Below are 113,124 nucleotides of genomic sequence, written 5' to 3'. Positions count from 1 at the left end.
GAGGTAGCCGTTAGTACCATTTTTATATTCTTTGGCATGCTTCGCCCGGTGTTCGAACCGGCGACATTCTGCATCAGAGGCGGACGCTTTAACCACTAGGCCACCGAAGCGGTCTCGTACGAACTTAAAGAAAGATGAACCTTGCTTGTAAAATTGTTTCGTGATTGAGTGGTCGTTAATTTGACTAGAGGAAAATATTTGTTGTATAAGTGCATTTTGAAACCCTTCAGATGGCAACGCATGTTATCTTGAGGTTGATGGCAATGGGAGAACCATCGACCTCAAGTTAGCTCACGCATGTTTTGTGTGTGTTTGGGGGAGGGGGTAGTTTTCTTTCAAACCGTTGAATATTTTTCGTTTATTTCGTGAAATTGTTATTTCTCAACTTGCATAATGACATGATGTGTTCATTTTTGTGCAAATTATAGCAAAAACATTTTATCAAGCTATGTATGAGACGGAATTGATTTATTGCAGAAAATCACAGGACTTAGTACCCAGGCGTGTTACAATATTGCTACGTGCCTTCGAACCCCGACCAAGTCATACCAAAAACTTATACAAATGGTACAAACAGCTGCCTCGCTAGGCGCTCAGCCTGATGTCAGGATAATGTGATTGCGTGGGATGCTGCATGTCCCAGTGCTAGACAGCACTATGAACTGCCACACTGCAGACATCGCAGCGATATGACTGAAAAATTGTTAAAGCTAGGTTAAAGTTCCAAATCACACACACACACACACACACACACACACACATGGGAAAATGGTTATTCAAATTCAACATCTATGGGTTTGAATTATTTGTTATGCTTTTTAAAGAATGATATAACTTGAATACAAACTGGGATGTTTGGTCGTGATTAGAATTGCCACTTCTGCTTTAAACTTGTAACTACCTGGGCTAAACTGCTTGCTTGCTTTTTGTGCAAATCTTAAGCTTTCGTTTTACATTTTGTTTTTAATATTTCAGGAGTATTCAGACATCGACTTTTGAGAAATCACTCTGTTATTCTTAATTCAAATATATCATCTCTTTTTCAGATAAAGATGTTCCGAAGGCTGTTATATCTTATCACTTGTCTTTTTTTTCTGGGTATGTACAATATCAAACTACATTATAACTCACTGAGACGACATAATTATTTGATTATTTATTCTTCCTGGAATAATTATTATAAAAAAATATTTGATATAACATGGATAGTATAATTCATTTTACTTTAAAGCCCCAATGCAGTCGTTACGTGCAAAAGTCGTATATGATAAATCACCTGAATAATACAGAATGTGGAAAGATATTGATCCTAAACATCGTTGAGTGCTTTTAAAAAATAGATAATATGGAAGTTTCATCACATTATGAGCAATGTAATTTCTCCCTCGAACTCAGAACGCGTCCATTTTTCACACGCGTACGAATTAATCCGATGTTGATTGGCGACATCGGTGGATCAACTGATTTCAGTCGAAATCTGGAACACAAGATTTGTTGACTTTACCGTTGTAAACATAAAAAGTTAACACCGTGCTATATCTGATACGGTTGGTTATCCTTATGCGATATTCTTCTAGATTACTTGTTCCAAATATAAATAAATTGTATACGAAATGAAGGGAACGGTCAGCATAACTGATGTACATAACTGATGTACATTTTGCTTTTACAAGTTCATGTCATATGTTTACTAATTAATACGGAAATCCACAACAGCTGGACACAGGGGTTCGTTACAATGAAATTTAATATTTCCAACCCTGTTAGTTTGTCCTATTTTCGTCTCCGAATGTACAACTTGCGCCAGCTGTAATCTATAATTGATTTAATTTCCATGTGTTCTTCCTCCACCATTAATACTGGCCGCCATGCATAGCCTATCGTGTGCTGAAAAATGGCGTTAAACCCCACAACAACAATTTCCATGTTTCATATTGTAACAGGTTGAACCTCCCAGCTCTTTATATATTGACGTATACTCTTTCTTTGCAACGAGCCCCTGAGATCTGTTTCCTTCATCCCATGTTCGCCTTTCAAAATATTCTCGCCCCACCAGCTGATCACAAAAATTCACCCGAGTCTTACTTTTTTATAATGCACGTTTTTCGGCACGTCCTTTCTTCTCAGTCTTAGCCCTCTTCCTTCCCTCTCGAATAAATGTTTCCGCAATGTGCGAATGTTGTTATTAAGTTAGAAACTAGAGGAATTTATCTAATGAATGACGTCAGAACCTTTGGCGCTTTCCAGAAAAAGAACGGAATTACGAGAGACTGCGGCGACTAAATAAGGAGGTGGCACCTCATAATTTTGAACTGAATATTTGCGTATCGTTTATACCTAACATCTTGATCTATTTCAAAGAACGGTTAATGTCAGATAGTTTTATATAACAAATCATATCCCTCTTTCCAAACTTTAGATAGGTTTGAGGAATGATGAAAATTATGAAAAACGGCGGCATTTGGGTTAAAAGGTTTACGTTGGAACTGGACCGCTCCGGTGGCATAGTGGTGAGAGCGTCGAGTCATACAAAATACCTTGTTTAAAAAAACGGTACTAACATCTGCCTCGCTTGGCGCTCAGCATTAAGAGGTTGGTGTTAGGACTGGTCGGCATGGTGTCAGGACAATGTGACTGGGTCTACATGATGCCCCAGTGTAAGACATCACTATAAACTGTCACACTGCAGACATCGTAGCGATATGACTGAAAAATTGTTAAAGCTACGTTAAAAATCCATATCACACACACACATTCACACACATACAAGCATTACCTACATTAGGAGGACCTTGTAAATCCACATACATTAGGAGGTCCACCTCAAGGAAAGCATTTATACGCTTCCTTCATAGAGGATTTTGTTTGATTTTAAACAAAAACATATCTCAGGATCTAGATGTTTTGAAAAACTACATTTTTATTTTATTGATATGATGTGTTTTCCACGTACATTGGGGGGATGACACACATGTGGTAAATGGCATACACTACGGGGACAGAGATTTTACACACCTGTAGTTCACTACACTTAAGAGGACTTCGCAGAATTACCTCCTCTTTGTCCAAGGGAAAATTTCAGAATTCCGTTTGCTTCGTAAATGTTATTTACTTAATTGATCTATGTTTTCAACTTTTTTTTGTGTAGTATAAAATAAAAACAGAAACAAAACAATATATAAGTATATACATTATTCCTATATTTGTTTTACTTTAGTATAAGCCATTCCGATGACTACAAACGACCCAGTGAGAGTTAAATATCACTTGTCGTTTTACAATTTTATGAGACAATTTAAATAGGGATTTTATGGATTCAAATAAGACAATAAAAACATGCGATTACACAACAATAAATTATTTTGGCAGTAGCATATTTTACAAATTTGTCAGTTTAAGAGTATGCATTACTTGAGAAAGGGGAAATCAAAAATATTAAAAATAAGACAGCTAGAATCGTAAACAATACAAAAGATTTAGTAACTATTGAAGTTTTATGTCGATAAAAATAAGGCTGGATAATCATGGATCAAGAGTGCAAAAATACCAACTTACATTTCTGTGCAAATTGGCAACTGGCCCAAGGCTTCCTTAATTATAATATCTCCGATTGCACCAGTTATTAGCGACATAGCTTATGACGTAAATAGTTTCCAATCAATGCAAGCTTTACTACAACATTTTCTTCCTTTAGTCATCCGACAGAGAAACACATTATCTCTCAAGATTCGTTAAAGCGATTCCATTAATAAAAAGGTAATTTAACAATTGTGAAAATCATGTTCCTAGAACACTGTTATTGGGTAGAATGAAATATCATTTTTTTCTCCTCGACCTAATAAAAATTTCGTCTCAAGTAATGTTGTTGTTGTTATTGTTGTGGGATTTAACGCCATTTTTCAGCACACGATATGCTTTGCATGGCGGCCAGTATTAATGGTGGAGGAAGAACCCGAGAAAACCCCGGGAAGAACCACCGACCAACGAGAATCTACTGGCAAGCTTTCTTACATACCCACATAGGCCGAATCCTAGACTCGAACCCACGCAGACAGAAGTGAGATGGCAGTGATCCGTAACGGATAGCTCTTTAGACCTCTCGGCCACTCGGGGCACCGTCTCAAGTAATGAACAAGCATTTTAAAAATATTTAATTGGATCACCTCTATATTGATGTCATTTTCTCTTGCGAATATTACCTAGAACAAGGCCATGTAATGTTACAATCCTTATTCCATATGGTAAATTAACTTTAAATATCTTTAATATTGTGATACAATGCTCCCATATGAAATAAGTATTCATGTATTTAGGGCAGTACAAATTTGTTTGACAATCATGCCTGCTGAGATTCGAACAACCAAACATTTGCTCAGAACACAGCCCACAACACAGATATAAGTCTTTGATTAACCCAGTTTTCGGCTGTCTGTCTGTCTTTGTTGTGGTATATTTTGTCAGTTTAAAATATTTTATCGAAAGATAGAAAGTATGTTATTGCATATGTATAAAACAGTGCTAAAATTCATATCTCAGTATGATTTTGTTTTTTCTTTCTTCCCTGTGTTTACATGTTTGAAAATGATTTATACCATAGAAACTTATTAATTATTAACATAGGACCTATAACTGTATCAGTTCTAGAAAGACAGCTCCATTGGCCAGTTGTTAGAGCATCCGCTTTGGATGCGGGAGGTCGCGGGTTCGAACCCCGATGGAGTCATACCAAAGACTTATACCATGCGCTCAGCACTAAGAGGTTAATGTAAGGACTGGTTGGGCTGTTATCAGGATGATGTGAATGGGTGGGACATGATGATACATGTCTGTGGTATGATCCCCCAGTGCTAGACATCACTATAAAATGCCACAATGCAGACAGCATATATATATATATATATATATATATATATATATATATATATATATATATATATATATATATATATATATAGCTAAAATATTGTTAAAGCTACGTTAAAACCCCACATTGCACACACTCATTTCAAGAAGAATGCGTGACCTTTAAGAAGCTATATTCTATTGCTGTGTATTTTACTGATTTTATTGATTTTCTGTTGGAGTTAGCTTGACCTGGCACACAGTGAGATATCGTTCTGTTGTGCCGTCTATCATCGTCTCGTTTCACCACCAAGGGTCCGTATCTTTTCTAGGGAGATTATGTTCATGTATTATGCAAGTAAAGATCGTAATGTGTTAATTATCAAACTATTCTATGTGCGTTTTTATTGTACCTTCTGTGCCCACCACGAGATGGTATCATTAAAAAAGTGCACTGCGCTCGTGCTGTACTGGCGCCCCCGAACCGAATGCTCGTGATTAGAACACTGTAAAAATTTACTCGTAACCATACCTGAGAAGGTATTGACTACAATTTATGAGTGCGATTGTGATGTACGCATTCCTCTACACAAACACGTGACATATATATATACAGCCAGGGTACAGCAAGTAGGTATACCATTATATAACGACAGTGTGGCAGTTAGCAAATTTGAGAAAGATACTTATTTATTCAGACCCCATACCAAATATATAGAACTATTTTACAATTTACACAAAACTAAATTAAATTCACTATTTTGTTTCCTTCATGGTCGGAATATGTTTAAATGTGTTGAAATGTTTAAGTTTCATATTTGGAAACAATTTGTATTATGGCTAAGATGAAAATCAAATGTACTCATAGACTCTAATTTTGGTGGTGTATTTGTTACCTCTCAAAATATAAACCAACCTTTGCTATCTCACGATTATAATTCGTATGTATGTATGTGTTATCTCATTTGGAGTATTAATTTGTAAATGTATACTTTGCATGTATAATAATCACACGTTATATAAAAATAATGTATAAACACCGCAATCGTGATGTGCTTACAGGAATACATTCTTCTGGGTTCTTCTGAATTCGGTTATACAGTATCATTTGCAAAACGATATGGACTAATTGATCAAAGTGACTGTTTTCTTTACTTTGGTTTGTCGCAATACTTTTTTAACACAATACTAATAAAAACTGGTTACACATGAGGCCCCAAAGAAGTAGCTGTAATTAAAAAAAATATATCGTAAATTTATACTATATTGATCGGGGAAAGGCGTTTGTTTTCATGGCGTTGTAAGGAATTACGAAAATATTATATTTTTGCTGCAAGGTTTCAGATTTATTGGGGATTTAAATAACACATTTTTATAGTTTTTTTAGTTGAATTTAAAATTAAAGGCAACATCATAGGTCATATGTATTTTTAGAGTGTTATTCAGTGGATACAGTATCAAAGCACTTTCAAGAAATGCAAAGTAAACTTTTCATTTCTCACTATTTCGGTCTTGATTATGAAAAAGTATACAACATTATTAGACCAGTATGGTGTCCAGTGACCGTTAGAGAAGCTAACTAGACACAAAATAGATTGACTATGAAAGAAGAAACAGATAAGGTTTCCGTATATTTTGCTGAAGGTCATTGAATCACTATGGAAACGCGGCAAACATTCTACTGGTTAAAAACTCTGTTCATACACGTTAATCAGAGATATGTATTTGAAAACTGACCTTTCCATAAATAATACCAAAGATTGTATAATCGCTATAGAAACACGATACACTTTCGAATGGCTGAAACTACGTATCCAGATCTTAAATGATAGTGTGCGTGCGTGTGTGTGTGTGTGTGTGTGTGTGTGTGTGTGTGATGGGTGCGGAGGTGTTGCATTGTCTCCAACGCACCATGAGATACATTGACTTATCACAACAATCATGGAGAGCAACAATACAACATGTTTCATGAAAGGTCCATAAGATTTGTGAGAGGATTTAAGAATCTCGAACACGTGACAGTAACGGAGCACGTCAAAAAAATGAAACAAAACAGAGTCTTGTATCAGTCCGATCAATTCAGCTTATCACGAAGACGGTGAAGCCAGGTATCTTGACATAACAAACCAGACAGATTTTCAAAAAATTTGCTTCGTTTTTTAATGATGACACATAGAAATACCCTCCTTTCTGTTATACTGATGTGTGATATTTATTTTCTTTGGTCTGCCTTTCCGACTGTCCTAAGATTATTAACACATTAACCCCTGGAGGGTTTTGTCGTTTTTGCCTGAAATTTGAGTAGAAAACAGATTCTGAAAGCTATTTATGAATAGATCAGAAAACACCAAATCCCAGGTGATCGTTCAATAAAATATTGCCTAGTTGTTTTAGAAACATCGTTTTTCATTGGCTATTTGGCTCGCTCATGAGCAAATGGGCAAAAGTAGATTTTTTTAAAATTAATTTTTTTAATTTTATTTTTTATACTAAACGAAGCCATTATTTTTGTATCGAGACCACTCTTTATTCCAAATGCCCATCGTATGCTACTTTTTGCGAAGGTTCATCTATCTGTTTTCAGTTAATACCGGTTTGCCTTAGATCTAAGACCAAAAAGTCTAAAGTCCGGACACAAAATGGGATTCCGACCACGGGCGAATTTTGGGTACAACGAAATCGGGTCAAAATACATGAGATTTTCCCCATTGTATTTTGTGATGCAACTTGAATTTCCAGATTATTTGGTATCATTGTAGAGCTACACCTGTCTACTTTTCTATAATACCACCCACTTTAGTCTATCATGCATGATCATGACGCTACAGAGCTCGGCAGTAGGCTACTACCTCCTGCCACGTTAACTCGTCGCTAGGGGTTAATGTGTTAACACGATTATGCAACAAAATAACCATTCCAACTAAAGAAATAAATATACATGTAATAGGTTTAATATTTAAGGACCAATAGATGACCTGTCTGACATGTTAAACTTCTAAACTATTACTGCATCTGTTCACCTTATATTTGTATGGACTTGCATTTTGTGTTAAAAAATGGTCGGGAAAGCATAGATGAAATTTCACGTGTTAATGTATTTAGATCATCTCATTGGATTTTTGTCTGCTTTAACAGTTTTCTCAATGTGGTGTGTTGGTACCTTTTCAGTGGCGACGATGCAGCTTAGCGAACAGTTAAACTTACAGGTGCGAAAGTTGGCTATCATTTGCTTATTAACATTCATTGGATGCTAGGCTTTTATTCAAGGATTTATAGTAAAACTGATTTATTCCCAGTTGTGTATTAACTTGGTATTTCTAATAAAATGCCTTTAACTCATTAGTACAGATCCCCAGAGTAACTAAATAAGTATTAGTACAACGAAATTAAACAGTACAAGCTGTGCTAAAAGGGCTTAGTGCAACCAGCACGACATAATAGGTTAGGATCAAGTATATCAAAATTGTACGTTTAACCACTGATTGTACTGCCTTAGGCATGCCTTCTCAGGTATTCGGGTATGTGGCTTAGCCTTATATGATAAAACACTACAACACTACACCAAACAAACTAGTCATACTTGTTGTTGTTGTTGTGGGGTTTAACGGCATTTTTCAGCACATGATAGGCTATACATGGCGGCCAGTATTAATGATGGAGGAAGAACCCGGGAAAATCCTGGAAAGAACCACCGACCCACGAGAATCTACTGGCAAGCTTTCTCACATACCCACATTGGCTGAATCCAAGACTCGAACTGCCACAGACAGAGGTGAGATGGCAGTGATCCGTAACGAAGAGCGCTCTAGACCACTCGGCCACTCGGGACCCCCAACTAGATCATACAAAATGAAGAAATAAGTCTTTCTCATTATCGTACAAGTATCTGCTACTTGTAATGTTTTGTCATGTAAGTCTAAGCCAAATGAATGGACACGTTGAACTTTACAGTTTACAGAAGTAGTTGTATAGGATTCCTTGGAATTAGGGGAAAGCTATGACTGGTAGCGGGATTCGCGCCAGGGTTTGACATCGCACGGTCAATAAACCCCTTTGATTTATTACAATATTTCTTGTGTGAGCATAATGCAAATATGTATACTTGCTTGCACTGTTTTCAGCCAGTATGATGTACAATGTTGAGATCTCAGTCGGTCAGGATATTCTTTAACAACGGTATCATTTATCCTAACACTTCTTTCAATACGGTTCCATTTCAATACGGTACCATTCACCCCTTGCAATAAATTACATCAGTCGGATTTCCAAAATGAACTAATCGATATTCAATGGCTCTGAGTACTATTTTGGTCAATGATCTGATCTCATTATCTGGTTATTGTAAAATAAATATATTGGTTATAATTAACGACACCTTTAGTTGTATGATTATTAAAACATTCTATTATAAATCCAGCATGGTATTAGTTAATATTTCGACGATATTGTTACATGTGTTCAGTACATTTGAACAGGTATGTTTATCAACATTAACATTAGGTATTTAAACTGAATAAAAGAATTCTACTGGAAAATATTTAATCAGCTTAAATAACTCAGGACTTCCGAATCCAAGACTAGGACTAGACAACATTTTATAGTACCTATATTTGCTCTTTTCATGCAAAGTTTCACTCAATGGCTCGTTTTAGTAGATGAAACTACTGAAAACTAATTTACTGTTTAGCCTTATATCGATATGCCCGACGCACTAGATTGTTCCGCTTTCAAAACTATTCCATTGTTTCAATTTATTTTAAAAAAATCCCATTAATACAGGTAAAAAGGAATCATTGCTGGCTTCCTTATGTCGGCTAACTTTATTTATAAAAAAACAACAAATCGGCACACGTAAAAAAATTGAAAGAAACCAAACTTGGCTTTCTTATGTCGGCAGACATCATAAGCAAAAATCGGTACACTTAAAAGTCACAAAAGACAGTTTCCTTGGTCGTTTGTTTTGTAATAAAATAACCTTTGTACTTGATATCCTGTCGGTAAGTTTAAGCAAGGAGTTTATTGCTCGCGGCCAGTTCTTTTTATTCATCACCCGGGCTTGTATTTGTTTGCCATATGTAATCATAATTGATGTTTGCAGGGCAAATACTTGCTTTAATAACACTTTCGTAACCCATGCTAGCGAAAAGATTATCATTTGCACTCACATTGAATTTATTTTAAAATAATAATTTCTTATTTACGAGATATTGTCGAACAGTCAACCTGGATACAATACAATCTTGGTCAGTTTGGACCTTGTAAATTATCATGCGTGAATGGCAGGTGCCTTCAAGCAATCGGATGATATTTTCGCCTCTTTTGCGATTTTGTTATCTGACGTGAGCGATACACATTACAGAAACGTTGCATCCGCAAGCCAGCATCCGCTACATATACGGAGTTCGTGGACATATTTTGTTCAGTAATTTTTGCATGATGAAACAAAAAGGAATACATGATAGCAATGCAAGGTTAGTTACTTTCATTTTATTTTCAAACACATGTTTGTTTTATCAATTTTATTGTATCCTGCCCGGGGGAGGGGAAGGGATGCACAAATTCAACACAAAATTAGATCCTTTCTTATTTGTATGGAATAATGAAGCAAACATGATCGACGATATTGACTAGTAATGACAATCTTTCAATTTACACGCGTACACTCTAAGACAACTTGAAAAATTAAAACAAACAATAAATTTAACTGGTAAGAACTTCATATTGCAGCAACTATAAACTGATAAAAGGCTCAACATTTCTCTCTCTCATGTGTAATAGAGTGTGTATTATATGCAGCAGTGTTACAACCTGAAGCCTAAAATTAAATATCTCATTACGCTAGCCTTATAAACATGTATAAGTAATCTATATAATATTATCTTATAAATAGCAATACTTTCATCGGAAGACTTAAATTGACAGTGTCTTTGTGCAGTTACATATGTTTTATTAGCAATTTAAAAAAATGTATAAAAATATTTTAACTAGAACGAGCAAGATGCGTCAGTTTATGTTTTCTCTCATATATATGTACGGTACGAAGTATGATTAATTATTTTCTTTTAAAGAATATCAAGATAATTTGGGTTGTTTAAAGTTAGTTGTTTTCCTTAAAACCTATTCCTAAAACCTATCTTACATAGTATATACTTGTTGTTTGAAGAAAGAGAACTTGTTCCAACTATTGTTATGTAGGGCCGTATTGTCTTTTGAGTTGGGTCGAATTGTCTTTGGGCCAGATTGACTCTGATGATAAGGTCAAACGTTTGTCAGTAACATGTATAGATTTAATATTAATTATAAGTACATAGTTGCCTATAGTTTCAAATATTTATAAGAGTTTTTCCCTGATATAAATATTAAGCAGATGCCAAATCATGTTTTTAGCTGTATGACAAATTAAGTTTAAAGAATATGAATCATTTATAAGCGTTTGCAAATGTGATATCTATGATTTAATAAGCGTTTAATGAATACTAAGATTCGCATTGAAATCTGTGTATTACTTGCGTCAAGTATAGACGTCTTGTAAACTTTTGTATTTGTTGGGTGAAAGATCTAATAATGGTTTAGTGAATAATAAACTTTATTTTCAGTGAAATCTTAAGTACTGAGTTTAATAAAATCTTATTTTGGGAGTAAATTGTAAAAACCCATGTCAATGCATATAGTTTCCCTCTTCACAGCACAACTATGTGCTTATGTAAATAGTTATAGGATTCGGCCAATGTGGGCATGTGAGAAAGCTTGTCGGTAGCTTCTCGTGGGTCGGTGGTTCATTCCAGGTTTTTCCCGCGTTCTTCCTCCACCATTAATACTGGCCGCCATGTATAACCAATCGTGTGCCGAAAAATGGCGTTAAAACCCAACAACAACAAATAGGTTTTGCTTATGCGCTGCGATAAAATCGTTCTAACGAGAAGAATACTAATTCTGCATTCTTTTAAACTTGTAAAGTTTTATTTAGGTTCTCCCCCTGATAAAGAAACAATATTCCTTTTGGAATGTCATCATAAACAATAACTGGAGTTGGTCCGATTGCATTCATATATTTATTCATCTGCCACAAACTTCAACTAATTTAATGCAACCCCATTAAAAATGTGTATAAAATTTTGAAAGTTAAAATATACTCATTTAAAGTCTCGTAAACGGCAAATACATAATATTACTTAAAACGCACTTTTTCATTAAGTGCCAGATTTTATTTTATCAGTATATGGAAAAGTAGCATCTAAATAAGCTTAAAACATAAGGCTAATATGTTATCTTCGATTCCGTATTGACCTGTATTTAACCGTTAGTTTTGTATAACACGACTGATTAGCTACAGCAGATGACTGTGTTGCTATGGTGATGTGAGTTGAAAGTCTGTAATATAATACTTTCATTGGAGCTTTGCCATCTGGTTCTAGAAGTTCCTTCGTTTTGTCCCAGTTCAAGAAAATTTCACTTCAATTAAACCATTCCTTACAACCTATATTTAATAATTGTAATATTTATCTCCTAACAAGGTAGATAATAATTCTGTAGATTTTCACTGAAATGTCTGCATTAAATTGATTCTGGTGATAGTTATCACATTTAGAATACAATGTACGCGAACTATTTAGGTTTTCTGCCTATATCGTTCGGTTAAAAATATATTCAATGCTCAAAACTTCTGTCACTATTAATTTTTTTTATAAAGTGTCCTTATTTCACTGATACCTAATTGTTTAGATTTTAGAAAAATGAGTTAGGTATGGTGTTGAAAATTAGTAATAATTGTAAGAGTATTAGTAGTGGTAAAAATGATAGGGGCAGTAGTGATATTAGTAGTTGTTATTGAGGCTGTCTTTTGATAATACAACAATAACAACAACAGCAAATAATAATGATAATAATAATAATCTCCGGTGGAAGTGAATATTCGTGGTTTTGTTAGAACGTCCATTATGACTGCAGTAAAACCTTGAATTACTGAATCGCTACATATATCCGATATTTTATCATACACATTAAACTTGAATTTAACACACAGAGTACCCTTGATCTATGTTGTCATTGAATAGTATTACACGCTCACGTTGCTGCAGTCTCTGGAAGCGACTACAGTCCAGCTATTGAAGTATTACACATATCCGACCTTTTATCATACACATTACCCTTGACCTGTACTGAAATTGAAGGGTCTTGGGTAGTTACATTGATACAGCTTATAGAAGCGACTTTTCGTTGTATTGTTAGAACGTCTACAATAGCTGCAGTCCAGTTATTGAAGTAGTACAGTGTAAAACAGAATGAAACCTATGATCTAGGTTAACGAAACCACGATCCAACTGTGAGGAGACACTCGTATAAACGCTTTGTGAATGACGAGACTAGCACCTGTATTATTATTTTTATTATTATTATTTCTGTCATCAGTAGCTTGTATTTTGTCTGCAAAATGTATATAATATACGTAATCTATATTATTAGTTGCTTGTTTAATATGATCAGTCACACAGAAAGCCTTATCATTTTAAAATGTGATTACTAAAACAGTTAGTTACTGCTTTTCTGAGTAGGAAATAAGTTTAATCAATTCGGAATTCATAAGCCATTCACCTTTGATAATGTAGTAGCTTCAATCATGTTTCTGAAAGATTTTGGATATTATAGGCTTGCCAAATTGTACCGTTTGCAAGACTCTCTGTTTGCAAAGATCAGAATATATATTTTTCTCAAAAGATTTCAGTGTACATTAAAGATCTATTATGGCTGGAAAATTAAGGCTTTACATAGTAACAAACTCGAGATGCTGCCTGGGGGTTTCTCACTTGTTACCGGCTTTAGAACTGTCTGCATGCTAGGGGCGCATATACACGAGTTTGATGTTTTGACTTAAGTGAACTTATTCTGAAGAACGAGTACACTGTTGCAAAATATTTGATAAAATCAAATTGATGATTCTTTTATAGCCACAACGGTGATTTGGCTTACATAATTTTCCAAAATTTTGCAATATTTAATTTTTCTTCTTCTGTACGGTTTGATTCAATTTTCTTCAGCGCATTTCTAAACTTTATCTAAGCATATGTATATATATATATATATATATATATATATATATATATATATATATATATATATATATATATATATATATATATATATATATATATATATATATATACATAGTTGAGGCTCAATAGTACGCATACTCTTTGATCTACAGCTTAAAAAATACTTTTAATAAAACCTAACGAGCAGTGTCTGAGTTAAGGTATGTTACTATAATGTAAATTTTGATCTTGATAATATCTTGCCCAGAGGCGCACCTCGTATTCATAGCAGATCCGTCTTTCATAATTGTAATGTGAATACAATAATAAAACATATGTTAGAAACCCCGTGTACCATACATTTGTTTTATTACAATTCCCTTGATGTATTATAGGTACTGATACTTAGAAGCGTTGATTACTAATATTGTCTTCATGTATGGAGTCGACTTTGTAATATGTCCAATTTAACCATATAAGTATGATAATAATTCGTTCTAGTTGACGAATTGTTGCTTGGTATATTCAGTTGAATTTTAAGATTGGCAAAATAATCATAAAGCATAAGTGGCAGCCAAAACCAACTTCGTTTTAAATAGAGCAAACGTTATATATATATATATATATATATATATATATATATATATATATATATATATATATATAGAAGAGAGAGAGAGAGAGAGAGAGAGAGAGAGAGAGAGAGAGAGACATGGAAAGGACTCGCACTTACATATAATTATCATTTCTAATACGGCTTTTCGGCAATATAATAAAATATTTATCTTTGCCTACAAGTGAGGTTAAACAATTTTTTAAAAATGTGTTTTCACAGGAAACACGGACATGATTCAAGTGAATGCCTTGGTCTGTTTTAACGCTAAACGACTTTAAATGCCGATATTACTCTTTTAGTACATGATAAATAATTGTTAACATTTCTAGCTGATTTCATTTCTAGATGATTTCAAAATTGTCCACATTTTCAGGACAGACCGATGAATGTCCAAAATAGAGATTAAACATAATTTTTCGATTGAGTTTCAAGACCTTATTGAGTGGGTTCTACAAAGTGGATACGACACACTGAACTGCACTTGCACTGAGAGGACTCACACATTCTTACAGTGGAAGTTGATCTGAAAATACACTTCATCATATTGTGCAATGGTCAGTCAATATTTTATATGTTGTAAGACATACAGTAGGAGGAACTGATTGAAAGATGCTGAAGTCGTTGCTGGAAGGACTTGTTAAAGATATCCCTAATATCAAAAACTATATATTGATTAGTATTCTAAGATTAACACTAATTGCTTTATAAATGAGCGAATACACACCTGATTTGTGCAATCCTCTCAACGTTGGTGTGTAAACATGTCACCCGAAAAGACCTCGCAATGTTAATGTGTATACATGTCACAGAAAACCTCGCAATAGTGATGTGTCAACAAATTAAGTATTGAAATATCATAATGTTTAAGTTTACACAGTGCTGGAGGATACCTAGTTCTGCAAGTTATATTGTACACATATAGCCAGTAGTGCGCTGATGTGCTGTTAAAACTTTCATACATCTACAAATTAATACATACCAGCCTGCAGGTATGTATCATGTGTGGATATCAAAATACCTATAACAAGTTAACATATGTTAACACATTTTGACGAAGAATTTGACTGGTTCAAATTAAGATCTATATATGCAGTAGACTGACTTCAGCAAGTCATTACAACTAACTACATAATGGAGCCAATGGTTTTGAATTATTTTGTTACGTTTGCAAGCGGCACGATAGAATCCTGTTTGGTCAACATTTTGATTTAGTTGAAAGAGGAAAAGCTTATATAAATTCTAAGATCAATATATTTTCACATGTTACTCCACAAACATTAAGAGAATAGTATTATGAGGATATCCTCCTAATGTCAGAGGTCCTCCTAATGTTGGTGTCTAAACATGGGGTTGTCTTCCTAATGTAGGTAATGTGTATAATCTGTTATCTGCTTCCTTTAAATGCGAATGAAGCTTAAATACATGATCAGAGAATTGAAGGCTTAATTAAATTTTAACAAAACAGTACAATGGGTTTTCATGAACTCAACAGAAGCTGCCTATGATTTATGTTTAAATCGAGTTATTTCTCTGTACCGCGTAGATTTTGAAGCTAATTTTCTTTTCTATTTCTAAAATCAGTTTTACTACCACTGAATATACAACGCTAACATATGAAACTATACGTGAGTTTATAAGCACAGCTGTGCAGGTTAGAATCGTGCCACTACATCAGCAAAGGATGGCTGCCATAATGTGTCCTCAGGTAACTCCAGTTACCTCAGTACAAATAGTTTGTTTGTGTTGCTGTGATGTAAACCATCAAACCAAACCAAATCATGTACGTTTGGAGCAAGTCTAACAAGGAGGAGTTTATTAAGAGATCCCAACCCATGGTACTAATTATAGCAATAATAATAATAATAATAATAATAATGAGAACAATAATAACAAAGTAGTTCAGTTCTGAATATCTGTCAAGTTAATCCAACAGTGTATTTTACATCTTTATTATTGAACTAACATGCCACAGATAATATTTGTAAACCATATAAGAAAAATAAAATGCCACGTATAACGTTCTGAAAGGATTTAATAACATGGAGAATGAATATGATAAAGGGAAAAAACAATACTGACGCCTGCATATGCTATGATGTTAAGACACATTTATTTTGCAAACTACATAATAAATAACTAATATTTTAATATGATTGTGGATTAATTAGTTACATAATTATTAGGTAAATAAATTTATTTTGTCTCTGTTCCTATGACATTGGAAATCCCCCATAAAAACCTGGTCTATCTGATGTTTCCCATGTTCTTTATTATAATTTAGTAATCGACCTTATCTTGTTGACAACTTAAAAATCTTCTAGAAATGAACTTTTGACATGCCTCCGGGTACTATTTTGTCTAATTTTTAAAAACATAAACTTGTTTGCTTGAGAAATTACGCATTTTTCCATTTAACATCTGTTGCAAACTATGTATTATTGCTGTGTTCAGTATTTCATTTGGGCAGAATTATTAATTCAATTTATTATTCACCAGAATTACAAAGTGTTCATTAATAATATTCTAGGACTGGAATATTAAATTGTAAATTTGGGGAATTCAGACAAGAAGACTTTTGGATTATATTACTGTGATACATAAAAACACTGTTAGCACATCGTCACACTACAGAACACTGACCTATTAGCATATTTTAGATTACATGCGCATGAACATATTCAATATTAGAAATTATTTCAAATACAACTAGAATTCAGTTGGAACATCATACATTGGAACTTGCCATAACGCTATTAGGACTATTTGGGAATTCATCCGCATTATTCTGGCAGTTCTTGCAATAAGACTGTAGTGACTTTGGCGTAACCAGTCTTCGGAATTCCGATATTTAAAATAATCTAGGACATACGCATTCGCATGTCCATACATACGACAGGTATGAGTTAAAACATCACATTTGTGAATATGTGCACTTATTATCAGATGTTCCCACACGAACGAATAAAAGTGATGCCTTGCGCTATGACAAATTCTCTCAGAATTCGAGCGTTTAATGAACATTGTACATCTCATGTAGATGGCTTTGATGCAAACATCGAAGACATCATTATACACAGTGACGTCTTGAAAGACCACCTGCAAACTCTCCGGAAATTCTTTCTTATATTGCATGAGACAAATTTAACAATCAATTGGACTAAAAGTGAGTTTTCGCCGAGCTTGTGTTAAATTTGTAGGAAATAATGCAGAATATGGTCAATATTTACCTGTTAAAGTTAAGGTCTGACCTTGAAGTAATATAACTTCTGAATTAGGCACATCAAAGGCGATGGGAATCTGATTGCATATACACTTTCACCTAGCTTTGTACTATAGTGCTTTGTTTTATATATTTTGTGTCATTCTTGAGGCATCATTCTTTTCCGTTATTTGGGGAGGTGTTATATATATATATATATATATATATATATATATATATATATATATATATATATATATATATATATATATACACGTTCTTTTTACTTTTGGAGAATGCCTGTATCTACTTTTTGGTTTGATTATGTCACGTAGATTACATAGGATCTGTAAATAGGTGTTGTCAAGTTTCTAATAATCAGCATATTTACAATTTTGGAGCTATTCATGATTGGCTAGTTAAACTCAAGTGGTTGCATACACGAATAAGCATTGACATATGATAAATAGAATAGTAAGGTCAATCCAGTGGGGTATATTGCAAAATATAATCGTCATAGGTTCTTGGAAATATAAATAAGAACTGAACTAAAATATTAATTAATTTCTTATTCAGATTCATTAAATAAATCAAATTACAATACATCAACGTAGACACGTACATCATGAAAATTTATTTTCACATTAAAATGCTTTATCTCAGACAAAACTGGGGGTATTGAAATAATTTACGACAGTACGATATTTCCGACTTAAGTGAGAGAGGTTTAAACTGAAGAATGTATGAATGGGTAAGTTCAATGTCACAGTAGAACAATTGTGTTTGAAATATTATATATTCAAGAATACCTCTTTTATATCATTTTTAATATGTACCGCCACAAACATGTTTATCCTCATGAAATACATTTTGTACTTCTTAAATATGATTGTCTTGAAAATAATATTGATTACATAATCGAAACTGATCGTGAAATTGCTTTGGCGCATTTAAAGGAAGCAGATAACAGATTATACACATTACCTACATTAGGAGGACAACACCATGTTTACACACCAGCATTAGGAGGACCTCTGACAGTAGGAGGATATCCTCCTAATGCTTCCTCCTACTGTATGTGGAGTAACACATGAAAATATTTAGATGTTAGAATGTATATAAGCTTTTCATCATTCAGGTAAATCAAAATTTTGACCAAACAGGATTACATTTTGTCACTTACTAATGAAACTGTTTCAGCCAAGGCATTCCGTGTGCAGCGTTAGCACAAGTAATGATATAGACCAGGCTCAAACATCCTGTAAGATCAATGTTTATTTCAGTGACTGGTTAGAATCATTTCTACAGTCTTGAAAGAGTTTCATTACAATTTCAAGATTGTAGAAATGATGCTAAACCTGCCATCGAGTATGGCTGCCATTGCATGAGATAGTGAAACTTTAAATGTCATAAAAGATCATTCTGCCATAATTTGCACTGCGAAATTCCACGGCATTTACTTTTTTGATGTAGTTTTTCAGTCAAAAAAGACCGCTCAGTCACACCTGGGACTATTGTTAAATAACTGACTTGATCCTGATTGTAAGGGAATTTAACATAATGGATGCGAAATGACTTTTACTGATTTGTATATGCCGCATATGTGAAATTTCAATTTTAAAGTCTTTTTAAAAAACAAAAACAAATGCATGTGATACATTTATTTTCATTTGCTTTGGATACAGTCAATAGGTACAGCATCTGATCTTTTTGAAACCAAATCTGCAATTAAATGTGAATAAAATTTAACTTACATAATCAGAGAATTGAAGGCTTAATTTAGTTTTAACAAAGAGTCTAATTGGTTTTCATGAACTCAACTGAAGCTCTCTCCGATGAATGTTTAAATCGAGATTTAACAAGGACGAATTTATTAAGGGATCCAAACCCATGGCAATAATAATAATAATAATAATAATAATAATAACAAAGTAGTTCAGTTCTGAATATCAGTCAAGTTAATCCAACAGTGTATTTTACATCTTCATTATTGAACTAACTTACCACAGATAACATTTGTAAATAATATTTTAAAAAATGCCAAGTATAACGTTCTGAAAGGAATTACTGTCATGGAGATGGAATAAGCTAACTGGAAGAAAACATTACGTCATGTACTATGACGTAAAACAACACTTATTTAGTAAACAACATGATGCATGACTAATATTTTCCTATGAATGTAAAACCAAAATTTTAAGAATGTTTATTTAAACATTGCTGTAATTGTCTGAAAATGGAAAATGTCATTTATTCATGACTTACAGGTAATAAGGTTGCAGATTTCATGGTTTGCAACAAAACAATATGCTCTCCTCGTGCTATATTAGAAGGGGCATAATAACACGATATATCCAGGAACTCAAGAATATTTGTTTTCTTGGTGTGGTGAAAATGATATTTGTTCAAGAAATGCGGATAATATAAAACACAAGATTTACAAAACATTTTATATAATATCGAGGTTTCTGATGTGATGAAGAATAATTTAATACATACAGAGGCTTCCAAATTAAATACCTTAAAATAATGCACTCAATATTAAAATTGGGTAAAATGTGATCTGCACAATTTTTAAAAAAATAGAAATCTTTAGTGAAAAAATGCAGTGCGAAATAAGTTGTCAGCTAATACATGAGATGTTTCCGCAATATGATTTAGGTTCTTTTTAGTTAATAAATCGACGTATGCCAGGTAAATATTTGCTTGGCCTTCATTGGCTTCACAGAAAATGGTAATGTGTTTAATTTACACGTAGTCTAAACTTTATTTATACTGTATAAAATAAATAAGTTTGTTTCCATACTGGTTTTGAATACTGTACAACCCTTTTAAACAACTACCTCCGGCAAGTTAAACAAGTAGCCTCTGTAAACAATTCTTCGTCTTAAAGTGGTTAATTTCTTCTACTTGTTTGATGCAAAACTCTTATACATGTAACTGTTGAAGAAAGGTACTTGCATAATGGTAGTGACATTTAAGTTACATTCTTGTAATGTTAGGCCTCATTTACAGCATGTGTACAATTTCTCACCACGAGTGTAGCTGCATATGATTGTATGAACTCGATGTACCTTAAGGTAACTCGTTCATTTATCCTTTTGATACAAAATAAATGCCCATAACCTTGCCAAAGAAATGAAAATGTTTTTGTGGCGACAATGTTTTAGCGCTAGCCTTAAGTTTATGTTACTTAAAGTGACGTGTAGGAGTGGTGCTAATTTGATATTTAAATGAACTGTGTGCGCGTGTCACTATCATCACAATCATATGTACTTGCTTCTATTAATACCTACTGTCATCAAAACTATCATAAAGCCTAAAGACACAAAGAATGTGATTGTTGCTTACATTTAAAAATCAAATTCATGCCAAGATTAGATGATGTTTGGCCAAGTATTAGTTCAAAATATGAACGTGTATATAAAGGATGATCTATAATATCATTATTATTTACATGAAAGAATATATTTTATCTATGATTCTAATTAGAACAGGTTGGAATTTAGCAATGAAATGGATTCTTCTACGTTATCAGGTTTACTCTGGATATCTGCGAAGAAAAGCCTGAGTATTATTCTACAAAATAATGTAATTGCAATAAAACCGAGTAACAAGGCAGTTATGGTGCATTTAATTATCCGTAAACGGTCAGTCAGTTTGCATCGGTTTGCGTAGCGGTTTGGTCAGCGTATTGAAGAATTGTTTTTCTTGAAATTATGTTATTTTGCCAATAATTCTACTGCCCCTCTCAGTCTCGAAAAAAGTATCCAAGCTGTCTGTTAAAAAAATAACAGACATTTATTATGGTTATTTTGTACTTGGTAAGCAAATTGTATTCGTCATCAAAAAGCTGACATTATTGGGCTGGTCGGCCTATTATCACGAACTCTAATCATATTTAAGATTACATCGGTCAATCTTGCGCAGGTCCATAAGCTTCCGAAACATTGATAAAGACTTTCGAAACATTTTAAACACCATCTGCATAATTAAATATATGAACCTGCGAACTCAAGCTTGTAACTTGTAACTTCACACGTTATTAAAGGTAGATAACACCCACAACTATTACATACCAGCATGTATGTATGTATGTATGTATGTATGCATGTATGAATGCATGCATGCATACACGCGCCCGTACGTACGTACGTATGTATGTATGTATGTATGTATGTATGTATGTATGCGTGTGTGTAGGATTTAACAGCACTTCAGCACACTACTGGCTATATGTGTCAGATATAACGTGCTGAACTGATACACAACAACGTTGAGAGATCGTATTATTGGTATTAACATCAACACGAGATATTTCAATAGTTAATTTGTTTACACACAAACATTGCGAGGACTTATCATGCGACATCTTTACACACCAACGTTGAGAGGACTGCAATCGTCAGGTGTGTATTCCCTTATTTTTAAAGCGATTAGTATGAATCTTAGAAAATTAACAAAGACATATTTTTTGCTATTAGGGATATCGTTAGCAAATCATTAAAGTGACAATTGGTACACATTTCAAACAGGTCCTCCCAAGGTATGTCAGATAACATAGGGAAATATTGTTTTACACACTTTCTTTACCTAATATCATATCCATCCAATATTTCGACCCACCCAATATGACCAAAATTTATTACGATCTAACTTAACAAATCATACAAATTCCAATACTTAAATTTTTTCACATGTTACTCCACATACATTAGGAGGAAGCATTAGGAGGATATCCTCCTAATGTCAGTGGTCCTCCTAATGTTGGAAAACATGGGGTTTTCCTCCTAATGTAGGCGATGCGTGAACACACACACACACACACACACACTGGAACTTGCGCTCTTGACTATTTTAATTTGTTCTTGTTTCCGCACAGACAAGACGAATTATACTCGGTTGATTGTAAACGATATGATCATTCAACCTGAATTCACTCAGTTACATTGCTGCGATTAGAGTTCGGGTCCGTTCTTTCTCACCCATGCGACTGAGAAATCTAGCTGTTTTGCTAGCCTTACTTTTCTTACCTCAGTCCGATTCTGTCAATCAGGTCGTGTCAGTCATGATGTCCACGCGCCAGCAACTACTTTAAAAAAAAGAAGAAGCCCTTATTGTTGTCTCCCTAACAGAGTTGTTCTAAAATCAAACAACAACAACAGATATATAACACAAGAAATCCGTATAGCAACTTAAAGTCGCTCCAACTTAGAGAACACGCCATATTAAATGCTTTGAAAGAGCTAGGTTCATACACGCACATTATTGTGCCAGAAACCATAGTTCCACACAGCATGGTGAATTTTATCCTATCTGTAGGCCTAACTCAGAAAAATTTCAGGTTTGCGCCATTAAATGTAGCTAAAATTACCTAATTAGTGTTAAATACCTCGTGAAAAACGAATGAGATACTGTTAGCTACATTTAATGACGCTGACCTGAATATTTACTGAGCTGTAGATAGGATAAAATTCGTGATACTGTGTGGAACAATCTATTACAGAAAAAACTGCTCCAGGCATACATACTATACACATCATTGATTAAAAAAAATATAAAAATTCCAAACTCTCTCAAGAGCTATCGCAGAGACCGCAACAAATAGAAATGTGTTTTATCGGACCTGCGTTCTTCAAACTTTGTCAAACACCCACATAGTGCCAGTTAAATCAAACATTGTAAATAGATGAAATTCTCTCACCATTCATCAGTCCACAAGTATGGAGACGGATTACCGCCATAATTCTATGCATGCATTTTCTATTTTCCCTATATTGCAAATTTCCACGTACATTTTGCATCAAGATTTAATGAAGAATACAATATACATCGATAAAATTATGAAAGTAGCACTTGTAAGCAACCATTTACAATAATGCTTCAAGAAAGAATAGAAAATGCATCCATATAATTATGGCGTTAATCCCTTTCCATACACACGCTATTCCACAAGAAGATTTCCTTGCGGCATGTCAGTGCACCAGTAATAGCAACACATAATTTAAACTGCTGGATGCCTATATATGTAATGTATCCTATCGTTTCCTACCATGTAGCTTTTTCCAAATAAGAACTGATCCAAGTTGAAAGTTATCTGCATAAAAGATATGAATTAGTTATTGTTATTTTCATATGACAACAATATTGGTAATAATATCAGATGGTTTTATGTTTCTATTTTCTCATGAGTAGGACTTGTTTACTTAGGGTCGACAGGTCGCCCCATTTCCCCCATTAGCATATTCGTATAAATGTGCATTAGTATATTTTGAACACAAATTGTACGCTGCTCGTTTTGTAATACTTCGAACACCTAACAATTACACTGGTCTACAGCCAAAATGCTTCCGAAATAAATGTAGTCAAACGTTACTAATCCTGGGTCACTGAGAACGACAATGATGCTTAAAATTGTTGACTGACTCTAGGTTTGAATGATATGATACTGGGTCAGTATATACGACCCTTAACGTGCAAATGGCGGAGAATAAGTGAGTTATAAAGGGAATGGATCTCAGTTTAAACCAGAAATGGCTAAATTACACATTTGACTAGATCTATGAATAAATATATAACTGGATTTGGGAAGTACTTGCATTTTAGGCAAGACAATTAATGATGCAATCTGAAGCTGCTATTGCGTCATACATGATATGAATTGCATCATGTTATTCTATGAAGTCATGGATGATGCAATCATAGCTAAGCTTATATAACTCTGCTGAACAATTGGCCCTATATCAGTTCTAGCAATCATACAATGTCGTGCTCTCTTATTTGTCAGTGTTTGATTTTACAAAGGAACAAATTTCTGTTTAGCCAAAAGCGAGTAGAGATGCCTCGTATTTGTGTGAACAACGAAGATAACTTCTGCTATGTTTGTAGTGAAGTGAATTTTGCATCACAAAAGAGCAGTATGCCCACTATGGGTAAGAAAGCCAATCGCCATTATTTTGGCTGTGGTTGAACATAAAAGGAAATCTATGTCTTTTGCTATGCCAATGATTTGGAGAGAGCCAACAGATCGTATCATCGATTGTTACTGTTACGTCTGTATGGTGCCTCCACTTGGGAAAGATGTGTCAAAGAAGAAACAGTGGAATGTGCATTACCCAAACATTCCATCAGCTGTACGCCCAGTACACCACGTGGAAGGACTGCCGGTTTCTGATGCACAAGAATCATTCTAACTTGAGTCGGACGAGGAAGAGGATGAAACTCCTAGTCCTGAACCATCAATGTCACGTGACCCATATTTTCTCCCATCCTCCTCCTCTGAATTACACCTCATAGCACAAGGTGAACTGAATGACCGTCTTAGGGATTTGGAACTATCCAAGAGTAAGACAGAGCACCTGGACTCCAGACTACAGTAGTGGAATCTCCTGGCAAGTGATGTTAGGGTTTCCAAGTTCCTTGACCGTCAAAAGGATTTTGTCCCATTCTTCTTCATGGAAGGTGATCTTGTAGCCTTCAGCAAAATCGATGGTGTGATGGCAACCCTCAACTTCGTTTATGATCCAGATGAGTGGAGACTGTTCATTGATTCATCGAAGACGAGTCTTAAATCTGTTTTGCTTCATACTTTCAATGTTTTGTCTTCAATTCCAGTTGGTCATGCAGTCCATATGAAGGAAACCTATGAAAACATGAAATAACTTTTGAGGTGCATAAACTATGACAAATATGAATGGCAGCTTTGTGGCGATTTGAAGGTTCATGCTCTCTTGCTTGTCTGCAGACTGGATACACAAAGTACTGCTGTTTCTCTGCGAACGCGAATGGAATAGTCGTGGGACAGATTCCCACTACATCAAGAGAGATTGGCCACTCCGACATTCATTGGAGCCTGAGAAGAAAAGTGGTCAGCATCCACCACTTGTTGAAACAATGAAGATTTTGTTACCATCCTTGCACATCAAGCTGGGTCTGATGAAGAACTCTGTCAAGGTCATGGACAAAACACAAGCAGCTTTCAAGTACCTCCATGGAAACTTTCCAAGGTTAAGTGAAGGTAAGATAAAGGAAGGAGTTTTTCTTGTTCCTCAGATTCGTGAACTTCTTCGAGATGATGCATTTGACCGTTGACCGTGCACGGCGTGGCAAGGAAAAGACGTAACGGAAAGACTTCTAGTTTGTGCCAACAAATTGTCTCGGAGACAATAAGGCAGACAACTACAGGGAGTTTGTGGAAAACCTCCTCAAGGCCGTAAAAGCCTGGGTTGCAACATGTCACTAAAGATACATTTTTTGCACTCTCATCTAAACAAATTTCCACCGAATTGCGGAGCAGTGAGCGACAAGTGCTTCGAGCGATTTCACCAGGACAATGCAACAATGGAGAAACGCTATCAAGGGAAATGGAGCCCATCAATGCTTGCAGACCCCTGCTGGACAGTGACAAGAGATGCCCAAATCAATGAATAAAAGAGACAAGCCAAGAAGCGCCGAGTAGACCCTGAATAAGGACTAAACTATGTACTTATATATACATAAGATTTTGTTTTGCCTGTTGTTTCATAATAAATTTTATTTATATAAATCTTTTGCTGTTTTTTTAAAGTGTTACATAAACAGGACAGGTGAAATATTATCATATAAGTCAACCATAAACACAGGAAAAGACCGAGATGTGCAATTTATGATTATAACTCTACTATCTACACAATATACATTAACGTAAAATCTAAAAACTTACATATAGTGAAAACAATAGCCAATCTGTTGTTTAAATTATCTTTTTTTTAATTCAGCACATCAAAATCTATAATATATATCACATTTTATCTCTGATGCAGACGACGTCTAAAAAATTGTAGACTAGTGTATTAACTCTTTTCCTTGATTTTTCCCTTTACTAAGAACGGCATATTTTGTTAGATTCTTCTTAGATAGTTATTCAGATTTTCATGAAAGAGTACAAAACCTGATGACCTTTATATAGAGTGAGAACAATAAATAATAGTATTTGACGTATACTAATGTGTTTTGAATCTATTAACTAAATTGCATAAGTGCAAGGTTATTTTAATTGAAATTGGAAATAATCTATGCCGATGTTTGTACCAAGACAAGGAAATTCCAGTCGCGGGGTTACAGTCTCCCCACGAGGCTATGCCTATTGGGAAGATAAATAATACAACCCCTTAACTGGTAATGCAACCCCTTAACTGGTATTTGCTTGTCTCGGTGCAAACACCAATCAAGATTTTCTTAATCGTGGACCTATTGCATACATATGTAACAATTTTGCTGACTTTGTTCCTGAGTAATAAGTTTTTGGAGTAGTAATAAAGTGAAATCGACCCGGTTTTCCGTTACATTATCAGAATGAAAATGATAACAGAAACATTTTTGTTTGTAAAAAATACTGGCAGTTGGGATAAAAGCATCAATGAAAGTTCTCAGCATCCGAGGAATTTATTCTTAATAAAAGGCTTGCCATTAAGCGGATCTATCAGCTTTATTTCTATTCATATTTATTGATATGATATGAGCATCCCTGTCGGCGTACTCTTCTTGTCAAGTTTGAATACAGTATATTTTATCTGTAACAACTATAAAATACTTGTCCATTTTTTTCGAGTTGTATTTGGAAGTGATAACATGCTATAAACTTTTCTATAGAAGTGTCTTTATCTCTGCAACATACATTTTACGCAAGTACAACACCATATCCAGTAATGCATATAAGGAAATTTCGAATTTTATTTGTGTGAATTGCCCATTTTTTAAAATGGATAAAATTCTTACCTTTTATCAGCAATCAATATGCGCTGCGCAGCCAGCTGGTACGCATTGGCATTCACTGCGATGTACTTGCACCGTGTACGGCGTACGACTACCTTCCATCAACTATTTCTATGAAGGGAATCGTGATCGTAGTATGTTGATTACTGGGGTTATAAATTTATTATGGTATATATCTATTTCACGGTTCATGATTATTGTTTAAAAAGACATATTAGTCTGTACTGAAAATAGTGGAATTTGGAAGGGTATTGTTATTTATCTTTTAGGCTGAACATTTTTCGTTAAATTTAAAAAAAAACAACATTGATCTGAGGTATTTGTGTTTCCATCTCCATCCAGGCATTTGACAGATTAAGAATTATTTTCTTTATCATGGGAATTCAGTATTGTCAAAAATGTTTTAAAAGGAATGGTTATCTAATCAATATATATATATATATATATATATATATATATATATATATATATATATATATATATATATATATATCAGTCGTCATACTAGATAATTTTAAAGGGATTTGCTTGGGATTTGGGTAGGCAAATGGAAAAGAGTAACTGTGAAATTATTATGGTTTGGTTTACTTATATCCCTTCAAAATCTGTTTCTAGCAATTTCTGTGGACAGAGGCGGCGTTAGAAGTACGCGGGGCCTAGGGCCGACCATGACCGCGCGGAGCCAGAGTATCGGTATCTCGATTGGTGTGCTACTGCAAACACTGATTATGTCTAGACTAGATCAACTTTCGCGATTTGGCGGAGAATATAGCTAGACAAACTCAAAAGGACGACTTTAGGCCTGGAGTGCGGGGCCCCCTCAAGAGCGGGGCCTTGGGCGGTCGCCCCACTTGCCACTCCTAAACGCCGTTCATGTTTGTGGAACCCTGTTAATACCATATTCTGCATTTTGGCAGTGCATATTATTTAAGTTTGTTCCAGCAAGTACTTTTGTTTTCGCTTGAATCCTTATCGAGACAGATCTTTAATATGCTTTCGGAGGAAGTTTAAAAATAAATCAATGTCAGAAAGTTATCAATTGTACGACTTGACGGGTGTCCAGCCTAGTGTCCAGTTTAGTGTCGGGGGTTGTGAGCGTTTAACCTGGAACTAAGATTTAGCAGAGTTCTTAGGGTACGTTGTTTCTGAACGCAGCTCTGGGCCTCATCATCTAGCAATTCATATTATAAAACAGTAGTGCGATATTTTGGGCATTACTCCACGGCAGAGGCGTAGCTATGATATTTTGCGCCCGGGGACGAACTATAAAATTGGCGCCCCAGCCCCCTCCCCGTTTAATCACATTTTTGAATATTACCCTTGTTTACTTATTATAATGTTACGTTGTAAGCCTCATTTTGGCGCCCCTGTACCTTGGCGCCCGGGGACATATGTACCCCTCTGCCCCCCCCCCCCCCAGCTACGCCTCTGCTCCACGGTGGGGTGAAGCATCGTTCTTCTGTGAATGCCCAGCATTCGCCGTTCGCTGCAACGTACAGCGATATATGGTGGCTATAATGGGTAATGAGCAGGCTTTGAGCAGCTTCTGGATGAGAGGCATCACCAAACCACCTGATTGTTTCGATATTACTATTTAATTAAATTAATTAAAGATTTCAATTTTTAACATGCTGTGAATTAGTTAGCAAATTTTACTTTAATTTCATATCTTCGGTGATCGTGCTAGTAAAGGTAACCTCTGAAAATATTAGGAGACATCAGTGAAAAATAACGCCAACCAATCACGTTATCTAGCTGATTGAATCTCAAATATCGACTGTTCTAAGATCATGTTAACATATGACATTATATTACACGTTTATATGACAATATATTACACGTTTATATGACAATGTATTACATGTTTTTATGCCAGAATACCCAATTACATAAGTCTTGAAAAAAGTCTTTAAACCAATTTTCAGGGTAACGAGGAATGTAAAGTGTATACATGATACGTAAAGTAGAGAGAACGCAATATGTGTACTCCGGGTAATTCTGTGAACAAATTTATTAAGCCACTGTAGGATCAATTGCTTTGTACTTTATAAGGTTTATATATTCTAAGTCAAAGCCAAATCCTACTACAGATGCTGGAATGAAGATCACATGCGACCACCATGTGACATGATTGTACTTCATGACAAAAAACATTTTAAGTCTGCTGTTATTAGCCAATAAAAATGTAAGATGCAGACTGTTCAGGCTTCCTTATCTTGTCGTTTTGCATCCAGGTAAATACTTTTTTGATCAAATAAAAATGAGAGATTGCCACGGAATGTTCATCGGTACCTATTTGTGATATGTACAGTTTGTTTCCTAATATAAGAAAACTCCTTTTCAAAAGTCAGTTATGGTCTATTTTTCGGCATTAGTAATCGACAAGTCAAGAGTTGTTTTGAGATATACCAATAACTATTTATCCTAGTACAGTAGCTTTCACTGGAATGACCTCAATAAAACTAAACTTACACAATAATGGATAAAAGAAAATTTTAAAAGCAAGCACTTTCATGTTCATTACTGCGACTATCAGCAGGCGAACTCTGCCTAATTGATTGCAGCAAAATAGTTACACCCCCTCCCTAAGAAACTTGGTTTTACCAAATTGATGCGAGAAGCAGACACGTTCGCACTTATGCTAATAGTATTTTACCTCTCCATTGGAGTGAGAGAGAGCGGGGTGGTGTGGTTGGTTGACACATGTTGAAATTGATTGGAATATAAGGCTTCGAACAGTGCTTTCTTTTTAATATTTTATTTTTCGTTTTTGATGCGAAGACTATCCTAACAATATTTAAGTATAAATAGTCGTAAACTCTAAACGTAAAAGGATTCACCAAACCATATTTTATTATATGCTCTTTCTTTCTCCGTTAACTTTACATTGTCAGAATCGTGCACTATTTTACGATATTGAACTCTCCTGTAATTCATATTGCATTCACGTGCATAACCGAACTACTTTCTATTGTAAACAAACAATGGATGCAGACGCCAGCACTTTTGATTTGTAAACAAATAATATAGACTCGCGTAGTAGGCGCTCTTCGTTTTGGTTGATTAATTTGTTTCTGAATGAACTAAAGCAGTTGTTTCGTGGACTGCCACATACCAGCTGCAATGTTTCGGATTTAGGCTAGCTATACAGTAGACGCCAGACAGGGTCCTTCCACATAACATGCAAGTGACAAGGCATAAACTGACTTCTTTAGCAGGTAATAAGAATGGCAAAAAATATACTTACAGTTTTACATCCTGAATTTCCTCAAAATGTGCTTTCTTAGATCTGTAAATCCGAGTTACATGAGCTGTGTCATAGGTTCTCAATCTTGATTACAAATTTTGAAATTGTACTGTAATATCGAATATATTCCAAGTTTAATTACATCCTCCTTACTGCACTCAAAATGAAATAAGCATTCTATTGCATAGCGTCTTTTGATAATTGCAGTTGAAATACTTTATTATTTTCCCCACATTATGATTTCAAACATCCAATGATAGAAACAAAACACATTTGCAGCTTGTTCCTCGCTGCTTGAATCCAGTATATTTCATGTGGAATTGTCACAGACAAATCCAGTCCATTATCACGAAATTTCGTAGAATCGACAAAAATACCTAAATCTATTCATTCCAGATCAAATGGACAAGTTGTTGCAATGCGCATTTATTCACAATATGACTCCAAATTTCAATTTTAAGTAGACACACCATTTTGTTTCGAAAGTTATGTCGAGCGCGCGACTAAGTTCAAATTTATCTAAGCGGAGTTATGTGCGCATTCATAATATTGTTGTGTAATGATGAATCTGCGGTTGTGTATTAGTTTGGAATACGGCATACATTCTTTACATTGTTTCTTGTAGTGTATTTTTGTTTATATAATTAAGGCTTCTGTAGAATAAGATAATGAGCATATAATAAAAAGGTTGCTGCATTTATATGTGAAAATATGAACTCGTTTTGTCGGATGGATATATTCCCAAGGTCGTGCAGTATTTCTATCCGAAAAAGTCGTTCATAATTTCTTATACAAATGCAGTAACCTATAAATACTGGAAGTTTCTCCTTGTTCCTTCAATATATCTATATTCTCATTTGAAATAAACAGCAGAATGTAACTCACACTATTTTGTTTTCAAAAGCATTTGCCTTCCATCATTCTATAACTTCCGATTATATCCACTCTTTGTTTATTTTCTCTTAATACAGATATCTGACCAGTTGCAACATTTCACTACGTTTTTGCTAAAACGTTTAGAAAAATTATTAAACATTAAATAATACGTAATTTTCTTGACAATCACAAATTATTATAAAGTGGTCTACGACTTAGTCAGGAGATATTAATAGACAAATTAAATTAATTAAAAAAAACTCCCAAACGAGAGTCACTTAGACCAATCATTGGTCATTGGTGTGTTAATATCAAAGTATATAAATACAATTCGAAAGTTTGCCTAGCTTTTATTTGTGTACCTAAATAATTTTACGATCAAATTTATATCCATTTCGTTCTCACTGATGCCCAAAAGTGTCTTCAAAATTAAATTTATCTGCAATATTCTATTTTCTGCATAAGAAAATTAACACTTTTTAAAATAAAACAAGTTAAATGAAATATTAAACCTTACTTAGATTTAAATGAGGAGAAGTATCGATAAATTACAGAGTTTTTCTATAATAATCCGGAAGACGATTAAACTCTGTATACTCTTGCTCGCTAACCTGTCAAGTCTACGTAGGGTGAATTCAAGAAGCTAGATAACTATATGCGAATCATGTTCGCATGAACACAGTTATTGAGATTGGGAATATTGAATCGCCCTGTGGAGTCAACGGAAGCTTGTTACAGTGACATGGGTTTGACATGGTAGATGAGCGGCTACCGTTTTAGTGAACCATCTCTGGATGTCCTTAAATTAGAGAATGCTTCATCAGTAGTATCAGCTCAAGATGAGGTCATTTATTGAGTCATGGGGGATAATGTAGTGGGAATTGTGAAATTTCAAGATAGGAGAATCAGTATCGATTTTAAGAAGTATGAGAGTCGAATAAGTTTAGTCAAGCTATCAAGCCGAGACAATATATTGGTTTGTTTATTCATCAACGGAAAAGGAGATTCAAGTGCGATTCTCGGTTCGGTTCGCGAGAAGACTGCAGCGCGCATGAAATAGTCAAATCTTGGTTTGTATTGAGAAAGGGTTCTTTGTAAGAAGTTGAACTTAGTCTTGTTAAATATAAACACTAAATTCATAAAAAGAAAACGAATGTCAATTCACCCACAATGTATAGTGAATATAAAGTTGTTTCGCTTTGATAAAATTAAGGAAACTAGCGAATTCTAAACTTACAAGTTTATGACGATAATTAAGAACCGTTGCTAATGCTCTCAAAGTTCAAATTTATCTGGGCGGATTTATGTGCGCAGTAATAATGTTGATTTGTGTAATGATGAATATGCGCTTGTGTATTTAGCTTGGTATGCTGCATACATTCATTTACGTTGTTTCTCGTAGTGTATATTGCTTATATAATTAAGCCTTAGGTAGAAAAAATGAGCATATAATAAAAAGGTTCTGCAATTGTATGGAAAAATATGAACTCGTTTTGCCGGAAGGATATATTGCACTCCCAAGGTCGTGCAGTATTCCAGCCCAAAAACTCGTTCATATTTTGCCATGCAAATGCAGTAACCTATATATATATATATATATATATATATATATATATATATATATATATATATATATATATATATATATATATATATATATAGTGTAGTCTTGTTAATCCGGACACATTCGTTCCCAGTGAATATGTTTGCAGTAACGAGTTTTCCGGATAATTGAACCATGCACATTTTTATTTTACGATGTCATCACACCGTATACATGTATATGAGGTCTGCTCAAAATGCGAAATTAATGTTGCTACGCTGTTCTTGGCGTGGTTGATGGTAACGTCGTTTTCCTCGGTGTATGTAGTGGCATCATCGTCTTCTTCATTAGCATTGTCTGGAACCTCATCTTTAGATACCAGTGTCAAAATGTCGTCATCGTTGAAATGTTGCCCTGTCTCTTCCATGGTGTCCATCCGTACGTATTCCTCGGCAGACATCTCAGCCTGGGCGGGAAGGATTCTTATTAGATCTCTGAGCTCACTTAATGGCATGTCATCTCCATCATCAATATCTTTGACAGTAGTGGTTGGTGTCCATATGATCTGTACATGTCTAAAGCTGTTTGAGATTGTTGTTTGTGTCACTGAACCCCACGCTGTCATTACCATGTGTATTGCCTGCCTAATGTCCACAGTTTGAACCTTGGATTGCAGCAGCAGAGGAGGTGAACAGGTCTTTTGCTATAACGTCATTTTGAAGAGATAAAAAGCTTCCTACGAAAACGAAAAAAAATAAGGTCAATAATGCCAAACCGAATCCTCTAACTTACCGAGAGTTTCTCCCCAAGAGCCTCTCTCCAAGAGTTTCTCTTGTGGTTAGTTTCTTTTGTTACTCTACTTTTGTCGTTTGTGTTTTTCTAAATTCGTATGCGCGTTTTGTTTACCCGTCTGGACACTTATTTGATGTCGCACCTCCTCTGCTGCTATAATTATTAACCAAATATTTTATCAAGACTCACACGATATCTTGTTCTGGGATCGTGTAAATTTATTGTTATGAATCCGTGTGGGGTTGTTTGTGCTTTGGAAAATAATTTTTTAATCTAATTATGTCCATATTTCTGCTGCACCAAGTTTGATGAATATTTCTCAGAGTATGTGTATCAACTCCGTTAAATACAACTAAAATGTTACAGCTATCTCTGATCACTTTAGGTGTTTGTATTTACCTCTGCATTCCATAAATTTTATCTGTATTTTTATGCCTGCCTCGAGAAAATATTCAGCTGGATTTGATTGTTTATCCAGCATCACATCATCTTATACAACTAAATTATTAATAAGTCCATCTAATCATCCACACTCGGCGCTTCATCAATATCAGTTATAAAATCAATGATATCGTCACCATCTTCATTTAACAATTTTGCATTGTCATTAAAAAAATTTAAGCAAATCATAACATCTCTGATCATCAAATGATGGTGCAACTAAATGCAACTTGTCCCACTTTAACCATCTCATTATCAAATTAAGCAGTAATTGTGTCTTTCCACTTCCAGACGGGCCTATTATAATCATTCTGATTGAATTTGGCAATGATGAAATATGTTTTACTGGCTCTTGCTTTCGTGCCGCTGAAAAATCAATTATATCCATATTATTAATATACATAAATCTATATTGTTTGCGTTGTAGAGTTAAAACTCCAACCACTGATTTATCTATTGTTACAACAAAAAATAAAAGAATAGCTTACGGTGGAAGATATGCAATATGTAACAGAATTTTGTTTCGTTTTTACTCAGAATTCAACGTAAAGACGGTGGTGATATTGCTACATTAATGTCAAAATTTTCAGGGACTCCTTGGGCTAAATACTCTGGAGAAAAACATCTTCCTGTGTATAATTATTGTGGTCCTGGTACCTGACTTGATATCAGACGTGATAACCAAGATCAACCAAAACCTGGAGAATATCCATCAAATGATATTGATAAAGCATGTCACGCTCATGATGTAACATATAAAAGGAAAAGCCTACAAGACAGATATATTGCAGATGTGAAGTTGATTCATTCATTAAATTTCATAAAAATAAAAATATTAGAGAATCATTAGCCAATTGGTTGGTAAGATCTTCGATGAAAGGTAGTTAGGAGCTGGTAATTAATTAATCAATTATTAAATAATGGAATCAATTTATTATAGTCCAAGGGGATACTGGATAGGTAGAGCAGCAATTAGTAAACTCGCTGAAGCAGCAGGTGTCGAACGTTCTGCCGCCGCAAACAGGCAATATGGCAAATGTCTCTACCACCGCCTAAACGAATTCAGCATGCACATTTTGATGTCAGGGTTCCTAATGAAGTTCATCAGGCGGATATTTTATTTTTACCACATGATACTATTAAAATTGGGAGACGTCAAATAACGTACAAATATGAGTTAACTGTCGTTGTTGTTGCAAGTATTTATAAAGAAGAAGAACCACTATCAGCTAAAACAACTGCTGAAGTTGTATCTGCTTTTGAGTGAATTTATCAACGAGGACCGTTACGATGGCCACAACTATTACAAGTTGATCCTGGCAAGGAATTTCTTGGTGCAGTATCATCTCTGATGAAAAAAACATAATGTCGAAATTAGACGAGGGCATGCTGAAATTCATCGTTATCAGGCAATTGTTGAACGATTTAATCGAACACTTGCTGAGCGGTTATTTGGATATCAGTATGCAAAGGAAATAATTCAGGATACGAGATCTCGCGAATGGATTGCAAAATTACCAAGTGTGATAGCCGCGTTAAATAATGAAATTACTCGAACAACTTCCATGAAACCTATTAATGCAATTACAAAAAAAACACATACCGATAAAACGAAATAATTTGTCAAAACAACCATTATTAGGTAATGTTACTGTAAGATATTTATATGAACCCGGCGAACTTGAAAGCGGTTTGGAGTGTAACGACGCATAAAATATCTAGCGTGGTAAGATCTAATGGTAGACCCGCAATCTACAGACTAGATTCAACTACTCCTCAGCGTGGATTTGTAAGAGAGCAATTACAAATAATTCCTGAAGACACACAATTACCACCGCGTTCACTTAACTAGCGCCTCTACCTCGATTACATTAAAGACAGGTCAGCATCACATTTTCGCGTGTATCACCAAACTTACTAATAATTCTTTCTACAGTAAATTGTTTTGGTTCATTACTCGAATATCGCCACAACCTTACAATATTAAAGCTAGCACAATGAATATTCTGTTGTTGTTTCAGTATCTTTATAAACTCATCCTCAAGGTCAATGTCGCGTTCATTTTTTTTGGTCACATTGTTTATATCCGGCTAATGTTTTTCTTATTATATCACCTTGACATTCGTCAAGGCCTCGACATTTATCGAGGACATCGCCAGTGGTTTCTGTAACGTCTATAATAACCCTCCGCAACTGAGATATTTTTCTAACTCTAGACACTGTGAGATAAACTAAATTTGACTATTCGATACGATCACCGACGATCCAAACTCGCATATCAGAAATAGTTAACCCCTGAGATGAATGAATCGTCATCGCGTAGCCTAGCGTCCACGGAGATTTGTTTATTTTTAGTGCATCTTCAACAACATTGACAGGAACCAAAACAATATTATTTAACACGATATTTTGTTTTTCTGACTATCCTGGTATGTCAATGTCGATATTCTGCCGTCGCGTATCTGCTGGTCGATAACACAGCGGCACTGGTAATTCTGGAAACTTTTCTTTATGTAACATAAATAATTGTTGCTGAAGTGTATCACGAACTATTTTTCTACTTGCAACTATCAAATCATTTGGTCTCCACAAATTCCAGAAATTGTTAATAGGAGTTTCTGAAATTACTTTACGCATTATTTCACACTGATCTTTATTCGGTTGTAGTTTGATTAACATTTTAACTTCTCTTAATTCTGGATCAAGTTCTCTATGATCATGAGTTATTTCTTCATAATAATCAACAAAATTCCTCAGCCATTCGTGTAGAGACAATCCAACAAAAGGTGGTGGTTGACCATGATCGTCGCACATTATTACGGCAGTATTTTTTGTTAATAACCATTCAAGTAATGTTTATAATGTTTCTAACGAAACTACATATTTCATCCGAAACGATAATCTTTGGAATGTACTTCTCGCCCACTCGATCAGGAGTCCATGTATCTCCCTTCCTTCCATAAAAGCCATGATAAGTACATAATTTAATATTTCTTTCTCTCATTTCTCTTGCAAGTCTGTGTGTCGGAGTTAAAACGATCATATCAAAATTCCGAAAGAGTTCAATCACGCGAGTTGTTTTACCAGACTCTCCTGGTCCATTAAGATAAACTATTTTCTGTCTCTCTACGGGATCATACACTGACGGTGCAGATGATAACTTTAATGTCTGATATTTTCTGCAATAAATATATCTGATTTCAACGTCGGCGGATTCAGAATAATCGACTATATTCTCCTGTTTTATTCTCCATTCGCCCCATGATGCATAAGTGTCGATATTTTAATTTTTCCAACAATTCTGAATAATTTCTATTGATATAAAACGAATCCGTCGCGACTCTGATCGCGGTGTCAGGAAATCTGTTTATATCGATAATACATTTATCGAAACGTATGCGAGCATTCACGATCTTAAATGAGTAAAGTGTGGTGACACACCGTCCATATAGCTCACAATTGTACCTAATTTGGTTCCATTTGGCAAGAAAGGTATTTCTCGACTTATAAACTTATTTTTCTTCGTTGTATCAGCGATTATAAAATCTAATTCAGCATCGTCTATAATCAATCTTGTACAATGTCGTTTATGATTATATGATCCTCCTTGGGTGATTTTACCGATTATTTTTCTACCAAGATCTTTTGCAACTTTATTATCATAATCGGTTGTATCACGATTTTCATCATCAGAATATTTCTTTTGTTGTGGCAACCAAACTTCTTTCTGCGGACGATTAGATATAATTGCTTCACTTATTGTCAGAAATATCAGTATTTTTACGTCGACCATATATCGTAATAATGCTGTTGGTGCCCAGCGTTTCTATGTAAAATGTTTGCCAAACCAAGCATAACAAATTGGATGAAGACCTTTAGCAAACTCGAATGACTCGATCAAAGCGAATCCAGTCAAGTCAAAATCCGGTAATGGTCCATTTATCGATACTCTGGTCATTTCGTGTGTCGGATGACCGAATCTTTTAAAATATTCAGAACATTCTCCCATGCCAATTAAACTTCCGGATAACATGCAACCTTATCAACCGAGATAACTTCTTTATAATCATATTTAGTATTCCACATTATTATATGCTCATTTTTGTCCCCGTTACCTGTACATTGACAGAATCGTTCAATATTCCCCGATACTGAACGCGCGCGACAATACACATACAGCATTCACGTGAATAAAGGAACTACTTTCTTTTGTAAATAAACAATGGACTCAGACGCCAGCACTTTTGATTTGTAAACAAATCATGTACACTCGCGTAAGAGGCTCTTTACGTTGTGGTTGTTTCTTTGTTTCTGAATGAACTAAAACATGTTTCATGGACTGAAAAAAAACCCCAGGTCTTGACATTTTGCGTTGATACAATGTTACGGATTTAGGCTAGCTACCTTGTATAAATGACGGATTAGGTCCTTACAAATAACAAGGCATATACTGTTTTCTTTAGCTGGTGATAAGAATGGCAAAATAAAATATACTTAGTTTTACATCCTGAATTTCCTAAAAATGTTTTTTCTTAATTCTGCAAATCCGAATTACATGAGTTATGTCATAGGTTTTCAATCTGGATTACACATTTCGAAATTCTGCTGTAATTTCGATGATAAGTGCAATTGCACCCTCCTTAGTGCACTCAAAATGAAATACACATTAAATTCCATAGCGTCTTTTTGAAAATTGAAATTGAAAGACTTCATATTTTCCCCACGTTATGATTTCAAACATTCAGTGACAGAAACAAAAACACATTTGCAGACGTAAACACGCTTCTCCCGCGCCACTTCAATCCGATGTATTTCATGTATAATTTGCACAGATGAATCCAGTCCAAAATCACAAACTTTCGTCGAATCGAAACAAAGCACCAAAATATATTCACTCCAGATCAAATGGAAAAGTCGTTGCAATGCCCAGTCATTCACAATATGACTGCAAATTTCAATTTTAACTAGACACGCCATTTTCTTTCGAAAGTTATGTCGACTGCGCAACTCAGTACAAATTTATTTGTGCAGAGCTATGTGCGCATTAATAATGATGTCATTTTGTAATGTCAAATCTGCGCTTGTGTATTTAGTTTGGAATAAGGCATTCATTCATTTACTTTGTTTCTTGTAGTGTATTTTGTTTATATAATTAAACCTTAGGTTGAATGAAAAAATGAGCATATAATAAAAAGGTTACTGCATTTGTATGGGAAAATATGAACTCGTTTTGTCGGAAGGATATACTGCACTCACAAGTTCGTGCAGTATTCATTCCGAAAAACTCGTTCCTATTTTCCCATACGAATGCAGTAACCTATAAATCCACCGTGTCCGTATTCGACACAACTCGATATTATATCATTAATAAAATAAAACCGAGTTGGTTTCCACGAATTTTTCTCTCTAACTTGATTAATATATTCGAGATGTGATATAATCTGGTTTAAATGTTGTATAGTTTCAACAATCTCTTGTGTGATACTGGAAAATAAATTTTGTCGATCTGTAAATGATTTAAAGTATTCAGACTCAACATTTTCAAAAAAAATGTATACCATCAAATTCTTGGTCGACGATTGGTTTTATCCTTCTATCAGCTTGTAGAGATGCTGAAAACACACTACGAGATCTACCGTTAAAACCAGGATAAATATATTCAGAACCCCACGGATATCCTTTTCGATATCCTTGAAATTTAAGAAATATTTTCTTGTTTATATTAAAATCAAAAGGTCTGGTTCTGGTATTTCTATATATTCTGGTATTATTTCAGGCCATCCTAAAACAGACTTAATCGATGATTGATAAATATCTACAACGTTATCTGGAGAATTTATCTCTATCGTAGCTGATAATGTTGGTTCATGGACTGTTGTCGCTATTTTTGCTTCTCTTTCAGTTATTGATTTGATTTTCCGTTGAAATTCATCATTGATTTGTTCAATTTGATAAGTTACTATGGGAATAGAAACAACTTGCAAATCGGTTGTTCCATCATCTTTATTTCTATTTGCAAATACAAGTGAATTATTCGCCTGTAATCCATCAAATGATTTAGATCTGATATTTGACCAACTATAATATACTCGTAAATTTGCTAGTGCTATTTCTTTTACCGAAATTGCAATTGGAAAATTAACACTAAATTCTGGATTACTTGCATTTACTTATGTCATCGTTGTTTTTACTGGAGCTGTATTTGTTACGATCTGTTGCAGTAGCTCTTGCGATGTCATAGTTATTTAAATCCTGATTTTCTAAACCAATTTCTGTCATTGCCTCATTGTAGATTTAAATCATCTCTGTGAACTCAATATCTGATAGTTTTCCTTCACTAAGTCTCGTTAATAATAACGAGGATAATTTTGAATACGCTAATGTCGCTGTGTGTAATTTTATTATATAATCATGCAATTTTTCATTTGGGCAAGTACATTTTTTTTTGTTGCAATGATATTGAGAACACCGTCTAATTTTTGTTGTAGTTGAAATACAGATTGTTACAACTACTGGTGCCATCATTATTATTGTTGATAATAAAACACCGGTTCTAGCAGCAACAGCAGACACTGAATAAACAATTATATCATCAATAACCACACGTTTCTTTATTTTTAACACGTATTGTTCGACGATATATTTTAATATTGTTTGACATTCAAGTGCTTGATTGTACCTACACTTTTGAACGTCGATTGAGGTAATCATTATATTTTACACAGTAACCAATTAAGGTGTTTCAGAGCCACAAATTCCAGACGCCAACAGTAAGATGTTGCGGTTAATTTCTTATCAGCTGCTTCCAGAATAAATATTTCTTCATCTCCCTTATTTAATATGAAAGACACAACTCCAGAAAAATTATCGGTTGAATGCCGCCAGAGATACATAGAAAATATTTCAAATTTTGCAGCACTGAACACAGACAGCCTGTACACATCTGTGACTTCTGCAGTGTGTTTGAGTTTTATTTTGCTGTGACCATGCTGAGAATCCAGTTCATACAGTGTATACTATGCTGGTAATTTGCCCGTGGGGGATTTTAATCAGATTAATTTTGTTAACGATATTAGGAATTCCACTTACGACATCTTCTAGTGTTTTTTTAATCGTCTCAAAATCTGATATAGCTGTTTTAATATTGACGAGTTTTACGTCAACAGTCAACTGAGTGCCAAAGAAATTATCTGCGATTTCATTGAGTTTTCTAACGTGTCTACGGAGATTTGTAAACGCACCTACGTGAACGTCATACTCGGCCCGCAACGTGGATAATTTACCATCTACGGTACTGTAGTTAACGTCCACATATTTTTTTGTCGCGGAATCTTCATCAGATGTTGGATCTTTTAAAACAACTATTTTATTTCCGTTGATTTGAGTTCGCCCGTCATTGTGTCACCGGTGTTCCGCAAACGATTAGCAACGCTTCTTGCAATTTCATTTCTAAGTGTTGCGAATGATATGTTTGAATCTCTGATTTTTCCGTCATCGGTAAATACTGGAATGTAGTCAGCACCAGGAAATCTGCGAACTATGTCATTCCATTTAATGTTGCTCGTTTTTAAAACACCGTATTTATCCTGAAAAATAACAACTTCATCTCGGCTAACTCCAGAGAGGTTCATAATATCAGCAAGTTCATCTTTAGTCGCGTAATTTGACAAATAAATATCTTTTTTTTCTTTCCTCCGGTGATAACGCTGGTAGAAGAAGATCTTCCGTAAATATTAACCATTATACTTTAAGATCTGTTTAAAACGACGCGGTTACTTGTATAATTATGCACGATTTTATGAGGTGCAGCATTGGAAGACTTTGATATAGCGTCAAGTACATTAATTACTTCACGACCACATTGGTGGATCAGTCAGTACTTGTGTTTGCAATGATGAATACCAGACTGGAGTTTTTATTGTTTTTATATATTTTAAAACATCAACTGGTGGAGGAAGTCCATATGAATCGAAATAAACGATTCCACGTGGATCAATTGCGTATGCCACCCAATAAGTACCAGGACCTGAAGTATTATCAAGATTTGTGATTCCTGTTTCAAAATTGTTTGGTTGTTTTGGCAATTGGTCTCGCATAAAAACGCATCTAAAATGTTTTATATTTAATTTTTTTGGTGGCATGAAGTAAATCGAAATTTTGCTAACGAAGTGTTCCTGGAAGTCTCAGACCTTTCCCCCGATAACGGGTTCCCGGTAATCTCAGACTCCTTCCCTTTTTTATATCCTTTTCCAATTATTGTATCCATAACATTTTTCCAAGACCTGAATCAACACCACCTAAAGTACCAAGTCCAATTGTTTTTGCTAGAACTGGAGCTGCAGCGCATATTAATCCTGGTATAGCTGCAAGAAGTGGAAATATACCACCAACTTTAACCATATCTTTAATAGCGCTCGGAGAAAGATGATGTTGAACTGCCGTTCTTGATTCCAAGGCTTTATTAAAATGTTTAAGTTGATTCTTGGTTAATGATAATTTGTTTGGACCGCCATTATAAATCTGATCTTTTTTAGTGATATTTTTGTTCCGCATTTACTCGCAAGTTTTGATTGTAATTTTTTCACCTGACCGGAAGTCAGAGTAACTCCAACGTGACTATACGACATTTTTATAATATGATAAGTGATTTATTACATGTTTTTACTGGAGCGTCAATAACTCGCATTCTTCCACCAGCGCCTTCAAGTAACATTGATCTATCTGAAAGAATAACTGCAATTGCTCTGTAGTTATCATGAACAACTGGTGGACCAGCAACGGCAACATGAGGTTGTGTTACTTGAGCTCGAAAGTGAATATTAAATCAAGATGTTCCAGCGAAAAGTAATAAATCGGATACAGATTTGTAAAATCTAGCTGTGATATTTGTAAACCAGTATCTATATTCTGATCACGTCCCATGAACGACATCAAACGATGATATGCACGCGCTATGTCATTTTGATCAAACTTTAACAATACATCTTCAGCTGGTTCTTGATGTCCATTTATCCGCAAAGAAATTTCGTTAACTCCAAGTTTGTCAAATATCATGTGATTACGTGTTTGTGAGTTTATTCGCGTAAATTCCTCAAAAGCAACAAATTTATGTCCTGGTGCGGAAACACCCTGTTGTGAAGCAATATGCCATGTGAACAACTCAGCAATATTACTTTGGATACTGTCTGTAGTTACTGTCAACCATAATGACAATGATTTACTACCTGAATCCATAAAATAAAGTAATTTTTGTTCTTCAGCAATTGATGGGGTCATTATCGGCATCCATAATGAAAGTTGTGTCTGTATTACTTTACCAGCATCACCAGCAGGTCTCCAGAGTGCATCATCGTCGGTAGCTTTTCGTGCTGGTGCAATTGTATGTTTAAGCCTAAAAATAACTTTTCTAACATTTCTACAAAATCCAAAGATGTGGGATAATGGAATTACGCTTGAAAATCTTCTCCGAGTATCTCTTAACATAAATCGTCGTGTTAAAAATCCTAAGTATTAATTTGGACTATCATCATGAACAATCGGTCATACATCAGCCTCGGCGTCGGCGTTATCGGCAAAATTTCTTGGTCGTCTTATAGTATACTGTCTGCTGTCTGGTTGATCAGAATTGTCTTTGGTGAACATCATTGTGGACCGGCTGGTCTTGTATAATCATCTGAATATCTTGCTAAACCTATTATTGTTGTAGCAACATCAACGTCATTTTGAATTGATTCAATATTTCTTCCATCAATCATGTAGGTGGTACTCTCAAACAACCTTTTTATAATTTCACCTTCTATTTCAATAAACGCTTCAACGGGTAAGAAATATCTACTTGTATCCTGAACTTGTAATTCGATTCTTCCACGTTGATTTGGTTACCGTGCGTCGTAGGAATAAAATTGATAATCGCGTATTGATTCATCTTTGAGAACTGGTACGTCTATATCGATCGCTGGATCGGATACACGTTTAAACATTTTACTATAATTGCCATGATCTAAATCATGGTCGTCTAACACGAAGACCACTTCCTGAAATAAAACGTGTATTTGTCGATATAATTTCATTAGCTAACTCTGTGTGTACAACTTCATTAGCAGCCAATTCCGTTAGTTTTTGATTTGCGGCTTGATTTATTATTTTGCTGACATTTGCAGGCATAATTTCGGTACTGGCCAGTTTCACTGGTTTCTGTGGTATTCGTCTAATTTAACCGTGCTAGTCTATCCTTGATTGTCGAGAACGTTTTACCAGCAAGATTACTAATAGTGCCGATGCCTTTATCACAAACAGCCACAATATCCTTCATCCCTAATTGTTTTGCAATCATTATTGCTTTTTGAGCCATCCTTCTAATATACCTTGAACAACATCACCAGTTCATCCCCGTTAATTGCTTTGTAAGCTGGCAGTCGTGAATTTACTACCCTGACTATTACAGGCCCACGTTGAGCAGTGTGTATAATCATTTTTATATACTGATTAATTAATTGTTTAGTCGCTGTGATAATCATCAGCATTTTCATCATTAAGAGAACGATAAATGTTGCGATCCATAATACCATCAGGGAATAATCTTCGACAAATATCAGATATTTCATTAATAATTTCCGGCGAATTATTTTCTGCACGTTTTCCTCCGATCAGAACTTCTAATCTATCTACGTCGGTAAGAACACTGTCAGGACAAGAAAGAAGACCACTTCCTCCTGATTTAGTCAAGACAGAAAAACCACTTCCTGTAGCGCCAGGGTAGCCGTCTGGGCTATAAAATTATTGTTGCTTCTTTTATACAATCTGTTTAAACTTGATATATTCTGGATCCTTTAATTTAACATCTGAATTTTTAGCAGCAAAATATACTACAGGAATCCAATATTCGGGTGATACTTTTGCAATGTACTCAGATTTTAAATATTTCTTCTATTGTGATATTCATTCTCAGCAAGGTCAATTAATTTATCCTGATTTTCAGCAAAATACCCAAGAGCTTTATCAGTAAAAATGTATCTAGGTTTAGGTTTTGGTTTTTGTTGTGGCCGAGGAATTCGTGACTGAGGAGACTGTGATTGTATTTGTTGTCGTTCTATTCGTTGCTACGGTGGATGAAGTTGCTGTTGAGAAGGTTGTCGTCGAGAAAATTGAGCACCTAAAAGATATTTATCTGTTTCATCTCTATATGCTTGATATATAATATCATCACTTGATATTCGATCTTTGTTAAATTTTATTTGATATATCCACTTATACCATGTTTCTTTACTCACAGATTTCTTATGTTCAAGTTTTAAATATCTATCTCCAAAAACTATAACTTGAAGCCGTAAAAGCATTAAGTTTAGATAACTCTCCTGTTCCTATTTTTTCTATTGCCTTAATGGCCATATCATTAAATTTTTCAAGCTTCCTAACCTGTTGTTCTTTGGGTTCCTCCTCTTCTAGGTTTAGTTTTGGTGTGAGAGCTGTTTTTATTTCACTAAGATCTTCAAGTATTTCGTCATCTGCGGGGGTGGGTGGGGGGTGGGTGGCTGAGCAGCAGCTATATCAGTTGGAAGTGTTTTTAAAGTTTTTTTTTTGTTTTCTTAGCTCTTTCTGCTATGTTTTTTTGGTATCTGTATCAGTCCGCTCTAACGTTGGAAGAAGACCTTCTGTAGCTTCTACAACTCTTTCAGTAACTTTGAATAATTTTTCTGCACCTTCCGCTATTCAATTTGTGCTTCTTGACGTTCTTGAAATTTTTGTCTAAGAGAATCACGAACAGGCAAACACTTTTTGATTGCTTCTAATCTTTTTCTGGCTAATCGAGCTGTATAAGATTCAGCACTTGGTGCCATATTATTGATATATGAAAATGATCTAATTATTTCAGCAGAGGAGGTGCGATCAGAAATAAAATTCCAGACGGGTAAACAAAACGCGCATACAAAATTGGAAAAACACAAACGCCAGAAAAGTAACAAAATAAACTAACCCCAAGAGATACTCTAGCAGCAGAGGAGGTAAACAGACCTTTTGCTAGAACGTCATTTTTGAAAAATTAAAGCCTCCCACGAAAACGAAAAAATAAGGTCAATAACGCCAAACCGAAGCTTCGAACTTACCGAGAGTTTCTCCCCAAGAGTCTCTCTCCAATTGCACAGCACAGTCAATTTAATGGCTAACCAATTCTTTCCTGCAGTAAGCCTTGAATGCATGTATTATGCCAGCGTCAATTGGCTGAATGTGTACCGTTGTATTTGGCGGAAGGAAGTGTAGTTTTACATTGCGTAATCGAATCTCTCCTTGTGTGTGGCTTGCAGCGTTGTCTGCAATTAAGATGACGTTACGTTTGGCTTCCCTCATCTCTATCGAAGTCATTCAACCAGTCGATGAAATGTTCTGCCGTCATCCAAGCTTTGCGGTTGTGTCTGTATCTCACGTATGTATCTGGGTTATAAGTTTTGCCAAAACACCTAGGTCTGTTGACTTTAGTGATGACAAATGGTTTCAATTAGATGGTACCTGTTGAGTTCGCAGTGAGCGTCACGGTGATCTTATTCTTTGACTTTTTGTTTCCTATAATGTTGTGGGTTGCTAAACTGTAGTTTGGCCCCAGTCGGAGAAAAAAAATCCAGTTTCCTCAAGGTTGAATATGTCTTGTTGGTCGTAGTCTTGCAGTAGTCGCTGTAGTTCTTCTCTGCCGGCCTGCACTTTGCTTATGTCAGCACTCTCTGCTTCTCCCTCACAGAATTTGCGTTTGATGCCCCTCCGATTCTTGAAGCGTTGTAGCCAACCACGAGAATAGGCAAAGTCAGAGATACTGAGTTGGTCTCCGAATATCTTTGCCTTGGCAATGAGCATTTCATCGTTGATGGCGGCGTGGTGGGCCGACATGACTACTAAGCACATGAAGACGGCATCATCGACTAGTTGATATTTGGCGTAGCAAGCGAGGGTTAGGGCAGTTACGGACAACCATTTGTCCTTGTGTTTCATGATGTCCGCAACTATCGACTTGCCAATATATAAGGATGAGTAAGCTATAATATGCTGGCGTATATCTTGAATGGTAGCTTTTGGGTGATCTTCTTTGTGCTGAAAAATCTTATTTATGCTGACCGGTATTTCTACTCGTCTACGCTTGCTTGTTGGTGTCGCCATAACATATGTAAAAAGTACAACGAATATAAACTGATATCTCACAGTTAAATGCGTTATGGTAAACTAATAAAATACAGTCATGTTTATAAGTCGTACTTTACAGCTGTTATAGCAGTTAATGAGCTGATTATTGACGTCCCCATTTTATTCGGAAATGAAGCTTCATACTATCCATATCTTAAATCAATCAACTGTTTTTGTACAGCCATCAATAAAATGATTGTTACATACAATTGATAAACAGCGAAGAGGCTTAATGACACACTTAATTTATTTGCCATATGGTATGTAAAAAAGCGGGGAGGATTTGATCCCAGTGTGTTTCTTTAATTATTAACACCCCCGTCGGCGACTATCTAAAATAGACATGGTATATACAGATGCTGTTTACAATATGGTCACGCTACTTAGCCTTTCCACACACATGATCACGTGATGAATTGATAACTTTAACATACCACTAGAATTTGACCAGTCAGATATTGATACATTGACACACCTACAAATTTGCGTAGGTGAATCTGTAATAGCCGACTAACTATTTTCATATACGATTTTCGAATTTTCTTATTTTTGGACAGATTATTTCCGGACTATTGATACAAGTTTTAAAGTAATTTTACACTTTGGTGCCCGATTTTGTTTTCCGGATCCGGAACGCAGATTTCTTTATTAACGGAGCAAATTAACGTTTTAGGAATTCCGTTCCCGTTGAATTATGTCCGGACAGCGAGGTTTCCGAATTAACGGAGTCCCGATTATCGAGGCTCGACTATTATATATATATATATATATATATATATATATATATATATATATATATATATATATATATATATATATATATATATATATATATATATATATATATATATATATATATATATATATATATATATATATATATATATTTTTTTTTTTTTATTTATTTATTTATTTATTTATTTATTGGTGCCGTTTACCCGCGGACATAGGTTCGAATCTCCATCGAGTACGCATTAAAAATACTCTTACCTATATGATATCATTATTTGTATTAAAATATGAATTCTGTCTATTATTAAGCATTCTGCCATTGAATCCCGGGATAGCACTTTACGTTCTGTCTGGTGTATGTTTATAATTATCTCTCTCTCTCTTTGTCTGTCTGTCTCTCTCTCTCTCTCTCTCTCTCTCTCTCTATATATATATATATATATATATATATATATAGAGAGAGAGAGAGAGAGAGAGAGAGAGAGAGAGAGAGACAGACAGATAGATAGATATATATTGTGCGGATCTGAGTAGTTTCTAAGTTATAATTCAGCAGCAGTTCCTGGGCTTTATATAGTCACTCTGGTCACTGTCAGATGTATTTATAAATTTGTGTTTTCACGCCCAGTAAAGACATGTGTAATTATACGGTTGGAATCAGAATAGTTTCTTACATGTGACCTAATGTTGATAACGGTATGCCGTCGGGACCTGACCATTCAAACTCCCATGTAACATTTCTTGATTCTTGCAACAGTTGTTATATACATCACGAATGTTGGTTTAATAATTTGGAGGTTCCTATAAATTTACCGAAAACTACTCCCACTACTTATTCCGAAAACTACTCCCACTACTTATTTCCACATCCCAGCGACTGTATGAAACATTTTAAACAGATTTAACCAGAGAACCCATCCCCAAACAAAAAGTAAAATAGAAGAAAAGAATTGAAACCGTTTTGCGCATCTCCATTTTCCATTTATTTAGTTTCGTAAAGGTTAATAAAATCCTATCAGATCTTATGGCGATAACAGTGATAATCTTCTACCCAAAGTTAAAATTTAAAATACATACTTTTAAGAGAAAAATAAAGCAACAAAACCCAGGAGACAGGGTGGAAAAAATCTTTATATCTAAAGTCACCAATTATTTTGACTTGAAAGATTAAAGAAAATCGTTTAAGCAGATTAGAATGCCAAGCTGTTATAACACTCAGCCTAAAGGCTAACTTTACACAATACAATTTTGTTTCAAACCTCTTTCAAAAATTTACGCATAGGAAAACAGTAAACTATGTAATAATCTAATCTCTTATTTAGCCTGCAGCTTTTGAATCAAACCCTTTAAGCAGCTTATCCAGGTTTCTCTTTATTCGATTATGCTTTAAGTATATCCAGTAGGTGCGCCAAAGAAATAAGTTATCTATTCTACACCATTTTTCCACAGAACCTAGACATACTGTATTCAATACAATCCTCCAGGCAGCTTAGATAAGAAGCGATGACAAGATATTTCGCGGACAGGACAGATCGTTGCTCAAGGGAAATAACAATGTTACCGCTATATGCTAATGATAGAAGATATGGTATTTTATATTAACCTACTAAGAATTAAATATAATGTTTTTTTTTTTCCAGCCACGTCATCAAAGGTATTCTTTGATTACAATAGAATTGCAACATATTATGAAATTGGTATGGACTGCAGAGTGAGTGACCCAGAAGAAAGAAGTTCAATACAAATTCACCAAGATAACGTGGAGAAGGTTACCATGACCACTGGGTGTATCATGAAGTCCAACGATAGCAGACTCAACATTACCTGCATAGAAACAGAAAAATCCATCTTGCTTAGTGTAAACATGACGGGATATACGTCATCTGATCTGGGAAACTGGAGCTGCAGTGATGGAAAATCCTATGATACAGTTACCTTCCACTATTTTATCAGTAAGTTGTGTGTGTGTGCGTTCGTGTGTGTGTGTGTTTGTGTGTGTGTGTGTGTTTCTACATCTTAAGCTCAGATATTTCAGTTGTCTCGGCCTATGTGTAACACGACAAAAGAATATTCTAATTGCACAGAAAAATCAAAGATAAATGTTCGATTTGCTTTGTTTGTTGCTATAATGATATATTGTCTTAACACTTTTTTATTCTGTTACGAGTCTATGCACTTAAAATAAGTAACATAAAAGAGTGAAGACAACAACCTTTGTAAAATTTAACAAATAATTTATTTCTCTAGAACGCAAAGTGAAAAATGAAATAAAAGAACTTACGGTATTGCGAGTTAAATCCAAAAATAATCTAAGAATTAAAGACACAAGTCCTAGTAATAAAACGGCCTGAATAAAACCCAGTATAAGTGCCGATGAAATCCAAAGTTTAAAGGGATGACTTGTCTGTTATAGCCTGAGAAGTGCTGATGTATCAAGTCTCTTGTTGAATCACAGAAAAGATTATTACAGGTTTATATTCAATATAAATTCCAATGAATATTCTTTTCCAAGAATCTTGTCAGAGCACTTTTGTATTTCCAAAGAAAATAATCACTTGAATTCAATAATGTGAAGAAAATAATATTCAGTCCAAACTGGTCACAACATATTACAACTTAAAGTGCTAGACATCAAGGCGCGACTGGTAAAATCCTGAAAGCCAGATGACATTATAGTTCTCTGTTTGACATCAGGTCACCATTAGCATTTTCTAAATACAACCATTACGTAATGGAAAATAACCTTCTAGAATGATCTAATGAGCATTGATTATTTACAACACAATAGCCTATAAAATGAACTTACGAATCTCAAAAACACTGACCCTGATCAACACAATTACTCCTTCTTTGTTTACCTGAATAATAATCCCGGTATTAAGCGTATACACAGAGAATAATGAAGCTATTATTAGTTGTTTACATAAATGAAATATATTTTTTTTAAAAAGTCAATCAGGTCAAGCAGAAAAGAATTAAATTTTGAAGAAGGTCAAGTCTGGCAAACAATGTTACATTACAATAAATATATAAAATTTAAAACTAACAGACAGACAATTAAATTAAATACACATAACAATTCTAGCTGTAATCCTTCAAAAATATAATCTTTAATCTATTACGACTCTATGGTCTTAAAATAAGTAGTACAAAATAGTGAGAATGAACAAGCTTTTTAAAATTCAGCAAATACTTTTTTCCCTAGATTACAACGTGAAAATATAATAAAATAAACTAATGGTTTTGCGAATTAACTTCCAATTAATCATAGAATTTCATACACAAATCCTTATGATTAAAGTTCTTAATTAACTTTAGTATAAATCCAAATAAATCCAATGCGGAAAGTGTTGATATTCCCGTGTTTACCCGTGTAATGGCACTGTGTCAACCAACAGTCCTTTTCTGGATCACCATAATACAATCCAAGAATTAAATAATTATTTGAAATTTCACTATAAATTCAAGTCTATATTTCCAAGAAGGTTATATTTGAAGAGCACTTTGTATTTCCAGAGAAGAATCACTTGAATTAAATAATTTGAATAAATTAATTCCAACCAATATGAATTACTGGAAGCAACATAAAACAATTGATGCTGCTACGATCTTAAAGCCCGAATGCATAATTTCTGCAAAAACAAGATTTTATAGTCCTTTAGATAGCTTCTGGCAACAATTAGCATTTTCTTTAAAAAAAAGATTATTTAATGGAAAATTTCATTATGGAGGGTTACAGATGTTTACAATATTAAATCTTAATTATAATTATAAGTCAATTACTAAAATTGCAATTAAAATGTAGTTAATAACTGGAGGACCAGACAATTCATTGGGAATTTGCAAAGGTCTATACCAAGATTGAGATAAACATGTTTACGGAACCAAAATTAATGATTCAGGTCAAGTAGAAACTGAAGTTGATTTTGGACAAGGTCAAGTCCAATATACAATGTTTCATTATCCATGGGATATAATGAAATTTGTACAAAATATATTTAAAAAAAACATAACAAACAATGCAAATTAAACATACTTAGCATATGCGAATTGGTGTATAAGAAACATTACAGTGGAAACATTAATTTTTTATGGCAAGGAATACATATATTCAAAACAAATTTAAGCATTCATTTTACTCATATTTTGAGTTTAATGATCGGAAGAACTATTATATCAAAATAGACGCTGCTCTTGATGTCTTTGATAAAGGTCATTTTCATAAAGTTGGCCAACATAAAAGTCCTTCCGAACGTTTTTAATGGCGCATCTAGATGCATCTAAAATTAAGGTTTCATAAAAACAAATTAAAAAGCGTCAACGATTTCGGATTATGTGGGTCCAACATATTAAAGAATGAACATTAAAACGATTGATTATGTCAATTTAATAATCAATTTAAGAAAGTTAGCTTTACCACCAAGATATCAAAAAATTAAATCCAAGTCAGCCTGCGAGGCTTGGTATGTAGTGAGGCTGGAGCATAAAAATGTATCAGCTAATGCAGATCTAAAATTAAATATACGGACTGATATATATGATATTTGCTTGAAACGAGTGAATAAAGGATATATTTCATCGAGTGGATGAAAAACTCAGTATTTTGAAACGTTGCGAAGCCATGAGTGAAAATACTAGAGTTTGTCACCCACGAGATGAAATGTATCCGTTATTCACTGGTTTCATGCAAATATTCTTTTTATTGTATGCTCACATACGTTGGCTACCTAATGTTTGTGACACAGTGAATTAGCAGATTTTTTTTACGGTAATGTCAGCTGTTTACGGTACATGTTCTGCTGTGATATGTGTGCCTGCGCACAAAATTAGTTCCACATCAGATGGATAAAATTTAACTGACTTTTCCAGAATAACAGTCTACAAGTTTCAAGGATAACAGACAGGGATTATTAATAAGAAAATAACCACAAGTAATTCATCAATTTATAATTGTTTTTTTTATATTAGCGCGCAAGAAAATAGGAAGTATGTTCTGACCCCAAAAAGTAGTTCATGTAATGAACAAAACATTATTTTTTCACTACAGTGAAATATCAATATTATTTTAATTAGAAAATCAAGTAATTCACTGCTTAGCATTATATATATAATTATATATAAGAAATTACGAATGATATAATTAAAGCAACAAACATGTCTTTCCACAATAATATAGTGATTTAGAATTGCGTACTTGAATTGCTGACATGCACTGCATAGACACTTCAAGTTTCAAAGCTGTATGTGTAAACAAGAACCATAAAAACACGTGCATGAAACAAACAAAAAACTCTCAAACAATCAAAGAACTGAAAAACAATGTTTCAGACAAATTAGTACATAGTCATCAAATTCACTGATGGCTAGAGGTAAAGATATGCCGTTCATGGCACAGTAAAATATTCAGACCCATCATTTGGGATTGAAAACACACGTTTACAAAATATCTAATGTATAGTTCACTAGTACCGCAACAAACAAACAACGTAAAAGTTTTGAGTAGTCTCTATTAACACAAGCAGACAAATTGAACAAGAGAAGGATAGAACTAAAAATAACAATTTAAACTGGTGACAGATAACAGATAACAAAAAATGGCACCAAGATTGCCTTTAATTCCACAGTTTTCAGAGAGGTGTAAATATTTTGCGAGTTTAACATTAAAGCGACAAAGTCAGTATCAATATATGATCACAATTTGTTTAAAGTTTCGATGCGGTTGTAGTCAAGGCTGTTTATGTTGAAGAATAACGTTCAAGAAGATAAACGTGTAAATTTGTTGATTTCAAACATCACAAAGTTATACTCCAGTGAATCAGAAAACAAGTAGAATATTCAATAATGATTACGTTGAGATAAAAGTATGATGGTTTAAAGACTATAGTATAGGGAATGAACAAATTAGGTATTTTTATACCAATAAATGAATAAGTTCTCTTTCTCTTTATTTACGACATAATCTTAAGATATTGTAAAGGTCAATTTCCAGTGACTTTATACAAAACGAGAAGTAATTTATAGGACAAAAGCTGTATCTAAAATAACTCATGGTGACTCAGCGTATGAAGTAACTGTAGCTGCCTGAACCCTAGGAATAGAATAAAAATGACATAGATCTGAGAAATAAAATAGCATTGCAAATTGACTAAAATACAAGTTTATGTTTTAGACGGCCGCTATATTGGCTTTCGGATAATACCTGAAGCAAATATATTGCTCGCAAATACTCTCTGGATATTTTGTTGTTGTCATCTTTACTCTGATTCAGTAGGTGTATTTTTTCGCAAATATCAACAATTAATGTGAACAATTTTAACAAGACAAGAGAGAAATAATTTTAGTATTAAAGGATCTGATAATCACTAGGATGACCTGAGGCCGTTGGATAGTTGGCATGCAAGCATCTGAAAAACACAACGATGGACACAAATACATGTTGAGCGATTTAGGTTTCTTCTCAAAACACGCTAGGTAAAATTGAAAATGGGAGATGACATAAACGGGGATTTTAAAGAAATCTTGAATGTACAAGAATCTAAAATGACACCGGTTCATATAGAAATAATTTAAACAAAAGGTCAAGGATTTTTTCGAGAAGTAAACATTACAAATACTCAGACAAGAACGGATATGTGATTGAACGGTTTAACATAACTGTAATCCTTGTCCAAGCTCAAATTCATTTTCTACATGACCTGAATGATTGAGTTTTTTAAAATGTTGTAAACAACTAATACAAAACTATTTGTTTCTCTGTGAGTATTGGTTAGCTATTAGGATCATTATCTTTTCCAGAGACATTGTGTTTATCCTTTCCTTTATTATAATTTTAGTAATAGACTTTCTAATTACAACCTAGATTTTATCTTGTAAACATTTGGAACCTTCCAAAATGAGCTTTTCTAATAGTTAATAGTTTTGTTTATATAAAATGCTAATTGTGACCTGAGGTCAGGTAAAGGACTATATAATATTGTTTATCACAAAAATTATTTATTCGTGCTGTAAGATTTTAGCAGAATCAGTTGTATTATTGTTCTGTTCAGTATTTCATTTGGGCACGAATTTATATATTCAAATTATTTATTCACTGGAACTACAAAGTGCACATCATCTAAAACTATATTTTTTTGAAGATACATTAATTGTGAATTATAGTGAAATTCAGATAAGTGTAGATTACTGGATTGTATCATTGATTCAACAAAAGTCTGTGGGCACATAACCATGACACAAGCCACCAAAGGCATAACACTTCCAGCACTGACATTTTTTAAAATATCACTAAAGTTTATTCTGAATTTTTACATTCATTCTTGAAATACGAATTTCACAACCATATTTCAGAAAAAAATTAAATTCCTACCCAGGAATGATTAGATTCTCTGTAAAAGGACGACCTGCTCTAGAATGCCAGAAGATATGTTTTTTTCTGAGACAATGGGTTCTTTAACGAAGCAACAAATATAAAATATTTTGTCCAATATTTGGAATAAGAGAACAGTTTGATAAAAGTGCTTTAGATTTAAATAGCAAGTCTTTATCAAGCTCTAACTTGCAAGCTATGGAATTGAAATTAACATGGAAGAAAGAAATTAAGAAAAAAAAAAGCTGAAGAAAGAAGAGAGAGAAATGCAGTTTCAGAAAGAAGAAAAACAAATGAAATCGGAGAATGAGAAAGAGAGAGAGATACAAATACAATTGCAGTTGCCGAAAGAGGAAAGAGAGGGAATAAAAAGATATATTAATGCAAATAAAGATGCAGCGCGAAAAAGAAGAGAGAAATACAGAGAGAAAGATAAAAAGAAGGAAATGAATTTCAAATTCGATGAAACGAATTACAGCTGGAAAGTGGAAAGAACATCCACGCTTACAAATAAACTGTACAAGCATATTTTGAATTTGCAAGAGAAAAAGCGCAATTATTTGGCAGGTGGTGCTTAGCCAGCAAGATGGTCAAGATTGCGAAAACCTCATTAGTTAAAGAGAATTGCATCCATAGTGACGTTAAGACATACCTTGATCAAGAACAAGGTCGAAATTTTAGAAAATGCTGCTCGTAAAGCTGATGAGTATTCCTTAGCTGAAAGTCTCTTTGTTAGTAAGTGTTCCACTCAACAGCCATCTTGTTAACTAAATCAAAGCTCAAACGAGCACTTCCAAATCTCAGTAGGGCACAACTTTTGGGTATCAAATTTCTGATGCGATTGATCCGAAATCCGTATCACTATCTATGTGTAACTATTGCGAAAAGAAGGAGCAAGTAATTTCTGATTGCTACAGATTGCAAAAGAAGCAACTGAATTAAGGTAGACCTATTCCAAATGTTCTTCTTTCTAAAGGGTCACGGTCATGTATTGAAAACAATAGATTTATTTGGTCAAACAAACCCCAGTCTGATTTTATTATAGAGAATTAAGAACCATTCATGTCGGAGGGTACTGTATCACTCATTTGTGATTCTGCCAATCATATCCATATTAAAATTTTAAGTTTCTAACGTAATCGAGCTATCACTCTTTGAGACTGAATGGGATTAAAGAAATAACAAACACGGATGTGAGTGACAATGAAAAATACATTATCCTCTCGTGCTAATGATTATAAAATAAAGCAATGAAAAATACAAGAGTGCATAGTAGAGGCCCAGTGGAAAACAACGAAGAAGAACAAATAAATAATTATTTGGAATATTCAGTGACTCTGTGACATTATCTTAGTCAAACACTACCATGCCTCTTGTCTCTATAGTCAACCACTATACTGAAATTTCTATTTATAGTCAAACACTATGACATTTCGCTTATAGTTAAACACTATACTGACATTTCTCTTAATAGTCAAACACTATACTGACATTTCTCATACATATGACCAATGCTTGCTTGACATTTCATATGATGCTCTTGACCCGCTTTCCCGGCTCGGTCACTTTAACCACCGAGGCCTTCCATGCGCACACACGTTGGCACTTCTCCTGGAGGTCTTTCATCTCTCCTTACTACAGCGGCCTTTAGATACATCAAGTTAGCCCGCACCCAGTTATCCACACCTAGTTATTCACATGTAATTATTTGCCAAATAATCTGCTTTCTGATTATCATTCAGATTATTAAAATATGAGCGTTTCAATCGAACCAATATCAAAACCCCTGAAATATTTCCTTATGTACGACTTTCTGTAATGTACGAATGACATACCATTGATTTTGTATATATATATATATATATATATATATATATATATATATATATATATATATATATATATATATATAGTCGCGCGCGGTAACATGTATTAGGCACGTACAGCGCAAGTAATATAGGCGTCACGCGATGCCAGGAAAAATTACTTACAAAAATACTATGGTGAGCCATACACGTCACTTTAATAATACTGGAATCTATGGTGCCTAGCCAAGTCATATCAGGTGTTTCGTAACACACCTCCCCCTTCAAGAAAAGTATACCAATGTTTTAAGACTACGAAATCACATGATATGGTTAATAAAAATGGTTTAACGTTTGCTGAGGTAATCTGCGCCTTCATTTTCCGTGTCTTTTATAGCTTCAATCCGGAATCTGTAAGGTTGTAAAGCCAAGGCCCATCGCATCAACCGTAAATTATTAATGCTGTCCTTAATGAGGTAAGGAAGTGGTTGATAGTTTCCAGATTGCATTCTCGGTCATGGAGATATGTTTGGAATTTATCTATTCCCCAGACGACTGCCATGCACACTTTTTATATCACCGATTAATTCTTTTCCCTCGGAAGCAATTTCCTGCTGGCGTAGGAGACTTGGAGTGTGACTCTATCCTGTTCCTGTAATAGCACAGCCCTAAGTCCTGTCTCTGAAGCATCTGTTCTTAGAATTAACACTTTGTTTAGTTCTTGCAATTTCAGTAAGGGGGATCTGTTATCAGCTTCTTCAGAGTGGTAAAAACCCTATCCTGATTTTCACCCCAGTGAATCTTGTTTGGTTGTCCCTTTTTAGTCGGGTCTGTTAAAGGGCTTGCAAAGGTCGCGAAATTAGGGATGAATCTGCGATAATATCCCGCTAACCCAATGAATGACCTGATTCGGGTGGCAATGCATCCCTGATTGATGCAAGTTTCTTGGGGTCGGGTTTCGACTCGTTTACCCTCCCGAATACGTGTCCTAAACTTCCATTCGCTGTGTTGCACTTGACAAGTTTAACAGTCAATTTAGCCTTAAGTAATATATTTAGAGCCACAGCAACATCGCACAGATGCTCTTTCCATGTATTGCTATATATAAAGATATCGTTGATACAGGTCTCTACATGCTGAAGTCCTTGCATCACCTTTCGCATTAGCCTTACGCAGCTAGCCCATGCGTTTACCAGATAGAATGGTAAAACTCGAAACTGACATAATTCACTCTCAGTGGCGAACGCCGCCATTTCTTTTGTTTCAACCAACAGTGGTATCTGCCAATATCCCATTGTCAGATCTAGCTTCGTGATATTTTTGTGCCCTACCATACGTACGAAAATGCTCTCTACATCTGTATGGTTTCGGTGTCAAATACCGCCTGTTTATTTAAGTTGCGAAAATCGATGCAGAACCTGTTCGTGCCATCTTTCTTTTAACTAGAATACAGGTGACATATAAGGGGAACCTGACTTCTATATGACCCCCAACTTTAGCATTTCTTCCACTTCCTTTTCGATGATATATCTGGATGCATCAGGCATGGGGTAAACCTTGACCCGAAATGGCTCACGTGAAGTAAGTTTAATACTATGTTCTAGAACATCTGTTTGACCGGGTTTGTCCGAAAATACGTTTCGGTATTTATCAAAGAGATCCCGGGCCTCATTTCTTTGACTTTCCGTCAAGTCAGGACTCACATTGACTTCAGTCTTCCCCATTTCATGCTCGAGCAATCCATTCAAATTAAACCCTGTAAGGGACTCTTGTCCCTCATCATCATCCTTGGAGATGGCTACAAGGACCACATTTAAAGCTCCTTGTCCTGTTTGCGCATTTGCTAGATCGTAATAGAGTTTTAACAAGTTAGCATGTAACATGCGGAACTTTTCCCCTACATCAATAGTGTAATTCATTCCTTCCTTTTCATCTTCGTCGGTCTACGGACCCTTCCATTGCAACACTAACTTGTTTCTATCACTTGGAAGTAAAACCAAAACTCTGTCCCTCTTTTTGAATCTTCTATCGCGAGCTTTGGAATTATAATACTGCGCGGCGCAACCACTAGCTTGCCTCAACGTTTTGTTGGCTATTGCACAAGTCTCTGAACCTTTCTTCAAATCGCATACGTCCTAGCATGTGGTTCGAGTTTCGTCATCTGCGACATCATCCGACCATAGCTGTCTTAAAATCTTCATCGGTCCTCGTACCGTTCTACATATAAGAGTTCGAAGGGCGAGAATCATAGGCTCTCTTGGGGCACCTCTCGGAACGCGAACAACACTGCATGGAGATATCTGTCCCAATCGTTCGGATGTTCCACACACATCCGTCGCGGCATTTGGTTGAGTGTTCTGTTGAACTACTCAACTAACCCATTGCACGTTGGGTGATATGGAGTGGTCCATAATTGCCTGATTAATAGAAGCCTACTAACGTTCGCCATGAGTTCTGAAGTGAACTGCTACCCACAGTCCGTCAAACTCTCTTTCGGTAGCCCTAGCCTGCTAAAATTTCCACAAAGGCTTCAGCCACTCGCTCAGTTTCGATGGATGGTAGAGCGATGGCTTTCGGGTACCTGGTTGCATAATCGGCCATGGTGAAGTTGCATCTATTCTTTAGTTCTGTAAGGACCCATAATGTCTACCACCAAACGTTTGAATGCATTTTCAATCAAGGGCATTTTACCTAGTTGTATGCGCTTAACTCGTTCTTTATATTGTGTTTTATTTTTTGTCAAATGTCACACGGTCTGCAATATCCAGTTACATCGCCATGGACCTCTGGCCAGTAAAACTCCATAAATAATCAGTCTTTGGTTTTCCTAGACCCCAAATGACCCCCATCGTTGACTCATGTGCTAATTTCAACACATGCGGTGTATAGTTCTATGGCACCACTACCTGTGTAAATCGAATGGTCTCACGAGTAGTGTGCTCTGTAAAATAGTGTTAAATTTTCATCTATGACTACCCCTACCTTTGCATTTCATGACTTCCCCCGAAGCGGCTTTCTTTCTGATTACCGAAAGCGACTCGTCTTCAGATTGTTCTTCAATTAATGCCCCTTTATTTATCATTGGTATGACGTTGGGTTCTTTTAGCTTTGGCAAAGGTTTCTTAAACTCTGCGGCTTGCGATATAGTTTCAATCGCCATGGAAGTTGGGATATCGGCCATTGCTTACCCGGGCGCTACGGGATTCACTACTCCTTCTATGTTACCTATAATTAAATCATACAACGGTAGTTTCACGCAACATGCTGGTACCGCACCTGTCCAATAGGGTATTTCGATATGGACGCATGCAGTCGGCACCTGTACTGCGATATTGTCCATCATTCTGACCGACACTGTTTTTCCCAGGTATTGATCTGGCCTCACCAGACTCTGCTTAACAACGACAGTATTACACCCAGTATCTCTAAGGACTGAAGCTCTGACCCCGTTCACTAACCCCTCGCTCTGTACCGCAACATTTAACATATTTGGATTGGTGTTACCTTCATTGCTCTCAACACAAGCTGATGAACCTACCATGTACGAAACCCCTACCGTTTTTGGTAGATCATTCTTAAGCTTCGTACATGCACTAGAAATATATCCCCACTCTCCGCAACTAAAACACTGACTTTTCTGTCTAACCTGACTTTTAGATCCCGTCTGATCTGACCTACGCAATTCCCCCTTTAGGTTTTGTGGAAAATTCATGCCAAACTACTCCTATATGAATTCATCTTCTTACTTTCCCTAGGAGCTCTCATATCACGGGCCACCACATTTAGAACCCCTCCGCGTGCGTCCGCAAATACAACAGCTTGCTTAGCCATCTCACTTGCAATATTGATCATTTTCCCTTTTAAGTGTAGGAATAGTTCCTTACTACATATTAGTAGCATACCGCATCATAAGTCTTTGCGACTCCCCCGCAAGATATCCAACGGAGTAGGTGATTCGATATCCTATATACAGACTGGTCGAAGCTTTCTCCCTTTTCTGGTTTACTAAATCGGAACTTTTCCTTAAAACCCTTTTCAGTGAGCTCAAACCTTTGCAGCAATGTGTCCTTCTACAAAATCGTAATTCACTGCATCCTAGGTATCCTTGAGTACACTTCTAAAGCCCTACCTTTCAGTCAAAGTGCTGAGGTGTAATGCCCAATCTTCCTTTTTAAGTTTTTGCGCAGTAGCATATCTTTTGAATCTTAATAGGTAACTATCCAAGTTATCCATATTTTCTTCGACTACTGGAAGTTGTGGCTGTTTAATTTACCCAGTTGCGATTCCCTATCGCTCTCCAGTTGTTATCGTTCTAACTCTAACTTCTCTCTCTCCAAAGTTTCCATTCGCGTTATTTTCTTTTTCTCGATTTCCCCTTCTAACTCTATTTTTTCCCTGTTATTTAGCAACCCACTTGGCTCTCTCTCTGTCTCTGTCTCTCTCTCTCTCTCTCTCTCTCTCAATAAGCGCGCTTATTTCCAATTTCTCTTTTTCAGCTTGAATCCTTTCCTTTTCGGCTTGTCGATCTTCGGCATGTCGCTCTCTCTCTCTCCCTATTTTTTCTTCCTTAATATACTGTCGTAAGGGTTCCACTTCATATCCCAGTTGTTTACCCAGCTCTGCCAATTCGCAAGTGGACGACATAATCTTGAATAGGGTTATGACCTAATACGAGTACCAAACTAAATTACTGGCTTTCACAAAGGAAAATGAACACTTACAAAAATACTCTGGTGCGCCAAACACATCACCTTAATAACACTGGAACATATGGTGGTCTAGCCAAGCCACATTTCGTAATAAAGGTATTTAGTAACAAAGTGGCACAGGAAATTCTCAGAGTCTTTTAGTGTCGGGTACTTTGCCTTTTTCTGAGAAGTCTTCTTCTAATCAGAGTGCTCTTATTCAGGGAGTACGGTTCGGCTTTGATAATGTTCCTCTCCATTGTGTAAATTTGTTATCAGACTTAGTCTCAGGACCTTGGACGGTCGGAGCAGTGCAGTCTTTGCCAATCGAGGGTAAACGTTACTAGTCAGTGACGTCGCTGGAGATAAGATTGTGCTTAAGATTGTGCTTTATTCACTTGTAACTGACAAGCCTTGTTTGGACCAAAAATTAAAAGTGATGTTTGTAAATAAGTGACTTTTGTAACTAAGCAGATCTTGTCACACTTGTCAAATCTTAGGAAACCCCAATCAGAAGATACCTAAGGCGCATCTGCAACCTATTCCTGCATTTGAAGAACCATTTATCAGAATATTTTAAGACTGTGTCGGTATCTTACCTAATACCAAGTCAGGCAAACAATACTTGTTGACCATAATTTATGTGTCTACAAGATTCCAAGAATCAATTCTTTTGAGTAATATTACAACTAAAACAATAGTAAAAGCTTTGATAAAGTTTCTTACTAAATTTGGCCAAACAAAAATCTCTCCAATCGGATCAAGGGTCAAATATTATATCTGGAACTTCCAAGCAAGTTATGCATGAATTTGGCATCCATCAGTTTAAGTCTTCTGCTAATCATCCCAAAAGCCAAAGGGCATTAGAAAGAATTTGATCAAATTTTGACAAATGTGATTCGTTCATATTGTTTTGGTACTGGAAAAGATTGCGACAAATGTGTTCATTTACTGTTGTTTGCTGTTAGGGAATCAGTACATGAATCTTAGGATTTAGTCCCTTTGAATTAATTTGTGGACGATTGAATTTGTTAAAATAGAAACTTATTTCAAATCTTTCATACGGAAATTAATCTTCACGACTATATTTATATTTTTAAATACAATTTGTGAAAGGCCTGTGAAGTTGCAAGAACTAAGTTGCACTTTATTCTGTCGAAAATGAAACTAAAGTTTGACAAAAATACAAAGGAAAGGAGTTTTCAGCCTGGTGATAGAGTTTTGGCTCTTTTGTCCATACCAGAAATATGCTCTTCAGTTGAATTTTATACAATTTGTTTGTTCTCGCTCATTTCTATTACTTATTTTAAGACCATAGAGTCGTAATACTATGTCAATAAGGAGGGTTGGCTGCCTTGGGAAGGCACTTAATTCCCATTTCCTCGTCATCATATATGCGAAATTTTCTTAAAAGGGCCATTAAACCAACAAAAGGAAAGATACATAAAAAACACTCCAGTGTTAAGTTGATAATAATAAATTGGTTACTTATTTAACTCTGATGCGAATAGAAATGTACTTAGGGTTGGTAAAATAGCTATATAAATGTACTTAGGGTTGGTAAAATAGCTATAGCAATGTACTTAGGGCTGGTAAAATAGCTATAGAAATGTACTTAGGGTTTTTAAAATAGCTGTAGCAATGTACTTAGGGCTGGTAAAATAGCTTAAGATCCCTACTACATTTAAATGCTAGTATCGATAATCGATATTTATTTTATGCCATGCCGTGAATTACTGGATTTTCCAAGTAAATTAAAAGTGATAATTCACTCTAGTGAATTACGAGAAATAATTTACTGCTGCGTCGATAACAAGACGAGGATAAAATTCGAACATACTCATACATGCTTACATGGCTTTGGGATAAAGTGGCTACCTCATGTCAAAGCCAATCCCAGTTCTGGGATAAAGTGGCTACCTCACTTCAAAGCCAATCCCGGTTCTGGAATAAAGTGGCTACCTCACGTCAAAGCCAATCCCAGTTCAAATCCAACATGTGGCAAAACGTTTTTATTCTTAATGAGCTATTTTCTTTTGAATTGGGAAGGGGAATTATGTAACATTTTACTTTTTCTGTGCGAATAATCACAAAATACAGCAGAACATAAACGTTGCTAGCCTGTACATTTTAGCATAAACTGAAAAGAAAATTTGCTTGTTAACGAGTGAATAATCGTTGGTGAAACATTTAAGGATTTTCATCCACTTGATGAAACACACCTATTATCTATTATTCACCCATCGCAAGCAAAGACACACACACACAGATATATATATATATATATATATATATATATATATATATATATATATATATATATATATATATATAGTTATATATATTTAATTTACATTGCGTTCTTGAATTTTGTTCATGGTTGAGGGTTGTGGATAACGTTTTTGCATGTTGTAAGTAGTATATAGTTTTTACTAAAATTTGATATCTCGGCTTAATTTTGTTTATGAGTTAGTGGAATAATACTTTAATTTCCAGGAAAATGCTACTGTGTCGTAGGGGAATTGAAAATTTGTAAAGAGGTGTTTGGTAAACAAATTATTCATTCCTGATTTAAGATCAGTCTGTAGAATCAGTTACAGTGGTGTCAATATATAATTTGAGATGAATTATTTATTTAAATTATGTAGTAGATTTACAAAGCGCTCAGTGACTTTTGGAATAACATATTATTTTGGAATAATATTCAAGACTATTAGTGCATCTGGACATTCAAAACTATTGGCACATCAGGTGATTCAAGACTAATGGAATTCATTCGGAACAGTCTATACTTTTTGACTTGTGATAGGACATTTACAATTGTATGGAATTTTATACACCTTTGTTTTTATAAGAGATACAGCTTCAGCAATGAGGTCTTGACTCCAACTTGTTAACGTGTCCGATGATCAGACGATCGAAAACAGTGAGGTCAATATCATATTTTTTTTCTGTTCTTGTCTCTTGATAAGTTTTCCATTTATCTATCATTATTGCCATTTATTCATTTTAATGAATACTTCATATTTTATAAATTATACATGCGTATGAAAGGAGCTAAAACGCTGACATAATTCGTCTTCTAGGATCCAAGACTACACTAACTGCATTATATTTAAGCACAAGTAAAGTATTTAAATGTCTCCAAATCTTTTCACCGTCTCCTGTTTGATTGCGCTGAAAGTCTGACAAACTCGATAGCTTCTTTATAAATGTCAACTTACATTTTGACCTACTCATTTTAGAAATTTGCAATATTTAATAATGTTTTAACTCCTCATTTTGCAGGACGAGCATATCTCTTTGGAACACCGCTCAATTTTACGTTCAGATGTACTGTATATAAAGATTGTTACCCGTCTCTGCCTTTAAGAAAGTGGCATTTTTACCCTGATCCTGACTTCGTTATACAGAGGATCGATGGAAGGGTGATCCCATTTATTGGTGATCTTGCATATCCATTTCTAAATTTTACATTCTTGGACATTAAATTCTCTGATGCAGGGATCTACTACATTCTGCAACAGTGGTATTTAGCGAAGGTTGCGTTTATTATTCAGGTCCAAGGTAGGTATGGTTTTTTTCTTCATCTTATCTGTTCCCCTTTGTAATAGTTAGGTTAATCTGACTTTGTTCAGAAGGCGTGACGCTGTTGAACCTCAGGATGAAGCAAGCAAATTAGGAAGATAATAATTATAATAACAGTCTAGAGGATATTTGCTTCAAATGAGTGAATAACGGAGAGAGAGTAAAATATACAGATGAACAATTTCCATTCTATTACGATTCCCTCGAATGTGTTATTTCAAAACATCAATGACTGTCAATACAAAAACGTATTATTTATTTCATATTCATATAAGCTTTTAAACTATCTTTATCCAGATTATATATATATATATATATATATATATATATATATATATATATATATATATATATATATATATATATATATATATATATATATATATATAACCTAATTGAACTAAGATCATGAAATACTGAGCGTAATCTCCGATCAACAAGTAACAACGAACTTGAGATTCCTTAGTCGCAAACCAACCATTCAAACACTCTATGACAGTATCAGCATCTAACTTTTGGAATTCCTTACCCCTGTGGATTCGTAATTCAATTTGCCTTCCTTCGTTTAAAACCCAGTAAAGAAGTTCTTTCTTGACAAGTTGGAATGATATATTAAAGCTTCCCAGTACAGAGTTTTATCATTATGTCCAGAAATAATATGTGAATGGTTTAATTTATGTTATGCACATAGGACTACTAACATATGAAACTATTTTTTTTATAGTATATTGTTCATATATGTACCCAGGCCTCACCGGGTGCGGGGTGGGTGGGTTACATATGGCCCGAGCCTCAACCCCTAACGTGCCTTGAAAAGTGATTTTTCAAGATAAACGATTCTGTAAATAATTATATGTATACTAAGTTGTCGTTTACATGGTTATACGCTAAATCATATGCGCTTGTTTTGGCATTTGATTAATTTCAAAATTTCAATATAACCGGGGCCTAGGAGCCTCAAATTCCCGATGTGGCCCTTGCCTCTCTCAACCTCTGAAGGGGTCTGTATGTACCTGTTAAGCAAGTCTTAATTCATTTGAAATCTGTGTGAGTGCGTGTGCGATCATCCCTTAGTGTGTGTGTGTGTGTGTGTGTGTGTGTGTATTTTGAATAACGTACAATGTTACAAAAATTTAGGACTACATGGCAGATGGGTCTTTCATGACCAAATGTGTTATCCTCGTTAAATAAAGAGTACTATTATTTTCATTTTATGCTAGAATTACTGGGCTTTCTTTTCCAAGTAAGATAAAGGTGATAATTCGCTGGGTGAAATACGATACATAGTTAATATGCTGCGTATACTTTTCGTGTCCTATTTTACTTTGAATTGGGCGTAAGATATATGTAACTGTTTATATTTTCTCTGTGAATAATCACAAAACGGCAGAGCATAAACTGTAAACCGCTGACAACGCGCTGAATCCATTAAGAAATATGCAACCTCAATCTGACTTTTGAGCGTAAAATAAAACGAAAATGTGCTTGTTACTAGTGAATAACTGATATATATTTCATCCCGTGCTTAAAAACTTAAGTATTTCCACTTGTGGCTCTGCCTGTCTTGGGAACACTGGCGTACTAACGGCAAATGGCGCCCAGGGCGACGATGACTGTCCACGGGCCTCTGGCATCCAGGGTTTTGGCACCCAAGTCCTCTGGCGCCCAGGGCAACCGCCCCGTATGCGCTCCCAACCATTATTATTATATAATAATAATAATAATAATAATAATAATAATAATAATAATAATAATAACAACAACAACAACAATAATAATATTGAGGACATTTGCTTCAAACGAGTGAATAACGGATATATTTCATCGAGTGATATATATATATATATATATATATATATATATATATATATATATATATATATATATATATACACCAAACAGAACGGAAGTGCTCTCCCTGCATGATACTTTTTACGAGAGAGAGAGAGCTATATACCAAACAAAGTTGAAAGTATTATCCCTGATTTCTACATGAGAATGCTGGATAATATTAACAGAACTTTTAAATAACAATAAATAATATTATGATACAGGCTAGCGAATTTTTAATTATTTAAATAATACAAATCGCATTAAGTAAAATCTCATTAGTACACGTCACCATTCTACCTCTTAAAGCAGGCGTTCATTCATTTAATCGGAGACTCTCTGCCCAGGCAAATATCTAACTAATATATTTACAACATCTAAGGGAACATCCAAAAGTAGCATATGTCGAAGAAAACTTAGGTACACTAGATTCTTGTACGCAGAACAGCATCACACACTAAGAGTGACATTAGTATTACAAAACAGACCTTGTGTGCAAAGGTCACAAAAAGTATTTTCGTCTATAATATTTAAGTAAGGAGCCATCAAGAAATAGGGTATCGATTAACTATATTAATTAAGTTATTAACAGCATCAAACATGAGCGCTTAACACGAATACCTAACAAATATTAGGTACACAAAACTGTGTACACAAGGGACAGACAAGGAGAATACAGAACATAGACATAATCGCAACAAGTACAAAACGGGTAATATTCATGAAAATGTATTAACAAGCGTACCCCGTTTTAAAGAACACTATCATACACACATCATAACATAAATAAATGCATTTATTTCACTTTTGTCGGATAAAATAATATACAACTGTAAATAATATATGTTCTATTTATTGTTCGTTCTCTGACAATGACACAGGGGTTAAAAATGCAATAACAAATACGCATGCGCTCACCAAAGCCGGCATAACTGATGCATGATACACCGCAAGGGTAAGGTTCACAAAAATGAATTTTAGTTTCTTCCACTCAAGTAGACAGCTGTATTGATAGTGGGTTTTGCCCTTCACTAGTAAGGGTATGGTTCGCCATCGGATCAAATGAGAGCAGGCTTAGAGACATGCAAGGATGAAGAACTAGGAAACTAACTCATCTATGGGGACTTGATGCCATAAGGTGTGTGTGTGTGTGTGTGTGTGTGTGTGTGTGTGTGTGTGTGTGTGTTGGGGTATGGGAATACATGCCCCAAATTTACAAAAATGTGCCAAAGCGTTTAAATCAAGATAGCAAAATGGCAGATTAAACCCAACAAAGTAATGAAATTTTATTCAAAGAACAACCATTTTTAGGTGGATGGAGTTGGGTAAGAAACCCAGTACACACAAAGCTTATGATGGAGAAGGAAAAACAGGTATAAAACCTTTATATTTTTGGAAAAAAGGAATTTGGGTCGTTTCCAAAGTTGCAACGAATAAAACTTTGTTGGGACGAGACTGTGAGTTGCCCATACAGGTGATTTTGTGCGATAGTAAAGGAAGTTGCTTCATGCTCTAACGGGTCTTCTATTACCGCTTCTTGAAAGATCCAACAGTGTTCTCTAACTCTAAATCGCTTTTTTTTCAGACTATCCGACACGGCCAATAATATCGGCTCAAAACTTTAGTTCCAATTCCGATCAAGGTCTGCTTGAACTGATTTGCACTTCAGAATCGAGAACGCAGCCTGTATTTTCTAGAAGCCCTCTTTCCTATCATTGGAAAGTCAATCGACTCAATCCTAACACTTGCTTTAGAAAGAGCGGACCGGTACTTACTTTGTGTCGTGAGTCTTGTCACTTGGAGGCGAATGCCACTATCTATGTAACTTGCACGGTTGAAGAAGATGGGTTAATGTCAAACGAAAGCGAACCATTCATTATAAGGCGTGTCACTCCATTAGTCCCGGTGGAACAACTTCTTAACACGACACATGTTTCGGTGTCAGCAGAATATAAGGGTAATATATACTAAATTTCATGTTGCAAGCAGTAGGGATTTGTTGAACACAAATTAATTTGTAATTATCTATAAAGATAACTTATTTACCGATAGGGTTTTGCAAAAGTTTTAATTTAGTAAAGAAGTAAAACAAGAACATAGGAAAAGGTATAAAGCATCAGAAATAAACCCGTTTGTTTAATTTAATAAAACATTGCTTGCTTTTTCCAAATTACATAAATATCTTTAAAATATTGTACAATAATGAAGAGGACAAGCGTGACCATACTGCTTTTAAATATAGCGCAAACATGTATTTATAATTTTTAATTATAGATTAGTTTTGAATATAGCACGTGTTAAATGGCTTGAGGTTAGCAAGGATTTGTTATTACTCTACCAAATATACGTCGACATTCTTCGTAACTGTTGATAATCTGGGTAAGTTAAATATACGTGTATTTTAAATTATGTGAGGTAATAATTTTCCAATAAGTTTATTTGGTATTTATCCTGTAAACTGTCAACATTAAAAGCTGATACAGGTTGAAAAACATTTTTTTTTAAATATTTTTTCCATGACAAAACTTTGCGGTATTTCTCATCAGAGTGCAATGTGAAGCATAAAGCTGTTAACCTCCTATTTTCACCCCCGGTTACAATTGCTGCTAGCAAAGTGCGATTAACATAAGTTTTGTTTGAAATTTATTTTATGAACGTTTAATTTTTGGACTCAGTTATAATCAGTGTTTTGCAAGTAAAAAATTTATACTTTTCATAACTACCGAAAACTGGGTCATGAATAATAGACGCAATATTACATTGCTTGTCCTATTTATAAGTTGCATGAACTTTATTTTTTACCTTTAAACTTTTCTAGGATGAAAAATTATGCATGATTTGGTACATAACTGTCATGAACTTCAAATGCGTTGCTGTGCTGATTTTTTCTTCTTCTTCAGATCATACAGGTGGCCATAGTACTGGGGCATTGATAGGTGCATGTTTGGGATGTCTGGTAGCTGGATCGGTACCATCTATATTCTTAACATTACTCATCATTAGAAGAAGCGTACTTTGCAGGAAAGGTAAATCGCTTCCCTGTCAAAATTAACGACGTAAAATGTTATTAGTCAGAATATTATTCCAAAGACAGCATTCATTGTATTAACAAATACATTTTACGGCATGTTTTCAAAATACGTTATAGATTTAAGATAAATATTTTATTCATAATAGCTGCGTTATTGTGTAAAATAGTCAAAATTGATCCTGGGTCTCATAAAATTAAGCTTAACTTTTGTAATACTATGAATGTTCTGCGTAATAGTTTCAAAACCTTTATGATTTCATGTTTCCACATTCAATTAAACCTTTAAATGTCCTTTTTAAATTGGTTTTTAGAAATAGTCGATCAAATATTAATTTGTTAACTTTTGCCAGGAAAAGAAGAATATTTGCAAGCAAGTGCTTTACCCAGGAGATAACTCTGAATTAACGACATGAGAATTCTTTTTATTTTCAGAGGGAGAAAGGTAAGCAAGTTGTTTTGTTGAAATCATGTAAAGAAGTGTCAAATTTATTTTATTTCTACCTCTTGAAGTTGCCGGAAGGCAACAAAATTCTAATTACTCCTATAAAAATACATCTCATTCACAGCTTTTGTTGTTAAAGTAATGCCCAGTGTTTTGTTCAAAAAGGTTTGATTTCATTTTATGTGGTACACGTTTCTCCATTGCATCCGTTATTTCTTGTTATTGAGAGAGGCATATGAGTTCTACAAAATTACCCATATAGTATGGAATACACTATTTGAACGTTTAATAATTATCCTTATCTTATATGTTTTATAAATTCCCTCACTTTGAAATGTTCCTGAATGGAGAATCAATTGGAATTTTTTGTTACCTTTGTATGATTAAGGTCCAAATGAGAAAAGGAATAAATCCGTTTGCTATCAAGGATGTGGAAATGTTAAATGTGACTACGACTTACCATTTTCACCATCACTTTCTTTCATCTTCACTTAACCGAAGTTTTAATAACAAGATAGGTTGTTGACAATACAATGACTTGCTTCAACTTGTAAAAAGAAGACAGAAGTATATATCTGCAACAGCTGAGTAAATATGAGTGTCATCGGGAAAGTCAAAGGGCGTGTATTAATCTTTGTCGTAAATTATAATAAAGAAAGGATTTCGTTTTAATGTTTGTCTTCGCGAATCAGTACTCAGATTGAACATGTTTCTTGGATGCGTTTCCGAATGTATTTAATGCAACTTAAAATTTTCTAAATGATTCACCTGACGCTCAGCCATATGTTTATTTGATAAAAAGTATCGACTAAACTATTGCTAGTAACTTTTCTTACAAAACTGCTAAAATCAATAATTATTATTAGTAAAAGAGAGATAATGCCCCCAAAAAGTTAAAAGTATATGCACTTTATGAATGGTAATGCAAAAATATCGAATTATACTTGAACCAGTTAGAAAAGAATACATCATTACGAATTCATATGTGCAGTTAATATGGGTGGATGCTTAGTCAAGAAAATCCAAGGACTGTTACTATGATCAAAATCCATATTACTATTGCCATTTAAATTTCAATGTCACTTTTAAGTGAATGTATTCCACACACCCAAAATTTAATAAAATGAAAAGAAATTGTTTCAGCTAAAGCCATATTTAGTCAGCCACCCGTATGTTATATTACGTGTAATCTGTGTCAAACCAAACCACAGGAAAATGCATAGTCCTGACTGCTGAAGAAATAATCTTATTTCAGGCAGAACATTATAGTATCCCATCTATCTTTATCGCAAGGCGAACTCGTATTTCTAAAGATGATACACTTGTACTAAGAAAGTCCGATGTAGCTGTGCTCTGTTCTAATTATTATTGCCCACGTGAACTATTATTATCCAGATAAAAGCCATTATATTGAAAATGTAAAGGAACATTGCATTTCTTGTTAAAATGCAGTTTATTTAAAAGTTATTTTCGTTGTATTCCGACAAAACGAAGATGTACTTTTAAGATAAAATGTTGACACAGTGATGTCACTGCTACATTGCTCTCGATTCACCTGTGACAGATAACAGGAAATGAGCAAAAACCCTTCAATCGGCAATTGTGCACAGGATAAAATTATTACGAACTGAAAGTAAAGAGCTTCCATTTGATGAGATAAAAATAACGAAAACAAACAGAAACTGCATATGATATCCATTCGTAAACCTGATACAAATTTACTTCGCTATGCGGATATTTGTTCTAAAGTGACACGATACATTGCCGGTTTGAATTTCAAACACAAAAATTATGCATGCAAGCAAATATATATTTTATACGTTTAGTATCGGGACATTTGTAGAAATGTATAGATGGAACTGGGCGATATGATCATATATTGTTGCACATTCGTTACATTATACTGCCAAAATGTCATTTACAGTAAAAGGATGATACATAGTTTTTTATTGCATTTCTTTGTTTGTTGTTGTTGTTGTCTGAGCCGTTTTGTTTGGCATATGTTTTCTGACTTAATTTAAGTTTAAGATATGAAATATCCTCGGTATTTATTTAACGTCCATTCCTATATCAATAACAAGATACAAAAATGTTTTATGATCAGTTCAAAATCAATAAGTCAAAACTATGTTACCCTGTTTACTTACTGATTAACTCATACGTGTAGATTATATCTGTCCCTACTCTAATAGAACTTTTGGTGTGTAATTATGATAAGAGATGCATTTAAATACACCTTCCTTATAAGTAAGCATCTGACCTTTTGTTTCGTGCTCATTGACTGTACTTGTCAGAAATGTGAACATTTTAAATGCAACACATGCATGACACTCACTTCAAAATTATTTTTCAACTGTTAGTTGCTACAGTTCTTTCTTCTCCAACCCATATTTATATATTTAATTCATTTTGCAATCACATCTGTTTGTTTAATTTATGTCAAAATCTGGGTCTTAAAGCTTGGCCGGTAAGCTGTCAACAGCTTACTCATGTTTTGTTTTATAAATGTCTTTATCTATTTAATCATTTTACTTTATGTTTAAAAACTGCTTATGATTAAGTATAGATTTAGTGATTCCAATTTTTGTACCAGTATGCAATCGTACTAAAAGCATATTACTTCAGCTTTAATTCTAAGCTCCAACTTTCGTATTATTGAACTTTGCATTAATTTCCATTTTTCCTCAGGTCTCACTATAAACAATTACGATTAAAATAGTATCGTAACTTCAAAAGTCACCAAAGCGTTTTCACAATTTTTTCTCTTTTTTTTGTACAAAAGTTTTTTACTTTAATTTTAAAATAACAGCGACGATCAAGTTCTGACCGTATGGTTAACTATGCAATGTGTGTTATCACAATACCGAAACTAAAATGTTCATTGACATGCAGTGTATTCCTAACGATATTGCCATCATTCTTATCATTTAAGGTAGAAAAGAAAAGATTTTTGGTTCCATGTTATTTTTTTATACCGTAATGTTCAATTTCAATTATTCGCATTCTTGCTTGTATCACATTGAAATCAAATTTTATAAAACTGTTTCAGGTATTCTTTACATTTTAGGTCTGGACAGATGAATGAGATCAACGAACTCGCCTGAGATAATAAAATGTCGCACCGATGTTTTGCTCTTGCAAAACTATCTTGTGAAGACAATAAAACAAAACGTTTTGACTAATGAGTGTCCTGACATTATGTCTATATATGAGACATACTAAGGAATACAGCGACACTTTATGCAGTTAATGTTTATACTGTCATGAATGTATTATCGCAGTTTCATTCTATACAACGAACAATATACAAGTGTCAGAGTACAACTATAATCTATGTGTGAACAGACACGCTATGAAAGTGCACAGTTTTGGTATCAGTTATCAAAGGAACTATCAGGTCAATCTTAAACAACTTGCCATAGTTTTAATGTGCTTTGTTTTTCCAATTTACAACCAACTAATTATATCATTTAAAATAAGAAACTAGCAAATTATTTTCATTTTCTACGTATATTTACAGATCAAAATTCATTCCGAGAATCAATACCTTTCGGCATTCGAAACTTTCATTGTAAATGATAAACGCACTCATGTGATAATGTATGTACGTATGTATGTATGTATGTATGTATGTATGCATGCAGCTAGGTCGGTAGGTATGTATTCTGGTAGGTATGCGTGGATAGAATGATGCCTTTAATTTGAAATTGTATTACTTGCAATTATGAATCCCCTTAATTCAATAAAATGTTTGACATACAAAAATGTATTCGTCCGCTTGTGTGCATTTCAAAGAGTAACCTTTAATTTTTGTAAATTGATGATAATGCAACATAAATATTTTCAAAATTATTTAAATATATGTAAAATATTGGATTTTTCGAGAGGATTGTTCTTCACAGCGGTGCACTTTATAGCTTCGTTCTTGACACTCGAACATCCAGAACGCGTTCTCAGGTCAGGAACTCACACATACATTTTGTAGGTGTGATCTTTTAGAAAACAGACGGAGGAGATGTGAGTGGCACTAAATTACTTTTAAAAAATTTAAGCTATTCATTTTTTCTATCGTTCAAGATCATATGGGAATCATTGTATCCCAGGCTGAACTGAAGGGGACCTTGGAGCAGCGGTATGCCCCAGAGGAGTGGCATGCAGGCCCAACGATGTGTGGACACGCCCTGGAGTCACACCGACCACTTCCACAACTATGTGTTAAGCAGAGGGACCTATCTACTTTTCCAAGCAAAATCTGATCCTGATGGCTGGGCGGATGAGGTCATAGTTGACCCAACGGGCAAGCGGTGAACTAAAAAGTGCTGTGGAGCGCTAAGGCATTGATGATGCACATTATGAATCATGACCATCAACTAAAGCAAATGGAGTCTACAGCCATACCGATTATTTGTGCCACTGGGAACCGGCTTCCGATTCTGAGAAAGTCCCTATGCAACGAATTTCCCACTTTAAAAGCTCTCCCGCGACCGGAGAGCTGCGAATCGAGAGATGACCACTGGCAGTCGTAGTTGCAAACCTACACGTAGTCGGTCGATGGACAAGTTGTCGTTCTCCTTCATATCCAGGACAGCAAAGGAGTCCGGCTACATCCAGAGTGACAAAGGTGCCCTTTTTAGAACAGCACTGCTCATCCCGTACAAAGACAGGTCTATACAAGGTGACCTAAACCGTGTCAGCCCTTCATATTCTGTCCAGTTTTCCGCGACTGACAGATAATCCTTCAATGCGATCGAAATGCAGAACATAGCAGAACAAATAAACGGTGGTTGGGGGTTGGGGGAGAGAAACTTATCATGGAGCACGGAATGTCTATACACTCCTGCATAGAGACATGTGGGGCACCATCCCAAAGACCAACAGGCACTTATCGCCAGAGAACTAGCACCATTATCAACCTGGTATCACTCAGTGAGATCCGACTTGCTTGTAATGGATCGCTGACTAAGATTGGAGGTGGAGACACATATTTCTGGAAGGGAAAATCAGAAGAAGAGGACAGGATCCATGGAGTGGGACTCGCCATTAAGACAAGCCTACAGAACCACCTCGAAGACCTATTAACCTACATCAACGAGAGACTGAAGAAACTCAGTCTCCCTTTGAGTGGTAAACACTTCCTGAAAAGTATAAGTGCCTATGCACCAACCATGACATACCCAGAGGAAAAGAAGGAACATTTCTAAACCGCCTTGGACGTTATCATCACCTTTCTTCCGGCCAATGATAAGCTGATCTTGTTGTGTGATTTCAACGCTAGAGTTGGCATTGACCAAGCACAGTGAAGTGGTGTCATCTGGCAAAATGAACAGTAACGACCTGCTTCTCCTGAGCAAATGTGCTGAACACAGCCTTGTGACCTCCAACACCATATTTAGACAAGCGGACAAGGACGAGTCAGCGTGGATGTACCGAAGGTCTAAGCATTTGTACCTCATATACTCTGTCATCACCACGTAGAGGAACATGAGAGATAAACTAATCACTAGAGCTGTGCGCGGAGCAGAGTGCTGCACTAACCACAATCTTGTCAGTACCAAGCCTAACCTACACATCATCCCAAAAAGAGGAGACCTGTATTCCACACAAGCAAGTTACAGCACCCGTAGCACAACCGGGACTTCCAAATCAAGATGGATAACAAGTTGTCTGTCGAAGGACTACTGACTGGAGGCCCAACTAAGCGTTGACCCAGTTCTAAGAGATGGTGACAGAAACAGCTAAGTTAGTCATGGGTTATAGGACAAGAGTCCACCAGGACTAGTTTGATGAACATGATGAGAACATTAAGATCCAAATTGAAGAAAATAACAAGACATACTCTGAGTCGCAAAAAACCCCGAACTCCATCTCCAAGAAATATAAGTACAAGTACCTGCAGGTAAGGGCTCAATGGAACTCAGAATGCATAATAAATAGTGTGAAAACATGGTTGAGGAAATCTAACAATATGCTAGTATGAAGAACTCTAAAAAGTTATTTTGTGTCATTAAAGCTGTTTATTACCCTTCTAGATCATGATACAGCCTCTACTCTCAGACGATGACACCATAATCATCAAAGACATGGAAGAGATCAAAGCAAAACGGTAGGAACATTTTAGTCAGCTCTTCAATCGTCTATCTACTGCCTATAGAGCAACACTGCAACAAATCAATCAAAGACCCGTATACGAAGAGCTGCACTTGTCCAGATCTGAGGAGGAGGTGCGGAATGCCATTGAACAGATACACTGCGGCAGAGCACCAGGTACAGATGAAACACCTGCAGAGTTATTCAAGGCTCTTGACACAGAAGCATTTGCAACTTTCAGTGACATCCTCACCATCATCTGTGTCAAGGAGGGGATGCCTCCAGATTTACGAGACGAGTCCACTGTACAAGAATAGGTGCTAGAGTTGACTGAAACAGCTATAGAGAAATCTCTCTGCTCTCCATTGCATGGAATATTCTTCTTCACACCATCCAGGACGGGCTTGTCACAATCATTTCAAAGGAACAAGTGTGAATTCCGTCCAAGCCTCAGCACAGTCGACATGATCTTCTCTGTGCATCAGATACAGGATAAATGCAGAGAACAGTACATGGATCATTGCAGAGTGTTTATCAACCTCACCAAGACTTTCGACTCTGTAAAAAGAGAAGCGTACCTGTGCTGTTCAACCTCTTCTTCACCCAAGTCCTGCTCCTTGCAGCGAAGGACCTAAACATTGGAATCTACATCAGTATTACATCGATGGAACTCTGTTTGACTTACGTCGGTCTCTGCATGAACATAAACACTGGAAAGATTGCTTTTCGAAGCTCTCTTTGCTGATGAATATGCACTTATGGCACACAAGAAAACCCACTTGCAGACCATTGTGGATAAGTTATATGAGACATACAGGCTGTTTGGTCTGACAATAAACCTGGATAAAACAGTTACTTCTTCAGTCAGCTCTTTTCATAAACCATCTGCAACCCTCCATTAAGATTGAAGGGAGACAGTTGAAGAACGTGGAGAGCTCTACATAAATGGGAAGCACAATGTCTTCAGATGCGTTGCTTGAGACTGAAATTACAGTCAGGATCCAGAAAGAAATCCAGAGCCCTAGGAGTACTTCTTCTCAGAGCCCTGCAGCAAAGGAACATTCGGATGCCCACCAAGATCAAGATATATAAAGCTGTCATCCTCACCTCCCTGTTCTACGACTGCGAAATCTGGAACGTATACTAACGGCATGTAAAGGACCTGGAGTAATTCCACGTGCGCTCTCTGCGGTAAATCAAGCACATCCAATGGCAAGATAAGGAGTTCAACATAAACGTCCTCAACAGGGACAGCCTTCCTAGCACTGAGGCACTGCTTTTGAAATCCAAGCTCAGATGGCCTAACTACGTCATTTGAATGGAGGAGAAAAGAAAACCGAGAGACCTCTTCTATAGTGAGCTCAAGCAGGGAAAGCTGAAACGGGAGCCCCCATGAAATGGTACACAGACAATCTTAAGAGTAACCTGAAATGGAGAGGAATCCAACCAGGCGAGCTGAAAGCTTCGGCCAAGGACCGGTCCACCTGGGGCAAACTCATCACAAAGTCTGTTGAACTAATGGAGGATGACGGCCGCCAACGACTCATAACCATGAGAGAAAACCGGCACATCGCAGCATCCCAGACCATCACGTCTGCAGACTTCCCATGCACAGCCTGCAGCATCCTGTGTGCATCCAGCTTTGGAGGACACATGCGTAGTTACCGTCGGATGTACAAATAGGGTCATTATCGGACACGATGGACAACCAGAGGTAATTGATATACTCAAATACACATTTTCCGATTGAACTAGGCCCTACATTCCTTTCAAATGTTAAGCTGATAGGTAATATTCTTGTTGAGCTATTCTTCAATAATTCTCATTCTATAAATAGTTTATGGGTCTTAAAATTAAAACCATCATATCCGCATTTTCGCAAACTATATATATATGTGTGTGTGTGTGTGTGTGTGTGTGTGTGTGTTTATTAATGGCTTCCGTACATAAATAAATTAGAAGATTGTGCTTTACGTCTTAAAGGAGGATATGGATGAAGATTTATATCCATTTTGTTTAATATATTTTTTCTTTAAATTTTAGGGTTCCTGTTGAAATTAATGATGAAATATGTTATGTTACAGATGATCTTACTTTCCGAATGGAAAGGGGTGAAATAATTTAATGCATTTTCCGCTCACATTTAAAATAAATTCCATGAAAAATTGTCAACTTCAATGAGTCAAAACGTATTAATTTAAAATCGCTACTGAATAGAATGCAAAGATTTAATGATACCATGTTTCTTTCTGTCCAATTTTACCGCCCCAACCAGCTTTTACGTTCCATTCATCAGGTCAGTCATCATCGTCTGATCTGCAGATCTGTCGATTTTTAAAGACAAGGATGTTTAAAACACCAGCCTGGAAAGTGACAGTTCCGGTGCTGAGGTAGCAGCTCCTCTAAGAAGTTGCTGGCCGGCAAAAGCGGATAGCAAACTCTGTTCTGGATGTTTTAAAGGAATATTGTGAGAGACAGATACATGAAATGAGAAGGCATGAGCATATTCTTCGAGAACAACGAGACCAAAGATAATCAAACTGTAAACGGCTTTGAGACATTTTGTAAACACCAAATTCATCAGTGGAATACCATCATGATAGAGAATATTATACACTCATGATATTTATGATGATTGTCACAGACAGTATTACTGACTAAAAAAAGAAATATTTGTAATAGTTGGTAACTTGAAATATATTGATTTAGATTATACTTTCCTAAGCTTTATAAACTGCATATGGTGTGAAATTTGTATATCTTATTTTATACTCATATATTTCACCATGATTTTAAAATAAATTATTAATTATCGAACCTCCAACGAACTCGGCAGGCGATAGAAATGGGTTCCGTCTGTCCATCTGTTCGTCATAGTGCTAATTCTGCCGTTTAAATAAACGAATCGACCATTCATTTCCTGGAGAGGCCTGGGATTTTCATCCACATGTAAAGATTTTGCTCGTTTAATTCAAGATAATCAGGGAAATAAAATGTTTTGCAAGCTATTTGTGCTTGAACTTATTATTTAGACCCTTCCCCCCAATAACTGAGTCATCATTCCCTACAAGTTGTTTAGTAAACATCAAATTGTATACTCTATAACACACAACGCAGTAAAATAAATTGAAACGTTCCTTTTAAAATGTCTACAAAACCGTTCTAAACAGCCAGGACAACCAGTGAGGAAACCACGGCAAATTAATTTTCTATCAAAATTCTATGAAGTGCAGAGTATGAAACTGGAGGGTGCAACAAGCGTATTTAAAAATACACGCTCTTCAGACTCTCTGTTGATTGCATCCATTGACTGTTTCAGTCAGTCTAGGCTTGTTCTGTTGAGCAGAGAATTGTAATCGTTGTCTTTTGAATTGGTAATGATGAATCCAATACTTATATTCCCGGACTGGAGTTTATAGCTTCATTAAATTCTTACCTTTTTAATTTACTCGATTATGCACGAGAGGTTCCTCAGGTGAATGGAACCATATTCACGATTGGATGTCATGACCGAGTTACGTATGACACAATATTCAATGATGTAAATTATTTGCTGATCAAAACTAAAATTGAGAATGTACATCCAACTCACCTTTTCGGTGGCGGAATGTCCAATTCTTGATTTCTTTAACGTCTATCAGAAGATGAATAAGTCCTTCCTTTTGAAGCAGACATATTTGTAGGCAGAGAAAATTTCCTCGGCGTAAATTACGCATGTTTGGGGATGACGGAGGGAAAGAGAATGACCAGGTTTGATTGGCAATCCTGTTAGCTTAATATATCAATGCTCTGGTGTAACTTTGGCCTTAACCTAATGACGTGTGTTTTCGTCATAAAAATTGTGCCTATGTCCCTCTCCGCTACTGCAAACGCTAGGTACAACTATGAACAATGCACCGGCTATGCATGTGTGACTCTAACATGCTAACGTGTCTCATGATCACATAAAGATATTTCGTTCATCATATGATTATAATCAAATTTTCACATTGCAATGATTTCATTATATCTCATAAAATTAGGTAGGAGGAGCTAAAACATGGCAGTATTTCGTCTTTTAGAGACAGGTACTACTCTAATTAAGTCAAATGTAGGCACGAATTAAGTATTTGTGTTCAAATATTTTATCCAACTTTTGATTTCTTGCAAGCTTCCAATAGTCGACAATGCTGTCAAGCTTTCCTATGAATATCAACTTATCATGTAGATCTGCTGTCTTCAGCAATCTGGAAATAAATAACGCGTTAACTCTTTTAATAGTAGACACACACCACAGAGAATTGTCCAAAGCAAACGTTTGGATGTATAGCAAATTAAGTTTGTTACCTGTCTCTTTACCTAGAGCTTATCACTGACTTCGTTCTACGGAGAATCGATGGACCACATATTTTCAGACTAATGTTTGATAACATTTAAGTAAATGATGCATAAGAAGAAGGATCACATTTGCTCAAACTATTATTCATCCTAATCTTAATTTTAATAGTCTTGAAGATTATTCTTTCCTCTGCTTGAATATGACACCTTTTGTATCACGGGTTGATTGGTTTGGCTGCTTTTATTATTCAGGTCCAAGGTATTTTTTGTCTTACATCTTTTCGGGGATACTGTTGTCCTTTAGAGTAGTTTTGTTTCGATCTTACTTTTTTTCAAATGGTGCTGTAGTTGTATGTGGGGGTGTAGTCGTTGTCTAGGGGTGGGGTTCTTCTTATAGACTTTAACGAATTATGAGAAGTTCCCCTGGTCCTTATTCAGAAGGTTAATTCTGGACACTATATTATTTATTGACTAAATATATTTATGGCTACGAGCCCCCAGTCAGCAATGCCGACAGTTAAATTAAAAGAAATACAAAGATGAAATTTAAACAATAACAATTTAATAAATGAAATTTAAAAGAATTTAAAGTAATCAATGTCTCTCTTTCACCCAATGATCCCTTTGATCATCATTTGAGTTCACAGTGTGAGGAGATTTTTCCCTTCTTGAGTGCTACTCATCTAAATCTCTTCGTTCCCTTGTCTTTCTCTCCTTTCGTGATCTCCACTTCCGCTTCCTCTTCTATAATCCTTGTTCCTTGCCGTTATCTTGACTTCCGGTTCCTCTTCTAGTATCCGGAACCCTTGACGGTATCCCTTGAGGTCACCCGAAACTCACTCGGTATCTCTCACCGTCACCCGAAATTCTCTGAACTTCTCTCGTCCCCCGAAATTCTCTGAAATTCTTTCGTCCCCCGAAAGCTTCCTGTTGAAAGGTATAATGCATTAGCATAGGGTTATAAAAATCTTCCCTCACACTACGTCACTGAACTGAACCATCAGTTTAAGGCAGGACATTTGGGTCGCGCATGCGCACACATCGAAATTCCCATACACCTCCGCCGCTTACAAAAATGGCGCCATAACACAATCACACAAAGGATTCAAATATCTACATACTGAGCCCTATCAGTATATACATACAAAATATTTCAAATATGATTGTACTAAAATATTACTACGATTAGTAATATGACTATCTATATATTTATATATATTTCCTACACAAGCGTACCAAATCCACAATATTCACATTCAAATGGTGATAAACGGCAATCCGTTACTCAATGGCAAAATCTATCATTACGTAAACAAATTTCTTGTCTACCAAAATATAACTACGCAAAGAATTACAATATTAATTCTTATAGCGGCTAGCGAGCAATACAATTCTTCACAAATACAAATCGTCCTTTCAAAAGGGCGTAAACGTAATAATCCACGAAATAATATGCACACATATTACTAGCGAAAGAAGAGAACATTTTCGCCTCACAAATAAGGTGTACATAGTAACATTATGAATAATGATGCAACGAATCAACATCGTAATCAATCGTAAACAAAAGTACTAGCTAAAGTCATGAAACAAATGCAAAATATTAAGGTCATAATTAACTATTCATACTTCAATACAAGTAAAATGTATACATACGACAAATTCTCTTCAATTAACAGCAGTCGTATCAAGCAGAATCAACGTAACATCAAACTTACCTGATCGAAGCTATTTCATGAATTTCCTAAATTCCGCCAATTTTTACGAATGGCTAACGGAGTGTGTGTCACTGCGACTCTTAAACACCAACTGACGAATTTCAGGCTTGTACAAGTCTTATGCCAGTTTCTCGAATCAAGTCCCACCTACAACGCATCCCGATTGGATGGCGACGGACTCTGGTCATTTGATCGAACTGTCAATCATAAAAATGTCAGTCTGTGTGTCCCCATGTACTGTCCAGCCTACCATTGTCGGCTTCCGGCTCTTTGAAGTTGTCTGCGTCACGTGTTCCCATGTACAAAGATTCCCGCCAGATTTCCACTCAAGAGCTCAAACAAAGACTGGGTTACGTAAGAGGGTTAGCCAACTTAGGTACTTGGAAAAACAAAGCTTACCTGGCTCCACTTACAGACTTATAAATACATGTATAATACAAGGGGTTGGGGTAAAACATCACATTGTACCTGAGGTTCGAAGAAGCAAGGATGTAATATTAACTGTTATATTGTTTTGTATTAAACAGTAGCTTGCACAGAAGAACATTAGTTCAATTTAAAAATAATGGAATCTACATAATGCGACGAATGCTGACTCGGTAACCTGAATAATAAGCAGGTGAAATGAAGACAACATGTTAGGAAATATTGGTTATGACGTAAGATGTATAATAGTTAAGTCAAAATACATCTTTGCATGTCATGAAACTTCTGTTTATTACTGTGAATGGAATTTATGTGATTAAATAAATTAACAAAGTTAAAGCTACATATTCATCATTGTTCCTTCTGTCAAGAAAGTGATGATATGCTAGATTCACAACATAATACAAGACTTATCTACATCACTACAACTACTGCACTACCAACACACAAAAATCGACCAAAAAAAATCAACAACAAGCAAAGAAACAAATAAAAAGATAACAAATGAGGCCGCTTCTCAACTACCACGTGAAAATAAAATACATGGTTTTAACTACTGCAGAAATTCACAAAACAAATTGAAGGGATCTTCACACAAAAACAAAAGGCACATGGCCAAATGTTTGCTACGGAGTGGAAAAAATGCCGAGGTCACCTACATTAGTATTGTCGAAAATTAAACAAAGAAAACACTAATTTGTTTCACATCACTCTCTATTTTGTGAATGCCTGGCGGAAGATCGTTTTTGTTTTGCTTTGTTTTGTGCTAGCCAACACTTCAGACAGTTTTCATCGTCAATTCTTACAATGAATTGGCATTGTTGTAGTCTTGATTTCATATTTCCTTGACTTAGAACTAAGCAAACCATAGTTGAACTAATGAATCGACTAAATATTACAGATGATCTTGAACATTTAATGGTGCCAATTTGCTTATGCACCGTTACTGTCACTGTTAATTCTAAAATGGTATGTGGTTAATTTACATGCACGCGTTTTTATTGAGATCCTTTCAAATAAAGCTTAGACAAATACATACTGTGTTTAAGTGTTAAGCTATTATATGTAACAGTAAGTATATTGTTTCAGTTGCAAGGTCTGGGAAGTTGTGACGATTTTTTTATGCATACGGAAGGTGGCCTTTTGATTTGTTTGTTTTCTAAGTAATTGTAAGGTAAGTTATCCATTAGTATGGTCTTGAAGCATAGTCGTTTTCTATTTTCACTCAGTAGTTGAGAAGTGGTATCGAGTTTGTTTATATTTGTGTCGTGAATCAAGCAAAGTGTCTTCCTGAAATTATATTTAGTTCACACAGTAGTAAAGTAGGTTGCCTTGTGTTTATTTTCCAAGCAGTGGTTGAGAAATGGCCTCATGTTTTATATGGGGTTTGGTGGGAGTGATGTGCTATGCAGTATTTGAGAAATAATTCCCATATTTGTTTTCCTTTGGAAGGGGATATTTCAAGAAATAGTAAGGTCATCTTTTTCATTTCAATGCATGAGTGAGGCAGATGAACTTGTGTATTTTATCTTTATTTCACACAGCAGTTGAGAAGTACATCGTGTTTGTTTGTATTGTTCTGCAATAACACAGACATTTCATTACGTTGCTTTTATTTTTCATGCAGGAAAAAGGGGAGTGGCCTCACGCCCTCACCGGCCCTCTATTTGCTTGTAGCTTATTTTCCAGTTAGCCAAATAGTAATCATGAATCTATCGTTCAAATAACGATTTAGAAAAGAATGTAATTATGAATGTATCGTTCAAATAACGATTTAGAAAAGAATATAATTATGTATCGTTAAAAAAAATGTTATTGAAAAGCAGTGTAAATTACGGACCTATTGATCGTTCATATAACGATAGGAATGAATAACATTATACACTTATCGATCGTTCACATAACAATATAGCAATATTAATGAATAACATTATAAACCTATCGATCGTTCACACAACGGCATTGCAATAGGAATGAATAACATTATTAGCCTATCGATCGTTCACATAACGATATAGCAATACGTGTAATTATGAACCTATCGATCGCAAACCGATATTGAAATATGAATGAATGAAATGATGAAACTATCGATCGTTCATATAACGATATAACAATAGGAATGAATGACATTATGAACCTATCGATCGGTCATATAACGACATATTAGGAATGAATGAAATGATGATCCTATCGCTGTTCATATAACGACATAATATAAATGAATGACATAATGAACCTATCGATCGTTCATATAACGACATAACAATAGGAATGAATGTCATTATGAACCTATCGATCGTTCAAATAACGACATAATGGGAATGAATGAAATTATGAAATGCAATTGTGGAAATAACATGGAACACTATAACTATCGTGGCGCCCATTTGACGACCAAGATGTTAACTCCGGTTCCACGCGCTCTAGTAAATGGCCAGAGAAGCACCCACGCATGGTCCGCTCCTCTCAGTCTGCTGAAGGATCCCTCACATCACAGACCAGCTGGTCGCGAAGCCCTGGTCCCTCGCAGCGAGAAAACCAGTCTACTCTTCCGATCCAAGGTCACCAAAACACAGCGTATACGTCACACGAAACCCCACAGAGTCCTGTGACTCCACATCAAACGAAATGCAAGGCATGGCAGGCATGTATAAAGCAGCTCTACAGCTGGTGACTCCACATCAAACCATATACAAGGCATGGCATTTCGGCAACTCTACAGCTGGAGATTTGCTTCTGTAAAGGGGTAAGCGTCCTGACAAGACTTTGCGTAATGTGATTTGGTCATAGAGAATTTGATCTATATGTACACTAGCTGTGAAAATATGCGCAACTAGGTACTTAGTTTCCCCGCTGCAGGCAATTTGTTCGTGCAGCATGGTCTGAGTTTCGCTCAGGATTTCGAAATAACTAAGCCGAAAAAGTATACCTCCCTCGGGTGACGCTGTACGCGGCAATGAAACCCGAGTACATTTTTGACAACATATATATTGATGTAACTCCTACACAATTCCGTGACATATATATATATATATATATATATATATATATATATATATATATATATATATATATATATATATATATATATATACAATACACTTTATATCACTGTGAGGCATATATTACAATTCTCTGACTTGAGGTGAATTTCAAAATATATTGCCATTTGGCAGCATTCCTATCATTTACAGAATAAAGAAAAGGTTTTTGATTCAGAGAAATCTTTATAATACCCTACAATTTTTTAACTTTACTCGTTTACGTTCTTGTGAAAACGTTAAAATTATTCATCGGGTTTCAAAGCTGGACAGAAGAATGAAGCGTAGATGTTAGAAAACGTTTGTGACATTAAAATGACGAAGACAATAGATGTTACGACACTAGGTCTTAAATTAAATGACATAATGAAACGTTTGTGACATTAAAATGACGAAGACAATAGATGTTACGACACTAGGTCTTAAATTAAATGACATAATGAAACGTTTGTGACATTAAAATGACGAAGACAATAGATGTTACGACACTAGGTCTTAAATTAAATGACATAATGAAACGTTTGTGACATTAAAATGACGAAGACAATAGATGTTACGACACTAGGTCTTAAATTAAATGACATAATGAAACGTTTGTGACATTAAAATGACGAAGACAATAGATGTTACGACACTAGGTCTTAAATTAAATGACATAAAGAAGCGCAACCATCAGTTAAAGTATATTCGACAAACAATTTGTTTCTTTTCAATGCAAAATGAAAATTCAAAAGATACATTTAACATTATCAGTTAAATCCCAGATACTCCTAAATGTTGTATAACAAGTCCAAAAAAGAATATAATGTTCTAAATAGATCCCAAAAGTCTTGAATGTATTGATCTACTACTTTGATGCAATGTGGAATGTATCTAAATGAGCTCATAATAAGTCCAAACTAATGTATTATTTCAAAGTCAATGAGAAGTTAGCGTTTCCAATGAATATTTTAAATAAATAATTCCTCTCGAATTATATTTGAACACAACCGTACACAGTGATAATTGGATTCCACAGATTGATCTTAAAAAACAGGAATTAATTATTTGTTTACCTTGTACCTCCATATACACACATGCAGACACACACAGCGACACACAAATATAAATATATACATATATTTCACTTGACCTACGATGTAAAAGAATATGACTCAGAAAAACGAACGGATAAACCTAGTCTAACTGTAAGTAAGAGTGTAACTTCGCCCTCTTAGTAAGAAGGGTGGTTAATTGGATTTGGCTGGCATTATCTAGAGGATGACCTCCCTCGATATTATAGCCCGGCGCGAGTGAAAGTAGAATATAATTTCAACAGAGAACTAAGCGAGAATACTGGGAGAAATAAAGCAATACAAACCTCGTTTGACAAGAAATTAAAAAAATTAATTAGAACAAATTAATATTGGCAATTCCAATTCATGTTAGATTATATCAATATAATTTAACATGTTTGTCTAATCTGGATTATTTCATAATCATAACGAGAGGTGAAATAAGCGCAATGTCCACGACCGATTTGCATCACCTTCCTGTCTGGACCACATATCAAAGTCTGCTAGTTCACCCTGCCTAAGCTCTATGCTTTACCCCTTCATGGACTTCCTGGTCCTTTTATTCTGACCTCGTCCTCCTTTTCCCTGGGACTTCTCCTCTCAGACTGTCCCATTTTTCTCTCGGAAAGCTCTTCCGAAAAAGGACAAAATTACCCCATAATTCTGTATACCCCACTCCCTAGAGATATATACAATTCACTTAAGTTATTCAGAGCAAGTTGCAATCCACACACTGCATAACCTCTGACTTAGTACGGTAGGACATTGACATCGCATCCAGCGACAGGTCTTAAATTATCACGTGAGCGTCTATCGAATACTACCGTATTCTTTTACATGCTACTACATGTTCGATTACTATTGCATGAAATTCACATATTGTAACTCACAGTAATCCATAACCTACAAGATTATTCAAACATTACAAAATCAGATATAATTAGTAATTATCGTTAACTCACGATGATCTGTATCATCCTAACAAACAACGGAAGTTATTTCATATGACCCTATAAAATCCTACACATATGAACATTTGGATCGAACGCAATCAATTCTACTAATGAAAAAATAACTGTAAAATTAAAAGATAAATTACATAACAATTCTAGCATCAACACTTTCCATGAAATTGAATAAAATAAATTGCATAATAACTCTAGCATCAACACATTTCCATTAATTGAATAAACGATACATACTATGGAAACCTAGTCATAGCAAACACATTTGCATAAACAAACAATAAAATGATAGAATAGTACATGTAACTGTTTTCTTTCAGAACTTGTGCGTCCTAGCGCTAAACCATGTCTTTCTTTTTTACAAGGCAACCACCTGGTCCCTTTCTTGGTTAACCAGGAAAGCACTAATCTCTTTATGCTTTCCACGGAGTCGAGACTGTTTCCTCATCTAGAAAATTTTCAACTAAAGAATTTAGACTAAGGTCGTCACTTTGAAGTCTGATTGCTCTAAAGTGTACGCCCTAATTTAATCTGCCCAATCGTAGGCAGCGGTCCCTAATTTTTTCCTAAGAAATAATTCCTTTCATCAGGTTTAGGCACCTCAGAATCTGTGAATGATAGTGCGTGACAATTTCCCTTTGAAAAAATGATAAGTGGACATAGGTTAGTACCAAGCGGTTAGGGTTGGTAGCTCAAATGTTTACTTTCAAAGGACATTGTTAAGATACCCCGGTCAATTTCAGTGAGCTGGAATTCTGCCCTTTTAAAGTTTACACTGACATGGGGAGATGAACGCGGAAAGGTCGAAGTGACTCTTCACAAAGAATTTTCTGGCTTAAATGCGATAAATGCATTCAACTTTAAATTCAAAATGCGACATTTTACAAAGAGCAAACTTGAACTTTTGCTAGGTAAACATCATATTTACAATTGGCAATTGCCTGAAAGTAAAATATATAATCTTGGACAAAAGTTAAGCATACATTATAACCATATATAAAATGCTAAAACGCATATTTGTATAAATGGACTGTCTTGTAATATGACTGCACATAAGACTGAAATAGAAATACGATGATGCTTATGTATATTAATATTGACATTATTTCATGTATAACAGATTCAGATCAGAGCACAAGTGACTAATAATATACATGTATTTGACTTTTTAACTTTGAGCGACATAGAAAAAACAAAACAGTATCCAACATCAGAATCACTGAAGCTAGTGATAGCGTATCTAACATGATCAAATGCTATCCAAAAGAGAGATACATGAAAACTTTAGAAACGTCGAAGTTTTTAAAACTGAAAACTATATTATTGATACTTATGTTTTCTTGCGTTTTCAAATTGCAGCAAAACACAACTTTGGTCAAAGGGAAACACTCATCAAAATTATGAATCATTCATTCCATATTTATTTCCTCATATTTATTTTTCTTTGTTTACCCTCCTTTGACATCTAAAATTTCATTCATCTGAATGTCATAAAGGTAGCACATAATGCGGATATAAGTATTTAAATGATAAAATAGCAGTAAAGTATCTAATACAGTTTGATGTCAGTCACTTTTATTTCAGTACTCTCTGTAATTCATTCAGATCATCAATTAATACAAATACTCTTATCGTAGATTTACGAATAAGATACGAACATGATCTAACATCGACACAGATCTCGGATATTTCTTGATTTGTTTTCGTCCATTATTTATAGATAAGTGTGGAAAACAAACTCCAGATGCAGTAATAGTAGATGCTATCAAAGATAAGTTAACAGAGGAGATATTGGAAGCTCGTCAACAAATATCTTCAGTTTGTGATGATAAATACAAAGAATCTGTTCAAAAACTATTTTATTACAGATGAAGCACAATGCAAACTTACGAAACCTAATTGACAAACAGAGAGAATAAAATTGTATCACCATGATGCAAACAAAGAAGCGATATAACGTTGTAAAACGCGTACACAAAATAGGGTGTTAACAGCGACTATATTGCTGAAGAAAAGGTCCATGTGACTTCTACAATTCGTTTGCTTGGGGCAAGAAAGCGAATTGATACAAGCGACCAAGATAATATGCCTACAATTAGATATATACCATTCAACTAGAAATGCAGGTAATGAACAACCGTTTCAGCAAGAAAGAATAAATGTAAGTAGATGAACAGAGCGAAACAAATATCAAAAATGCGTAGAGTATTTACTGTGGAGGAAGAAAGAGAATTAGGAGCTTAAATGAATGCCGTGGAAGTATGCAATTTAAAATAGAACATGAAATCAGACGTTGAAACATATGACAAACTGACAGACAACATACAGAAGGACGATAGCAAAGAAACAGATGTGGAAAAAAAGATAATTTAAAATAACTGATGCAAAATATTAGAACAAAAAGAATATAAATAGCTTTGCATTTACCAAATCTAGAGAGCTTCTTTAGAGAAGAATTCAAAATATTATTTCAAAAGCTAAAGAAGCGTTACCGATATTCTAATGGCGAAAACAGCCGCTGTACGAGGCGGTGAAGCAGTTGCTAATATTAGTACGGCTATGGGTTTGATAGCAACACTCTTGCTTAGTCTATAGCATATGAGGTTTCAGAGAAGATGTAATAGGAACAGGTGCTGGTTGGGAATGCAATATATAGTGAATTGTTGACAAAATTAATCATGGCATAAACCTGTTGCCAAATATTTGTACAAGGTATCCAAAACGTCATTATCATTTATAGTGTCAGCTGACTTTCAAGAACAGCTGTACAGGTTATTTCTTTCTAGATTTAATATGTTTCTGTTTTTTTTCTTTATATATTATTATCTCTTTTTCCTGTTGTTTTGTTTGGAGTATATTGCTCCTTATCCTAGCATTAATTGAACCGTTATTTGCATTTTTTTTAATCACGAGTGTCCTAACAGCAACAAAAGGGTACGGAATTCATCACTTACTTCAAAAAGTGAATTAAATTAAACCAGTTCCTTTACCCATCGTTATGATCATAATCGGTTGTTTCGAGATATGCGTATTTCAAAACATGTTCATCTGCGATTACAAGACTGTTATCACTTTTCTACTTCTTGTCTACATGCGACTTACCCATGTTATTTCGTTTTTTATCTTTCGACGAATGTTTGCAGACTGTATATCAGCTGCTGGATTCATTTTTTAACACGTCGGTATTTATAGTAGTATTTGATTTTCCTTTAAACCTATTGAAGATTTTCTTTATTTTCTTCTGGTAATTAATAAAATACAGACTTCCCTTGACAATAAATAAGTACTATCATCATCAAAAGCGTAGCTTAGTCCAACTTTTGACTCTGAAAAAGTTTTGTTTGTTTACATAAATCATAGACTTGGTCGCCTAAAATTAAATTTTCTCACAAATATTTAACAGTCTTGAAACCTTTATATAAGAACTTGTACCTTTTTTAGACCCATTCCTTCTTCTTTTAGACCTGTGTTATCGCACAGAAAGAAATAAGTCTATTCCATTTTTCATCAGCTTCACATCGCTAAGTTAATGTCATCATGAGCCAATTTTCCTCTGCTTTGCATAGGAATTCACTTTAACAGAGGATTTCCCGTTTGAATCCCAAGTTACATTTGCATGTAACCCTATGGCGTAATGTTACTACCATTTGAGTCCAGAGTGACATTTACGTACGACTCTGTGGCGTAAAGATCATTCCCGTTTGAGCTATGATTGGCATTTACATGTATCCAAATGGCGTAATGTCAATTCCTGTTTGAGTCCCAAGTGACTTTTACATGTATACTTATTGCGTAATGTTAATTCCCGTTGGAGTCCCAAGTTACATCTACATGTGTAATGTTAATTCCCGTATGAGTTCCAATTGATAAATATATCTGCTTTAGGACATACACTACTTGTAATGGCGTTTGTAAACTTTTAACACATCTTCTGGTGACAGCTTTCCAAAACCTGACAAACCAGATGTACAGTTCTTATTTAATGGAATGTTAGATATATTTCAAATTATGTTAAATTGTTTCAGATCTATGTTGTTATTAGTTAAAATAAATGTTTGGTAATCACAGTAATGTACTGCTCATTCAGGGAGAAGTCATCTTATATGAAAGTAATCATGAATCCTGCAGATAGATTTTGCTATCTCCTGTACACTTTGATTACTTCAATGAGAATACGATATCCCCATATCCGCTAGTATTCGCCCATTCTGCCCAATACAATTCATTAAGCCAGAATTTAATATCACGCTGTATCAACAGACCTAGCCCCCTCAAAGCATAAAGTCTAATTGTCGAAATGCTTTATAGTCTCTATGCGAAACAGTCTTTATGTGTGTAGTAGATTGTATCTCTTTTAATATGTGTTCAGTATATCAGATAACTTAACTGATTGTGAGGACAAGGTGTAATGATTGCTACTTTTAGTTTTTAAGTCTGAAGTCCATTATTTTATGATGACAAATGTTTCATACTTCAACTAAATCATTAGCAATAACCAAGTTATTCACTTAAGTATTTTCCTCTTCTAATTGTCTATTTAATTGTTTTTCTTCTTTACCTCAGCTCACATATGTTCCTTTTTGTGATTCTCAATGTTCTGTTTTATGTTTTCTAAATTTCTTCAACATATCCTTGATGTATTTTTTTTTTCAATTATAAATTAATTGTTTGAATTTGCATATGGTTATGCTATTTGATAGAAGGACAATGGGACTCCAACATCCGTTTGTGTATGCGCAGTCCTTACTGCGTTTAAATTTTGAATGCCAAATTTTCCAATACGCTCAATTTTATTCTCTTAGTTGCAGATATATCACACAATCAGCTATTTGCCAAATTTAGTTTTCAGTGATCATAAATTGAATGACTATAATTAAATTGTAAATTAATGATCTCTTCGTCTCGTGTCTCCACTATTCAAATTGTGAAATTACAATATTTCATTCAAGAAAAAGTAAATGTGAGATATCTATTGAAATTGTCAAAAGTCTATTTATGTATTTAATCTGATTTATAGGTTACATTCTTTACTGATCAATCTTATTTTTGAAGAAGAGACCCTTATACATGCGGACGGATGAATGTATCTGCCTATCTATCCATCCATCTTACTCTATCCCATCAACAGTAAAAGAGTATATCCGCCTATTATAATTGGCATTATAAAAGAAACTTTCAATCTTCATCGGCAAAATCTTATTATCAATTAATCATAGACACTTCTCGCCCAACAGCGTATACCATATGTACATACAAAGTGTTGAAAGTGTAATGTGTGTAAAATTAATGTAATTTGTATTTGGAAATCTCGTGAACCTTAAGAGCGGAGAAAGGGACGCACGTGTATTTTGTAAAGGAAAGGAATATAGAGTTTTACAACAGCGACTCAACACCGTGCCCAAGGTACGTATATAAATGTGTGATAGAATGATGAATTTCTTTTCCCGTGCAGTAATGAATTTCAAAACTTAAATAATTATTTTTTTTTTTTATATTTTTTTTTATTAACCCCGTAATAGGTTGACCAATGGGTCTGGGAACCATCCCAGGGTATCCTTACAATCAAACATTTCTGGTTATCAGATAATCTAGGGATAATAAATACAATCTACAGAGAAAGTAAAAAAGAAAACACACACACACACACACACACACACGCATATACACATGCATATGGCACACAATCTAGGTGACATGGCCTTTGTGATATTACAATATTTTGTTCCTGTTTACCATCAAGTCAGAGACAAGTTAAATGTTCATTGTTGAGGTCCATTTTTGAAGAAATTGGTCCTCTTTTTTATTTACCTTAGCAGTGTATTTTTCAATGTTCTTATGCATTGCAACTATTTGCTTAAAAGCAAAAATAGAAGGATTTTTCATATTGAATCTGCAAGTATAAATATAATATTTTGCCAAAATAAGCAGAAAATTACCCAAACTGTCCAGTTGTTCACTTCCTAAAAATGTTTCTTTTTTGGACAGATGTACAATATTTGGGCAAAAAGGTGCAAAAACTTCAATAAGACGGTACCAAAACTTTGAAGTAATATTGCAGTCATAAAAGAGATGCTCAATACTTTCAGTTTCACTCTTACAGAAAGCACATTTGTTGTCATCAAATATGTTAATTCTTTTAAGAAAATCATTAGTAGCGATTATTCTATGGATTAATTTAAAGTTAAAAGACATCAACTTGGTATCCTTGGTACAGCATTTTGCCCTGCTATATATATCAGACCACTCCTCACTACTTATATTTTTATTAAATACTTGCATCCAAGTTTCTTGCTTCGCAGTGTGTTGCCTTTTAGCTTCCTGTTAAAGATCTTTGTAAACAAACTTAAGTGAATCTTATTTTCGCAAGTTCATTATTTTATCCTCCTGCTTATCAAAATTATTATGTACTAGGTGGTTTTTTATGGCATCTTTCCATGCTTTAGGAATTCTGGATATTAAGGAGAAGTATTTCAAGAAATCATCGCTTCAAATAATTATTTTATGGTTGTTTTTGTATAAAAAACAGCAAATAAATTTATGTTTTCAATCATTTTTGAATGTTGATTATAATTTTGTGGTTGAATAGACTTTTTACAAAACGTCCGGAAATTATTCTTATTATTATGATTCTGGTATTTACGCATATCTCTACCGAATTTTACAAATGAATTAACTTTAATTTTCTGACATAATATGTATCTGGCTTGAATAATTGAATAACTGATTTTGTCAAGGTTTAATGCTTTCTATTTTATTTTAAATCTGAAGTGAATTGTCAATGTCTGAAATCTCAAGAAAATCACAGCAACCAAACATTTCTCCATTATTTCTTTGTTCTGTTACATTGTTGCATATATTTCTCATTATTCTCAAAAATTATTTTCTTCTATTTGAATTTAATTATGTTCATGCTTGTGTTCTTTAATATGTTCTGGATACTTTTGGTCTTTCCATCCTGACTAAAATATATGTGAGTTATAACGAATCACGCAGACAAATTTGAGGTTTTGCTTGTTAAATGCATATATTTACAGATTTTATATTGTATCCCTGTCATTTATACTTCTGTGATTTGCTTTTGTATATTATAACTCTGAATTGAATTTCCGTTTGTTTCAAATTTGAATAATAAAATTCAATTCTTTGCAGGTAATCTTACAGTTGTAAAACTGGAAGTCGTTAAAAATTGATGACTGGAAGACAATCACCACTTTCTTTTAGACTTTTCATAAGTTTGATGAATTAAGTATTAAAGAATGTAAAATATGTGTGCCGGGCAATTATCAACTGTTTAATAACTTTTACAATACAAATATATGTTCTAATTTATGTTTATATCCTTAATATTTAAATGAAAACTTTAAAAGTTCCGATGCCCTTGTCGAAAATGTGCATCTCTCATAATCAAATAATGATCAGAATCCTCTCCTTGATTGACCTTTTGTCATTATTTGCTTTATTTAGGTTTCTAATTCAACGAGTTTTCTAATATGTTCTTGTAAACTATTTGTGCTTCCTATTCGTATTAAATAGCTTTGCCTACCCCATCGCCATTTGAATTTAATTACCTTCTATTTTATTTCCCTTTATTATTTGTATTTCATTACCCCCCCCCCCCCGGTCGTTTTGACTTAACATTTACCATCAGTCTTCATAGGTCCAGAGTCATTGTGGTATTACATAAGCGAAAATCCTCTAGTCTCGTTTTTTCATAGAGTTTAGCTCTTATCTTGATATGATACGATGGTCAACACACAGAGAGAGAGAGAGAGAGAGAGAGAGAGGGGCTGGGTCCTTTGGATATTTTCATATTTAATTAATAATGGTTTAAGTTTTTTTTTATTTATCCAGCCCAATTTTTTTATCTGTCTCACTCCAGATTTCTGCATATTTTGTCCTTTATGCATGGGGGGCAGGACGTAAAAGAAGTGATTGAGATTAAATTGAGTACCATGTTAAATTCATGTATAAATTGGGGATTATTATTACATTGTATCGTTATTTTCATACCTAGCTAATGATTAATGAGTGGAAATTCATCATTGATCTATAGGAATAGACTCAACAGCACACATTTCCAAGAATGTTTATGTATGCGTATTATTGCGCCATGGGCGGATCACAATTTGATATACCAGTAGTGTTGGTATACCAAGTTGCTTTATACGAACACTTAAAAAACCATGTTAATTTTAATGTATGTTGTATATATATATATATATATATATATATATATATATATATATATATATATATATATATATATATATATATATATATATATATATATATATATATATAAGAAATCAAAGTATATATCATTAATTATAGAGAATTATAAATATACACCAGACAGACAGAACGGAAAGTGATATCCCTGGATTCTATGAAAGAATGCTTGATGATAATAGGCAGAATTAATATTTAATACAAATAGTACTATCATACAGGTTATATAATTTTTAATTCGAACTCTACGGAGTATCGAACTCACGTCTGCGGATAAAAGGCACCCATCGCATTGTCTTGATTTCTTGCATAGGAATCCTGAATGAATGTGTAGATAAATAAGAATTTATTACAGGGTCGTCATGCGAGTCTGTCTGCTACACACGAGTGCATATAACACCGATTGAGTAGCATCATTTTTTGGTGATATGTGCTTAGTCGTGAGGGAATATGGACTCGTGTGTGCAGGCAAATCGATGGGTGCAGTTTACCCGCGGACCTAGGTTCTAATCTCCGTAGAGTACGAATTAAAAATTATCTTACCTGTATGATAGTTTATTTTTATCATATAAAAGTAATGAAGGGGGACGATATAGGGACAAAGGGAAAATACATTACAGACCCCCACCCCTCCGGGACGATATAGGGATAAGGGAATTTAACAGGGGGAATTTTAACAGGGGTGGGACTAAACAGGGACAAAAAGGTATTGGGACAGTATAGGGACAAAAGGAATGGAACAGGGAAGGTGACGTCATTGTACTGACGATGAGCAACAATGTAGCAAGAGGCTGACCTCAATCGGAGCAAACAGCGGGGGAAAATAACCTAGAACGCTTGGCTGGAACGGGACTGGCGGGACAGAGTCATACAACATACAATAGACAAACACTTATACAACACACTAAAAAAATTGTTTGAGACAAGAAAGCAAACCTTTTCGAGGCATAATAGTGGCCCTAAAATGGGCGTTTGGGTTCGTCTTCTTCTTCTTCTAATTTCTCCATTTCTTCCACCAGCTCCTGACTTTTCCTAATATTCCTTGCTTCTTCTTCTGTTCATTCTCTGGCATCCAGTCAGGATGGCATATGGCTCTGAATTTATCCAGGACTTTCACCCAGTTGTTGTTTAGTTTCTGAAATTCCTCTTTCTTCTTTATGTTTTATTTGTTCTTTCTCTCTTTAGCCCACATATCTTTAATTTTCTTTACTTCTTCTTCCATGACCTTTTTCATAATTTCTTCTGCTTTTTTCAGTCGGTCCCGTCCCCTTTTGACAAATTGCCACTCTGTCAAATTCAAGATATCATCCAAAAACCATCTCACTTTGATAACAATTTCAAGAGGCTGCTTTAACGTTTCTACTCTTACATATTCAGGATGAAACCTCTTAACTTCTTTACTTCCTCTTATATCATCCCTTCTATGTTCTCCCTGGGTACTTTCATGTTATTTGCAAAGTCCAGGCTGCCTGGGAACTACCATTCTCTTTCAAGTCTTTCCACTACATACCCCGCATCTACCATCCAATACCAACTCTCCTTCAAATTATTAAACAAATCTGATACTGCTACCATCTTCTTTTGTTATTCAATGTTGAATGGCGCGAACGACGAACGTTTTGACTTTATATTTGTCAAGCACGGACGTGAAGGAAAACATCAATTACTCCCACTTCCTATAGTATCTACTATCCACACATGGGAAGAAGAAAATACTAACCTTATTATACTATCAAAAACCACAAATATACTATTCACACACGCGAAGAAGCAAAATCAAACACAGATCTACTATCCACACACGGGAAATAGCAAAAATAAACCCAAATCTACTATCCACACTCGGGAAGGAGCCAAAACAAACCACCAATATACTATCCACACACGAGTATGAGAAAAATAAACCCTTACTATACTATCCACAAACCCAAATCTACTATCCACACACGGAAAGAAGCAAAACAAAACCAAAATATACTATCCACACACGCGAAGAAGCAAAACAAAATCAAAATATAATATCCACACAAGCGAAGAAGCAAAACAAAACCAAAATATACTATCCACACACACGAGGAAACAAAACAAACACAAATATAATATCCACACATGCCAAGAAGAAACAAAACAAACCCAGTTATACCATCCACACAGAAGGGAAGATAAATAATCACACTCTACTATCTACACAAACGTACTTGACCTCGTACAATCACACACACACACACACACACACACACAATAATATTAGTAAAGGAGTGAGTGTTTATATTGACACTACTCCACATTCACACAAATTGGCAATTGAATTAGTCTCTCTTTTCTAAGCTTTTTAGCCCTGAAAAGGGCTACTTTTGGGAACTCCAGATGCACCTGACTAATGTTGACATCTCCCAGGCCGAGCACCTCAGACACAACGGTGACTCCAGTCATTTTCCCAATTTATTCCTGTGGTTGGAAGCGCATTTTGGGGCTTGAGTGGCTTCACTATCCCAGTTCTCCGTTTGAGGGATAGTGAAAATTTGTTCTTGTCTCCTTTGTCTATTATTCATCCGTGGATTTTGTAACCGCCGATGCTCCCGCCCCTGTGTTTGCTCTCCAATTCCATGGGTCTTTGTGTTGGTAGTGGTTGTGGTGCTTGTCGCTGGGTAGGCTTGATTTGACCTGCCTGCCTCATGATCAGGTGAAGCAAAATTGGCCATTTCTTCTCCTCTTCTATTTTCTTTTCCTTCTCCGCCTCCTCTTTTTCTATTCTTTCTCTTTCTTCTAAGGCTTCCTGGGTCAGCTCCTCCAGGAGCCGCCTGACATATTCTGAAGGTCGATCAGTGTTTCGAGTCTGCTGCTCATTCTTCAATGTTGCTGAATCAACAGGGGTAGCAAGACTGGCTAGCGTTCCCTTTATGTGGGTCAATCACGGACGTGAAGGAAAACATCCCCCGATACCAAAACGTACATTACCCATATCATTACCCCAAATAAACATGGAACGTGCGGACTTAAAAGAAACACTAACTCACTTTTTTGCTGACAAACATTAATTTAAAAAATTTATAAGCTACGGAAACGAAATGTTTTTAGTCACACTTTCTAACAAAAATAAAGAAACGAAGTGCTTATGGATGCATTTCTTTTTTTCTAACTTAATAACATACCATTGGCAATTGAATTAGTATTTCTCTTCTAGAGTATTGGGTAGCCCTGAAAAGGGCTGTTTTGGTGGACGAGGAGCTATGGCAATCTTTTATGATCTAAGATTGCGACTTCGTTTGGCGGCAGGCTTTCCCACATGATAGGGTCTGCTTCGTCGGAAAGAGAAGGAGTACTCTTTGGTGTCGACACGGCAGTCGACAAAACCTCTGTCAGGTTCCTGCTGCTGCTGTTGCTGCTGCTGCAATCTCTGCTGTTTCTGAAGTCTGTACTTCTCATTCCATTATTCTTTCTCCTTGTTTATTTTCTCTGTGATGAGCTCTTCTATCAGGTCTTCAGTTACTTTCAACATTTTGACATTCTCTATCTCTTCAGACTTCGGTATCAGGCTTTGCCTGACACGATGCAAATTCACGTAAACTTAGTTCAACGTGGCTAATCTTGAGCACATCTTCATAGGAGGATGAGTCAACAATGGATGGTCAGACTGGAGAGTACCCAGATTTATATGGTTCAAGCGCGGACGCGATCGAAAACATCCCTACACTTCTTAGAGTCGGAACGCTAAAATAGTTTGATTTGAGGGATAGAGAGAAGTCAAAGAGCATGGTTCATGATACAAATGGCAAACAAACGAAAGACACATTTTTTTCAAAACACAACATTTTTATTCAAATAACTAATAACTAACAATTAACAATTTTTTTAAATTAACAAATCAATTTAACAATAAACTTTTTTCTTCAAATAACCATCTATTTTGGACAAGGTTGACAACGTTGTGAACTGAAGTTCGACTTCGACTGTTGGAAGCCATTGGGCCATTGATGTACACTACGTTTCCTAGCTAAAGACAAAAGATAACTATAATGGTCACATAACCATCGATCTACTTCTTTATCGGTTCTAGAGGAGTGACGATCAAAATAAGTCACCAAATGTTCTAAAGAATATCCAAGACTACGTTTATGAAGAAAATACACACGATATTGTCCCCACACCGTGGAATCTGTGCCTTGTATTTTCACAATATTGAACCGTGTTGTCTGAACATTTCTTCTCATAACGTCAATGATATCATCTTCCAAAGTGGGTAATCCATACGAATCAAAATACTAGACACAACCATCACGAGGAAAATAGACGGCTACCCAGTGGATTCCTGGGAGATGACTGTCTTCCGTGTTGATGACATAAGCTTGATGGTCTTGAGGTTTGCGATGAGGTAGTTCATTTTTAGCACACACGACAGAATTCCAAGAAGCAGTGTATGAACTGTGGTTCAAAAGGTAATAAATATCCCAGGTATCTATTTTTGTGTTGTTTTTCTTCACAGGTAATGATAAGTGATCAATTCAATCCTGACTTTCTCTTTGAATTTGTCTGACAAGTAACCGTTTCTTGGTTTTGTTTCTGCACTTTGAGCCAAAAGAGCTTCGATGCGATAGATCTCTAGAGTCGTTAATGGGGGAAAGGAGTGTTCACGCAAGCCTTTATACCACTGATGATACTCCAAGCTTCTGACAGATACTCGTCCAAATTTTCTTCTTGACTCAGCATCAGACATTTATCGTGTTGAATTTGACTGGATGATGGTTTTGACATCCATATCAATCTTTCTTGATCAATTCCGTAATTTGTTTCTGCCAAGTGTTTGAGAAGACAGGAGACTAAATGTTGTTCTTGTTCTGGCCATCTGGACTTTATCACTATGTCCTTTTCGTCTTTGTCTTGGTGGGTCTGCTTCCACGGTTTCCTCCCATTCCATGTCCAAAGATTCTCCATTATTCAAAGTAGGATTACATTCTTCCATAGCTTCTAATAGTCTAGATTGACTTCTCTCAAACTGTTGATTTATATGGTATTATCGAATTCAGCATACAGGATCACGTTCAACGTCTCGGTTGAAGGTGGGTGCGTAAACTGAAGTTCCACTCGAATCTGGCCGGATTTTATAGGGTGAAAATGTCCCTCGTCGCTACCTTGGTCTGGAGTGAAATCAAAAGCCCACAAAGCATAGCCTCCTGCGTAATCGTCGTACGTAATACCGTGACTGGTGTTGGTTCCTAACTGTCTGGTGACTTCGTACAGGGACAAGTACGATCTCAAATAATTCTTCTGGGCAAAGTCTGGTTCGAAGGGTCCGGTACACAAGGTCTTGCCATCAAAAGGATTGGCAGTGACGGTTCCGTTGAAGGCTACATTGCTTACCATACCAATGATTAAACGTTTGGGTAACTGCCCTTGGAACAGATGATATTTGATCATGGATTGATGTTCAGCGGCAATGGTGAAAGTTTTCACTTCCAGTCGTCGTATCGGATACTTGGCGGTCGTTCTTCTCAAAGTATGACTGATGTCATTTACCACTTTAGGTGACACTTTCACGTGTAAAACGTAGAGTCGGGCTTCTTGGATGATGGTTTTGTAATTGGCAGCTTCAACCATCAAATGGAAAGCGGCGCTGCTGCGATTCAGTCTCAGGCGGATATCCACGCCGTTCTGCAAATACTTTTCTTGCAACCACATGTCCAAATGCAAACGATCGATCAGTTCTAAACTACGTCCTTGCTTGATTTTCAGTCGTCGAGCGATATATCCCGTATTATGAGGATTGTCCTCTTCTGCTTCAATTGCTAGGTCGTTAAACGTGTTTGCACCTGTTGTATTAGGTTCCTTTACCACGCAAGCATCCAGATCAGTGTTCTTGTCTTCTTTTCCGTACGTCAGGAGATTTTCCAGGTACGCTCGGTAAGGGTAAGTATCCATGCTGCAACTGACCAGTTTGTTATTCAAGTACAAATCCACTGAGCTGAACAAGGAATACATAAAATTGGTGACGGGAGCTACTTTTTCATTCTCTCCAGGATATGTGAGTTGTCTGCCGTTCTTTTCACTTGGACTTTCAAGTACAAGTAACTGCTATACAGATTAATGTAATCTTCGGGATGCCGCTTGATATCAAACTTGATGGGAACTGAATCCGTCAAAGAGGAGACATGGTGAAATTCGACCCATTGGGATTCTTGCATCGTCATCATGGTGCGTGGCATGGCAAAAATATCCAGTTCTGACATGGAACAGGCACAAGGCTTTCGGTGCATCATTTTGTTTTGTCTCTGACTTAATAATCAAAAACGTCCAAGTCTCGAGCAGTTCTTCTTTATTTAGTCTTTCTAGCTTTCAGTGTATGAAGTCTTCTGAAGGGGTATTTTCTTTGTCGTCTCTTCTGCCTTGTCCTTGCTGTGGCGTCAGGGAAGCAGGAATGCTTGACTCAGTAGCGAGCAGGTCATTTATAGGCGTTTCTCGTATGCCCAAAATGTCCATACCCGTTTGCAGAAAGACATTTTTGCCTGCTCTAAAGAATCCTTCTTTAGGGTTTCGTTTGTCGATGATGACATTTTGGAGAAATTATTTGCCTTGCGTCAACGCGGCATATTTCAAAGCGTGCAATCCTCTTGTCACCATCGGTTTCCACACGGGAGCCACCGAACGAAAGGCTGATTTCAACATATCTCTAAACCGTGTCGTTGCTGTCGAGCGACGCATCGGTACACTGAATACATGACTTAGGAGTCGTTAGAGAATGGTTTTCGAAAATAGATTTTCATCGTGACTTTTTCTTTGGTGAATGGAATATTTTGTCCCAGATCTCCTTTTATTGCAATGTTGACGTTGTCAAAATACGACTTGCTGACGGGTAAATAATGAGGATGTACAAATTCGCGGTGAACGTGATAGGTGTTTCCACCGTCCTGGTCATTGGTCGTGGTAGAATCCACTTTGAAATGAATGATACGCAGTAACGGTACGGAGGTGTGTCCCACCACGTTGTACTCCACCACATCGGAGTACACAAAGATCAAATTCAGTCCTTGGTTCAGTTCTACCGGGAAACGAAAGTATCTTGCAAAATTCACGTTGCTGTTAATGATTGGTTTAGTTAATACCTATCACTTTGTCCTCCTGAAATTTGATCAGTAGGCGATGAGCCACTTTATGGTACTCGATGGTAACAGAGTTGATTAGTTTGGTCAGATCTTTGTCAAATGCTGCATTGAATCTGTCAGCAATTGCGTCCACCAGATATTGACCGCTAAAATAATGGTCTGGCTTAATTTTAAACTCATAGATGTACAATGTAGGAGTAGTAGTAGTATTGTCTGATACTGGTCGATTTGCAGTCAATTTTTGATGTTGTTATTGGTAATCATGGTTTGTTGCACTGTTTGGTCCAGAACTTCAACCTCAAAAGTGTTTTGAGCTTGAGTGATGTTTTTGATTTGTGTAGGGTAAATGATTTCCACCAAAGCCACTTCCCAATGGGTTTCGTGATCTCATTGGACGGCCTGAGGTAATTTGGCCGTGTAACAGCACAAAGTGTTACAGGGAAACACCTCCATGGAACTGTCGCTGGGTAAGGTTAAGTAAAATTGGTTCTTATTCTTCATAATTCCAGAGTTATGTGGCTGTCCGAGGTGTCACTGGAAGTGAGAGGAGTGTCTCCGCCCAAAATGGGGTTGTTTTTGTTGGAGTAGTGACTGGCTCTGGACGCACAATTCCCGTTGTTGCCGTTCGAGGAGTATTTCAGGGAAAGTTTGGGAAGGAGGTAACCGATGCAACTGCTCAATAAAATGGTCCACAATCGTTTGTCTCCTTGTTGCAAACTCAAATTGGCAATGGCTGCACCGATGACACAATACACCACAAAGATTTGGCAGAAAAAGAAGATTTGCGTTTCAGGCACACGATCTCCACACCACTCCCACAAGGGTTGCTTTTGTAGATCTTGCAGAGAAGAACTGGGTGAAGGAGCGGTCACTGTAGTGGTAGCGGTAGCTGAGGTTGTGTGGAAGGGCACTTCTTTTTATAGTTGATGACTTGCAAAGCGTCGATCCAAGAGGATATCTTTTCCAACGAACTTTGACTTCTTTGACACGTCGTTTTCCCACTTTACGGGTTCTTCGTTCGAGAATGCTTTCGATGTCGTACACGTCGTCTTCTTTGTTGGTGACACGTTGTAACTCAGGCAAATAAAACGTTCCTTTTAATACTTCCCCGTTCATGTCTTCCAATTTATAGGCGGCAGGATGACGGCCATGTACTCGTCCAGTGACACAAAACAATTTGGTGGTCCAGTTGGGTAAGTAACCTTTGTCGAAAGTGTGTTTGTTTTTTACCAATGCGCACCCAATCTCCTACGGCCAATACTCCAGTTTTCTTGGGGACAGTCACCGTCGGGGACATACCAAACAGGCGATCAGAAACGAGCACTACGTTGTCGGGAGTTACTTCTTGCGGGGCACGGGTTGTACGCTTGAAACAGGTGCTGTAAGATGTCGATGTACTTGAGAGTGAGGTGATGTGTAAAATATTTCCACATACGTTCTTTCAAAGTGCGTTGAAAACGTTCCACGATGCTGGCTTTGGTTTCGGGATTCTCGGTGGTAAAAAAATGAATGTCACGTTTCTTTAATTCTTTCTGGAAAGCTTGGTTCAGAAATTCGGTGCCTTTGTCAGTTTGCCATCGAAGAGCGTGACGACCGCTTTGTTTCAACACCAGATGCAGGGCTCGAGCTACCTCACTGCTCGAATTGGAAGTCAACGGCACGACCCAGGCAAATTTTGAAAAGACGTCGATGGCACAAAACATGAGTCAGCCAAAGCGTTCCTAACTGTTTGGCTAAGACTTGCACTTGCGATTTATCTCTAGGGCTTTTAAACAAGACCACGTAATGAGCATTGAGACTAATGGTGCGAAGGGATTTACTTTGTTGAAACAAATTTTGAGTAATGTAAATGACACTGGTATTACGATGATGCCTTTTGCCCGCAAACCACATTTTAATTTCTTCTTCGTCTTCTCCTAACGTGTCGTTGAAAATGACCAGATGGATTTGACTGGGGTCAGACACGATTCCGTCGTCATTACTAGGAATGTCTTCCACAAACACGATGGAATCGCCTTGACTTTCTCGCAAAGTACTGTACGCCGATTGCCACTGTTTGTTACACCATACGATTCGTTCAGGTGAACGATCGATCAAATGATGTTCATGTTCGATCAAATGTTTGACAAATTCGGTTTTGCCTGAACAGCTAGGCACAGCAATTAACATGTTAAAGGGGTAGCCATAGTGCAAGGAATGTCGCTTGTGACACGAAGACAGACATGACAAGAGTTTTTATACTTTTTTCTGGACACGTTTATTGGTGTTTTAAAAATAAACATGGAAGACAAAAATACATAAAAGCCAAAGGGCTAAGTACAAGAATAAAATACACATCAAAACGATCAAAGTGGAATATAAACAAGTCTCTGTACAACATGTTTTTGGTAACCAAGATCTCCTAGGGACAGTGTGTAATGTTCTTATAGACTCTACATGGAGTAATGTCACACAAGTGTCCTTCCGGAATGGTCTTTCAGGAATATCCATAACAGTCCTGTCCAGAAAGGAGTAGTTGTCCTCGGTGACGGGTTCTTCTGGTACTGTCACTAACACAGGTTTAAAAATGACGTTTGAATGGAGGATCACAACTCTCGAGCATAATGGACCACTTCTTGGGTCCAAGCCTCAAAACCCCAATTTTTCCAGTCACGTACATCTGTCCAATGAGGGTGTTATTGTTGTTGTTGTTGTTGTGGGGTTTAACGTCATTTTTCAGCACATGATAGGCTATGTATGGCGGGGAGTATTAATGGTGGAGGAAGAACCCGGGAAAACCCCGGGAAGAACCACCGACCCACGAGAAGCTACTGGCAAGCTTTCTCACATGCCCACATTGGCCGAATCCTAGACTCGAACCACGCAGATAGAGGTGAGATGGCAGGGATCCGTAACAAAAGCGCTTTAGACCACTCGGCCACTCGAGGCCCCGTTCAATGAGGGTGTAAGTCACAAGCTACACACACATCGTCATACACATGTGCGTACCTAAAAGATGACTAATCTTTTTTCCCCGTAGAGGTCGATAAGTATACAGATGAAAATGCAAGGCTTTGAGCAAAATGAGTCTCTCTTGGACATTTAAAGGAACCATTAGCATGTTTTATTTGGTGATAAGTATTGTTCGTAAAGAGTCCACAAGGAATCGGCTGGTAAACGAAATCCCAGAAAACATTTCACTGAAACACACAGCACACGTCGACCCCAATTCAATGGACACTGTTGTCGTAATACGTTTTGATAATCTTTCACTATCTGAATAGTGTCATTGATATCCTTTGACGGAATCTGTTGTATCACTTCTGATAAAAGTTGTGGCATGGTAGCCTGTTTTTATATCTTCTTTTTTCGGAAGCTATAAATGTACTTTCTGCACAGAGATAATCGTACTCCAGTAGCGTATCTAAATGATTCAGTCACTAACATACACATCACACTTCGTTCAGAAGCTTCCTCTTCAACTAAGATCACGTTGTGTAAAAGATTTTGGTAATCCTCCAACTCTTCTTCTGGAATTCGTTGCAGTATGTGTATCTCGTAGTAAAAAAAAATCACTAACATACCGGTCCTTCTCGTCGTCGAACAGTTGAACAAGGTCTGACCACTGAAACACTTTCTCCTGAATCAGTCCTCTTATAGCATTCATGTACCAGTGGTTTAAACATCGGTGACGTAACGGATGCAATTGTTCTTTACGTTTCACTTGTAGTTCTCGGTAAATCCGTTCTCTCAACTCCACAGGCAAGCCCCGAATGTTCTCTTGTAATGTATCCATGATCATGTCCTACTTTGGAATCAATGGGTCGTGGCCAATAGCCTCGCTTACATTTGTGACTGAGATAGTCTCCTGCCATAATCGGTCTTCGTATACTTTGAGAAAGAGCATAATTTAAAAATCGAGAAATGATTTTGAGTTTGCGTTTCACTTGTATTTTGACCAGTTCTCGGTAAATGCGTTCTCTCAACTCCACAGGCAAATCACGAATGTTCTCTTGTAAAGTATCCATGAACATGTCAGTCAGAATTGTTTTATTTAAAATCTTCTCCTAAAGAGAAAGTAATGAACATAGCGAGTAATTTCTGACCACTGCTATTCAGAGTAACGGGCAAGAATGTCAATAAATTCTTCTAATGTAAACGACCTAAAGCAGAATAATAGGGTGAATGCACACTTGATCCAGAAAAATATAATCCGTTTGTTGACTTCTTTCACTTTACTCTTGTGAATTTCTCGACACAAAAGTTCTACAGACACCTATTGAGATTTTGCTCTGGCAAGTCACTACCACACTTCCTTGTAGATCTTCGCTTGCAGTTTGCTTGGTAATGTTTGAATATTATTTTTAAATAGGGTTTAAATATTGGTCTCAGTGGTGTCCAACGTTTGACTCCTAACCAATCTAGTTTGTTAAATGACATGGTAGGTCACTTCAATGACTCGGTCCCACTAAAGGTAGGTAGTGACAATTCGGGGACCATCAAGCATGTTCCAGGTATGCTGAATTTTGTTGTTCCCACTGGTGTAGTGACACACTGCAACTGAAGCACTTGACTTTATCCCCTTCGCCGAAGTAGAAAAATCCGGCTCCGCTAATTCTTCGGGGGTAGGTCGTCCCGTATATTTAGACCATTTTCCTTTGAACGATTGAAGATGATTTTCAAAGTCACAGTATTCAGGCAAACGCAGAGGGAACGAATATTCGTCTTTCACAGGTTCGTTTCGATGAGGGCAGGGTGACATCGACAGAAGTTTGCATGATGTTGGATGACAACCGTAGGGTGGTAAACGCATGGCCTCACGTGAAGGTGGACGATAACAATGGAAACCAGTAAAGAGTCCACGATAACGAGTGGCATCGCTTTCGCTGCCGTCAGGTTTGACACGCACATCATCACTTTCTATGGTAGGTGTAGTGGTTGTGGTAGTGATAACAAAGTTCCCATGATGCTTTACTGCATCGCTGTCATTGCAAGGCACAGCACCGTACTCCACTGCAAACTCCGCTACGCAATTACTATGGTAACCGAATGCACACTTACAGTTTCCTTCCGGACAATTTCCGTCGCAATGCATGGGTCTTACACATCCACTACTGGTGACACTATAGGGAGGTAATTTTTTTGTACAATCCCTGAACTTGAATGATGTCTGTTTTAAGGGATTCATCTTGCTTACTTGGTCTTGGTAGTGACAATGAACAATCAGTCTTGCATATTGTCCCTTTTTATATGCTGACCAATATCGACGTGACCGTAAGGCAAAGTGAAGTGGTTGGGAAGCCGCACTCGCTTCTGGTACACGATTTAATACAGCTTTTCCAAGGGTCGACTGACGATTTGGTGAGTGGGTAAACGTGCAATCTTATGTGGTTCGTGGGTGGTCATTTTAAAGTTTCCATCCTCTCCAGTCTGCAAGCCTCCTTTCAATAACCCAAAAGATCACGACTTGACTGGTGCGATAATTCAGAGCCAATCCTTTCACTTTACACTCGGTGTGCACTTCTCCTAGTGGGTTCCGGTATTCGTAGCCGTAATTTTTAGGACCGCCACTCGCGAAACTTAGAATCTTGTCGTCGGGGTGCTCGTCTGTCCAGGCACCTAAACGGTCTCCATCGATGTTAGGGTGCCGTTGACCCGGGCGATCGATGTAGATACAAATGTCCGTGTCAAAGTACAGGACGCGATCCCCTAACAGTTCTAAAGCTTCGTACAATTTGAAGCGAGCATGGGTTGTCATGTAAGCCGCAATGATGACATTTCCAAACTCGTCGGCTTGTAAAAGTTCAGATCTTCTTCGTAATTGACTAAGATCAAATCCTCACGAACCACGTCCACGTGTTTCATGTATTTGGTTGTGTCGTGAATCATCTGGAAGTAGCGGGAAGGGTCTGTCAAATACCCCGTCTTAGGTAAACACGGGCGTTGTGCTATTTTGCCCCACAAGCAATTTAACATCACTTTGGCAAACGATCGCCTGACTTCGTCTTTCTCGATGTGGTCTAAAATGATGCCTTCCTGCTCCCAGTATTTCTCTTAGAATGTCTTTTGATCTTCGGGAGTGTGAACCAGGAAGGATAGCCACTAGCTTCTTGTTTCAGTTTCTAAAAAGTATACACGTAGTCTGCCAAACTGTCTTTCCGAGGCTCGTCGCCCTTGTGGTATTTTTGTGTCTTGGGAAAGTGGTAAATTTCGTACACTTCTAACAGTTGGTATCCCATGTCCAGAGCTTTGAACAATTACATGGCTGACCGACGTTCCCGTCAAGGCGCGTTCTTCTTGGGTGTGCTGACAAGGCTGGTCTTGGTGGCACAAGTACGGCACAAGGGAAATATCAGTTTGCCTTGGCAATGGTGAGGTAACACTGGATGGTACAAGTCCGTGGGAGGCAAGACTTTGCACTGGATCAAGCCTTCGTATTGTCGAATGTTGTTCAGGTCGATGTGTTCCGTCAGCAGTTGTGGGTGAAATGTAGGAAAGTGACAATATTTGCACACGTAAGGATACAGTGAACACACGTCCAAGTACTTGATTTCTTCTCCTTTCTCGTCGTCAGCGTGGTACAACAAACCGGTGGCATTTGTCCGTCCTCGGTACAAACTGTCACTCGGGTTCAGTGGGTCCACCAGCTTGTAACTTTCCACGATGCGTTTAAACTCGGGATCGGTTTCCGAACGGTGATGGTGATTTTGGCTCCGTTCAAAGTGACTTTGGGACGTGCGGTGCCTTGTTCCGTATAGTGTCTCAAAAGAAACTATCCATCGGATCATGAAAAATTGTGAGCAATTACTGTGGCATGACGATAAGATCCACTGGACGAAATGGGCTAGCGTGTTCGGTCCTCGAAAGATTTTTTCACGTCCTCCAGGAATCTTTTTGCAGTGAGGGCAATGACTAAAGATAGGCTCTTGGATGCACTTCTCACACTCTCTTGCATACATTAAATCGAAAAAGATGAAATTGCCTTTCTTCTGGTCATCTTCCTCTTGCTGTGGTTTGTTTTGTTGAATATAACATTGGTGTTCCAAGTCCACGATTTGTTGACAAATGTGACATCGTTTCTTTCCTGAACATACGTGTGCCTTGGCATTATTGCTGCATATGACTTGTCCACAAGTAGGGCACAGTCTCAGCAGTTGACAAGCACTTTTCTGATGTGAACCTTGCGTCTTCAGATGCTGTTGGTAACAGGTTAGACTGACAACAGTGCGCTGACAAGCAGGGCAATGCGCTCGTTCTTGTCCTTCGTCCAGACCGGTTTGAGAGGCCAAACATCCTGAGCATTTCGATCCACAATGATTGTGTTGCTCTCGGTTGTTATAACCATGGTCACATTTGTCACATTAATAACCATAACCCAATAATGTGGTGATACTAGTAATATCATCGAAATGTTCATCTTGATAATATACGTGAATTTATTTTCAGTCTTGGAAATCTTTGCCTCGAAACAATAGAGACCCTCGCACTTCTTGAGGGTATAATTTCAAGGTGTAGCGTGGAGCCAAGACGTCTTGCAATTTTTACATTTCAGGAATGCCACAGGTTGTGTCTTTGGACAGGCCGGCTTGTTTTAACAGGCGTTCTGCTTCTCTTTGTTGTTTGGCTCGGTTCGATTTTCGAATGTTCTCCCACGCTCTTTTCCATTCGGTTGTGTCTTTCTTGTCAGCATAGGTTCGTCCCACAACGATAGCCCTGGCTAACCACATCTGGTCTTGAGGGTTGTTAATTTGGACGAGGCTACGCTTGATGCTACGAAGGTGGTCAAAAATTAACACTTTTCTGTGCTGTCTGGTCCCCTTGGGGAGAGAGACGTGAGTCATGAACAGTGTCGCTTTTCCATCGGTGATGTGAAATTTGTCGTTGGATTGTTGCACGTATTGAATTTTGTCCATGACTTTGGAAGGTGTCAGTTCTGCTGGGTTGCTAAACTCGATTCAAACAGGTGACTGCAAGCTCTGGTGATGAATAGAAAGTCTCAAGCGATCGTCTTCTTTGGCTTCACATTGGCGTTTCAGAGTGGTTAACAAAGAATCCCACACCTCGGTGATAAAGCCCTCTGCTTTCTGCAGCAGTACGTCGGACATGAAATCTTTAAACTTCACCGTGTAGGTGTAAGCCGTAGTTCTAAAGTTTCTAGAGGAGCGTTTTTCCGTCTCTCGAATGTGATAGTAATTTTCAGGGTTTACTAATGGTGGTGAACTTTTGCGAGGTGTAGACTCTCTGGGTCTGGATACTGGCTCACTCATGTCATCTTCAAAATCACTGGCATGAATTTGTGCCAAAACTTCAGCTATTGTACGATGGCGATAAATCACGTTTCTGCATCTTACTTTCTTCTCCTTTCTTCACGAATTGATGCGATCGTTTCATTTTGAATGCGAAAAGACAAATGACTACATTTTAACTTTATGTCACTTTATATCCATGACAGACCAACGTATATATAAAGGGGGTGTGACTTCCCTTCCAATATTCATTTCACTCTCAAAAAGAGCAGAACGATAGAAGAGACTAAACAGATCGAACCTTTGATCAGAGCTTTGCGAGGTGTCACAAGAAAATTTTCTTCAGACATGCCGACGGGCTACTCACCCTCCTTTCGGGGTAAAAGTCAAAATACTTGCTATATCTGTAAGAAGAAAGGGCATTGGTCTTCAGAGCAAAACAGGTGCTAGAAGAGACAAAGGTCAAGATACCGGCTATCATTGTCAAGAAAAAGGACATTGATCTTCAGATTGCCATAAGAAACAACAACAGCAAGAAGCAGATAGGGGTTCAGAACAGTAAGAAGAAGAGGTACCCACCCCAAAGGAAGCACCCAGACCCGTTCAGAAAGAGAAACATGAGAAGAAAAGAAGACGAGGAGAAAGTGAGGAAGAAGTGGAGGAAAAACCTGTGAATGTGAAGAAATTTAAAAAACAGAGAGATAGTGAAGACAGAGACAGGAGAAACCTATGAACTTTTTAAAGTGTTGTTTTGTGCTGTGAATTGGATTGTAAAATTTGTACCAGAATAGACCATGCATAAAACGTAAGTGTCTCTTGGTTTTGATTTTTAGAATAAGAACCTACACTCACTCACTCACTGAAACATCTACACACGTACATGATGAGTACAAAAGGGTAATTTTGAGTTTAAATTGATGTTGGCAATTGAAAACTATATCTTTTCGAGAGAAATGGGTGGCCCTGAAAAGGGCCTT

General features: G+C 35.9%; 1 protein-coding gene across 3 annotated transcripts; it reads left to right on the top strand.

Moving 5' to 3' along the window:
• The first annotated feature begins 904 nt into the window (after positions 1 to 904).
• On the top strand, positions 905 to 80,079 carry LOC149772820 (uncharacterized). 3 transcript variants are annotated; one of them, XR_016417586.1, is made up of 8 exons: positions 906 to 1,098; positions 49,878 to 50,189; positions 65,382 to 65,660; positions 69,097 to 69,468; positions 70,412 to 70,537; positions 70,975 to 70,984; positions 74,052 to 78,785; positions 79,368 to 80,079. XR_016417586.1 is itself a non-coding variant. In XM_089947245.1 (7 exons), exons 1-6 carry the CDS (start codon positions 1,053 to 1,055, stop codon positions 70,934 to 70,936), a joined length of 1,179 nt encoding a protein of 392 aa, XP_089803371.1. In that variant the 5' UTR covers positions 905 to 1,052; the 3' UTR covers positions 70,937 to 70,984; positions 74,052 to 74,083. The 3 variants fall into 3 exon arrangements, 2 of the variants coding, with proteins under 2 accessions (XP_089803371.1, XP_089803370.1); XM_089947245.1 differs by lacking the exon at positions 79,368 to 80,079 and having other exon boundaries at positions 905 to 1,098; positions 70,893 to 70,984; positions 74,052 to 74,083; XM_089947244.1 differs by having other exon boundaries at positions 74,052 to 80,079.
• Positions 80,080 to 113,124: the final 33,045 nt, after the last annotated feature.

The sequence above is a fragment of the Sinohyriopsis cumingii genome, unplaced genomic scaffold (assembly GCF_028554795.1).
Source record: "Sinohyriopsis cumingii isolate HCF-2022 unplaced genomic scaffold, ASM2855479v2 utg001164l, whole genome shotgun sequence".
Taxonomy (NCBI): domain Eukaryota; kingdom Metazoa; phylum Mollusca; class Bivalvia; order Unionida; family Unionidae; genus Sinohyriopsis; species Sinohyriopsis cumingii.
The sequence above is the reverse complement of the archived record's forward strand: the minus strand, read 5'-3'. Positions and strand labels throughout refer to the sequence as shown.

Bases quoted from the DNA above. Each gene is read 5' to 3' on its own strand.
- LOC149772820 (XM_089947244.1), top strand. From the start codon at position 1,053: ATGTTCCGAAGGCTGTTATATCTTATCACTTGTCTTTTTTTTCTGG. The intron at 1,099-49,877 runs GTATGTACAATA...TTTTTTTTCCAG, and splicing joins CACTTGTCTTTTTTTTCTGG to CCACGTCATCAAAGGTATTC. The intron at 65,661-69,096 runs GTAGGTATGGTT...CTTTTTTTTCAG, and splicing joins GTTTATTATTCAGGTCCAAG to ACTATCCGACACGGCCAATA.